Here is a 135410-nt window from a genome sequence, read left to right on the forward strand (position 1 = left end):
AATCACGTTCACTTGCATTGAAATAGCCCTTCCCAAAACTTGACTAAAAGAGAATAATATGAGAATTTCAGTTGAATAGGGTGATATAATTATTATAAAGCAATTTGGTGTTATATTCTTCCTTAATTTTTGCTTCTAAACCATGTCCCAGATAACACTGGGCCCCTGACCTACTCTTGCTGCATCTAGGAAAAGACAATTATAATACGAACAACTTAAATCTATTTATCCAGCTTTGTTCAGGCATGGGATAATCATTTTTTTACTTATTTGCCCATGAACCACAATTTACAGTTCATTGCCCAGTAAATAGATGGTCAAAAATATTAAGTCCTTTATCATGTGTCAGGAACTGTTCTAGTCTTTAGGGATACAGTGGTCCAAAAGGAACATGAATTCTCTACCATCAGAGAACTGATATTGTAATAAAGGAAAAAGACAAAGGACAAAATAGATATAAAATAATCCCAGACTACTAAAGCAGTGTGAACAAAGCATATAATAGTGTAAGGTGATGGAGAATGACAGCATGGTGGTGATGGAGGTGACTAGTTAGAGCAGTTCAAAAAGGTATCTCAGAAAAGGCATTTCAAGGGAGACCAAAATAGTGCAAAGGAGGCATCCATGAGACAAAGTGGAGACAGTGACCCTTAAGAAAGAATGGCAAGTGCCAAACTCCTGAGACATGATGGAGCTTGGGTTATTTAAAGAACAGGAGACCATTACGCCTGGAGTGTTGTCAGTGTGAGAAACATGGAGGGAGAAGAAGTTAGAGAGGAAGACAGCAGCCAGATCACATGCGGCCTTTGTAGTCTATGGCAAGGAGTTTGAATTCTATCCTAATTATAATGGGAAGGCAGTTGAGGGAGGGAGGAAAGGAAGGAAAATAAGAGAGAGGGTGGGAAAGAAAGAAGGAGAGAAGGAAGAAAAGAAAAAAAGAGAAGAAAAAGAAAAGAAGAGAGGGAATGATAGGGGTGGGGGGAAGGGAAGAAAGAGAGGGAAAGGAAGGAAAGAAAGAAGGGAGGGAGGGAGAGAAGGACTGGTAATGTGACTCAGGCATCACCAAAGACTGCTATAGGTGCTAAGGTCATAATGAACAAGAGTTGTGAAACACGGAACTTTGCTACAGCATCTGTTTTCTTCTATTAATAAAGTGTCTTTGCATTACCACTCTCCAACTGGGGTAAGGGTGGATAAGAGTCATCGAAGGTCCTGCTAAAGGGGCAGATCTTTTTAAAGAACACAGAAGACTATAATTTTAGAAGAGGGACTAAAATTAGAATGTGACCCAGAGATTTTTTTAAAGAGAAGAAAACAGCAGAAGTATCTGTTTGTAATGTGTAAACCCTAAGAAGAAGTGTAAGCCCGGAATAATGCATTCAGAATGACAGCCCTCAGAAGTTAGCACTTTCTAGGGGAAGTCCATGAAGGCTTGTCCTTTCTTCCTGAAATGAATCATTACAAACACAGAGTAACTGTTGCCATGTCTGCTTGAAGTTGGGTGGGTCATTTCCTGTCTGAAATGATTGCCCAGTACATCTATAGCAAGTGCAAGCTGGTGTTCCGATGGGAGAAACAAGTGAAAATGACTGACACACAGCCTTTCGGACAGAACGGATTCTTAGACAAGAGGGATAAATATTTCTAAAGGAAACAAGGAGGTGAATATTTCCAAGGGAAATGACTATTACCAAGAGGCAAGCATGTTAAAGAGTACACTGAGAAGAAACTGAGAAGAGTAAGAAGTACACGTATAAGGATCTTTCCAAGGAGGAGATTTCAAAAAGTGTTCAGGTTTTCAGGTGGCAGGCACTACCCAGCATAGCCAAGTGCTCCTCCCTAGATTAAAGTCCCAGGTGCTCGGGGTGGATTCTCTCTGGTTGGCCTGGAGTGATCACGGATTGTGGTCAGCAAGACATTTCATTCTCATCCTTTCCTTTCAGTATGAGGTGTGGGTGCATAGTGGTGATACCAGAGGGAATGACCACAGTGAGGACCTAGCCAGAGGAGAATGACTGGGAAGAAGATTGGGTAGGCAAATTTTATCGATTTTTTATCAATGATTCAGACAAAAGAGACTATAAAAATATTCCATAATGGAAAACTGAATAGTCATATAGTGTATGTTTCTGAATAATCATATATTGTAACCTCCTAAAAATGTGCCACTAAAAACACTGGCTTTCAACATTTGTTGATATGTAAAAACATACTTAAAAAATATATATTCAAAGAACCAGTTGGTGCTGAATTCCGGCAGTTATAATCGCTCTTGCCATTGTATCGTCTAGGTCCAATTAGGAGGTAGAAACCACACAGAGGGCTAAACAGGAGAAGTCTGATGTAAAAAAATTACGATACTGATAAACGAGTGATCATGAGATAAAAGGAAACTCTATATGGTACCCTTAGGGGAGAGGGAGGGTATCCAAGGAAGCAGCAATCAGGAAGGGGCCCTCCCCAAGGCTGGAGTTCTGACCTTGCTGGGGAAGATGTCGTTCAGCCCACTGGACCGCAGAGAAGATCACAGGGCTGCCCAGGTCACAGATGGCCTGTAGCTCCTGCGCAAGCAGAAAGCCACCCTCTGTAGTGCAGGTAGCGTGCGGGTGATCAGCAAGCAGGGGTGTGGGCCTGCAGAGCAGGTGGGGGCCTGGACAGCCGAGCTGCCCAGGGACCTGCAGAGGGCATCAGTGCCCATGCAAGCAGGAGGCCTTCACCAGCAGGAAGCCACAGGGTGTCATTTTCTGTGTACCAAGGCCAGAGAATGTTATCTCTGGGCAAGGACCAGCGTACAAGGACCTCATAAGGTCACCGAGAAATTGCCTAGTTCTAGGATCAGGTCAGAAAGAGCTCCACCTGAAGTCTCTATACCCACAACGCCCACCCACACTGCAGCCAATGAAATGGGATAGTGCCTTCCTCCTGTAGTGTCCCTCCAATGCCCTCTACTGACAAGGCCGGACAACGTGCTCACTGTGAGGAGAAATGCTTAGAATTCTGTCTGTTGTTGCAGAGAATATATTGAAGGGTGAACTTGAAGCTGAGAGGCAATACGTTGATAACTGTCACAGTGATCAACCCAGTCCTTTTTACTGGGCCATCTCCTTAGGAAACAAACAAGACCATGCTCTAATAATAGTTATAAGAGTTTGCATATTTTTTAAAAAGTAAACAGAAATTATAAATAGAAATTGTATGTATTTATCTATATAATATATATAATTTGGAATACCCTGGGGTTCACTCCTACCACCTGCTTTGTTCTATTTATGCTCTCATTCTGGGTGATATCCACTCTCTGGTTTACATACCACCTGTATTCAATGCCTTCTAAACATTTGTCTCAGGCGGCGTGGGAAGACAGGGAGATCGCATCTCCCCAAAAGTAGATCAGTTGCTGAAGGCCAGTGGGGTACCTGAGGCCCAAGAAGACCGGAGGACCCCAGAGCAATTGGGTAGGATCTGGGGGAAGTCAGAGGGGCAGGGAAGGGGAAGCCTGAATGGACCGGCGCCCCTGGGTTGTGGCTGGCTGAGGGTGGAGGTTCCTGCCTGGAGAGACTCTTGGCAGCTGGGGAGATTGGGAAACCACAGCTGAGTTTCTCCTGCCCAGAAGGCCAGAAGGCCTCCTGAGCTCCTGGGTCTGGGAGGCTGCTAGGCTCCCCAGTGGGGTCCTCCACCCTCCAAGTTCCCCTCCAGGCTGCCTGGGTCCTGGGAATGTGGGAGGGAGGGAGGAGGGCGAGGAGGTGGAGAGGTGGACTGGTGGGGGCAGGAGCTTTGAGATCAGGGGACAGGGAGGCAAGAGGGTGTTTAGCCTGCCCTCTTGGCCAGGGAGGCTGACTGGGCTCCCGGGCCTGGTCCTTCACTCTCAGGGCCCCCTCCAGAATGTGGGTCCTAGGGGTGTGGTGGGGAAGGGGACGTGGGAGGGAGAGAGGCAGACACTGGGGATGGGAAGGGATTTTTCCAGGTCAGAAGAGTAAGGGAGCCACCACCAGGTATATCTTCCATGCAGGTCCTCCACCTTCCAAGGCCCCTCTAGGCCGTTGGTCCTAGAAGTACAGAAAGGAAGCGCTGGGGGGAGAAGAAAAGAGGTGGAAGGGGGGAAGGACCCTCTGGGATCAGAGGGTCGGGGGAGGAGCAGAAGACTTTACACTGCCCACTGATCCAGGAAGCCTGCTGGGCTCCGGGGCCTGGTCTCCAACTCTCCAGGGTCCCCTCCCAGATGCATTGGTCCCCAGGGTGTTGGTCCCGGGGGCATGGGAACATGGCAGGGGAAAGGGAAGAGATGCAGACATGTGGTGGGAAGTTCCAGGATGTGAGGAACAGGGGAGGTTCAGAGGACCTTTCCCCAACCCACTTGGGTCCAGCGGGCCTGTTGGGCTCCTGAGTCTTGTCCCTTGGTCTCTGGGGCCCTCTCCAGCTGAGCGGGTCATACAGGTGTGGGAGAGAGGGAAGAGATGGGAAGAGGAAGAGAGGCAGACAGTGGTGGGGGGCAGGACATTGCAGGACCAGAGAATCAGGGGAGACGCTGCAGGAAATCTCCCTACCCACTTGGCAGTGGGAGGCCTGTGGTGCCTCCAGGCCGGGTCTTTGGTCCTCCAGGGGCCCCTGTAGGTCTCACTGGTCCTAGAGGTGTAGAAAGAAAGCAGGGGAGAAGAGAAAAGGCAGGCAGAGGAGGGGGCCTTCTGGGATTGGAGGATCAAGGGAGACAGGGAAGATATTTCCCCTGCCCACTAACCCTGGGAAGCCTGCTAGGCTCACGGACCTGGTCTTTCACAATCCAGGGACCCCTCCAGCTGCTTGGGACCTAGGAGAGTGGGGGGCGAGGAAGAGGAAGAGTGGTGGACAGGGAACCTATGAGACTGGGAGATCTGGGAAAGTACCACAGGTGTTACCTAGCCCAGATGGCCCTAGGAAGCCTGTTGGGTGTCAAAGTCTGGTCTCCTGCCTTCCACTGCCCCCTCCAGCTGTGAGGGCCCTAGGGGAATAGGAGGGAGAGAGTGAGGAAGAAGAGAACCCAAGGGGGAGGCACCCTCCGAGACTGGAGGACTAGCAGAGGTGCCTAGCATTTCTCCCACCCACTCGGGCTCAGGGAGCCTGCTGGGTACCTGGACCTGGTCCTTTGCCCCCAGGACCAAAGGCATTCCTGGGCCCCTCTGCCTCATTGGGCCTAAGCCCCATTCCCTGCCACCCCCAAGGCCTTTTCTAAGCATAGACCCTGCCCATTGCCTAACCCGTCATCCCACTGCTGGCCCTTGTCTAAGCCCCGCCCCCACAGCCAACGCCTTTTCTGGCTTTCTTTTTTCATTTTCTTTTTTTTTCTTTTCATCTCCTCACTTCTGCTATTGCAGTTGTTTTCCTTCCAGTTGTTGCTCCAACTGGTTTTTTTTTTTAATGTTTTCTAACGCATATGATAGTTTCCTATACTTATCGTATTTTTTATCTTGCTATTGTTCTGCTTTCTCCTACGTTTTTTTTTAATTTTTTATTTTCCTGCTCCACACAGCTTGTGGGATCTTGATTCACAAGCCATGGGTCAGGCCTTAGCTCCTGAGGTGGGAGCTTTGAGTCCAAAACATTGGACTAACAGGGAAACCCAGTTCCCAGGGAATATTCATCAGTGCGAGGTCTCCCAGAGGCTCTCACCTCAACACCAAGACCTAGCTATACAAAACAGCCTACAAACTCCAGTGCTTGGAACCTCAGGCCAAGCACCCAGTGGGACAGGAACATGATCCCGCCCATCAAAAAGTGGGGGGGGAAAAATAGTATGTCACAGATGAAGGAACAAGGGAAAAATACACAAGACCAAATAAATGAAGAGGAAATAGGAAAATTGCCTGAAAAAGAATTGAGTGATGATAGTAAAGATGACCCAAAATCTCGATAACAAAATACAGAAAATACAAGAAACAGTTAATAAGGAATCAGAAGAACTAAAAAGCAAACAAACAGTAATGGACAACAAAATAACCGAAATTAAAAATACTCTAGATGGTATAAACAGTAGAATAACTGAGGCAGAAGAATGAATAAGTGAGTTGGAAGATAGAGTGGGGGAAATATCTGCCACAGAGCAGGAAAAAGAAAAAAGAATGGAAGACAGTCTCAGAGACTATGCACACAAATATTCGAATCATAGGCATCCCAGAAGAAGAAGAAAAAAAGAAAGGGTCTGAGAAAATATTGGAAGAGGTTATAGTGGAAAACTTTTCCAACATGGGAAAGGAAATAATTAACCAAGTCCAAGAAGCACAGAGAGTCCCATACAGAATAAACCCAAGGAGAAATACACCAAGGCACATATTAATCAAACTAATGAAAATTAAACACAAAGAAAAAATATTAAAAGCAGCAAAAGAAAAGAAACAAATAACATATAAGGGAAAACCCATAAGGATAATAGCTCACCTTTCTACAGAAACTCTGCACAGCAGAAGGAGGGTAAGGATATACTGAAAGTCCTGAGAGAGAGAAACCTACAGCCAAGAATACTCTACCCAGAAAGAATCTCATTCAGATTTGATGGAGAAATCAAAGTCTTTACAAACAAGCAAAAGTGAAGAGAATTCAGCACCACCAAACCAGCCTTCCAACAATTACTAAAGGAAGTTTTCTAAGCAGGAAACACAAAAGAAGGAAAGGACCTACCAAAAAAAAAATCCAAAACAATAAAGAAAATGGTAATAGGAGTATACATGTCAATAACCACCTTAAACGCAAATGGATTAAATGCTCCAACCAAAAGACACAGACTGGCTGAATGGATACAAAAACAAGGGCCTTACATATGCTGTATACCAGAAACCCACTTCAGACCTAGGGATACATATAGACTGAAAGTAAGGAGATGGAAAAAGATACTCCATGCAAATGGAAGTCAAAAGAAAGTTGGAGTAGCAATACTCATATCAGACACATTAGATTTTAAAGTAAAGACTATTACAGGAGACAAGGAAGGACACTACATAATGATCAAGGGGTCAATCGAAAACAAGATATAACAATTGTAAATATCTATGAACCAAACATAGGAGCATCTCAATGCATAAGGCAAATGCTAACAGCCATAAAAGGGGAAATCAACAGTAACACAATAATAGTAGGAGACTTTAACATCCCACTTACATCAATGGGCAGATCATCCAAACAGAAAGTAAGAAAGGAAACACAAGCATTAAATGACACATTAGACCATCTCAATTTAATTGATATTTATAGGACATTCCATCCAAAAACTACAGAATACATTTTCTTCTCAAGTGCACATGGAACCATCTCCAGGATAGATCACATCTTGGGTCACAAATCAAGCCTTGGTGTATTCAAGAAAGTTGAAATCATATCAAGCATCTTCTCTGACCACAACGCCATGAGACTAGATATCAATTACCTGAAAAAAAACTGTAAAAAATACAAATACATGGAGGCTAAACAATACGCTATTAAATATCCAGGAAATCATTAAAGAAATCAAAAAGGAAATCAATAAATATCTAGAAAAAAATGAGAATGAAAACACAACAGCCCAATACCTATGGGATGCAGCAAAAGCAGTTCTAAGAGGGAAGTTTATAGCAATACAGCCCTACCTCAAGAAACAAGAAAAATATCAAATAAACAACCTAACCTTACACCTAAAACAATTAGAGAAGAAGAACAAAGAAATCCAAAAGTGAGCAGATGGAAAGAAATCATAAAGATCAGATCAGGAATAAATGAAAAAGAAATGAAGGAAACCACAGCAAAGATCAATAAAACTAAAATCTGAAGATAAATACAATTGATAAACCAGTAGGCAGACTAATAAGGGAAAAAAGGGAGAAGATGCAAATCAACAGTGTTAGAAATGAAAAAGGAGAAGTAACAACCAATACCACAGAAATACAAAAGATCATGAGAGACTACTACAAGCAACTATATGCCAATAAATTGGATAACCTGGAAGAAATGGATAAATTCTTGAAAAGTTCAATCTTCCAAGACCAAACCAGGAAGAAATAGAAATTTGAACAGACCAATCATAAGTATGGAAATTGAGACTGTGATTAAAAATCTCCCAACAGACAAAAGCCCAGGGCCAAATAGATTCACAGTCGAACTCGATCAAACTTTTCGAGAAGAGCTAACACCTATCCTTCTCAAACTCTTCCAAAATATAGCAGAAGGAGGAACACTTCCAAACTCATTCTACAAGGCCAGCATCACCCTGATACCAAAACCAGGCAAAGATGTCACAAAAAAAGAAAATTACAGGCCAATATTACTGATGCATATAGATGTAAAAATCCTTAACAAAATACTAGCCGAAAGAACTCAACAGCATAATGAAAAGATCATACACCATGATCAAGTGGGGTTTATCCCTGGAAGTTAAGGATTCTTCAATATACACAAATCAATCAATGTGATACACCATATTAACAAATTGAAAGATAAAACCATATGATCATCTCAATAGATACAGAAAAATCTTTTGACAAAATTCAATACCTGTTTATGATAAAAACTCTCGAGAAGGTGGGCATAAATGGAACCTATGTCAGCATAATAAAGACCATATATGACAAACCCACAACCAACATCATTGTCAATGGTGAAAAACTGAAAGCATCCCCTTTAAGATCAGGAACAAGACAAGGATGTCCACTGTCTCCATACTATTTGACATCATTTTGGAAGTCCTTGAGACAGCAATCAGAGAAGAAGAAAAAATAAAAGAAATCCAAAATGGAAAAGAAGAAGTAAAACTGTCAATGTTCGCAGATGACATGATACTACACATAGAAAACCCTAAAGATGCCACCAGAAAACTACTTAAGCTAATCAATGAATTTGGTAAAGCTGCAAGATACAAAATTAACACACAGAAATCTCTTGCATTTCTATACGTTAACAATGAAAGATCAAAAAGAGATATTAAGGAAAGAATCCCATTGACCACTGAAACAAAAAGAATAAAATACCTAGGAATAAACCTAACCAAGCAGATGAAAGACCTTTACTCAGAAAACTATAAGACACAAATGAAAGAAATCAAAGACGACACAAACAGAGGGAGGGACATATCATGTTCTTGGATTGGAAGAATCAACATTGTAAAGATGCCCATACTACCCAAGGCAATTAACATATTCAATGCTATTCCTATCAAATTACTAGTGGCACAGATGGAGGGACATACCATGTTCCTGGATTGGAAGAATCAACATAGTGAAAATGACTGTACTACCCAAAACAATTTACAGATTCAATGCAATCCTGATCAAATTACCAATGGCATTTTTCACAGAACTAGAGCAAGAAATCTTATGATTTGTATGGAAACGCAAAAGACCCCGAATAGCCAAAGCAATCTTGAGAACCAAAAATGGAGTTGGTGGAATCAGGCTTCCTGACTTCAAACTATACTACAAGGCCACAGTGATCAAGACAGTATGGTACTGGCACAAAAATAGAAAGGAAGATCAATGGAATAGAATAGAGAACTCAGAAGGAAGCTCAAACACATATGGGCACCTTATCTTTGACAAAGGAGGCACGAATATACAATGGAAAAAAGACAGCCTCTTCAATAAGTGATGCTGGGAAAATTGGACAGCAACATGTAAAAGAATGAAATTAGAACAGTTCCTAACACCACACACAAAAATAAACTCCAAATGGCTTAAAGACCTACATGTAAGGCCAGACACTGTAAAACTCTTAGAGGAAAACATAGGCAGAACACTCTTTGACATACATCAAAGCAAGATTCTTTTTGAACCATCTCCTAGAATCATGGAAATAAAATCAAGAATAAACAAATGGGACCTCATGAAACTTAAAAGCTTTTGCACAGCGAAAGAAACCATAAACAAGACTAAAAGGCAACCCTCAGAATGGGAAAAAATAATTGCCTATGAAACAATGGACAAAGGATTAACCTCCAAAATATACAAGCAGCTCATGAAGCTTAATACCAAAAAACCACATAAACCAATCCACAAATGGGCAGAAGACCTAAATAGACATTTCTCCAAAGACATCCAGATGGCCAACAAACACATGAAAAGATGCTCAACATCACTCATCATCAGAGAAATGCAAGTCAAAGCCACAATGAGGTATCACTGCACACCGATCAAAATGGCCATCATCACAAAATCTGGAAACCGCAAATGTTGGAGAGGGTGTGGAGAAAAGGGAACTCTCCTGCACTGTTGGTGGGAATGTAAGTTGGTACAGCCACTATGGAAAACCATTTGGAGGTTCCTTAAAAAACTACAAATAGAACTACCATATGATCCAGTAATCCCACTCCTGGGCATATATCCATAGAAAACCATAATCCCAAAAGAAACATGTACCATAATGTCTATTGCAGCACTATTTACAATAGCCAGGACATGGAAGCAACCTAAATGCCCATCAACAAATGAATGGATAAAGAAGATGTGGCATATATATACAATGGAATATTACTCAGCTATAAAAAGGGATGAGATGGAGCTATATGTAATGAGGTGGATAGAATGACAGTCTGTCATACAGAGTGAAGTAAGTCAGAAAGAGAAGGACAAATATTGTATGCTAACTCACATATACAGAATCTAATGGTACTGATGAACTCAGTGACAAGAACAAGGACGCAGATACAGAGAATGGACTGGAGAACTCAAGGTTTTGGGGGGCGGAGGGTGAAGGGGAAGCTGAGATGAAGCGAGAGAGTAGCACAGACATATATATACTACCAACTGTAAAATAGATAGTCAGTGGGAAGTTGTTGTATAACAAAGGGAGTTCAACTCGAGGATGGAAGATGCCTTAGAGGACTGGGGCAGGGAGGGTGGGGGGGATTCGAGGAGGCGGGGAGTCAAAGAAGGGAGGGAATACGTGGATATGTGTATAAAAACAGATGATTGAACTTGGTGTACCCCCAAAAAATAATTAATAAATAAATAAAATTTTAAAAAAAGAATAAACAAATGGGACCTCATGAAACTTAAAAGCTTTTGCACAGCGAAAGAAACCATAAACAAGACCAAAAGGCAACCCTCAGAATGGGAAAAATAGTTGCCTATGAAACAACAGACAAAGGATTAACCTCCAAAATATACAAGCAGCTCATGAAGCTTAATACCAAAAAAGCAAATAACCCAATCCACTAATGGGTGGAAGACCTAAATAGACATTTCTCCAAAGAAGACATACAGATGGCCAACAAACACATGAAAAGATGCTCAACATCACTCATCATCAGAGAAATGCAAGTGAAAGCCACAATGAGGTATCACCTCACACCAATCAGAATGGCCATCATCACAAAACCTGGAAACAACAAATGTTGGAGAGGGTGTGGAGAAAAGGGAACTCTCCTGAACTGTTGGTGGGAATGTAAGTTGGTACAGCCACTATGGAAAACCATTTGGAGGTTCCTTAAAAAGCTACAAATAGAACTACCATATGATCCAGTAATCCCACTCCTGGGCATATACCCATAGAAAACCATAATCCCAAAAGAAACATGTACCATAATGTTTATTGCAGCACTATTTACAATAGCCAGGACATGGAAGCAACCTAAATGCCCATCAACAAATGAATGGATAAAGAAGATGTGGCATATATATACAATGGAATATTACTCAGCTATAAAAAGGGATGAGATGGAGCTATATGTCATGAGGTGGATAGACCTAGAGTCTGTCATACAGAGTGAAGTAAGTCAGAAAGAGAAAGACAAATATTGTATGCTAACTCACATACACGGAATCTAAAAATGGTACTGATGAACTCAGTGACAAGAACAAGGATGCAGATGCAGAGAATGGACCTGAGAACTTGAGGTTTGGGAGGCGGCAGGGGGTGAAGGGGAAGCTGAGACGAAGTGAGAGAGTAGCACAGACATATATATACTACCAACTGTAAAACAGATAGCCAGTGGGAAGTTATTGTATAACAAAGGGAGTTCAACTCGAGGATGGAAGATGCCTTAGAGGACTGGGACGGGGAGTGTGGAGGGGACTCAAGGGAGGGTGGGGGGGGACTCGAGGGAGGGAGGGAGTATGGGGATATGTGTATAAAAACAGATGATTGAACTTGGTGTACCCCCCTAAAATAATTAATAAATAAATAAAATTTTAAAAAAAATTACCAATGGTATTTTTCACAGAACTAGAACAAGAAATTTTACCATCTGTGTGGAAACGCAAAAGACCCCGAATAGCCAAAGCAATCTTGAGAAGGAAAGATGGAGCTGGTGGAATCAGGCTTCCTGACTTCAGGCTATACCACAAGGCTACAGTGATCAAGACAGTATGGTACTGGCACAAAAACAGAAATATAGATCAATGGAACAGGATAGAAAGACCAGAGATAAACTATGGTCACCTAATCTATAACAAAGGAAGCAAGGATATACAATGGAGAAAAGGCAGCCTTTTCAATAACTGGTGCTGGGAAAACTGGAAAGCTACATGTAAAAGAATGAAATTAGAATACTTCCTAACACCATACACAAAAATAAACTCAAAATAGATTAAAGACCTAAATGTAAGGCCAGACACTATAAAACTCTTAGAGGAAAACATAGGCAGAACATTCTATGACATACATCAAAGCAAGATCCTTTTTGACCCACCTCCTAGAATAAGGGGAATAAAATCAAGAATAAACAAATGGGAACTAATGAAACTTAAAAGCTTTTGCACAGTGAAAGAAACCATAAACAAGACAAGAAGACAACCCTCACAATGGGAGAAAATACTTGCCAATGAAGCAGCAGACAAAGGATTAATCTCCAAAATATATAAGCAGCTCATTAAGCTTAATACCAAAAAACCACATAAACCAATCCACAAATGGGCAGAAGACCTAAATAGACATTTCTCCAAAGAAGACATGCAGATGGCCAACAAATACAAGAAAAGATGCTCAACATCACTAATCATTAGAGAAATTTACGTCAAAGCCACAAGGAGTTATCACCTCACGCCAGTCAGAATGGCCATCATCAAAAAATCTAGAAACAATAAATGTTGGAGAGGGTGTGGAGAAAAGGGAACTCTCCTGCACTGTTGGTGGGAATGTAAGCTGGTACAGCCACTATGGAAAACAGCTTGGAGGTTCCTTAAAAAACTAAAAATACAAATACCATATGGCCCAGCAATCCCACTACTCTGCATATACCCAGTGAAAACCATAATCCCAAAAGAAACATGTACCATAATGTTCATTGCAGCACTATTTACAATAGACAGGACATGGAAGTAACCTAAATGCCCATCAACAGATGAATGGATAAAGAAGATGTGGCACATATATACAATGGAATATTACTCAGACATAAAATGGAATGAGATGGAGCTATGTGTAATGAGGTGGATAGACCTAGAGACTGTCATACAGAGATAAGTAAGCCAGAAAGAGAAAAGCAAATATCGTATGCTAACTCATATATATGGAATCTAAAAAAATGGTACTGATGACCCCAGTGACAGGGCAAGAATAAAGAGGCAGTTGTAGAGAATGGACTTGAGGACATGGGGTTGGGGGGGGCGGGGCGGCGTAGGGGCCAGGAGGAAGCTGGGACGAAATGAGAGAGTAACATAGACATAGATACACTACCAAATGTAAAATAGATAGCTAGTGGGAAATTGCTATATAACAAAGGGAGATCAACTAGATGATGAGTCAGAGGGCCAGGACAGGGAGGATGGGAGGGAGTTGCAGGAGGGAGAGGATGTGGGGATATATGTATAAATACAGCTGATACACTTTTGAGTACCTCAAAAACTGGTACAAGTGTGTAAAGCAACTATATTCCAATAAGGAGCTTAAAAAATAAAATATCTGTCTCCAGCTGTGATATGTATATATAGAGAGAGATTATATGTATATAAGTAAAATATAAATTATAAGTAGAAACTATATTTAGAAATTATATATATATATATATCTCCTGATATTGCTTTTTTTCAGATATTGACACATAACTTCTCCCCTTCACACAAAGCCTTCTTGAAAATGTCACTACCTCCTCTTGTCTGTTACAACACATCCCAGTTGGGCTGGTGTTCTACACTGCTCCTATTAAGGTCAGCTCCATACTGCCCATCCCAGTGGCCACTATTCTATTGTCATCTAGCTCAGCCTCTCAGTACTTAACTAAGCTGAACACACCTTCTTTATTTTAACCCTCACTTTCCTGTGTTTGTGGGACAGGTCACTTTATGGGTTTTCCTGCTGTCTCCCGAGAGGCTCCCTCCAAATCTCCTTTGCCAGTTACACCCATTGGCTTCTAAATTTGGAATACCCTGGGGTTCACTCCTACCATCTGCTTTGTTCTATCTAAGGTCTCATTCTGGGTGATATCCACATACCACTTGTATTCAACGGCTTCTAAATATTTGTCTCCAGCTCTGATCTCTCCACTGAGTTTAGGATTTGCATGTCCCATTGCCTACTTAAGTCTCCACTTACCTATCTAGGAGGCATCTCAACCAAGCATGATCAAGATGGAATTCCTAATTTATATTCCAGAAAACATATGTCCCCAGTCTTCTCCAATTCAAAAAATGTTAGTAAGATCCATACACTAATTAGAAACTATCCTCGATTCATCCATTTTTCTCACTCATTCCAAAGTCCTGCCCTATTTTCTTAAAATATATGTAGAAAACATTTCTCTTCTTCTCTACTTCCATTGCTACCATCCTAGCCTAAGCTAAACCACCTCTTTCCTCGATTTAGGCAATGACTGGTTTTTCTACTTATAATCTTGAAACTTCTAGAAGTCATTCTCTACACAGAAGCCAGATTGGTCTTTTAAAATGTAAATCAGATTATTTCACATTCTTAGGTAAAATCTTTCAATGGCTTCTAAATTCCCTTCCAATGACCCACAAGTCTGTCTTTCTTGTCAGTCCAATCTCAGGTCAACTATCTCCTAAGAGATCATTCTTCCTGACCACACAGTCTAGAAATAGATCTCACCATCTCTCCATTAGTTAATTACTTGGCCATGTTCTCTTTTCATGTGGCTATGTAGCACTATCCAAAATGCTCTCAATAAGTGAGGCTGTATATATGATTTTTACCTGTTCTACTCAATGCTAGATTCTAAGCTTCCTAACTATAAGGGCCTCATGTCGTTCACTAGATGCTTTGCCCACAGCGTCTAGAACAATGCCCAGAATATATCAATAGCTCAGTCTGTATGTGCTGGATAAAATAAGGATTCCTTTTACACTTGCCAGGGAGGAAACTAGATGCAATAGTAGCTAATAACCACCTGTTTAGAATTAGGAAAATGTGTATGTATAAAACGACGTGGCATAAAATAAAGATGTGTTCCCTTTTAGGACAATAAATCCATGATATGACAGAGAGCCTCCAAGATTCATCAGATATGCCAAAGTCTATGAGATGTGTATCACAAAATACTTTGATGCTCTGACACAGAAATGAAGAATTTAGGGATAGAGATTGTATTTTTCATCTTTATCTATTGATGACTGCAGCTTTAAAAGGGAAAAGAGAAATACACTACCATGTGTAAAATAGATAGCTAGAGGGAATCTGCTATATAGCACAGGGAGCTTAGCTAGGTGCTCTGTGATGATCTAGATGGATGGGATGGGGGTGGGTGGAGGTCTAAGAGGGAGGGGATATATATACACATATAGCTGATTCACTTCACTGTACAGCAGAAACTAACACAACATTATAAAGCAATTATATACTCCAATTTAAAAAAAGGGAAAAGAGAATATGGACATATGAGTTGTACTCTTTGTGTTGCCAGAAAAGAGTTGTTCCTTTGGAATATAAACAATGATATTGATACAAGTGGTTCCCATAACAGGCTTGACACACTTAGAAAAACAAGAAAGAGTAAGATTAGATCTCTGCCCTAAAAGTTCTCATAATCCAACTGAAGACACGAACTTGTATAGAAATAACTTACAAATGAAACCAGGGTCTGCCAGCATAGCCTAACTTTCCATATTTCACTCTAAATCAGGCTCTAAAATCAGGCCCTTTTTCATGGATTTCCCACTTCCAGAACTAAGTAAGGATCATATTGACTACATATTCCTGCCTTCAATACACTGGACAAACTATTCCTTTTAGTGGAAAGAACAGCCTTCGTAGCTTTCTCACATTAAAGAGATCTCAGTCGTCCTTCAGGTCCCAGATCCATAGAGATACCCTCAACCACTCCCTCTTCTGTACACTCATAGCACTACTATCACATGGCTATAATGTTAGATTCTGTTAGAAAGAATTCTATAGGTGTCTGATAACAGACAACACTGAAAATAAATCATCTATTTCATGAGGGCAGGAAATAATATCTTTCTCGCCTACAAACAATCCCAGACCTTCAAAGCTGACAGACTATACATAGATTCCCAGTTATTTCCAAGTTTGCAAATGCAGGCATGCAATTAATGATTGGGGCTAAATAAACAAATGAGTGAATAAATAAGCACCCAATTTGACTCACATGGAGAGAAAGCAAATATTCAGGCAAAGCTTCCTTTGAGATAAAGAGGCAATGGATAAAAAATAAAAAAATTGAAAAATTAAAAAAAATAAAATAAAATAAAATAAAATAAAAAGAGGCAATGGATAAATAACAGAAAATATGACTCCCTCTCTTATCACCTTCATCTGTATTGTCTCTTGTATTGAACATCTGTTCTTTCTGTCCTGAACAATACTCCCCATAGCAGAGCCCCACCTCTCCAGGACAACTGCACCTTCCCCACTTCATATCCTGTTGATGGAACTGTCAACTGTGTGATTCAGCCACTCTTTGGATCCTACCCATCCATCAAAGGACTCTACTCTCTGGTAAAGGTCCTAGCAGAGTCTATTGGAAGTGTTGTTTTTGGTCTTTCTGTGACTTAATATAAATTCTGAAGAGATATGGATCTCTCTCATTGTGAGATCTTGAACACTGAAGACTGTGTGTGGCTTAAGCTTCTTGGAAACACAGTTTGAAAAGGATCAGACTGAGAACAGATCCAAGAAAAGGGAACAGTAGAGCCTAGAGGCTTAGAGAGCTTGACTACCCTTATTTGAACCCTTAGATGAGTCATTAAATGTTTTTCTTCCCTGAGTTGACATGGAAACAACCAGCATGAATTGGAAACTACAACAGGAAGAGTCATGATTAATGCATTTCTGTGAAGTCAATTGCCTTTGGAGACTAATAAATGTGAAAGATCACAAATATAGATGTGAAAGGCAATACAACATAGGAAATTAGCAGAATTAAATAGTCCCAGGATTTATGCTTGATACCACAAGAAAATTTTCTACAAACCCTGATGGGAAGTGATTGAAATGAAGGTATTTATCTTTTGCTATGAATCTTACTGAGATGAGTAAAGGTGGACACACAGAATTTGTAAGGAGACTGAGTGATTTTATTTCACAGATTTCTTCCAAAACAAAGAGTGAAAGAAACAGATTAAAAGAACTACTAAGCACCTGCATATATGTTTTTACACATAATCCTCCCAAGTCCTAAGAAGTCTGTATTGTTAAAACATCACACCTAACAGATGAGTAAGTTCTGCTTTAGAAAGTTAAGAACTTGTCTAAGATTCTGAAGCCAGTATGTTGAAAATCTTTTGTTTATCAGCTATTGGGTAATAGTATCAAACAAGCTCTAGTGATAAAAGATAAATAAGCAATTAAAGTACAAAGAGATAGAAAGAGATTAACAGTAGAAAGTAGAAAGCTGGAAAAAACTGGAATTTATTCAAAATTGTGATATTGGCATGTGCTGCAGCCTTACATCTCAAATAAGTCCACAGAAATGTCTGGAAGGAGACTGATAAAACTTCATTACAACGCTAACAGAAAAGAACTTCCTTCAACAGAACAGGGAATGTGAGAAACCTAAAACACTGAAATCAGAAGACATTAAGGTATGCAACTACAGCCCAAGATGAATTCAGGACTGGACTGCCATAGCAATTTCACACACCAGCATCAGGAGGGAGCCCTGGGATGATTGACAGAGAAGCCAGGAGGTCTGACCCACTCCACACCTCATATGAAAGCACTGAAGGTATGTGCTTGAGTCAGAAAGACAAAGCAGCAGATCATGCATATCACATAAGAAGAGAAGCCTGAACTCTTGAAAGACTAGCTGTTGGCACGCAGCACCAGGCAATATCTCTAACAACTCTCCCAGAAACAAACTGCGGTAAACAGATGGACATTTACAGGGAGGCTAGTAGGTAATCTCCAATTCAAAGATGAACACCTAACCAAAAATAATCATTTGAAATTAGCTAGTACTTGAAAGAAAGGCATCAAGCACAACAAGCAGAAGAAACTTGCACATCAAGGAAACAGAGCAAGTTGTATAGGAATTTAAAATAAATATAATTAATTTCCAGAGTGACATGATAAGATGTTGCAGCCATACTTGGAATTAACTAGATGTTTGCTAAATTTGACATGGGATGGGTGAAATAAAGAAAAATTTGAGGATCACACTGAAAATCAAAATGAAAACAATAAGCTAGTAAGATTAAATAATAACTCAAGAATTCCTCCTGAATATAGAAGGAAATGAAAATGAGATCAAAGTTATGAAAGGAAAGTTCGCAGATATTAGATCTCAGATTTAAAGGGTCATGAGTCCTTAAAAGTGCCAGGCAAGATGAAGATAAAAAGATCAACACACATTTCATAAGACCAAGAATGCAGAGAAAATCCTAAAAAGTTCCAGAATGATATTAACTTTGATTTCATAAGCCACATTAGATGCAAGAAGAAACTGGAATAAGGACCTCAAAACTATGAGAAAAATATTTTTCACATTAGAATTCTACACCACATAAACTTAACTATTTATGGGGGCAAAGCAAAAACATACTCTATATTGTCCCTTTCTGAAATAACTACTAAAGAATTCACAAGATGAGAAATTAATCTGGTAGGTAGGAGTGTATTTTAGAAGCAACATTGGTTGAAGAAACAAGGAAAACAAACAATATTGTGACAGCTGTGAGTGAAGGAATATGTAAAACTTACTCAATCATAAATATTAGTAATATGAGCGGTGAATGTAGTAGCTGGTGATAATTGCTGAGCTTAAACTAAGCTCATGGCACTGTTCTAAATGTTGTACATATACTCATTTAATCCTTGTAACATCCCCATGAGCTGTATACCTGGAAACTGATGATACAAAAGCATTGAGAAGTTGAACAATTTGCATTTATCACAGAGCTAGTAGGTGGGAGAGCCAGGATGTGAACCTATAAATAGCACTGAAATTCCACATGATATTAACACGCAGTACGGACTAAATTATGTCTCCCCTCAAATTCATATGTTGAAGTACCCAACCCCCAGTACTTTAGAATATAGGATTTGGAAACAAGGTCTCTGAAGAGGTGACTAAGTTGAAACGAGGCCCTTTGGGTGGGGCCCTAACCCAATAGAACTGCTGTCCTTATAAGAAAAGGAAGAGACACCAGGAATGTGCACACAAGGAGGAAGGGCCATGTGAGGACACAGCAAGGAGGTGGCCACCTACGAGCCAAAAAGAGAGGCCTCCAAAGAAGCCAAAGCTGCTGACATTTTGATCTTCGACTTCTAGCCTCCAGAACTGTGAGAAAATAAATTTCTGTTGTTTATACCACTTAGTCTGTAGCATTTTGTTATGGAAGCTCTAGCAAACTAATACAGATTTGAGTGATAACAGTGCAGCAAAAGGAAAATTGTACATGCTATCAAGTTCTAGGTGTACCTTTTACATTATAAATGTAAGCTTACTGTTTGAAAAAAAATAAGAGCAGCCCATAAGGAAATATTTAATTTTAAACCAGAAAAGAGAAAAATGTAACAAAGGAAACAATCATTTTTTTTAATGGGAAATGGGAAAAAAATAAAGAAACAAGAAAGACATGGTAATCAGACTTACAAAATAAGATGGTAGAAGTAAGTCTGTACATATCAGTGATCATACTATATATCAAAAAATTAAGATTCTTCCTCTAAAGAGAGATCAGGTTAAAATACAAAACTAAGTATGCACTTACCAAGCAACCCAGGAACCACCCTCCTGAGCTTGTATCCCAGAGGAGGCAATTTTATGTTCACACAAAACCTATATATGATTGTTCGTAGCAGGTTTCTTTGCAACACCCAAATTCTGGAAACAACCAAAATGTTTCTCAATATGCGAGTGGTTATACAAACTGTGGTACATCCATTCAGCGGGATGCTACTCAGCAGTGCAAAGGAGCGAACTATTGATATACACAACAGCATAGCTGGATCTCAAGGACAATGTGCTGAGGGAAAAAGCCAGTCTCCTATTATCACATACAGTGTGATTCCATTTACATGACAAGCTTGAAATGGCAAAATTATAGAGATGGAAAACAGAGTCGTGATTACCAGAGGTGAAGGATGGTGGGAGGAACAGAAGAGGGGGATGGGTGGGATGATTAAAGGGGTAGCATGAGGGAGATCTTTGTGGTGATGACACAAAGATCTTGGTTGTGGGGTGGTTACACAAATCTATACACGTGAGAAAATGCCTTAGAACTATACACACACAGTGTACCAACATCAGATTAATGGTTTTGATGTTGTACTATAGTTGCGTAGATTCTGTTAGGGAAAACTGGATGAAGGGCACAGAGGACCTCACTGTATTATTTTTGCAACTTCCTGTGAATTGCAGCTTAAATTAAGTGCCAAGCACTGTTCTAAATATTGTATGTGTATTAATTCATTTAACAATGAGCTATATACCTGGAAACTGATGACACTAGGGCACAAGGAAGCTGTTTTTACAAATACATGAACAATGCCTCACACTTGGTAAGCCTGTAGAAAACATTTGTTTAATGAATAAATGATATTAGAAAATTATAATAATAGTGCATAATTAGGAGAATTTAAAGCAAAGTTGGGACTTCCCTGATGGTACAGTGGTTGAGAATCTGCCTGCCAATGCAGGGGACATGGGTTTGATCCCTGGGCCAGGAAGATCCCACATGCCGCAGAGCAACTAACCCCATGCACCACAACTACTTAGCCTCCACTCTAGAGCCCACAAGCCACAATTACTGAGGTCACGTGCAGCAACTACTGAAGCCTGTGTGCCTAGAGCCTGTGCTTCACAACAAGAGAAGCCACCCCAATAAGAAGCCCACGCACTGCAACGTAGAGTAGCCCTGCCACTCGCCCAACTAGATAAAGCCCATGTGCAGCAATGAAGACCCAATGCAGCCAATTAATTAATTAATTAATTCAAAAAAAAACAAAGTTAAGTAAACACTAGATAAAACAATAAAATGTAACACACAAAAAAGGGAGCTAAGTGGCTTTGGATGGAAGAAGAGCAGCAAAAGATACAGATTGATTTTAAGTTTTGTTAAATATGTAAATTACATTTCAAAAACCCATTAACTATATGTGTAAAATAAATATATATAATATTCCGTTAACTCTATATATATAAAAAATAATAACATATATAAAACTTCCAAAACTCTGAAGGGGATAAAAAGAAGAATAAAAAAGGAATCATCAAGAGAATGAGAAGATAAGCCACAGACTGGGAGAAAATATGTGCAAAAGACATATCTGATAAAGGACTGTTATCCAAAATACACAAACAATTCTTAAAATTTAACAATAAGGAAAGAAATTCCAATTTTTAAAAATGGACAAAAAACCTGAACATACACCTCAGTAAAGAAGATATCATAAATGGCAAATAAACACACGAAAAGATGCTCAACATCATATGTCATTAGGAAACCGAAAATTACAGCAATGAGATACCAAAGTGCACGTATTAGAATGGCCAAAATGCAAAACATTGACAACACCAAACGCTAGGGAAGATGTGGAATAACAGGAACCCTCATTCATTGCTGGTGGGAATGCAACGTGGTATAGCCACTTTGGAAAACAGTTTAGTAGTTTCTTAAAAAACTACACGTACTCTTACCATATGATCCAGCAATTATGCTTCTTGCTATTTATCCAAATTATTTGACAACATATGTCCACACAAAAACCTGCACATGGATGTTTTTACCAGTTTTACTCATAATTGCTGAAATCTGAAAGCAACCAAGATGTTCAGCAGTAGGTAAATGGATAAATAAACTGTGGTACATCCAGACAACAGAATATTGTTCAGAGCTGAAAAGAAATGAGCTATGACAAGACACGGAGGAAACTTAAATGCAAATTGCTAAGTAAAAGAAGCCAATCTGAAAAGACTACATACTGTGTGACTCCAACTATATGACATCCTGAAAAAGGCTTATCTATGGAGACGGTAAAAAAGATTAGTGGTTACCAAGAGTTAGGGAGGAGGGGGTCGTGAATAATTGGAGCACAAAGGATTTTCAGGGCAGTGAAACTACTTTGTGTGATATTCTAATGATGGGTATATGTCATTATATATTTGTCAAAACCCAGAGAATGCACAACACCCGGAGTGAAACCAGTGTAAAGTGTGGACCCTGGGGGGTGATGATGTGCCAGTGCAGGCTCCTTGTGTGTGACACTGCACCATTCTGGTGCGTGATGCTGATTGCAGGGGAGGCTGTGCACGTGCCGGCATGTGAGGCATGCGGGAAACCTCTCAACTCTCTGCTCAGATTTATGAATATAAAACTGCTCTAAAAAATAAAGTCTACTTTTTAAACCATTCCAGTAGGAAGCCAGAACAGAAGAGGAAAGAAGAGTATGGTAAATATAAAGAAAAAAAAAAAAAGATGGTGGAAATAAATTCAAACATATCGATAGCCATAATAACATTTTTTAAATTTTTTTTTATATGGACCATCTTTAAAGTCTTTATTGAATTTGTTACAGTAGTGCTTCAGTTTTATGTTTTGGTTTTTTGGCTGCGAGGCATGTAATAGGATCTCAGCTCCCAGACCAGGGATGGAACCCACACACCCTGCATTGGCAGGCAGATTCTTAACCACTGGGCCACCAGGGAAGTCCCTAATTGTACTATTTTTTATTGCCTCCTCAAATCTACACCCTAAGAAAATTAAAAAACCAAGTGACAGTGAATACACATAGATGAAAATAAATGTCTTCACAAATAAGAAAAAAATGAGTTCTTCACAGCCTCAAGAGTCCGTTAGGAACTCACAGGTACTTTTCTAACTATCCAAGTGGAGAAGCCATTACAACAGGTGTATACAGATTCTACCACTATCTACCTCTCATCTTGCCTGTGGTCATTGACGAAGCGGGGAAGCAAAGCAACAGGAATTACAAAGACTATGTCTCTGCTGACATCTCTCAAGTAAGAGAAAGGGAAGAAAAGGGGGAAAGTTCAGAAGAAAAGTGTTGGAAACAGAAAACAATAGTGAGAGCCTTTCTTCCTGATGAGGACAGGCTGGTTTTGACTGACAGATCATGAAGATAACTTATTTGTCTAATAACCAACCAGCCAAAATACCTAGTGCACCACAGGGAGAAAGCATACATACAGTCACTCAGCCTAACATCTAGCTGGAGAAAGAAAGAAGTTTGTCAAAAAATACCAGCTTAGGGACTTTCCTGGTGGTGCAGTGCTTAAGAATCCACCTGCCAATGCAGGGGACATGGGTTCAATCCCTGGACCGAGAAGAACCCACATGCCACGAAACAACTAATCCTGTGTGCCACAACTACTGAGCCCACGCGCCTAGAGCTGTGCTTTACAACAAGAGAAGCCACCACACTGAGAAGCCTATGCACTGCAACAAAGAGTAGCCCCCACTCGCTGCAACTAGAGGAAGCCCACACACAGCAATGAAGACCCACCACAGCCAAAACATAAATAAATAAATACATTTTTAAAAAATTAATTGAAATTAAAAAAATTTTTTAATACCAGCTATCAGCCGATAATATTTCTTTGCCTTGTTTCATGTGTGATGTTGTCTGGGTGGAAAATGTATAAATATGCCACAGGAATTGAGAATATGGGAGAGACCAATGTGGTCCACAGTTATTCTGGGAAGGTTTTGGCGGAGACAGCTCCTAAGTTGGACTTTGTGACTATAGTGTTTGGACTGGTGCAGGCACAAACCAACCCACGTGGGCACCTGGATGCCTCATAAACGAAGCCAGAAAAGCAGGAAGATTTTATTTATTTGTGTCTTTGAATATGTATGTATCCTTATGTTGCATTTTGTGTGTATGTTTGTCATTTATATAAATGTTTTTAATAAAGATTTGTAATATTTATTATTTTCTTTACTTGGCACTGTTTCAATATCTTCTTTAGGATTTTATTTTTATTTATTTATTTATTCTTGGCCGCATACTGTGGCTTGCAGGCTCTTAGTTCCCCAACCAGGAATTGAACCTGGAACCCCAGCAGGGAAAGCCCAGAATCCTAACCACTGGAATTCCCTCAGCATTAAGAGCCCTCCATGTTGTATAGAAATCCAGTAAGTTGCTCCTAACTGCTCTACAGAACTCCACATTACACACCTTTTTCTTCAACATGTCATAGTAAGGCACATTAAAGTCTATCTAACTTCCTATAACTATACTCACAGATATACAAGCAATGGAAAAAAATTTTTATATGTGATTCTTTATAAACCTAAGCAGTCCTCTGTGATGTGCCCAAACTGGATTGATTGACGTTAGGACACATGTATACACAATTTCAAACAAACAAACAAACAAATTGCTGTCACATTGCTTTCAAAAATGATTCTATGTGTTTGTAGTCTCATCAGCAGTACAACAGTTATATATAAAAATGCAATATATATTATGACCCAGGTGGGCGTATGCCAGCAAGGTAGTGTGGTTTAGCTTTAGAAAACATTGAAAGATAAAGGAGAAAAATGATATAACCATCTCAATAAATCAGAAAAAGCCTTTGACAATTATTGAACTTCCATTAATGATAAAAATACTTAGCAAACTGATTTTTAGAAGAGAGCTTCCTTAACCTACTAGGAGGCATTAAAAAAAAACCCAGCAAACATCAAACATCGTACATTTAATCAAACATGCTGAATTACTGAAATTAACACTGGGAACAAGTCAAAGCTGTGCAATGTGGTCACTTCTAATCATCTTTGTTCTGGATATGTGCTGATCCAAAAGCACTGTAATATAATAAAGCACAGTAGGTGGCAGGGAGGGGGACAGAACTGACTGGGAAATGACACAAGGGAACTTTTAGGGGATAGTGGTAATATTCTATATATTGATTCTACATAGGTGTGTACATTTGTTAATGCTCATAAAACTACACACTTAAAATGCATGTACTCTCATTATAGGCAAATCATACATCAATAAACTTCAAGGAGAAACCTGTTACAAATTCTTAAGCAAGACCTCAGTAATAACTGTACCAGGCAGCAATGGTGATGATGGGAAAAAGACTATAAATTGAAGACATACCTAAAAGTAGATGTAGGCAGGCTAAGCTGCTGAGAAAAAGAAAAAAAGAAACTAATAAACAAAAACCCTCCAAAATGCAATGACTCAAAACAAGATAGCAGTTAATTTCTCTCTCAAGTAACTGACCAGGTGGGCACTACTCCTTAAAATCATGCAGGAGGCCAGGCATCCATCATAGAAGCTCTGTCATCCTCTGCCAGTGTTCTTAACATGGGGTCAATGGACCCCCAAATGGGTCTATGGACAGAATTCAGGAAGTTTGTGAACTTGAACAGGAAAAAAGTTACATCTTTGTGTTCACTAGCTTCTATATGAGATTTAGTCATCTCTTCAATTATGTGACAACAAATCTCAGTAGCATTAATAGTACCTATGGCTCTATCATCAACTGCAATCAGATATTTTCATATTACAATACAGTGATTAAAAACTCTGGAAATATCACTCACACTTAACATCATCTAAAATTTTTATAAAATATTAGATCTGGCTGCTGAATCTTTTTATTTAGTGTGTTAATAAAGAATTGCTGGACTTCCTAGGTGACACAGTGGTTAAGATCCTCCTGCCAATGCAGAGGACATGGCTTTGAGCCCTGCCCCAGGAAGATACCACATGCCACGGAGCAACTAAGCCCATGCACCACAACTATTGAGCCTATGCTCTAGAGCCTGTGAGCCACAACTATTGAGCCCATGTGCCACAGCTACTGAAGCCCGCATGCCTAGAGCCCATGCTCCACAACAAGAAAAGCCGCTACAATGAGGAGCCCACACACCACAATGACGAGTACCCCCTGCTCACCACAACAAGACAAAGCCTGTGTGCAGCAATGAAGACCCAACACAGCCAATAAAATACATACATACATACATACATAAATTATTTTTTAAAAAGAATTGCTAAAAAAAACTATATAATAAATTAGATTATTTCAAATATTGCTAACTGTAGTTTAACAATTATTTTTTGTTATAAATCTACATATTTTATTTTATGTATTTAAAATCATTTGGGAAAGAGGTCCAAGTGTTTCATTGGACTGCCAAAGGGGTCCATGTTACAAAGAAGTTTTAAGAAACCTCTATGGTTAAAGACAGGCTGCTGCCCTATCTAGTTTATATCAAGTAGAGAGAGAAAAGAGAGAATGGAGGAGATATATCATGACCTTAAGGGAAAGGCCAGTGTATGACATCACCTCTGTCTACATTGCACTGCAGAGAACTCAGTCCCATGGCCAAATCCAAACACAATGGACTCTGGGAAACACAAATATTGATTTTTGTCAGGTGTTGGGGAGGAAAAAGTTTTTCTTGACCCTCTCTGGGTCCCTCATTGTGTCTGAAAATTAAATGGAGAAAAGCACATAAATTTTATTGCATTTTTATATGTATGTGGGAGTCCTCACAAGAGAACGAAGACTCAAAGAACTGACCAGAGAGGGAAACTTTACTACCTTTAAAATAAAGAAACAATAATTTATAAAGAATTGAAAACACAAAGGGATTTGGGCTAGGGCTAGTCCAACTAGGGCTAGGTAGTCTTTATATTCTCTAACTAGATAAAGGTTAGTTTAACAAAGTTTGTTTGCACATTCCTCTGGTGCCATCTCTGGGCTGGTAAAAGTCTATCTCCAATAAAAGCAGCTTTTTCTGCATTTACTGTTTCTTAATTGCCTTCAGCCCAAAATAATTTTTATAGCAAAGAGGCATATTTTGGAGTGAAATATTCTGGTGTCCTTCCCAGGCACTGTGCTAGTCACTGGGCATACAACCCTAAGATAAACATTATTCCATGGGCCCAGATACAGTTCTATTACTAAGTGATGAAACAGACAACTAGTAGTTTCTGAACAATGACTCCACTGTGTCTGAGGATGACCCGATAGAAGCACAAGGGAGACAAATGAGTCAGAAACTCATACCATGAGTTGGTCATATCATTCACAAAGAGAGGGATAGGAAGAAGCAAAAAAATAGAAAACATCCCACTTGAGCAAGCTGACTTTGAGATTTCTGTGAGCAGTAGTGTACTGAGAAACCTTCTCCTCCAGGGGAGAAAGAAAAACCTGTTTGCAGCATTTGCTGATTTTCATGATATACATCTACCCATCATGGCCACGTTCAAGCTGCCAAGATGATGACACCGCACAATGATCTGGGAAGACATGAAAGTAGGCTCTCATAAGCGAGTATGGGCTGGCACACTTGTGCTCGTGAAGGAAAGGATTTCCAAGTAGAGACATCCTGAAAACATCTGCATATGCAGAGCTCAAGTTTAGGAGTAGAATCTGAATGAGACATGGATTTGGGATTCAATGGGATGATTTGGCCATAGGTATTCTTTTTAAAAAAAGAAAAAAAAAGACAAGAGGCCCAAAATGGCCCCTTGTCACCAACCCAAAATTTAATTACACTTTCAGCTTTCCCAGAAATGGAATCTTAAACCAGTCAATCAGGAATCTCCTGATTAGAACTAGTTAGGTAATCTGCTTGGTAGACCCCTGCCATCCTTAAAGGAAAGTAACCTTGCAATAACCAAACTGCTTTCTTGCTTAGGATAACTTCCTTTGTTCCTGCTCCCTTCTGTCTATGAAAATCTTTAATTCTATACAGCTCCTCACAATTCCTTTCTATCTGCTAGATAGGATGCTGTTCATCTCACATCAATTTTTGCTCAAATAAACACAAACTTTTTAATATGCCTCTGCTTATTTTTAATAGTGCTAGTGTCAGAAGTGGGAAACAGAGGAGACCCCTGATGGCCTCTAGGAGCAATCAGCAACCAGGCAACAGTACCCATTGAGCCCCTGGAGCTCGTTGCTTTCTTGCTGCCACAGGAAGTGGTGGGTATGTCCCTTTAGCATCCTAGCTCCCACACTTTTGTGTGATGAGCCTTTAGACTTTATTTGAGCATTTCCTTTTCCAGACTGAGCAGAGTTAGACTAGGTGTAATTTAAAAACTGAACTGGGTCTGGAGTCAGACTAGGTTCAGCTTGAATTACATTGAACCCAATGTGAGGCCTCAGGTGAATAATACATTGTTTTAAGGCTGATCAAGCAGGTTAACCTTACCTATGATAATCTTGAATTACAGTGGCCACAGTGGAAAATTTTTAACTGACACAGCTTATCTATTTACGAGGTGCCCTAGAGAAAAGGGGTCTCAGACAAGAACTCAACATAAAAGGTAGAGGTAAAATTATTTTTCCTCCTCTAAGGTTTCTGGTGACCAGGATGAGACCTGCTGGGACACCCCACTCACTCCAGAGCCTGCAGACAGGATCTTAGGAAAACTGGCAGAAGCCAGCAAAGAATGAGAATCTTTACAAAGTCAGCTCTCCCAGATCTCTATCTGTGGTGCCTGCTCAAGAGAAACATAAATTTTCACATTGTTCCTTTCTTTCCAAATTCAAATTGGCAGCAAAATACAACTGTAAGAATTAGATTTTGGGGCTGTGGCTCATGAATTTGCTTTGGGTTACCCATTGGCTATCTATCCTTTCTATCCCAATACAGCTACAGCCTTCTTGCTTGCCTCGTTTTGTGTCCTCAGATCCTGACTTGGCAATCATCAGCTTGCAGCCCCCAAAATATGGCTGGATATGGGACCTAATCAAACTGACAAGCTTTTTGCACAGCAAAGGAAACCATAAACAAAACAAAAAGACAGCCCAAAGAATGGGAGAAAACATTTGCAAATGATGCAACAAACAAGGGCTTAATTTCCAAAATCTACCAATAGCTCATACAACTCAACACCAAAAAAACAAACAACTCAATCCAAAAATGGGCAGACGATCTAAATAGACATTTCTCCAAAGAAGAAATATTAATGGCCAATAGGCACATGAAAAGACGCTCAACAATGTTAATTATTAGATAAATGCAAATCAAAACTACAATGAGGTACAACCTCACACCAGTCAGAAAGGCCATGATTAAAAAGTCGACACATAAAAAATGCTAGAGAGGATGTGGAGAAAAAGAAACCCTTCTACACTGTTAGTGTGAATGTAAGTTTTTGACACCACTGTGGAAAACAGTATGGAGGTTCCTCAGAAAATTAAAACTAGAATTACCATATGATCCAGCAATCCCACTCCTGGCCGTATATCCAGACAAAACTATAATTCAAAAAGGTACATGCAGCCCTATGTTCATGGCAGCACCATTCATAATAGCCAAGACATGGAAACAACCTAAATGTCCATCAACAGATGAATGGATAAAGAAGTGGTACATATATATCACCAGAATGGAATACAACTCAGCCATAAAAAAGAATGAAATAATGCCATTTGCAGCAACATGGATGCAACTAGAGATCATCACACTCAGTGAAATAAGTCAGAAAGAGAAAGACAAATACCACATGATATCACTTATATGGGGAATATAAAATATGACACAAATGAACCTACCTAGGAAACAGAAACAAAATCACAGATATAAAGAACAGACTGGTGGTTGCCAAGGGAAAGAGGTTTGGGCAGGGATGGAGTGGGAAGTTGGGGTTAGCAGATATAAGCTTTTATATATAGAATGGATAAACAACAAGGTTCTACTGTACAGCACAGAGAACTATATTCAATATCCTATGATAAACCATAATGGAAAAGAAAATTAAAAAAGAATATATATATGTATAACTGAATCACTCTGCTGAACAGCTGTAATTAACACAACACTGTAAATCAACTATACTTAAATAAAATTTAAAAAGAAATGGCCAGACAGAATAGTGACTCACACCCCACTGACTCGATATGGCTGGACAGAAATGAGGGTCTGCACTCCATTTACAGCTAGGGTCCAACCAACTGCTGCCAGCTCTCAGGGAAACTGTCTAAGTCTTTCCCTCTCTTGGTTACCTTTGGATCTTGGGAAAGTAGTATCTCTTGCACCCTCTTTGGGGACACATCTTACATCCGTGGAGTTGTTCAGTGCTGCCAGGAGTACATACTATTTGTCCTGGCTAAAACATGACATGGCAGAAATAGAAACGCAGATGTAGAGAACAAACATATGGAAACCAAGTGGGGAAAGTGGGGAGGGTTGGGGGGGGAATGAACTGGGAGATTGAGATTGCCATATGTACATTACTAATAAGAAAAAAATACCAAAATGTACACTCTAAATGTATGCAGTTTATTGTATGTTAAATGTATCTCAATAAAATTTCTTTAAAAAAAAAGACAAAGAATGGAATTATACAATGATAAAGGGATCAATACAAGAAGAAGATATAACATTCATTAACATGCATGCACCTAACATAGAACCACCTAAATGTATAAAGCAAATATTAACAGACATAATGGAGAAATTGACAATAATACAGTAACAATAGGGGACTTTAACAGCTCACTTACATCAATGGATAGACCATCCACACAAGAAATCAATAAGGAAACAGCAGTCTTAAATGACACATTAGACCACTGGACTCAACACACATCTACAAGACATTACACCCAAAAATAGCAGAATACAAATTCTTTTCAGGTGCACATGGAACATTCTCCTGGATAGATCACATGACAGACCGCAAAACAACTCTCAACAAACTTTGAAGGACAGAAATTACATGAAGCATTTTTTTTACAACCACAGTAGTATGAAATGAGAAATTAATACAGGAAGAACAATGGAGAAAACACAACATGGGGTAACTAAACAACATGCTACTAAAATAACAATGGGTTAATAAAGAAATCAAAATGGGAATCAGAAAATCTCAAGACAAATGAAAATAAAAACACAAATTTCCAAAATCTATGGGATGCAACAAAAGTAGTGCTAGAGGGAATTTTATAGCAATACAGGTCTACATCAAGAAACAAGAAAAATCTCAAATAAACAACCAAACAAAATATAAAGGAATTAGAAAAGAAAAAACAAAGTCCAAAGCCAACAAAAGGAATAAAAAAATGAAGAAAAGAGAGGAAATAAACAAAAAAGAGACCAAAATAATAAAAGAGACAATCAAAGAAACCAATAGTTTATTTTTTAAAAACATAAGAAAAATTTATAAACTTTTACCCAGGCTCAAGAAAAAAAAGAGAGACAGAGAGAGGACTCAAATAAACACAACAAGAAATAAAAGAAGAAATAATAACTGATATCACAGAGATACAAGCAATCATAAGAGAATACTACAAACAGTTGTGTGCCAACAAATTGGAAAATCTAGAAAAATGGACAAGTTTCTAGAAACATATACAACTTTCAACATGAACCAGGAAAAAATAGACAATATAAACACACTCATCACCTCTAGTGAAACTGAATTTATAATTTGAAAAAAAAAAAAATCCCAGAACAAAAAGTCCAGTGCAGGACCAGACAGCTTCACAGGGAAACTGTACCAAGCATATAAAGAAGAGCTAATACCTATCCAAACTGTTCCAAAACACTGAAGCAAAAGAAACATTCCTAATCCATTCAATGAGGTCACCATTACTCTGATACCAAAACTAGAGAAAGAGACTACAAAGAAAAGAAAATTTTAGGCCAATTCTCTAATGAATAAAGATGCAAAAATCCTCATTAAAATATTAGCAAACCAAGTTCAATAATATATTAAAAGGATCACACACAATGATCAACTGGGATTTATTCCAGGGATGCAAGGATGGTTCAATATCCTCAAATCATTGTAATACACTATGTTAACAAAGGAAAGAATAAAAATCACATGATCATCTCAACAGACACAGAAAAAGGGTTAGACAAAATTCAACATCCATTCATAATAAAAAAAAAATACTCTTATCAAAGTAGGTATAGAGGGAATATATCTCACCATAATAAAGGCCACTTATGACAAACCCACAATTAACATTATATTCAATGGTGAAAAGTTTCAGCTTTTCCTCTAAAATTAGGAATAAGATGAGGATGCTCATTCTTGTCACCTGTACTTAACATAGTACTGGAAGTCCTAGCCACAGCAATCAGACAAGTAAAAGAAATAAAAAGCATTAAAGTGGGAAGGGAAGAAGTAAAATTGTGATTTGCAAATGACATGATATTATATTTAGAAAACACTAAAGTCTCCAGCAAAAAAAAAAAAAAAAAAACTATTAGAACTGATAAATAAATTCAGTAAAGTTGTAGGATACAAGATTAATACACAGAAATCTGTTGCTTTTCTATACACTAATAATGAACTATTAGAAAGAAAAAATTTTTTAAATTCCCATTTACAATTGCATCAAAAATACTAAAATACCTAGGAATAAACTTAACCAAGGAGGTGTAAGACCTATAGTCTGAAAACTATAAGACATTGATGAAGGGAACTGAAGAAATAATTTACAAATAAATGGCAAGATTTCCCATGTTCATGGATTAGAAGAATTAATACTGTTAAAATCATCAGACTACCCAAAATAATCTACAGATTTAATGCAATCCCTATCATAATACCTATGATATTTTTCAGAGAACTACAACAAATAGTCCTAAAATGTATATGGACCACAAAGACCCAGAATTGCCAAAGCAATCTTGAGGAAAAAAGAACAAAGCTGGAGGTATCATGCTGACATCAAACAATACTACATAGCTATGGACATCAAAACAGTATGATAATAGCACAAAACAGACATATAGATCAATGGAACACAATACAGAGCCCATAAATAAACCCACACAGCAATGGCCAGTTAATTTAAAACAAAAGAGGAAAGAATATACAATGGAGAAAAGACAATCTCTTCAATAAGTTGTGCTGGAAAAACCACACAGCCGCATAAAATTAGAACATTTTTCACAGCATATACAGAAATAAACTCAAAATGGATTAAAGACCTAAATGCAAGACCAAAACCCAAAAAATTCCTAGAAGAAAACATGGGCAGAACACTCTTTGACATAAGAACAATAGTTTTTGGATCTGTCCCCTAAGGCAAAGGAAACATAAACAAATGGGAACCAATTAAACTTTGCTTTTGTACAGTAAAGGAAACCATCGACAAAACAAAAAGATAAGCTACTGAATGGGAGAAAATATTTGCAAATCTTATGACATAAGGAATTAATATCCAAAATATATAAACAGCTCATATAAGTAAATATCAAAAATAAAAAAACCAGACCAATTAAAAAATAGACAAAACACCTGAATAGACATCTTTCCAAAGAAGACATATAGATGGCCAACAGGCACATGAAAAGATGCTCAACATTGCTAATTGTCAGAGAAATGGAGATCAAAACCACGATGAGGGACTTCCCTGGTGGCACAGTGGTTAAGAATCCTCCTGGCAATGCAGGGGACACAGGTTTGATCCCTGAGGTTCAGGAAGATCCCACATGCTGCAGAATAACTAAGTCCGTGCACCACAACTACAGAGCCTGCACTCTAGAGCCCATGAGCCACAACTACTGAGCCTGCATGCCACAACTACTGAAGCCTGTGCACCTAGAGCCCATGCTCCACAAGAAGAGAAGCCACCAAAAGGAGAAGCCTTCACACCTCAATGAAGAGTAGTCCCCACTCTCAAGAACTAGAAAAAGCCCACATACAGCAATAAAGACCCAACCGAGCCAAAAAAAATTAAATAAATTTATTTTTAAAAAATGATGAAACATCACCTCACACCTATCAGAATGGCTATCATCAAAAAATCTATAAATAACAAATGCTGAAGAGGGTGTATACAAAAATGGACCCTCCTACACTGTTGATGGGAATGTAAATTGGTGCAGCCCCTATGGAAAAGAGTATGGAGGTTCCTCAAAAAGCTAAAAATAGAACCACCATATGACCCCACCCCTGGGTATAAAGAAGAAGAAAACAAAAACATTAATTTGAAAAGATATATACACCTCAATGTTCATAGCAGTATTTTTTACAAGAGCCAAGATATGGAGCAACCTAAGTATCCATCAACAGATGAATGGATAATGAAGTGCCATATATATATCAGCAATGTTGAACATCTTTCACATGCCTGTGTGCCATCTCTATGTCTTCTTTGGAAAAACATCTTTTCAGGTGTTTTGCCCATTTTTAAATTGGGTTTTTTTTTTTTAAATATTTAATTGCATGAGCTGTTTATATATTTTGGAGACTATATATATATCTCTCTCTCACTTATATAGGCAATGGAGTCTACCCAGCAGTAAAAATGAATAAAATTTTGCCATTTGCAACAGTGTGGATGGACCAAGACAGCATTCTGCTTAGTGAAATAAATCAGTTGAGAAAGACAAATACTGTATGTTATCACTTATATGTGGAATCTAAACAATAAAACAAATAAATTAATATAACAAAGCAGAAACAGACAGATATAGAGAATAAACTAGTGGTAACCACTGGGGAGAGGAAGAAGGTAAGGTTAAGATGGGGTTAAGAGGTACAAACTATTAGTATAAAATAAATAAGCTATAAGGATGTATTGTACAGCACAGGGAAATACAGTCATTAATTTATAATAATTTTAAATGAAGTATAATCTATAAAAATATTGAATCACTGGCTTATATTTGAAACTAATATTGTAAATCAATTATATTTCAACTTAAAAAAAGAATTATAATCAATATATGTAACTAAAACTACTTAGAAATAATAGAGGTGAAAGGAAAAATCTGTGTTTCAAAAGTAGGAAAGGAAAATAAATCAACTGATTTTTTCATAATGAGAAAAAAGGGAAAAAATAGGACAAATATGAATGGCCTATAATTTTCTTCTCTCTTGTGTAATTATCTGCTTTTGGGATCAGGGGAATTCTAGCCTCTCAGGATGAATTTAAACGTGTTCCTTCCTCTTCCATTTTTTCAATACTTTGAGAAGGACTGGTGTTAACACTTCTTGGAATGTTTGGTAGAATTCAGCTGTGAAGCCATCTGGTCCTAGGCTTTTGTTTATTGAGAGTTTTTGGATTACTATATAATAAGCAGAGTAATTCAGCCCTGAAAGAGTAAATTTCATACTTGGTGCTCAGGAAAAGAAAAGCTACCAGCCCCACCTGCCTCCCCAGGTAACATGACCAACTTCCTTTAAGAGCATTTTACAGATATGTTTTGTTATACTCATATGCCACCAGCTATCCCAAGTCTTCCTCCAAAAGACAGGCTGATGAATTAATTTTTCTGCTTCTCACTGTAATTGTAATAAGTGCTATAACTGAGAAAATAGAGTACAATGAGAGAACATGTGAGGGGCATCCCTCCACTTCAGGGTCATGGAAGGAGGAAACAGTAATCCTTAATAAAACATGGATGAGCGGCCAAGAGGTGGACAAATGGGCTGGCGGGTATGAGTTGTTGGTTTTGAGAGAGAAAGAAAAAAAGTGGTTCACAAGGAGGAAGAGAGTCTCAGAGGCAAATTACAGGTTAAATTAGAATAATGAGTCAGTACTGATGGATTCACTTCTTACATGATTCCCTCTTGTGTCATCTCTTATTAGCCCTCAAATATGATGTTTCAAATAATGCTGCTAGGACTAACCTGGTAGCAAAGTGATTAATAATCTGCCTGCCAATGCAAGGGACGCAGGTTCGACCCCTGGTCGGAGATGATCCCATATACTGCAGAGCAACTAAGCCCGTGCACCACAACTACTGAGCCTACACTCTAGAGCCCACAAGCCACTACTGAAGCACACGTGCTGCAACTACTGAAGCCCTCATGTCTAGAGCTTGTGCTCCACAAAAAGAGAAGCCACTGCACTGAGAAGCCCTTTCACTGCAACAAAGAGTAGCCCCCACTTGCCACAACTAGAGAAATCCCATGCACAGCAAGGAAGAACTAACACAGCCAAAACAAAAACAAAAACAAACAAAAATGCTGCTGATGTTGATGTGTTTTTTAGTAGTTGCCTATGTGATTTTTATACTTTCTTATAACTTTACAAAGGTAGGAAGAGTTTTCTCCACTTTGATTTGAAGGTCCCAGCTGTATGACACATCTGAAGCCAGTCCCAGACAGCCAATCCTTTCCCTCCTTGCCCACTCCAACTCTGCTCTTTCTTTTCCCCTTCCCAACCTAATTTCTGAGGGATTGTGGACACTCATCATTTCCATTTCCTCACTTCCCATTTATCTTCAATGCATTCTATTCAGGATCTCACCTCTCATATGCCCCCCAAATGGCCCTTGTTAAGGCCACAAATGACTTCCTTGTCATTACACCCAGGTGCATTACTGGACTATGTAAATCAGTTTTAAATTTTGTCTTTCATTCTTTTTTTTTTTTTTTTGCCTTTGCTATCTTTTTCACACAAAAGTTGTTTTTAAAATAATAGTTTCCCTTATTGTGTCTGGATGTTACATCATAGTTAGAAAAGTTTTTCCCACTCTAAGGTTATACAGGAATTATACCTACATGTTCTAATTTTTTTTACTTGCATACTTCCACTTTTTATACTTAAATACCCCACCCACTAGCAATTTATCCTGTTGAATGGTATGAGGTATCTTAATTTGTTTTATCTTAACTTCCTTTTTCCAGTTATCCCAATCCCCTTGCTAAAAATTCCATCTTATACCCCCACTGATTTTGAGTGCTACCTCTACAACATGCTACATTTGTATATATAATGAGGTCTAGTTTTGATTTTTAATTCTGTTCCATTGTCTATTTATTCATGCACCAATACTACCCCACCTTAATAATAAAGATTTTATGAATGTTTTAATATCTAGTAGGACTAAATCTAACCCATACCTATAACCCCTGCTTTCTTTTTTAATGGTATCTAATAAATTTTTATGTCAAATTTTTAAACTAAACATACAAAATTTTTAAATGGCAACTAATAAATTTTCATGCCAAGCCTTTTAACAAAATCCACAAATTGATTATAAAAATTGAACAAACATAAATGTCTTGTGTATAAACTTTGAAGAGAAAGTTTAAATTTCTACATTATTCTGTTTAATCAAATACTTGAGGAATTTTAGTTACTGCTGAGGAGCAGTTGATACACTTCTAAATTAATTGAATTACGCAAATAGTATCACAATTAAGGTTCCAGCAATCTTCAGTCATCCACAAACGTTAACCATCCAGGCCCTTCATTCTTCATCCATCTCCTGTATCTCTTCCATCTAGGGTCATTTGCCAGTCTTTTCTTTAGTTCTTCTTCTTCTTCTTGTTTGTAGACCTCATAATTCTCCTTTATCCAAAGCTCCCGTTTAAGAAAAGTTTCTTTCTGATGATCTTCTAGACTATCAGTCTGACACTTCGACATCTTCATAGGCTTACGTATGATATATGCTTTCTTCTTCCCCATACTCTTTGCCTTTGATGTTATAATGATAGATCCACCAGCAAAACCAGACTATATATGAGCACAGGTGAAAAGGAGCTAAGAGAATTTGAAACAGGAAAAGGTCGCGGATCTGGGGTTTCTGAGAGCCTCCCTTTATATCTATTTTACTTTTTATAATGTTCTTTATGATGTTCTCCTCCTCAACACGAATCTCCTCTTTGGACTTTTTGTTTCTGCCCTTCTCTTTGGCTTTTCTCAGCAATCCCTGCTGCCTGGCAATCACCATGGCTTGGATACAGTACTTGGGCACTGTGGCCAGGTAGCTGATTGCCTTGTCATAGCTGTTCCACCAGCTGAAAAACTGAAACACTGAAATGGTGCACACACTGACCAAAATCACAACTCTCACATCCACTTTAGGGGCGAAGCGCCTGCTGTAGCAGTGGGAGTAATGGCTGTAGTACTCTTCTGGGTGATCCAGCATGTAATCAATCTTTTCGAGTTTCTTCATCCTTTCAATAAGGTAGTACTTTTTCTTTCAACAATTTTGTGGATCTTAAGGTCCCAGGGTCAGGAGATTCCAACTTCTTTCCAAAACCAAAACCTTTACACTTGTTTCCTCCTGCTCTCGGGTCCTGAGCCTTGACAAGCAGGGCAATAATCGCCTCCTTTCTAATCTCTACAGGAAAAAATGGTGCTTCTGCTGGTGTCCACGCCATTCTCAATCCTCTTGGGCATATGTAGGAGGACTACGAGTCTCGTAGGCGGTGCCACCACCAGGAAGGCGTCTTTGGAGCTCTGCAGCATCCGTCCGGGGCCCTCGTCGCCGGGCTCGAGGCTGTAGCGGTCGGGGAGGTAGCGCGGAGCCAGGTGGCCTTAGGCCCGCGCGTCTCCGCCTCGCCCGCCATGCGGCTCACACCCAGCACCTCACAGCAGTCGCTCCTGCCGCAGTAGAGCCATTTCACCAGGGCCGCCGCAGGCCGCGCCAGCCGCAGGGGCGACAGCAGCACCAACCATTGCCGGCCAGCAGCCCCGGCTCCCCGGCGTGGAGCGATGGGCTCCGCTAGCCCAGCAGCACCCGAGCACTTTCCGAGGAGCTCCCTGCTTGGCGGCAGGCCCCAGGTTCACGTCAGCACGCGGCGCCTCCGCGCAGGCGCAGGCGCAGGCGCACCCGCACCCGACAGGGCAGCCTCAACCACTTCCTTCACGACCCTTGCTAGGGAAGCAGGACGCTTCAGCCCCCAAGCCGCTTGCAGTTTGTCTGTGAACATGTTCCTAGTTCCAGCGGCTAGAGGATTTGTCCTCAGTCGGACGGACCTAAAGGATATCTCTGTCTGAGGTTCACTTAACCAGTGTATGCAGAGCGCTTTACTGTCCACAGTACCCTTCTCACGCAATCTTTTATGTATCATGACTTCATCTGCTGCCATTGGTAGTCTGGCTCTCTTGGTTATCAACTTCAAGATGCGTGCCCAGGGTTTTAAAGCTGGGTTTCAGCCCGGGGCTCCGTCTCACCAACTCCATTCTGCTTTTCCAATAGGAAGCTCAACTTAGAGACTCTAGGCGCTCTCTGCCTTACAGTTCATGGCCATCTAGTTTCGGGTTTCTTACCCTCTGCGCTATTGACATTTGGACTGGATGATTCTTTGCCTTGTAGGTACTGTCTTATACATTGTATGATGTTTAGCAGTATCTCTGGCCTCCATACACTAGATGCCACTAGTACCGCCACCACAATCCTAACAATCAAAAATGTATCCACAGATTCTCGAAAGTGTTCTGAGGGTATGGCTGCCAGAAGAGATGTAGGTCGCTCAGTTATATTTGAACTTCAGATAAACACTTTTTTTTAGTATATTATTTCCCAAGTATTTCATGGGACTCTATAGCAACATGAAGAACTTTATGTCAAAAAAGGTTGTTTCTATCATTTGCTCAGTAAATATTTCTTGAGTCTTTACTATGAACTAGACAGTGTTGTAGGCTCTGGGGACATAGTGGTGAGCAAGGTAGATGAGGTACTTTTTTTTCTTTTTTTTTTTTTGAGATGTATCTTTTTATTTATTTTAACTTTTTATTGGAGTACAGTTGATTTACAATGTTGTGTTAGTTTCTGCTGTACAGCAAAGTGAATCACTTATGCATATACATATATCCACTCTTTTGTAGATTCTATTCCCTTATAGGTCATTACAAAGCATTGAGTAGAGTTCCCTGTGCTATACAGTAGGTTCTTATTAGCTATCTATTTTACATATGGTAGAGTGTATATATCAATCCTAATCTCCCAGTTTGTCCCTCCCCCCCTTTCCCCTTGGTAACCATAATTTTGTTTTTTGCATCTGTCACTCTATTTCTATTTTGTAAATAGATTCATTTGTACCATTTTTTCAGATTCCACATATAAGTGATATCATATATTTGTGTTTGTCTGACTTACTTCAGTCAGTATGACAATTCTAGGTCCCACCATGTTGCTGCTAATGACATTATTTCATTGTTTTTTAAGGCTGAGTAATATTCCATTGTATATATATATGCCACATTTTCTTTATCCATTCCTCTGTTGATGGACATTTAGGTTGCTTCCATGTCTTGGCTATTGTAGATAGTGCTGCAGTGAACATTGGGGTGCATGTATCTTTTTGAAGTATGGTTTTTTTCTGATACATGCCCAGGAGTGAGATTGCTAAATCATATGGTAGTTCTATTTTTAGTTTTTAAAGGAACCTCCATACTGTTTTCCATTGTGGCTATACCAATTTACATTCCCACCAACAGTGTAGGAGTGTTCCCTTTTCTCCACACCCTCTCCAGCATTTATTGTTTGTAGATTTTTTGGTGATGTCCATTCTAACTTGTGTGAGGTGAAACCTCATTGTAGTCTTGATTTGCATTTCTGTAATAATTAGTGCCGTTTAGCATCTTTCATGTGCTTTTTGGCCATCTGTATGTCTTCTTGGAGAAATGTCTATTTAGACCTTTCACCCATTTTTTGATTGGGTTGTCTGTTTTTTTGATATTGAGCTACATGAGCTATTTGTGTGTGTATATATATATATATTTTAAAGCTCTTTATTGGAATATAATTGCTTTACATTGTTGTGTCAATTTTTGAGGTACATCAAAGTGAATCAGATGTATTTATACATATATACCCATATCCCCTTCTTCCCACAATTCCTTCCCACACTCCCTATCCTGGCCCTCTAAGTCATCACCCATCATCGAGTTTATCGCCCTATGTTATGCAGGAACTTCCCACGAGCTATCTGTTTTACATTTGGTAGTGTATATATGTCAACGCTACTCTCTCTCTTCGTCCCAGCTTACTCTTTGCACCCACCCCCCACCCTGTGTCCTCAAGTCCTTTCTCTACATCTGCATCTTTATTCTTGCCCTGTCACTGGGTTCATCAGTACCAATTTTTGTTTTTTTAGATTCCATATTTATGAGTTAGCATATGGTATTTGTTTTTCTCTTTCTGGCTTACTACACTCTGTATGACAGACTCTAGGTTTATCCACCTCATTACATATAGTTCAATTTCATTCCTCTTTAGGGCTGAGTAAAATTCCATTGTGCCACATCTTCTTTATCCATTCACCTGTTGATGGGCATTTAGGTTGCTTCCATGTCCTGCTATTGTAAACAGTGCTGCAATGAAAACTATGGTACATGTTTCTTTTTGGATTATGGTTTTCTCAGGGTATATGCCCAGTAGTGGGATTACTGGGTCATATGGTAGTTCTATTTTTAGTTTTTTAAGGAACCTCCAAACTGTTTTCCATAGTGGCTGTACCAAACTACATTCCCACCAACAGTGCAGAAGGGTTCCCTTTTCTCCACACCTCTCCAATATTTATTGTTTCTGGATTTTTTGTTGATGGCCATTCTGACCGGTGTGAGGTGATACCTCCTTGTGGCTTTGACTTGCATTTCTCTAATGATTAGTGATGTTGGGTATTTTTTCATGTGTTTATTAGCCATCTGCATGTCCTCTTTGGAGAAATGTCTATTTAGGTCTTCTGCCCATTTGTGGATTGGGTTATTTGCTTTTTTGGTATTAAACTGCATGAGCTGTTTGTATATTTTGGAGATTTTTCCTTTGTCCATTGCTTCACTGGCAAATGTTTTCACCCATTGTGAGGGTTGTCTTCTTGTCTTGTTTATGGTTTCTTTCACTGTGCAAAAGCTTTTGTTTCATTAGGTCCCATTTGTTTATTCTTGATTTTATTTCCATTTTTCTAGGTGAAGGGTCAAAAAGGATTTTGCTTTGGTGTATGTTACAGACTGTTCTGCCTATGTTTTCCTCTAAGAGCTTTACACTCTCTGTCCTTACATTTAGGTCTTTAATCCATTTTGAGTTTATTTTTGTGTATGGTGTTAGTAAGTGTTCTAATTTCATTCTTTTACATGTAGCTGTCCAGTTTTCCCAGCACCACTTATCAAAGAGGCTGTCTTTTTGCCATTGTATATTCTTGCCTTCTTTGTCAAAGATAAGGTGCCCATATGTGCGTGGATTTATCTCTGGGCTCTCTATGGTGTTCCATTGATCTATATTTCTGTTTTTGTGCCAGTACCATAGTGTCTTGATCACGGCCGCCTTGTAGTATAGCGTGAAGTCAAGGAGCCTGATTCCTCCAGCTCCGTCTTTCCTTCTCAAGATTGCTTTGGCTATTTGGGGTCTTTTGCATTTCCATACAAATCATAAATTTCTTGTTCTAGTTCTGTGAAAAGTGCCATTGGTAATTTGATAAGGATTGCACTGAATCTGTGAATTGTTTTGAGTAGGATAGTCATTTTCACAATGTTGATTCTTCCAATCCAAGAACATGGTATGTCCCTCCATCTGTTTATATCGTCTGATTTCTTTCATCAGTGTCTTATAGTTTTCTGCATACAGGTCTTTTGCCTCCTCGGGCAAGTTTATTCCAAGGTATTTTATTCTTTTTCTTGCAATGGTGAATGGGAGTGTTTCCTTAATTTCTCTTTCTGCTCTTTCGTTGTTAGTGTATAGGAATGCAAGAGATTTCTGTGCACTAATCTTGTATCCTGCTACTTTATTAAATTCATTGATTAGTGCTAGCAGTTTTCTGGTAGGATCTTTAGGGTTTTCTATGTATACTATCATGTGATCTGCAAAGTGACAATTTTACTTCTTCTTTTCCAACTTGGATTCCTTTTATTTCATTTTCTTCTCTGATTGCTGTGGCTAAAACTTCCAAAATTATGTTGAATAATAGTGTTGAGAGTAGGCCCTTGTCTTGTTCCTGTCCTTAGGGGGAATGGTTTCAGTTTTTCACCATTTAGAATGATGTTGGCTGTTGGCTTGTCATATACAGCTTTTATCATGTTGAGGTAACTTCATTCTATGGCAACTTTCTGGAGAGTTTTAATCATAAATGGATGTTGAACTTTTTCAAAAGCTTTTTCTGCATCTATTGAGATTATCATACAGTTTTATCCTACAATTTATTAATATAATGTACCACATTGATTGATTTGCATATAGTGAAGAATCCTTACATTCCAGGGATAAACCCCACTTGATCATGGTGTATGATCTTTTCAATGTGCTGTTGGATTCTGTTTGCTACTATTTTGTTGCGGATTTTTGCATCAATATTCATCAGTGATGTTGGCCTGTAATTTTCTTTTTTGTGTGTGACATCTTTGCCTGATTTTGGTATCAGGGTGATGGTGGCCTCGTAGAATGAGTTTGGGAGTGTTCCTCATTCTGCTATATTTTGGAATAGTTTGAGAAGGACAATTGTTAGCTCCTCTCTAAATGTTTGATAAAATTTGCGTGTGAGGCCATGTGGCCCTGGGCTTTTGTCTGTTGTGAGATTTTTAATCATGGTCTCAATTTCCATACTTGTGATTGGTCTGTTCATATTTTCTATTTCTTCCTGGTTCAGTCTTGGAAGACTGTACTTTTCTAAGAATTTATCCATTTCTTCCAGGTTATCCAATTTATTGGCATAGAGTTGCTTGTAGTAGCCTCTCATGATCTTTTGTATTTCTGCAGTGTCGGTTGTAACTTCTCCTTTTTCATTTCTAATTCTGTTGATTTGCATCTTCTCCCTTGTTTTCCTGATGAGTGTGGCTAATGGTTTATCAATTTTATTTATCTTCTCAAAGAACCAGGTTTAGTTTTATTTATCTTTACTATTGTTTCCTTCATTTCTTTTCATTTATTTCTGATCTGATCTTTCCTTCTGCTCACTTTGGGGTTTTTTGTTGTTCTTCTTCTTCTTTCCCTAATTGTTTTAGGTGTAAACATGGGTTGTTTATTCCAAATTTTTCTTGTTTCTTGAGGTAGGATTGTATTTCTATAAATGTGGGAAGACATTCAGAAGTCTTTCTGAAACCTTGTAAGTGTTACTAAAAGTAATTAAAGTATGTGGGCCGAGTGACTGGATGCAGAATGTCCTGCTTGAGCAGTGGAGGAACTAAGGGTGCTGGGCATGGAGACCATGGGGGCATAGGCTACCGTGGAAACAGAATATTGACCCTCTCTGGGGGCGCAGCCCCTTTCTCACTTGCACACCTCATATCACCCTGTTTGGCCCTGGAGGATGGCTGGTTAGCCAGAGACGGGTAAGATTCCTCAGGGGAGGAACAACCTAAGACAGGCACAGTCACAGAGGGGCCAACAGGGGTGGGGCATAGACCCTTAATCCTTCTGAGAGAGGTCTCCTGCCCCCAGGGCTGCTTTGCTCTCCACACTCAGCTCAAATCCACGCCCAGCTCAAATCGGACCCAGGAGGCAAACAAAGATCATTGCCCCAGTCATGTGAGGCCTTTGTTTATTTCAAAGATAACCTTGTTTGTGTGACTAAACTGGGAGTGTTAGACCCTTAGGCTATGCCAAGAACTCAATAAAAGCAATGTGGGATCAATCAGCAAGGCTCTTGATCCTAGAGGTCTTGAGTCCCCCGGTCGCCTCTTTCTCTTAAATCTGTGTCTGTGTTTTCTTGAAGCTTGCGGCACCCGACACTCGCCTCGAGTCGCTGAGCTGGTCTCGGCATATAAACTTCCCTCTTAGGAGTGCTTTTGCTCTGTCCCATAGGTTTTTGCATTCTTGTGTTTTCATTGTCATTTGTTTCTAGATATTTTTTTGATTTCCTCTTTGATTTCTGCAGTGACTTCTTGGTTGTTTAATAGCATATTGTTTAGCCTCCATGTGTTTGTATTTTTTACAGTTTTTTTTCTGTAATTGATATCTAGTTTCATGGCGTTGTGGTCAGAGACGATGCTTGATACAATTTCAATTTTCTTGAATACACCAAGATTTGATTTGTGACACAAGATGTGATCTATCCTGAAAAATGTTCCATGTGCACTTGAAAAGAAAGTGTATTCTGTCGTTTTTGGATGGAATGTCCCATAAATATCAATTAAGTTGAGATGGTTTAATGTGTCATTTAAAGCTTGTGTTTCCTTATTTATTTTCTGTTTGGATGATCTCTCCATTGATGTAAGTGGGGTGTTAAAGTCTCCTACTATTATTGTGTTTCTGTGGATGTCCCCTTTTATGGCTGTTAGCATTTGCTTATGTATTGAGGTGCTCCTATGTTGAGTGCATCAATATTTACAACTGTTATATGTTCTTCTTGGATGGATCCCTTGATTATTATGTAGTGTCCTTCCTTGTCTCTTGTAATAGTCTTTACTTTAAAGTCTAATTTGTCTGATATGAGTATTGCTACTCCAACTTTCTTTTGACTTCAATTTGCGTGGAATATCTTTTTCCACCTCCTTACTTTCAGTCTATATGTGTCCCTTGGTCTGAAGTGAGTTTCTTGTAGACAGCATATGTAAGGCTCTTGTTTTTGTATCCATTCAGCCAGTCTGTGTCTTTTGGTTGGAGCATTTAATCCATTTACATTTAAGGTTATTATTGACACGTATGCCCCTATTACCATTTTCTTAACTGTTTTGGGTTTGTTTTTGTAGGTCTTTTCCTTCTCTTGTGTTTCCTGCCTAGAAAAGTCCCTTTAGCAATTGTTGGAAGGCTGGTTTGGTGGTGCTGAATTCTCTTCACTTTTGCTTGTCTGTAAAGCTTTTGATTTCTCTGTCAAATCTGAATGAGATTCTTGCTGGGTAGAGTATTCTTGGCTGTAGGTTTTTTCTCTTTCAGGACTTTCAGTATATCCTCCCATTCCCTTCTGACCTGCAGAGTTTCTACAGAAAGATCAGCTGTTATCCTCATGGGTTTTCCCTTATATGTTATTTGTTGCTTTTCTCTTGCTGATTTTAATATTTTCCCTTTGTGTTTAATTTTCATTAGCTTGATTAATATGTGCCTTGGTGTATTTCTCCTTGGTTTTATTCTGTATGGGACTCTCTGAGCTTGAAGAAACAGCATCTTTATGGTGTTAAGTTTTTCTATTCACAAACATACATCCTTTACATTATCTCAAGTCTAATTTTGTTTCCTTCAGTAATGTTTTGTGAGTTTTCCTCAAATAAGTGTTAGAGATTCATGTTAAGTTTATACCTAAGTATTTTACTGTCATTTTGTTATCATATATAAGGTCATCTTTTTTACTTTACCTTCCCTCTGGTTTTCATCTGTATATATAAATGCTAAGGAGGTTTTTTTGTTTGTTTTGTTTTTAAAGACTTTATATTTTATAGAAGTTTTAGGTTCACAACAAAACTGAAAAGAATGTACAGTGATTTCCCATATGCCCCTGGTCATGCATAGCTTCCCCATTATCAGCATCACTCACCAGAGGGTACATTTGTAACCAAGGATGAACTTATCCTGACACATCATAATCACCCAAAGTCCTTAGGTTTTACCTAATTTACCTTAGGGTTCACTTGTGGTGGTGTACATTCTATAGGCTTGGACAAATGTATAATGACACATATCCATCATTATAATATCATTCAGAATGTATTCACAGCCCTAAAAACCCTTTGGACCTGCTTACTCAACCCTCTCCCTACTCTGGGACCCACTGGTCTTTTTATTTTCTCTATAGTTTTGCCTTTTTCAGAATATCAGGTAATTGAAATCACAGGGTATGTAGCCTGTTCAGATTGGCTTCTTTCAATTAGTAATATGCATTTAAATATTCTCCATGCCTTTTCATGACTCAATAGTTCACTTCTTTTCCATGCTGAATAATATTCCATTGTCTGGATGTAGCACAGTTTATTTAGCCTTTCACTTACTAAGGGGCATCTTGGTTGGTTCCATGTTCTGGCAATTATTAATAAAACTACTATAGACATCCATGTGTGAGTTTTTCTGTGGACATATTTTCATGGGCTATTTTTTTACATTAATTTTATTACCTGCTATTTTACTAAATTCTTTATTGTTTGACCTTTTTCCATTGATACTTTGACATTTTCCAGATAATCATTGCATCTGAAAATAAATATTATTTTAACTCTTCCTTTCCAATTCTAATGTCTCTAATTGTTTTCTCTTGTCTTATTGCATTAACTATGCCCCCAACCCAATGTTAAATAGTAGTGGAATAATGGATATGCTTCTCTTGTTCCTGATTTTGGCAGCAAAGCTGCCAATGTTTCCCCTTAAGTCAGATGCTGGCTTTTGAGCTAAACTATATTTCCTATGTGCAGAGAAGATCCACAATTTTGTGTGTGTGTTTTTAACAGGAATCAGTACTAATTATCTCAAAGTCCTTTTGTGCATCAATGGAGACAACTGCATGATTTTTCTCATTAGTTGTATTAATATGATGCCTTATTTTAAAGGAGTTGCTAAAACAGATCCAAATTTATATTCCTAGAATAAAACTCTCTGGGTAATGATATATTATTTACTTTAATGTTCATTTGGATTCTATGGGCCAATATTTTATTTATGATTTCTGCATATATATATATATGTATGTACATATGTATATACATATACATAGGAGATTTGTCTATTGTCCCCCATATACTTATTTATTCAATCATTTACTTACTTCAGTGTTGACTTAATGGATATTTATTTTAAACCAAGATCTGGGCACTGAGCGTGTTTGTTATGATTGGGGTGTCTTTTATTCTAGACCTCCTTTAGAACACATAGCTCAGAAATATGTATGATACTAACCAGAAATATGCATATATCTGTAATTTGTGTATATACAAATGTATAAAATCTGAATCTATAATAAGCTAAACATGAGTTCATACTGATACTTCTCTCATCCATTACCACATGGTTCACTCCTTCCTTCCTCTCTTGCTTATCTGTAGCCTCCTACTCCAACGGTAAGAAATCTGGCTCCCACCAGCTGTCATCCACTTGCTTATCCATTCAATCCCATTATATATTTACAAAATGGCTTTCTGAATTGTTAACAAAGAGTACAGTGCTTATATGCAATTCCCTTTGCCTTTAGTCCTATAGTCTCCACCACTCATTTCCAAAGTTACTTAGGTCACTAACACTGCCCCATCCCCTTCAGTGAGGTTAGGTCATACATTTGTAACACAGTTGGATTTTGTCACACTCTATGTTCCATCCTTGATTTTTTTTTAAGTTTTGCATATATTATGGTTCACTGTTTGTGCCATAAGTTTGCATGGGGTTTTGCATAGTGTCATGTATCTACCACCACAATATCATACAGAATTATTTTATTGCCCCAGAAAAATCCCCTGTGCTTAGGATTTTTAGGGCAGGAAAAATACTTTGTAAGATACTACAATGATGGATGTATGTCATTACACATTTGTCCTAATCCATAGAGTGTACAATACCAAGAGTGAACCCTAAGGTAAACTATGGACATTGGGTGGTTATGTTGTGTTAATGCAGGTGCATCAATTGTAACAAATGTACCACCCTGGTGGGGGATGTTGATAATGCGGAGGCTGTGCATGCATGGGGTAGGGAGCATATAGGAAATGTCTATACTTTTTGCTCAATTTTGCTGTGAACTTAAAATTGCTCTAGAAAAAATTAAATCTTAAAAATTTTCTCTTTATTCCCCTTAAATAGTGTGCTTCACCTATTCATCCCTCTCCCCTCCCCCAACCCTTTTCAATCACTGACTAGCTTTCCATCTCTATAGTATTTTTCCAGAATTTCATATTAATGCAATCATATAGTGTGTAGCCTTTTAACACTGGCTTTTTTATCTTAGCTATTTGCATTTAATTTTTATCCATGTTCTTTCATGGATTAATAGCTCTTTTTTTTTTTAAATCACTGAATAGCATCACACTGTATGAATGTACTACAATTTGTTTATACATTTATACCTGCTGAAGGACTCTTGGTTGCTTCCAGTTTGGGGCAATTATGAATAAAACTGCTATAAACATTCATGTGCAGGTATTCATGTGGACATAATTTTTCAAATCAGTTGGATAAATATGTAAATTTTGAAGTCTGTGCCTATGTTCATGTTTTGCATATGGACATCTAATTGTTCCAGCACTATTTGTTGAAAGAACTATCATTTTTCCATTAATTGCCTTTGTCAAATATAAGTGAGTTATATTTATATAAGCTTATTTCACAGCTCTCTTTTCTGTTCCTGTGATCAATGTGTCCACTCTTTCACCTATATCACATTGTTTTGATAATGGCAGCTTTATAGTAAGTCTTGAAATAAAATACTGTGAGTCCTCCAACTTTGTTCTTCCTTTACAGAATTGGGCTGGCTACACTAGTTCCTTTGCCTTTCCATACAAATTTTAGGATCAGTTTGTTAATATCTACAAAGCAGTTTGTTGGGATTTTGACTGAAATTGCATTGAGTCCATAGATCAATTTGGAAAGAACTGACATCATAACAATAGTGAGTCTTCTAATCCATGAATATGACTATCTCTCCATTTATTTACATCTTTTATTTCTTCCATCAGTGTTTTGTAGTCTTCCACATATAGATTCTGAACATATTTTGTTAGATTTATACCTAGGTACTTCACCTTTAGTCAGTGCTATTATAAATTTTTTTAAATTTCAAATTCTAATTGTTCATTGCTAGTATACTGAAAAACAATTGAAATTTATATCTTGGCCTTGTATCCTGTGACCATGCAATAATGACTTATTAGTTACATTTTTTTTTTGTAGATTCCTTGAGGTTTTCTACATAGACAATTATGTCATGTGAATAAAGACAGTTTTATTTCTTCAATTACAATTTGTATAACTTTTATTTCCTTTTCTTATCTTATTGCACTGTTAGGACTTCCAATACAATGTGGGATAGGAGTGATAAGAGAGGGCATTCTTACCTGGTCTCAATCTTGAGAGTAAATGTTAAATCTCTCATAAGACTAAGTATCATCCTTTTATTTCTTAATCTTTCTGAATCTATGTTTCAAGCGTGTATCTTATACAGAGCCTAGCGTTGGACTTTGCTTTGTTAAATAATCTGAAAATAGTTTGCAATTGGTGGGATAAGTTTATTTCTAGCTATTGATGTGATAAATATGTTTGGCATTCAGTTATAATATTGTTTTATGTTATCATACATACTCATGTTTTTATAGGGTGTATTTGCTCTTCTATTTTTTAATATTCTTCCTGTCACTTAGTAAAGTTTATATTTTTGTTCTCATAGTTACTTTTATTCTAATCCTTTTATATAACTTTTTTTCTCTTGGTTCATGTTCATTGGTCCCTTACAATGAGTATATTGAAATTAGTTGGTAACTTTATTTTGTCCAAACCCTGTCTCTTCCTCATCTGATTTGAAGTAATATTCTTTTATTCCAGCTAATGACTCTAAGGCAATCAGCAAAATAATTCTTCTTTTAATATCTCTGTTCATTCTCCAACCATTTTCATTGCTGTAATGCACCTACCTTGTCAGAGCACTCAGCCATTGCATACTACACTTTATACCATGTAAGCATTATTTCCATTTATTTCTTTAAGTAAATATATATTTAATTCCTACCACAAATCCTTATATCAAACTCTCCAATCATTTTAGTTATTTGAAGCTCATTCTGTTTAATAGATTCCTTAGAATCGTCCCTGAATTCTAATGTGTTCATAAGAATTTATCTGTGGTTTTTAAATTGAAGGTCAAATTGTCTTATTATAAGATTTCTGGCTTATATTTTCCCTTTTCAAGTTTCTTAAACATTTTACTCCATTGACTTCTGACATAAAGTGTTGACATCAAAGATCAAAGAACACAGAATTTAAATAAAAGACATAAACATAAATGAGATGCTTTATAAGGAACAATCTACAAAAAAAGGTGTAATAATCTACATTTTCCTGTTTCTAGCAAAAAACATCTCAAAATACAAAAGCAAACCATCAAAATTACAAGCTAAAATTGATACAGCCACAGCCATAGTGGGAAATTTTATTATTTCTTTCAGAAATTATAAATCAACAGATCTAAAATTAGTAAATAAATATACATAAGGCATGAACACAATTGGTAAGCATACACTTGAGCCAACAGATAAACACTGAGAAGTAGGGAGGAAATTTAGCATGGCAGTTTAAGGGATACATTTTTATTTCAGATATTGTTTTGTTCTACTATAAAATTTCTGTTTTTTTTTTTTAAACATTTCTCTAACTTTGCTGAGATTTTTTTATCTTTCCATTCAACAATATAATTTTCTTTACTTCACTGAGCATAGTTACAATAGCTGTTCCAACATCTACGTTATCTGAGTTGGGTTCCATTAACTGTCTTTTCCTGTGGGAAAGATTACATTGTTCTGGCTCCTCCAGTGCTAAGTACTTTGGATTGACATTGTGACTGTTATGTTTTGGAGTCTGTGGGTTCTGTTTTACTCCTCAGAGTTGTGTTGATATTTTTGTTGTGGCAGGCAATTAACTTGGTTCAACTCAAACTGCAAAATCTGTCTCACCTGTAGTTGGAAGTAACTCAAGTGCCAGTTGAGTTATGTTGGCTTTAGCTGCAAACTGCTTTGTGTCTACCACATACATGTGCTTCAGGAGTCAGTAGAGATTCGAGCAGAGTTCATACTCAGAACTGAGGGGGTCCCCTTCTCTGACTCTCTCTGTTCTGGGATTTCATCCTCTTTCTGGTGACTGTCATTGCCGCAGAGTCAGCTCTAAGTTGTTCAACCCATTAAAAAAGTGGTGGGTTTCTGTTAGCTGCCCTGTGTTTCTCTGTGGACTGCCCTCAGGCTAAAGCTTCAAAAACAGGAAATTTGCTTCTTGATAGCTCCTTCTTCCAAGCTTCAGCTCCCTTCCAAAATTTGCCTGCTTCTGATCACTCTCCATAGCCTTCAGGTTCTTGTTTTTGGTATTTTATTCAGAGTTGATCATTGTCATCTGAAGGAAAGTCACTCTACCACAGCTACTTGGTCACATATGAGGCAGAACTCTTTTTCACTTTACTTTTATTATGTTCTTCATCCACTCTTCACACATACTCATTCCCTTTTGCCCATAGTCACTCATTTCAAACTATTATTCCTAATGATATTCCAGTTCTTATTCAATACATATACTTAGATATATATGTAACTTTGAAAGGAATACAGTATTGTGTTGGTGTATTTTAATTTACATAAATGGTTTCTTAATTTTTTATTCAAAAATTTTTATATGTAATCATGTTACTGTATATAAATCTAGTTCATGTGTGTATTCTAGAGCTGTGTGTATTCTGCTGCAGGAACATACAAAGTTTAACTTACCATTCTTCTAGGGAAACTGCATCCATCTCTTTCCTAATGTGCCTAATGATGTGATAAACATTTTATACAAGCTTGTAATTTATATTCATTGCCTATTTTTCTATTAGGTTTATTAATATTTTCTTTTTTATTTTCAGTAGTAAGTTTTATATTCTACATAAGAATTCTTTATTAGTTTCAGATGTTGCATATATATATATTTCCCTAGTCTGCTATCTGTTAACCTTCTCTATGGTGTCCTTTATTGAATTAACCTTTAAATTTTGAGTAATTGAATATATCATATAAACACTTTTTCTTATAGTATCTACTTTGGTGATGTTAAGAAATACTTCCTCATCTGAGGTCATAAACAATAAACTTCTTTATATTGCATTATATTTCATATGATATTCATATTTAGGTCTTTAATTCATTTGCACTTTTTGTATGTAGTGTGAGATAGAAATCTGTTTTTTTCAATTTGTCACAAGTGAGACAATGTTCCCAATACAATTCATGAAATATGATTTTCTGATTTGATGTTACCCTTAACATATATTAAACTGCCAAATATAAGTAGGTCTATTTCTAGAGTTTTGATTCTATTTGATTGAGAATTAATTAGAAATACGTAGAATTTTAGCAGAAGGGGGTCAAGATGGCTGAGTAGGAGGACATGGACGATTCCCACATAAAAATACTCCCTCAACATCACAGTAGATAACTGTGACATAGAGTGACAGATTGGATAAACAAAACAAGAACCTACAATATGCTATAAGAAACTGCCTACAGGGACTCACTTCAGAGCAAATGACACACACAGACTGAAAGTGAGGGGATGGAAAAAGATATTTCACGCAAATGGAAATAACAAGAAAGTGGGGGTGGCACTACATCTGACAAAATAGAATTTAAAACAAAGTCCATAAAGAAAGAAAAGAAGGACATTATATAATGATAAAGTGATCAATACAAGAAGAGGATATTACACTCACTAACATATATGCATCCAATATAGGTGCACTCAAATATATAAAACAAATACTAACAGGTATAAAGGGAGAAATTAACAGGAATACAATAATAGTAAGAGACTTAAAACCCCACTGACATCAGTGGACAGATCTTCCAGACAGAAAATCAATAAGGCACAGAGGTCCTAAGTAACACAATACATCAGTGGGACTTAATTGATACCTACAGGACACCACATCAAAAAAAAAAAAAAGAAAAGAATAAACATTCTTTTAAAGCATGCATAGTACGTTCTCTAAAACAGACCACATACTAGATCACAAAACAACCCTCAACAAATTTAAGAGGATAGAAATTGTTTCAAGTATCTTTTCTGACCACAGTGGTGTAAAACTAGAAATCAATCACAGAAAGAAAAATGGAAAAAGAAGGAACACATGAAGACTAAATAATATATTACTAAAAAAAACTAATGGGTTGACAATGCAAAGAAGAAATCAGAAAATACCTTAAGATAAATTAAAATAAAAACATAGCCTTACAAAATCTATGTGAAAAAAAAAAACTATGTGAAGCAGCAAAAGCAATTCTAAGAGGGAGGTTCACAGCAACATAGGCCTTCCTCAGGAAACAAGAAAAACATCAAATAAACAATCTCACCTACCACCAAAAAAATTAGAAGAAGAAGAATAAACAAAACTTGAAGTCAGCAGAAGGAAGGAAATAATAAAAATCAGAGGAGAAATGAATAAAATGGAGAGCAAAATAAACAATAGAAAAGATCAATAAAATCAAGAGCTGGTTCTTCAAAAAGATAATTGAAATTGACAAACTTCTAGCCAGGCTCACCAAAAAGAAAAAAGAAAAAACCCAAATAAAATAAGAACTAAAGAAGGAGAAACAGCAACTAATATCACAGAAATACCAAATACCATAAGAGAATACTAGAAATGGACAAGTTTCCAGAAACATACAGCCTGCCAAAACTGAGTCAAGAATAAATGGATAATTTGAACAGACCAATCACTAGAAGTAAAATAGAATCTGTAATTTAAAAACTTCCTGCAAAGAAAAGTCCAGGAATGAACAGTTTCACTGGGAAATTCTACCAAACATACAAAGAACATATAACTATGCTTCTCAAACTATTCCAAAAGACTGAAGAGGAGGGAACACTTCCAAATTCATTCTATGAAGCCACCATCACCCTGATGTCAAAACCAGAAAAAGACATTATACAAAAAGGAAAGTATAGGCCAACATCTTTGATGGATATAGAAAAAAAATCCCCAACCAAATATTAGCAAACCAAATCCAACAATACATAAAAAGGATCATACACCATAATCAAGTTGGATTCATCCCAGGATCACAAGGATCATTCAACATATGTAAATCAATCAATGTAAAACACCACAATAACAAAAGGAAAGACAATAACCACATGATCAACTCAATAGACGCAGAAAAAGCATTTGACAAAATTCAACATCCATTCACATTAAAAATTTTCACCAAAATGGGTATAGAGGGAACATATCTCAACACAATAAAAGCCATTTACAACAAACCCACAGCCAATATAATACTCAACAGTGAAAACCTGAAAGCTTTCCCCCTCAATTCAAGAACAAGACAAGGATGCCCACTCTCACAACTTCTATTTAATATAGTATTGGAAGTCCTAGTCACAGCAATCAGAAAAGAAAAAGAAATAAAAGGTATCCATATTGGAAGAGCTAAAATTGTCACTATTTACAGATGATGTGACACTCTAGAGTACCCTGAAGTCTCCAAACAGAAACTATTAAAATTAATAAATGCATTCAGCAAGGTAGCAGTATACAAGATTAATATACAGAAATATGTTCCATTTCTTTAAACTAACAATGAAATATCAGAAAGAGAAGGTAAAAAAAAAATCCCATTTAAAATCACTAAAAAATACCTAGGAATAAACTTAACCAAGGAGGTGAAAGATCTATATGCTGAAAACTATAAAATATTGATTAAATGAAAACTGAAGATTATTCAAAGAAATGGAAAGATATCCCAAGCTCTTGGATTGGTAGAATTTATATTGTTAAAATGGCCATACTACCCAAAACAATCTATAGATTTAATGCAATCCCTATGAAAATACCCAGGACATTTTTTACAGAACTAGAACAAATAATCCTAAAATTTAAATAGAACCACAAAAGACCCAGAATTGCCAAAGTAACCCTGAGGAAAAACAAAGCTGGAGGCATAACCCTTCCAGACTTCAAACTATACTGCAAAGCTACAGTAATCTAAACTGGGTGGTATCGGTACAAAGATATCATATAGATCAATGGAACAGAATAGAGAGCCCAGAAATAAACCCACACACCTATGGTCAATTAATCTTTGGCAAAGAGGCAAGAATATACAATGGAGAAAAGAAAGTCTCTTCAACAACTGGTGCTGAGAAAGATAGACAGCCACATGTAAATCAATGAAGTTAGAACACTCCCTCACACCAGATACAAAAATGAAAACTCAAAATGGCTTAAAGACTTAAATATAAGACATGATGCCATAAAACTCCTAGATGAGAACATAGGCAAAACATTCCCTGACATAAATCATAGCAATATTTTCTTAGGTCAGTCTCCCTAGGCAATAGAAATAAAAGCAAAAATAAACAAATGGGACCTAATCAAACTTATAAGGTTTTGCATAGCAAAGAAAACCATCAACAAAATGAAAACACTACCTACAGAATGAGAGAAAATATATCCAAATGATGCAATCAACAAGGGCTTAATTTCCAAAATATACAGAGTCATACAACTCAACAACAAAAAAACAAACAACCCAACCAAAAAACTGGGTAGAAGACCTAAGTAGACATTTCTCCAAAGAAGACATACAGATGGCCAACAGGCACATGAAAAGATGCTCAACATCAGTAATCATTAGAGAACTGCAAATGGAAACCTCACACCTATCAGAATGGCTATCATCAAAAAGTCTACAAATAACAAATGCTGGGAATAGGGTGTGGAGAAAAGGGAACACTCCTGTACTGTTGGTGGGAATGTAAATTGGTACAGCCACTATGGAAAACAGTATAGAGGTTCCTTGAAAAACTAAAAATAGAGCTACCATATGATCCAGCAATTCCACTCCTGGGCTTATATCTGGAGAAAACTCTAATTAGAAAAGATACATCCATCCCAACGTTCATAGTAGCACTATTTACAATAGCTAAGACATGGAAATAACCCAAGTACCCATCAACAGATGACTGGATTAAGAAGAGGTGATATATGTATATACAATGGAATATTATTCAGCCATAAAAAAGAATGAAATATTGCCATTTCCAGCAACATGGATACACCTAGAGAATATACTTAGTGAAGTCAGAAAAAGACAAATTTATATGATCTCACTTATATGTGGTATCTAAAAAATAATACAAATGAATCTATACACAAAACAGAAACAGATTCACAGATACAGAAAACAAATTTATGGTTACCAAAAGGGAAAGAGGAGTGGGGACAGGGAGGGATAAATTAGGAGTATGGGATTAACAGATACAGGCTACTATACATAATAGATAAGCAACAAATATTTACTGTACAGCACAGAGAAAATATTCAATATATTGTAATAACCTATAATGGAAAATATATGCATATGGATATAACCAAATCACTTTGCTTTACACCTGAAACACAATATTGTAAATCAACTATACTTCAATTAAAAAAAGAAATACACAGAATTTTAAAATTATTTGAGGGAAAATTAACAAATTTATAATACTAAGCTCTACCATTTTTAACAATGTTAAAGCTTTTCACTCAAAGTATTTTAAAAATGTTCTTCAAAAGAGTTTTCAAAATGACTTTATCAAGGTCAGAGATTATCTTCTATTGTATTTTCTGATGATTATTACCGGTATAGATAAATGCTATTGATTTTTACCTGTTTCTTTTATATCCAGCACCTTGCTGACTCTCTTAATGCCAACAGTTTGCTAACTCTGGTGGGGGTCTTTTGGTGGACAATAACAACATCTGCAAAAAATAAAATTAAAAAAGAGAAGAAAAGTGAAAAATAAGATAGTTTGCTTCTTCCCTCACAATTCTCATACACTTGATTATTTGTTTGTTTTGTTTTGTTTTGTTTTATTGTTCAGGACTTCCAAAGTGGCTAACATCTTTGTCTTATTCCTGACCTTGAAAGGAACTTGGGTTCTGTTAATCTTTATTTTTAATTATATCTCATTTTCTTGTTTCTTGTCCCTTTTCATTTACTCTGTTGGTTTGTACCAACCACAAGGGTTTTATTGATTGATGCTGGGTTGCAGCAGACTTATCTTTTTGTTTAAGCTTTATATGTGTTCTAAAGTAAAAGAGGGTTGATGACCACCAGTCTATAACCGTTGTTCTCACACTTTTATCTGACTCGATTGAATGTGAGGCTTTTGAAAAACATAAATTCCTGGGCAAGGCATTTAGTGATTATGATTCACATGATCTGGGCTGCAGCTTGAGAATATATATATTTTTTAGAAAGTTTAAAGGTACCTCTGACTATCAGCGAGATTCAGAAATCAGTCATTTTGAAGACCTATAAAAACATTGCCTAGTGCTAAAAGGATAAAAAGGAACTGCTAAGGTTCTAATGATTTCTCAGTAAGAAGTTAACAGATGTTTAGGTGGTTTGAGGGAAAATGTGGAGGTGGCGAGCCACCCCAGAAGAGAAAATTATATTATTAAAGATCAAGAGCTGAAGGAAAGAAAGGTCAGCTCCTGAAAATAAAAAGTTACTCATTAAAATGTAAAATGCAGAAAAGGAGTGGCAGGGATGAGCATTAAAAAAAGAGGCCATAGCATAAAGCCATATTAAGAACCGACTTTACCCCAATTGTAATGAGAGGCCATTGAAGGGGTTTTAAGGAGGGAGGGATGTGAGTAGAGTTGTGCTTGAGAAGGGCCAATTTAGCAACAATGGAGAAAATTAATTGGAGAGAAAGCAGGATGGAAGCCTTGACCCTGGGGATGACTACTACAATCCAGGCGATAGACGATGGTGACTTGAACTATAATACGGCTGGGGAAGAAAAGACTATTAGATTTAGGTAAAAGATACACATAAGCAGAACCAACAGAAGGTAATGATGACCAGCGATAAGATATGTAAAAAAAGGAAGAGTAAATGCACTGGAATCAACTTATTACACATAAGTATTTTCTGAGCTCTATATTTTGAATTTAATATATTTACCTACAACTGTTCAGGCATTCTCAAAAACACTGAGGTTAAAGATAAATGTTTACATTTTATTCAAAATTGTCAAAGTTTAAATAAAATTGATGGTAATGTTAAATAAATATTCAAACACATAATAAGTAAAAATGATTTGAACAGGTTCATTTCATAGCATGTCACTTTCCTTGCTATTCCAGTTTTGGTTCACTCTAACTTACCCATGTGCCCCCATCACTGAAACAGCTCCACAAAGTCCCCATACGCTATAACACCACCGAGCCTGTTAAAGTCACCAACAGAGACTGAGCTGAAAATAAAAGGAACCATGGAGAAACTAGACTGATCCGGCCCAGACCCTTCACCCATGTGGCCTCCACCACCAGCGCCACACACAGCAGAGCCACCCTCCTCAGCCCTCAAGACACATACTGCAGGGGAGCCAGCTAGACCTCCTGCTGGCAGTGAGGGACCACTCGGGACACAGGAAGGAATATGGTGGGGATTTCCTGAGGGCCAGGATGTCCTCCCCAGCCCTGACCAGGTGCTTCGGGAAAGGTGACAGACTTCAACAATGACACCTACCTTGTCAGCTTCACCCTGTTCTGGGAGGGCCGGGTGTCTCTGTCCATCCTGCTCATCCACCCCAGTGAAGGGGTGTCGGCTCTCTGGAGGGCAAGGAACCAAGGCTATGACAAAGTTATATGCAAAGGTAAAGTTAGCAGTACCACCCATATCCTCACTGATTGTGGCCTGACCCTAAGCCCAAGCGCTGAACTGTGAGTACTTGGATAGTTGAGATCAAGAAGCCTTCTACTGTCTGAGACCATAACACATACCTTGTGAGGCCCTGATTGACATGACTACCAGGAATAGAGAAATTTCTTACCTTACTGTCAAGGAAGAAAGCCTTTTTTCACAGGTAAGTATACTTGTAGATACCCAGCGAGGTGGCCACAGGCAGAGCCACATTGCCCACCTCAATTAACATCGAGCACGACCCTCTCGGATACCTCTGCGACTCAAGGTCCAGTCAGATGTGTGGTGTGTTCCCGAGCCTCCCACTCAGGACTCCCACCACCAAGGTTGGCATTCTCACTTAGATGTTCAGTACAAGTGGGCTGCCTGAGGTAGAACTGTGTATTATATATGTCCCTTCCCATCAAGGCGGGGATTCTCAGATTCAGTCATGTCTTCTACTGTAGACCTAGGTTTTACAAAATATGTTCAATGGAAAAGTATTTTGCTATGTGTTACCAGATGTTACACCAGAAAAGGATTCCTTGATAAGTGTATAATAACATCCATGCTTCTCCATCGCCCATATCATATTCTGTAAATTCTACGTCAAGTATCTCTTGCATTTATACATTTCTCTCCATGCCCAGTGCTCTTATCTGAGTTCAGATCATCATCCTCTCATCTAGATTACCTGTCACAGCTTCCCTTCTGCCTATCCTATCCTCTCTAATCCACTGTCCACACTGCAGCCTGAGTCACCTTTCCAGAAATCCAACTCCTTCCTACTGGTCTTCTCCAATTGATCTCAAGATCAGGTATCCTCAGATATTCTCAGATCTCAGGTTGAAGGAGTCTTTCATACTTCTGGGTTGTGATCTAGTGATTCTTGGAAGTCTCCAGTGGAACAAGGCTCCACAAACTGGGGTGTGAATATGTTTCTCATATCAATCATGGCAGTGTCAATGGCAAGACTTTCTCTCCTTGCTCACAAACAGATGCTCACTTTCTTGTCTGCCAGCTCTACACTAAGCTGCAAAACACTTCATGAGCTACTCTGGGAATTTGCAAAGGGTTACTTATATGACACTAGAAATCCCAGAACCTGTGGGCCAATCCCTGAGACAACCTATCAGTTCCAGACACTTTTGCTCCTTTGCTAACCTTCTCTAAGTCTCAGGGGCACAGTCCATTTCCTTTATCCTTTCCACTCTTTTTCTTCCCTGGGGATCCATTTTCCCCTGGGGATTCACTTTCCCTAAGCTTGGCCATAGAGTGGAATACTAGGTTCTCAGCAACCCTTTTCTTAGCAGTTTTCAAAGTCAAGCTTACAGTCTTTTTTCCCTTAAGCTTCCAAAAAATATGCTAGAGGAAATAAAGTATGGATAGCAAACATGGAAAAATAACATGCATTCCAGATCTTATATAGTTATCCAAGTGTTGGTTCCTGATCTATAGTCTCTGAATCCCTTCTGATGCAAGTAAAAGCACAGTTGGGTTTCTCTTCTTGCCCTTTGATCTCTGATGGTTCACCTCACCAAATTTCCTCCTACCCATTCATTGTCCTTATGCCTAAGTCCCAGTAAGGATGAAGATATGCTGATCCCTTCCTTTCTCTGGATTGAACCTGAAGAGACATCCATAGCAGAGAACCAGGTACCACTTATACCTATCGTACTACCTGGCAGCTGGGTCCCCATTTCCCTGTGTCTGCTTGCTGCCTGCTACCACTTACCCACACACATACAGAGGATTGGAACAAAGAGAGAATCAAAGGGAAGGTAAGAGCTTTGAAGCAGGAAGAGTCAGACAGCCTTTCATCAACCGGAATGCAGTATACATTTATTCACGCATCAGACTGAACATGACTTTCTGCCAGTCACTTTAAGAGGTATTAGGGACACAGCAGTGGACCAGGCAAATGCATTACCTTCCTTCAGAAAGCAAGTTTCTAGGAAAAATGGAAGGTCAATATAGCAGAAAATGTATATGAAGAGAGAAGCAGGAACCCTATGGTAAGAGATCTTCATGCCATGCTAAGGAGCCTGAACTCCTTAGGTAAGTGATGGTGGTTTTAAATAAAGGACTTAATAAAGGATTTTAAGCAGTAATGCAGTTGCATTTGCAATTAGTGAGGGTGCTCTGGCAGTTGTGTTGAAGAGTTTAGATGAATAAAATTGAGACAGCCTGGCTAAAGGCCTACAGTAACCTAAGAAAAAGATGATATGAACTTGAATAAGAAATGTGGAAGTAGCAAGAGAGAAATTTCTGATTAGATCAATACTTTGAATCTAAAATTCCAGGACACACTGTTTGTATGTGACAGAAGAGCAGAGCTACCCTGGACTTCAAGGTGCTCCCAGAAAGGTAGATAGTTTTCCTATTGCATATACAATGGGTATACAATAAAAAATCCTAATTTATATAGAATGCCCAACAGATACAAAATTTGCAACAATGATAGTAGTTTTCAGTTGTAGGAAATTTTAAATTATCCTTCACTCACAAGCAAGTAGCTTCTATTACCTGTATTGTGTGAACAGACAGCAGGGTGATTTGTTGTCTTATTTTTTGAAGGTCCAGCGTGGGAGTTGAAATGATGAACATCTTAACCACACTGATGTCTGCTGATGTAACAGTAGGTTTGCTTTGTCCTGTGGTAGATGGCGCTTGGCATGGATCCTCTAAGAGACATTCCGATGCAGAGGAAACTATCGGCATCAATGCTAGCAATCACGATTTTCCAGAAGCACAATTCCTAGCAGGAGTCTGGGGCGTCAATCACCTTGGATTTTAAAGAGAGATCAATTCAAGGAAATTATTTCAAACTCTTTTTATAACAGATTTCATCTCAATTTATCCCAAAGGGGAAAGTATGCATATCCTACATTCACATTTAAACCCACGAGCGTATATCCTAGAGTCAGTGATTCTGTCTGGGGGACATTCTGTGCAAATCTTGTACGGACACGCACAGCTTCAGAGTAGGAATGTTTTGGTTTTGTTAGCTTACTTCTCTGTGGACATACCTTCCTAGCCTTTAAAGGATGCACTTAGAGTTTTATATGGAGTTTTTTCCATTTCATTAAATGTGTTATAGTGGCAAACACAAAGCCATGTTACTTATGAAAGAACAGTGTTTATATTTAGCTTTAAAATTAACTTTCTTTAAAGCCTAAGAGTTTACCAATAACAATCATTTTGAGATTTACTTCAACTAATTTATTGCCTAATATTTATTCATTTATTCAGCAAATGTTTATTGAGATTCTAACAGATATCAGGCATTATGGACAAATGGAGAAAAATAAATGTTCAGCAAGGTTTCAATCTGAAAGACATTTAACCTACCAATTCTTTGAAGGAAGTAAAAAGGCAGAAGGGCTTATGATAAGGTGGTATTTGACTTAGCCCCAAAGGATATCTATAGACAAGGAATAAGGTGAAAGAGGAAACTCATAAAGATCATGAGTAAGGCTGCCAGGTTTAGCAAATAATAATACAACATATCAGTTCAATTTCAGTAATTCCTAATTGCTTATGCATATCACATGAGATAAAGGGAAAATACTGCATGGGAAATACTGACACTAAAAAATTATTGCTTGTTAGAAATAATTCAAATTTAATTTAGTATTCTGCATTTTTTTTATCTAAGAACTCTAGTCAGGAGCAAAATTATCATGAACTTTGTTCAATAGCCCAAAGGAGTGAGAGCACTGGGTGAAATGCAGTGAAGAATGAGGCTAAAAAGAGGAAGAAACTAAATCATGGAGGCTCCCAAGTACAAAGCTGAGGATTTTAGTGTTTATTCAGGGAGACTTTGAAAGCCACACAAAAAAAAGAAAATTAAGGAAGAGAGTGATGCAATCCACTTTGTGCTTTAGAGAACTAATTCACAATTTAACAAAATGTGCATGACCTATAGAAAGATAATTTAAAATGTTACTAAGTGATATAAAATAAAATTTATGTAAATAGAAGAAAAAATACTGTTGTTTCTGGGTCGGATCACTTGATATTGAAAAAAATGTCAATCATCTCTGTATTATTTTCTTATCGTTGCTGTAACAAAGTGGCTTGAACAACAAAAATGTATCGTCTTGCAGTTCTGTGGGTCAGTAGTTCAACACCAGTCTCACTGGGCTAAAATGAAGGTGTAGCAGGGCCACAATGTTTTCTGGATGCTCTAGGGGAGAATCAGTTGCCTTGTCTTTTCAGGCTGCCGGAGGCTGCCCACATCCCTCTCAGCCCCCTTCCTCCTTTTTTGCAAAGCTGCAATGATGGGTCAAGTCCTCACACCATCTTTCTGAACCATTTTTCTGTCTCTGTCTTCCACTTTTGAGAACTAAAGAGGTTTAGACTGATCCCACCCAGATAATCCAGGATAATCTCCATCTCAAAATCCATACCCTTAATCACACATGGAAAGCCCCTTTTGCCATGACAGGTAACATATTCACAGGTCCCAGGGATTATAAAGTAGATATCTTTGGGGGTGGGGCATTAGTCTCCCTGCCACAATCTCTAATCTAATCAATAAATACAATGGAATCTTAATAGTATTACTAATATACTGTTAAAAATACTCAAGCCCGGACTTCCTAGGTGGTGCAGTGGCAAAGAATCTGCCTGCCAATGGAGGGGACACGGGTTCGAGCCCTGCTCTGGGAAGATTCCACATGCCACGGATCAACTAGGCCCGTGCGCCACGGCTGCTGAGCCTGTGCTCTAGAGCCCTTGAGCCACAACTATTGAGCCCATGTACCGCAACTATTGAAGCCCACGTGCCTAGGGCCCTTGCGCCACAACAAGAGAGGCCACTACAATGAGGGGCCTGTGCACCACAATGAAGAGTAGCCCCCGCTCGCGGCAACTGGAGAGAGCCCGTGTGCAGCAATGAAGACCCAACGCAGCCAATAAATAAATAAAATAAATTAATTAATTAAAAAAAATACTCAAGTCCATGCTAAAATGATCAAGAAAAATAAACATATAAGACTGATCATAGGAGAATTTGCTATATATTTGAACTAGCCCCTCAGAGCACATAGTTTGACACCTGGCAAAATGAATACCCTGACACACTAATATTATACAAGATACGGGGAGAGGAATCAAGATGGCAGAGTAGGAGGATGTGCGCTCACTCCCTCTTGCAAAAGCACTGGAATTACAACTAGCTGCTGAACAATCATCGACAGAAAGACACTGGAACTCAACAAAAAAAATACACCGCACATCCAGAGACAAAGGAGAAGCTGCAATGAGATGGTAGGAGGGGCGCAATCGAGTTAACATCAAATCCCATAAATGCTGGGTGAGTGACTCACAAGCTGGAGAACAGTTATACTGCAGAAGTCCACCCACTAAAGTGAGGGTTCTGAGCCCCATGTCAGGCTTCCTAACCTGAGGCTCCAGCAACAGGAAGAGGAATCTGCACAGAATGAGACTTTGAAAGCCAGAGGGATTTGACTGCAGGACCTCCACAGGACTGGGGAAAACAGAGACTCCATGCTTGGAGGGCACACAAAAAAGTGTTCTCACCAGGACCCAGGGGGGAGGAGCAGTGACCCCATAGGAAACTGAACCAGACCTACCTGCTGGTGTTGGAGGCTTGCCTGCAGAGGTGGGGGGCAGCTGTGGCTCACCAAGGAGACAGGGGCACTGGCGGCAGGGGTTCTGGGAAGTGCTCACTGGTGTGAGCCCTCCAAGAGTCCACCATTAGCCCCACCAAAGAGCCTGTGGGCTCCAGCGCTGGGTAGCCTCAGGCCAAACATCAAACAAGGTGGGAACACAGCCCCACCTATTGGCAGACAAGCAGATTAAAGTGTCACTGAGCTCCAACCACCAAATTGGCTTAAAGTTTTACTGAGCTCTGCCCACCCAGCCCAACCCACCATCAGTCCCTCCCATCAGGAGGCACCCAGGAGCCTCCTAAATAGCTTCCTCCACAAGAGGGCAGACAGCAGAATCAAGCAGTATCAGCAGTATTTCATCTTGTGGAACTGAAAACCACAGCCACAGAAAGATAGAGAAAATGAAAAAGCAGAAGACTTTGTACCAGATGAAGGGACAGGATAAAACCCCAGAAAAACAACTAAATGAAAAGGAGATAGGCACCCTTACAGAAAAAGAATTCAGAATAATGATGGGAAGATGATCTAGGACTTTGAAAAAAGACTGGATGCAAAGATTGAAAAGTTGCAAGAAAAGGTTACCAAAGACCTACAAGAATTAAAGAACAAACAAACAGAGAGATGCAACACAATAACTGAAATGAAAAATACACTAGAAGGAACTAATAGCAGATTAACTGAGGCAGAAGGGTGAATAAGTGAGCTGGAAGGCAGAATGGTGATAATCAGTGATGCAGAAAAGAATAAAGAAAAAAGAATGAAAAGAACTGAAGACAGCCTAAGAGACCTCTGGGACAATGTTAAACGTGCCAACATTCGCATTGAAGGGGTCCCAGAAGGAGAAGAGAGAGAGAAAGGACCCGAGAAAATATTGGAAGAGATTCTAGTTGAAAACTTCCCTAACATGGGAAAGGAAATAGCTACCCAAGTCCAGGAAGTGCAGAGAGTCCCAGGCAGGATAAATCCAAGGAGAAACACACCAAGACATACAGTAGTCAAATTGACAAAAACTAAAGACAGAGAAAAGTTATTAAAAGCAACAAGGGAAAAACGACAAATATACAAGGGAACTCCCATAAGGGTAACAGCTGATTTCTCAGCAGAAACTCTGCAAGCCAGAAGGGAGTGGCATGATATATGTAAAGTGATGAAAGGGAAGAACCTACAACCAAGAATACTCTACCCAGCAAGGATCTCATTCAGATTTGATGGAGAAATCAAAAGCTTTACAGACAAGCAACAGCTAAGAGAATTCAGCACCACCAAACCAGCCCTACAACAAATGCTAAAGGAACTTCTCTAAGCGGGAAACATAAGAGAAGAAAAGGACCTACAAAAACAAAAACAAAACAATTAAGAAAACGGTAATAGGAACATACATATTGATAACTCCCTTGAATGTAAATGGACTAAATACACCAAGCAAAAGACACAGACTGGCTGAATGGATACAAAAACAAGACCCACATATATGCTGTCTACTAGAGACTCACTTCAGACCTAGGGACACATACAGACTGAAAGGGAAGGGATGGAAAAAGATATTCCATGCAAATGGAAATCAAAGGAAAGCTGGAGTAGTGATAGTCATATCAGATAAAATAGACTTTAAAATAAAAAATGTTACAAGAGACAAGAAAGGACACTATATAAAGATCAAGGGACCAATTCAAGAAGAAGAGATAACAATTATAAAAGAGGAAATTGATAGTAACACAATAATAGTGGGGGACTTTAACACCCCACTTACACTGATGGACAGATCATCCACACAGAAATGTAATAAGGAAACACAAGCTTTAAGTGACACAATAAATCAGCTTGGTTTAACAGATTTCTATAGGACTTTACATCCAAAAGCAGCAGATTACACATTCTTCTCAAGGGCACATGGAACATTCTCCAGGATAGATCACATTTTGGGTCATAAATCAAGCCTTGGTAAATTCAAGAAAATTGAAATCGTATCAAGCATCTTTTCCGACCACAACACTATGAGATTAGAAATCAATTACAGGAAAAAAAAACTGTAAAAAACACAAACACATGGAGGCTAAACAATATGCTAATAAATAACCAAGAGAGCACTGAAGAAATCAAAGAGGAAATCAGAAAATACCTAGAGACAAATGACAAGGAAAACATAACGATCCAAAACCTATGGGATGCAGCAAAGGCAGTTCTAAGAGGGAAGTTTATAGCAATACAATCCTACCTCAAGAAACAAGAAAAATCCCAAATAAACAATCTAACCTTACACCTTAAGAAACCAGAGAAAGAAGAGCAAACAAAACCCAAAGTTAGTAGACGGAGAGAAATCATAAAGATCAGAGTAGAACTAAATGAAAGAGACAAAGAAAACAATAGCAAAAATCAATAGAACTAAAAGCTGATTCTTTGAGAAGATAAATAACATTGATAAAGCTCTAGCAAGACTCATCAAGAAAAAGAGGGAGAGGACTCAAATCAATAAAATTAGAAAGGAAACAGAAGAAGTTACAATGGACACCGCAGAAATAAAAAGCACCACAAGAGACTACTACAAGCAGCTATATGCCAATAAAATGGACAACCTGGATGAAATGGACACATTCTTAGAAAGGTATAACCTTCCAAGACTGAATCAGGAAGACATAGAAAATATGAACAGACCAATCACAAGTAATGAAATTGAAACTGTGATTAAAAATCTCCCAGCAAACAAAACTCCAGGACCAGATGGATTCACAGGTGAATTTTATCAAACATTTAGAGAAGAGCTAACTCCCATCCTTCTCAAGTGCTTCCAAAAAATTGCAGAGGAAGGAACACTCCCAAACTCATTTTATGAGGCCATCATCAGCCTGATACCAAAACCAGACAAAGATACTACAGAAAAAGAACATTACAGACCAATATCACTGATGAATTTAGATGCAAAAATCCTCAACAAAATACTAGCCAACAGAATGCAACAACACATTAAAAGCATCATGCACCATGATCAAGTGGGGTTTATCCGTGGGATGCAAGGATTCTTCAACATACGCAATCAATGTGATACACCACATTAACAAACTGAAGGATAAAAACTACATGATCATCTCAATAGATGCAGAAAAAGCTTTTGACAAAATTCAACACCCATTTATGATAAAAACTCTCCATAAGGTGGGCATAGAGGGAACCTACCTCAACATAATAAAGGCCATATATGACAAACCCACAGCAAACATCATTCTCAATGGTGAAAAACTGGAAGCATTCCCTCTAAGATCAGGAACAAGACAAGGATGTCCACTCTCGCCACTACTATTCAACATAACTTTGGAAGTCCTTGCCACAGCAATCAGAGAAGAAAAAGAAATCAAAGGAATCCAAATTGGAAAAGAAGAAGTAAAACTGTCACTGTTCACAGATGACATGATACTATACATAGAAAATCCTAAAAATGCCACCAGAAAACTACTTGAGCTCATCAATGAATTTGGTAAAGTTGTAGGATACAAAATTAACACACTGAAATCTCTTGCATTTCTATACGCTAACAATGAAAGATCAAAAAGAGAAATTAAGGAAACAATCCCATTCACCATTGCAACAAAAAGAATAAAATACCTAGGAATAAACCTGCCTAAGGAGATAAAAGACCTGTACTCAGAAAACTATAGGACACGAATGAAAGAAATCAAAGACGGCACAAACAGATGGAGGGACATACCATGTTCTTGGATTGGAATAATCAACATTGTGAAAATGACTATACTACCAAAAGCAATTTACAGATTCAATGCAATCCTCATCAAATTACCAATGGCATTTTTCACAGAACTAGAACAAGAAATTTTACGATTTGTGTGGAAACGCAAAAGACCCCGAATAGCCAAAGCAATCTTGAGGAGGAAAGACGGAGTCAGTGAAATCAGGTTCCTGACTTCAGGCTATACTACAAGGCTACAGGGATCAAGACAGTATGGTACTGGCACAAAAACAGAAATATAGATCAATGGAACAGGATAGAAAGCCCAGAAATAAACTATGGTCAACTAATCTATTTCAAAGGAGGCAAGGATATACAATGGAGAAAAGGCAGCCTCTTCAATAAGTGGTGCTGGGAAAACTGGACAGCTACATGTAAAAGAATGAAATTAGAACACTCCTTAACACCATACACAAAAATAAACTCAAAATGGATTAAAGACCTAAATGTAAGGCCAGACACTATAAAACTCCTAGAGTAAAACATAGGAAGAACACACTTCAATGTAAATAACAGCAAGATCTTTTCTGATCCACCCCCTAGAGTAATGGAAATAAAAACAAAAATAAATAAGTGGGACCTAATGAAACTTCAAAGCTTCTGAACAGAAAAGGAAACTATAAGCAAGATGAGAAGACAACCCTCAGAATGGGAGAAAATATTTGCAAACGAATCAACAGACAGAGAATTAATCTCCAAAATATATAAACAGTTCATCCAGCTCAATATCAGAAAAACAAACAACCCAATCAAAAAATGGGCAGAAGACCTAAATAGGCAGTTCTCCAAAGAAGACATACGGATGGCCAAGAGGCACGTGAAAAGCTGCTCAACATCACTAATTGTTAGAGAAATGCAAATCAAAACTGCAATGAGGTATCACCTCACACCAGTCAGAATAGGCATCATCAGAAAATCTGCAAACAGTAAATGCTGGAGAGGTTGTGGAGAAAAAGGACCACCCTTGCCCTGTTGGTGGGAATGTAAATTGATACAGCCACTAAGGAGAACAGTATGGAGGTTCCTTGCAAAACTAAAAATAGAACTACCATATGACCCAGCAATCCCACTGCTGGGTATATACCCAGAGAACACAATAATTCAAAAAGACACTGTCCAATGTTCATTGCAGCACAATTTACAATAGCTAGGACATGGAAGCAACCTAAATGTCCATCAACAGATGAATGGTTAAAAAAGATGTGGTACATATATACAATGGAATATTACTCAGCTGTAAAAGGCAATGAAACTGGGACATTTGTAGAGACATGGATGGACCTAGAGACTGTCATACAGAGTGAAGTGAGTCAGAAAGAGAAAAGCAAATATCGTATATTAACACATATATGCTGAATATAGAAAAATGGTACTGATGAACCTAGTGGCAGGGCAGGAGTAGAGACAAATCAACTGGTTTGCAAGGCAGAAATAGAGACACAGATGTAGAGAACAAACATATGGACACCCAAGTGGGGAAAGCGGGGAAGGTTAGGGGGGACTGAATTGGGAGATTGGGATACCAAATAGTACACTCTAAATATATGCAGTTTATTGTATGTTAACTGTATCTCAATAAAAGTTCTTTAAAAAAACACAAGATATGGTTTATAATAATAAATTCAAAGGCTGTGTTCTCTCCAAAGTATGCCAGTGCATTATTAGTATGGGTGCAGTGACGTTAAGTTTCCAGGGTTAGGATATTTAACCATCCAGGATGCGATGCCTCAAACATCATAGAAGTCCAAACATGTCACGTGGAAATTCCAACATAATTATAGGATTAAGAAAACTCTCTTTAGCAGGCCAAAATCACCAGGACTTAACAACTCCTCCAGGTCATCATGGAATAGCTATTCCAGGATTTTTTCCAATTCTGCCATCAGCACTGCTTTGCCACTTGTCCAAAGGTTACACACACAGAACAACTATGTTGATGAATATTCTGTGGACATTGACAACCAGAGACCACAAGGCCTATGAGGTGTAAGCATGGAGAGTGAAGCAGAGACTGTGGGGGGCTCTCCCAATATACACTGCCCTCTCCCTCTTAAGTAACTGAACACCATAATTTTAGCTGGGTGCATCATCACCAAACTAAAGGCCACAGCCTTCCTTGCAGCTCGTTATGGCCATGACTAGATTTTTGCCAGGATTGTGGGTAGATGCGATATGGGAAACTTCTAGGTCATACCTTTAAAAGTAAAACAACTTGCCCTCCCCTTCTTACTGGCTAAACTGTACATATAATGGCAAGAGATGAAAGAGCCATGTTAGACCGTGGGATTGAAGTTCTAGGTTAAGAATAGCGCCTTAAGTGTGGTGATGGCCTCGTGGGTTTATACATATGTTCAAAGTCATCAAACTGTACACGTATAATGTAGAGTATATGTGGGTTTTTGTCCACCAATTAAATCACAGTAAAGCTGTAAAAGAAATAATAAAATTAAGGGTATCACACTAGCCCTCCCTAAAAAAAGAACAGCAGAACAAGCAGGTAGAAGGAACTGGACTCCCTGACACCATGCAACATATTAGCCCTGGCTTGCTCACTCTATGACTGTTATGTGAGGGATAAATATATTTGTATTTTTAAGTCATTATTATTTGCTTCCTATCTAATACAAAATGTGACACTAGAACGGAAGTGCTGATGTAACCAAACCAAACTACAATGCATTGGTTTAGTGGTAGCAGAGTGACGTAGCGAGCGAAGAGGAAGCTTGAGAGGGGAGGAATGTAATGAGCGCTATCCTCCGATAGCAAGACTTTTGGTGCACTGCTACCTGAGATACCTTGGAAAGCAGACCATGTGCCAAGAGGGCTTGTAATTCTAATGGAACTCACTGGAAAAATCTCAGAATATGTATTGGTTTGTGTTGGCTGCTGTGTGTCACTTTTAGCAAAATCCTACTTAAAAATATGAATTCAAGTTAGATACTTTAAACTTTTTGAAGTTTTTAAAATGTGGACATGTGAATTTTGAGCTATTTTTTAAAAACTTAAAAATATTCCTATAAAAATATTCATAGAAAAAATGATTGTTTCGTTAATGAAACAAGGATAAGTGGTTTGATACAAGGACAGCAACTGTTGGGCCAGTGATATTCAGGTTAGAGACCAAGGCTTAAGTCAGCACAGCAGCAGCAGGGGTGGCAAAGAAATGACAGAACGTCAAGACCCAGCTAATAACCAGATCTGGGAAAAAATGAACAGGGAAGAGTCAAGATGACTCAGAATCTCTCAAAAGAAAGAGCAGAAGAGAAGTGCATAAAACAAAGCTGATCATCAAAGAAGAGTACTCGGATGGGAGGAACTAGGAGTTAACGAAAGAGAGAAGGCTAGACATTTAACTTATGCCAGTGAATCACCTACCATGAGCATCTCTGTTCCCAGAGAGTGAAAAGGTGAAAGAGAAATGCCAAGTGGGAGTGAAGATTCCTGTCCCTGGTGGTTATACTTGAGAAGGAAGGTAGATTACATCTCACAACCAGATTTGGTTAATGCAGTTAAGACAAATGGCTGTTGAAAGGAAAACTCATTTACCTTCTGGGAGACTCTACATGGTGGCAGTGGATACACTACTCACTTAAAGTTGTAAAAAGTATGTAATTATGTTATATTCTTTTAGAAATTCAGGCTGATTGAAAAATACTTTTAATGAGGTCTCTATTCTCTCACTTGGGCTGTTTTGTTTTCAACTTCACTTACCTTTCTAGATTTGAGCCTTTTCATTTAAAATATATTGTATTCCCTCTTTCAGAAAAAACATTGTTCCTGTTCATAAATTCCAACAAAAACTTCACCTTTTGATTGACATTTCACAAATGTGAACAGATACTCTACCTTAAAGAGTAGGGAAGAGCCAGTCAGAAATAATCTTGATGAGTGAGCATTTTATTTTATTTTATTTTATTTTATTTATTTATTGGCTGCATTGGGTCTTCGTTGCTGCACGTAAGGCTTTCTCTAGTTGCGGGGGCTACTCTTCATTGTGGTGCACAGGCTTATCATTGCAATGGCTTCACTTGTTGCGAAACACGGGCTCTAGGCACTCAGGCTTCAGTAGTTGTGGCTTGTGGACTTAGTTGCTCCTCAGCATGTGGGATCTTCCCAGACCAGGGCTGGAACCTGTGTCCTCTGCATTGGCAGGTGGATTATTAACCACTGCACCACCAGAGAAGTTGAATGGGTAAGCATTTTAAATGATAGGATATTCTTTTTAAAAATGTTAATCATTTCCTTCTAGTTAAAAAGTTTATTTTTTTATCAACACTGAAATTTTTTTTATCTTCATGGAACTAGAAATTTTAAGAAACAATTCCAAGTCCCTCCCATCAGGAAGCACCCACGAGATTCCTAGATAGCTTCCTCCACAAGAGGGTAGACAGCAGTATCAAGCAGTATCAGCAGTATTTCCTCTTGAGGAACTGAAAACTACAGCCACAGAAAGATAGAGAAAATGAAAAAGCAGAAGACTTTGTACCAGATGAAGGGACAGGATAAAACCCCAGAAAAACAATTAAATGAAGAGGACATAGGCAACCTTACAGAAAAAGAATTCAGAATAATGATGGTGAAGATGATCTAGGACTTTGAAAAAAGACTGGATGCAAAGATCAAAAAGTTTACCAAAGACCTAGAAGAATTAAAGAACAAACAAACAGAGATATGCAACACAATAACTGAAATGAAAAATACACTAGAAGGAACTAATAGCAGATTAACTGAGGCAGAAGGGTGAATAAGTGAGCTGGAAGGCAGAATGGTGATAATCAGTGATGCAGAAAAGAATGAAAAGAACTGAAGACAGCCTAAAAGACCTCTGGGACAATGTTAAATGCACCAACATTCGCATTAAAGGGGTCCCAGAAGGAGAAGAGAGAGAGAAAGGACGTGAGAAAATATTGGAAGAGATTCTAGTTGAAAACTTCCCTAACATGGGAAAGGAAATAGCTACCCAAGTCCAGGAAGTGCAGAGAGTCCCAGGCAGGATAAATCCAAGGAGAAACACACCAAGACATACAGTAGTCAAATTGACAAAAACTAAAGACAGAGAAAAGTTATTAAAAGCAACAAGAGAAAAACGACAAATAACATACAAGGGAACTCCCATAAGGGTAACAGCTGATTTCTCAGCAGAAACTCTGCAAGCCAGAAGGGAGTGACATGATATATGTAAAGTGATGAAAGGGAAGAACCTACAACCAAGAATACTCTACCCAGCAAGGATCTCATTCTGATTTGATGGAGAAATCAAAAGCTTTACAGACAAGCAACAGCTAAGAGAATTCAGCACCACCAAACCAGCCCTATAACAAATGCTAAAGGAACTTCTCTAAGTGGGAAACAGAAGAGAAGAAAAGGATAAAACAAAACAAAACAAAGCAATTAAGAAAATGGTAATAGGAACATACATATCAATAATGACCTTGAATGTAAACGGACTAAATGCACCAACCAAAAGTCACAGACTGGCTGAATGGATACAAAAACAAGACCCATATATATGCTGTCTACTAGAGACCCACTTCAGACCTAGGGACACATACAGACTGAAAGTTAGGGGATGGAAAAAGATATTCCATGCAAATGGAAATCAAAAGAAAGCTGGAGTAGTGATAGTCATATCAGATAAAATAGACTTTAAAATAAAAAATGGTACAAGAGACAAGAAAGGACATTACATAAAGATCAAGGGATCCATCCAAGAAGAGGAGATAACAATTATAAATATACATACACCCAATATGGAAGCACCTCAATACATAAGGTAAATGCTAACAACTATGAAAGAGGAAATGCAAGGCAGAAATAGAGACACAGGTGTAGAGAACAAACACATGGACACCAAGTGGGGAAAGCGGGGAGGGTTGGGGGGAGATGAATTGGGAGACTGGGATATCAAATTGTACACTCTAAATATATGCTGTTTATTGTCTGTTAATTGTATCTCAATAAAAATTCTTAAAAAAAAAAAAGAAACAATTCCTTCTGGATTCAGAAAGACACATTCAGAATCAGTGGGAGAAATAGAGCTACCCTTGTACCACTTTCCCACCCTGTGATAGATGAGGGTTATATCCCCCAGGAAACTGACTAGATATCAGCCATCGTCATCATCATCACAGCCATCACCACACTTGGCCAGTGCTTCAGACCCTTCCACACTGACATTTCATTTGCCAGGCCATCAGTGTTGGAAGGAGTTTGGACACTAAAATGATCCTTAGAATAGAAAACATCAGGGAGATACACAGAGACACAGAGAGTTTTGGAGACTTCCATGGTTATGTTCAATATCTTACTAGGAAAGACACTTTCAAAAATCTCAATGTAGGTGTCATTGATACCTGGGATATGACCATCGCATATGGCACCAATAGTATCCACACACTTGATAACGTAATTGGAAATCAGATTAACATGTTCTTAAACTACATTTGCTAAAGCAATATACAAAATCCCTAGGAACCAGTCTGAAAATAATCCTACTAGTATAATCAGAGAAGTTTTACTTATTTTAGGGACTAAGAAAATCAAATTTAAAAGATTCCATCTGGGGGATTTCCCTGGTGGTGCAATGGTTAAGGATCCCGTCTGCAAATGCAGGGGACATGGGAAGATCCCACATGCTGCAGAGCAACGAAGTCCGTGTGCCACAACTACTGAGCCTGCATGCCACAACTACTGAAGCCCCTGCACCTAGAGCCCATGCTCCACAACCAGAGAATCCATTGCAATGAGAAGCCCTCGCTCAGCAACAAAGAGCAGCCCCCGCTCGCCACAACCAGAGAAAGCCTGCACACAGCAATGAAGACCCAACTCAGCGAATAAATAAATTTTTTTAAATGACAAAAGATCCCATCCGAGCAGGGAGAACACTTAAGAACAAAGACAACCAATGTGGGCTGCAAAGCCAAGAGAATTAGACATGAAGAATGATTATGCCATGCTTGTCTACGTGTGAATGTGTTGGGTTTTTTTTTTTTTAATTTATTTTAATTGGCTGTATTGGGTCTCTCTTTTTTGCTGTGCGCGGGCTTTCTTTAGTTGTGGTGAGTGGGGGCTACTCTTCGTTGTGGTGCACGGGCTCCTCATTGCCATGGCTTCTCTTATTGCAGAGCGTGGGCTCTAGGCGCGTGGCCTTCAGTATTTGCAGCACATGGGCTCAATAGTTGTGGCTCACGGGCTCTAAAGCGCAGGCTCAATAGTTGTGGCACACAGGCTTAGTTGCTCCGTGGCATGTGGGATCTTCCTGGAGCAGGGATTGAATCTGTGTTCCCTGCATTGGCAGACGGATTCTTAACCACTGCGCCACCTAGGAAGACCTACATGTGAATGTTTTTATTCTTTAAGTAAATTTGGGTCATAATTTCTATTACTTGTGGCTGAAAGCATCCTATTTGATACTTTACTAGGGTAAAAGAGAATAAATATGATCATCATGGTCATCTAAAACAGGGGTAATCTAACTTTTTCTTTAAAGGGCTAGAAAGTAAAGGGCTATTTTTAGGCTTTGCAGGCCATTTACCTCTGTCACAATTGTTCCCCTCTGCCACTGTAGTGTGAAAGCATGAACACAGCCAAGACAACGTGCAAATGAATGAGTGTGGCTGTGTTCCAATAAAACTTCATTTATGGACACTGAATTTTAAATTTCATATTTTTTTATTCTTCTGATTTTTGCCCAACTTTTTAAAAATGCAAAAATCATTTTTAGATGATAAGCCCTAAAAAAAAAAAAAGTGGTGAACTGTATTTGACCTCTAGGCCACAGTTTGTCAACACCTAGTTTAAAACAAAAATCTTGATAGACCTGAACACAAATTCTATGGATGTTGAGAGGAAAACTAGTAATAAACTAGGAAGAGAAGAAAGTTCCCATAACATGAGAAAGTTGATCTAATGAAACATAACAAACATTTCTTACTAATGTCAGGAAGAAAACATGAATGCCTGTCACTATTTCTATTCAACACTCTACTGGCAGTATGTGTCAGAAAGAAGTAACTGTTCTGGTTTTTTGATCTTTCACTTTAAGAAACATTCTTTAAAAAGAAAAAATTCTCACTGTAAAAACATTCTCTTTTAAAAAAAGAGCTAAATATAAAAATTTAGAAGGTGACCTAACACAAGCTCAACATACAAAAGTTAATAGCTTTCCTCATAATAGCAATAGATGATTAGACAATATAATTAAAACCCCATGGCATAGAGAGTGTGCACATGTTGCATTATATTTAATTTTAGAAATTTGGGACTTTTGACCTATTGTAAATGTGTGTTTTAAAATCTTTACTATGGTAAAACATATCAATATATTTAGAAACGTACACAAAACTTAAAAGTACAACTCAGTGAACTATCAAAAACACTGAGTAACCCAGAGGTTAGGAACAAATACAACAGTGTGCAAGATACACATACACACACACACACCACTCTCCAGCCACAAAATGAAAGACTCAACAGACCTATAGATGCAACATGATTCCAGTCAAAATCTGAACAGGGTGGGTGGGTGTGTGTATGTGTCTATGTGCACACGCATAACTTGACAATGATTCTAAAATGTCTAAGGAAGGTCAAAGGGCCAAAAATGTCAAGATACTTCCAAAAAAAGGTTACAGTGACTTCCCTTGTGGTGCAGTGGTAAAGAATCTGCCTTCCAATGCATGGGATGCGGGTTTGAGTCCTGGTCAAGGAACTAAGATCCCACGTGCCATGGAACAACTAAGCCCACGTGCCACAACTACTGAGCTTGCACACCCCAACTAGAGAGCCAGTGTGCTGCAAATTACAGAGCCCACATGCTCTGGAATCCACATGCCACAACTACAGAGCCCACATGCCCTGGAGCCTGCACGCCACAGCTAGAGAGAGAAAACCCAAATGCCACAACTAGAGAAAAGCCTGCGTGCCGCTACTAGAGGGCCTGCAACAAAGAGCCCGCACGCACTGCAGCAAAAGATTCTGCATGCCTCAATGAAGATTCCATGTGCCGCAACTAAGACCCGACGCAGACAAAAATAAATAAGTAAATAATAAACAGAAATTTTAAAAAGGTTACAGAACTTACTTTTCCACATATCAAAACTTACTTTAAAGCTATTCATAGAATTATAACAGTGTGGTACTGGTGCAGAGAGAAACAAGACCAATGAAACAGAATACAGAGAACAGAACTCTTGGCTCCTGACAAACACGCCACTGCAAAGCTGTGAGGGAAGAACAGCCTTTTCAATACATAGTTCTGGGAAAACAGGATATCCATATGGGAAAAATAAAATTGAACCCATGTAGTCCTTGGGAGATCATAGACTTAAATGTGAAAAGCAAAGCAAAACTTCTCGAAGAATACATCTCACACTATCTGTAGTAAAGAGCCACGTTTTTAAAGATATCAAAAATCTCAGATATCTGACTCACCCCATGAGTTCAACCACACCAGAACTATCAGCAGGATGAGTCCTCTTACACACCAGGTAATGTCACGTTACCATGAAAGTTTCTGAATACATATCTCAATCTCTGTACTTATCTCATCACGGACCAATAGAAAAACAGTTCAGAATTAGCACAGGTCCTCAGACCATGGTTTGATCAGCACAGTAATAAACAGTTCCTGGACTGTTGAAGATAATATAAGAAAATATCTTCATGACTTCCAGGTAGAATGTTTTCTCAGACTGAATTCCAAGGGCATTAATCAGAAGGGGAAAGACTGGTAAGTTTTAGTACGTTAAAGTCACAAACTGCTTATCAAAAGATACCATTAAGAGAGTAAAAAAAAAAAAAAACAACTGTGAAAAGACATTTGTAATACATAGAATAAAGTACTTTCTCTTTTCTGTGTCCAGATGACTTAAAACCCCAGGTTGATAAGTCAGACTATGTAAAAATAAAAATATTTTTACATTTTCCCCCCAAGAACCGTAAGTAAAGTCAAAAGATAAATTACAAATAGAGAAAAAACACTTGCAACTTATATTCTAGACAATAAACTATTATGCCTATTATATAAAAAGCTCTTAAAATTGAGAAGAAAAAGGGCCAGATAGAAAAATTAGCAAATGATATGAGTAGGCAATTTAGTTGAAGAAATGAAAATGGCCCTTAAACACAGAAAAAGAAATATGTATCTAAACTACACTGAGAGACCACTTCTCGTCTATCAAGATGACAAAAATTCCAAAGCTTGAAAACATGTGATACTGATGAGACTGTGGAGAAACAGTCATTCTCAGACATCACTAATGGGAATTCAAAATGGTACAGGCCCTATGGAGAGAAATTTGACAGTATTTAGAAAAAGTACATACATATTTACCTTTTGTCTCAGCATACTCAAAGACACTAGCACAACTATGAAACAACTACACACAAGATTATTAACTGAAGCACTATTTGCGATATCAAAAAATTGGAAAACAAAATGTGCATCAATATGGGACCAGTGAAACAGATTATGATACATCTTCTCAAGAAAATAAATGCCACCATGAAAAGGAATAGGGTGAGCTCTACAAACTAATGCTGTTAGTCTCAGGATACATTGTTAAAGGAGAAAAGTTGCAGTACATAGTGTGCAACCTCTTAGCTAAAAAGGGAAGGATAGACACAGCTGTATTTGCTTATGATTTCAATAACAACAACCAAGCCACTGGATAAATAGAAAATAAAAAGTTATCCATAACGGCATGCAGAATTCAGAGTAGAAAGGACAGGGATAGAAGCAAGACTCTCTGGGTTACGTAGTTTTGGTTTGGGAAACTTATACATGATTTATGTATTAAAAAAAATAAATCAAAAAGAAAAAATTCCTTAAAATGAAAGAAAGAAATAAACCTAGCTGTAAATCAAGTTGGTGACATAAAACTATGTTTTTCTGTGTTTCAGAGACTTAAGAACACAGCATTTTGACTGTACTTCCACATTTGAATATATTCTAAGGCTAAATCGAGCTAGAAAAAAATCTCAAGCTTCACACAATAGTCTTTTTATTAGAACTAGTACTGGCATTATTATTTTGTAACTGTTTTTTACATTTTATTGGATAAGGCAAATGTTTATATTAGTGATATCAGGAAATGAAATTTTTACTGAAAAAGAAAAGATGCAAGTAAAAAAAATTAAAGATGTTAAAAACAAACTTCAAAAATTGAATTGGAAATAGCTGTACAAATTTATGATTCTTTTTACTTTCAAATATACATATTTCCTAGCTCTAGCCAGTGCAAAGGCCTAGAATTACAAATAAATCATCAGCAATAATCACTTCTAGCACCTAGACTGTGGTCTCTAAGAACCCTTCCTCACTAAAAGCAACCAGGGATCCGTGGAGAAAAGGCTGACTGCAAGACTGGACCAGGAAAGGTATATAATCAGTCTAGATATATTAGTATATCAGAAAAAAGTTATCAAAGACAAATAGAGTCATGTAACAGGTCACAGGAGCTAACACAAAAATGTCTCCTCTCTGGCCACAGATGGAATAATATCAGCATCAAAAAGAATAATGACAGCAGTTGAGTGAAATACACAGACCATGTAAAACCCACGGGTTCATAATGATACTTCAAAAAGAGACATGCAAAACAAAAGAAGAAACCCTCAAGAGACATTAGTGGAGGTCACTAGGGTACTAACTCCTTACTCTGGAAATAGGCAATTAAAGGGAAGTATATGAACATTTATTCTCTTCCTTATTAAACTGTATTTCATGGAAACCTAATAACCTTAATAGGGAGGAAAAGTTCTTCTTTGCAGAAGAACTGTAGCTAATGAATGTGGAAGGTATAATGGATTAGAAAATCACGATTTAAAAACTTTTAATTAGATAAATAAGACAGAGACCATCAATGAATGAAAACATAGTAAAAATGCTGATTGCGACTTTTACTGCAGATGTAGTAGGTTGTCACATCTGAATCCACTGATCAAGCTAAGCTTTACTAATGACAAGATAACTTCATGATTTGATGGAATGGAAAGTATATATCACCACTTATGAAGTATTCTTGCAATACTTTTCCCCCCACATAATCTCATCCAGTGACTCCCAAAGAGCCACGTGGAATATCAATGAAGAAAACCCTTATCTTTAATGAAGATGCTGCCAGCTGCCAACTTCAGGTGAAGACTGAAAAACCTTGACAAAAAAGGAATGCTTTTTTACTTACATAAAGGTGACTTGGTTTTGTGAATGTGGTTTTTTTGTCTGTGTTTTTGAAGATCTTGTGGAGTACTCCAAGGACAAAGAACAAGACAGACTCAAAGGGCCAATATCGCCAGAACAAAGAGTTACAGGACTCCTATCACTCTGTACAAGGCAACCATTGCAATGTCCCAAAACTTTCCCGAGCAGCATGCCATGTCCCTTGCCCATCCCATGTAAGGAAAGATATTTGCCCCATTTTCCTCCCACTCAGCACACTAAAAGTATACATTCTCTGCCCAGTCAGCAGATAACTGCAGGTTCCCTGGCTATAAAAACAGGCAAGCAACCCATGCTCAGGGTCGACTTTCCCTGGCTTCCAGGAAGTCGGCCCACTGTTCTTGCAGTGTCCCTTCTCTCTAATAAACTCTATCTCCCTTGCATTCTACCTTGTGTCTGGAAATTCTTTTCCAACCCACGCTCGGACCATGACAGATCTTACAGGTGTATTTTCAAATTTAAAATGTAATTATTGGCTCTTTGGCTATCAAGGTATGTTTCACAGCCTAAAAGTATAAAACATAGAGCCAGGGCCCCACTACTGCGGGGCTGAATGTGCTGAGCTAGTCCCAGGTTTTCTGTACTCTGGGCAGATCATGGAGAGGCAGGGCTGAGGTTGGGGAGCACAGTCATTCTTGCCACTACTCCTGGTCTCAAAGCCTCAATCATGTCGATTGCAGTGCTTGGTAAGTGAAGGGGTATCAATGAGAAGATAAACACCAAACAGCTAAGAGCTATTTAACCCAAAGGTTTATACTCAGAGTGTAGGATCGCATGGCTTCCATCACTGCATACTAGCAGAGCCCATCTGGTCTCACTGGAGGCCCAAGGCTTTCAGGTAACTATAGGCCTTGTGAACCTCATCCCCAATATTCTTAAGGGTCACTCCCTAATCCACAGTCTGTGCCTTCTTCTGGCATTTATGTGGCTACGACAAAGAAGAGGACCAGAAGAGACAAAGCTGCAGTAGAGCTACCAGGGGTGCCGCTGGGACCTCTGCTAGGGCATGGCATTCAAAGGCCCCTAAGTGGCCCTGAATGCTGCTTTGGTGCCAATTCCTTTCCTGCCCAAGACTCCTTCTCCCCCATTTCCCACTCCCCAATGCCTGGTTTATGTGTTCTCCATCCCTCCAGAGCAGAGAAGGCACCCTCCACAGAAATGCCAGCTGTGACCACAGTACCTCCTTAGAACCACTTTATTCATCCCTAGTTTATTAAACAGGGCCAGGCACATAGTAGCAACCAGTCCACATTTGCCAAATGAATGGTGCTGCATCCCTATGCACCCAGAACATGTCCCAGAACAAAGTCTAACTGGTCGTGTACACAGAAAAGGGACACAACACATTTTAAAAACGAATCAACATTTGTAGCAAATGGATGGACCTAGAGAACATTATGCTTAGTGAAATCAGTCAGACAAAGACAAATATTGTATGATATCACTCATATGTGGAATCTAAAAAATTAATACAAATGAATATATATGAAAAACAGAAATCGACTCACAGATATAGAAAACAAACTTGTGGTTACCAAAAGGGAGAAGGAAGAGGTGAGGGACAAATTAAGGGTATGGGACTAACAGATACAAACTACTATATATAAAGTAGATAAGCAACAAGGATATATACTGTATAGCACAGGGACTTATACCCACTATCTTGTAATAACCTATAATGGAATATAATAGGCAAAAATACTGAATCACTATGCTGTACACTTGAAACTAACACAATACTGTAAATCAATTATACTTCAATTAAGAAAAATAAAGCTATGGGCTTCCCTGGTGGTGCAGTGGTGAAGAATCCACCTGCCAATGCAGGGGATAGGGGTTCTAGCCCTGGTCTGAGAAGATCCCACATGCTACGGAGCAACTAAGTCCATGTGCCATAACTAGTGATCCTGTACTCTAGAGCCTGCGAGCCATAGCTACTGAAGCCTATGCACCTAGAGCCCGCGCTCTGCAACAAGAAGCCACCACAATGAGAAGCCCACGCACCACAGCGAAGAGTAGCCCCTACTGTCTGCAACTAAAGAAAGCCCATGCACAGCAATGAAGACCCAATGCAACCAATAAATAAATAAATAAAAATAAAGCTATAGACCAATCCTACATTAAAAAATAAAATTAAAATTAATATAGCAGAAACGAAAACAATGAAAAATTTAAAAATAAAAATAAATAATTAAAAATAAATAATAAAAATTAAAAAATTAAAACTCCTAATCAAGTTAAGAAATCTTCTGTAAGCTCAGAGGAGGAAGAAGCAAGATAAAACAGAGTAAGCACCATGATCATCTATGAAGAAAGGGGTGATGGACCAAAATTCTGTGTCTACAATGAGAATAACTGTTGACACTTCTTTACACCTGTTTTCTGGGTGAGGGAGGAGGGACATGGAACTGACATTATAATGTAGAACGTATATGGAAGAAATAATCTAAGAATGAGGAAGCCTGGGTCTCCAAAACATTACATGCAGCCACTAATCACCTTGTCTTTGATTTCCCTCCTTTTTGTTTATGCTAAAGACACATACGGAGGACCTAAAAGATCCCCACAGAGAAGATATTGAAACAACTGTAGAAAGAATGAGACTCTGCTCTGAGAATCATTCATTAAATGAACACTTGTTTCTTCAACAACTATTTTATGGTGGCCTCCGGGTGGGGAACCAATGTTAAACAAGAGAGAACACCTGTCAGTATCAAACTACTGCAATACTGTATGATACCTGCTACGAAAGGGTGCTGGGGAAAAACAGTCATGCCCTGGCATTGCGTCCAGAGAAAGCTCCCAGAGAACGTGATATCTGAAACAAGACTAGAAGAATAAGTAGGATTCAGGGACGTGAAAGAAGAGGTACAAAGGGAGCAACTGAGAGGCAACGTGTTCTGGAACAGTATGTACAAAAGGCTCATCTTCCATGTGACTTAGTACACAGTCCCTCCCTTGTCTGCTCTCTTATTTTCAAACAAGGTGATTCATCAAACACTGCTAGCACCTATATTAGGGCTAAATGTATGGGTCATTTTTACAACTGCAAGGATTCCACAAAGATTTTTTTTTTAAAAAAAGGTTCAGTTTCTCCACTTATTCAATAAAACCTCTCTCAGAATTCAGTCTATCCCAGGTCAGACCAAGGACATGGCATTAAATTGCCTGGTGATGTACTGAGGGTGGGGAAGTTTTTTTAATTGGGAAAGATTTAATACTCCCTCAGTTTACCCATAAATTTCTAACCTGAGAGACTAAATGAGATGGATAGAGTTAAACTTATTTTGCCTTGTGTCCGCAACAAAATTTTATATTTCTCTTGAATGGAGATCTTAATTTGAATGCCCCTTACTAAGCCTAGTAAAGAGAGATTCTAGGGACTTCCCTGGTGGCCCAGTGGCTAAGGCTCCATCCTCCCAATGCAGGGGACCAGGGTTCAATCCCTAGTCAGGGAATTAGATCCCACATGCCACAACTAAGCGTTCACATGCCACATGCCACAACTCAGACCCAGTGCAACTAAATAAATACATAAATATTAAAAAAAGACAGATTCTAAAATGTTTGTTGAACAAATGAATAAATTGTTCAGTATTTTATATTTTAAAGAAACATCACAGTTTCTGAAATGCTTGAGAGTTTTTTAAAATGTTCAGTCTCCTCCCCTTGTGACCCAGCTCAGTCTTAGGCGATGAGGGAATGGAATAGTCTCCTTCTAAACTATTCATGCAAAATATACCCTGGAGCTCCCTGAGCTGCCCCACGGGACAGGCTCTGGTTGATGTGACCAAAGCTAGGAGAATCATGCTGTCCAGCCTCTGCACCATCCCCTAGGGTTGTAGCCACAGAAATGAATACCACCTGCCCCAGCACCATCACCACCACCACCGCTACACACACACACACACACACACACACACACACACACACGGAGGTGGGGCTGCAGAATGGTCAGATCACAAGCTTAAGAGTCCGATTGCCTGGACTTGAATCCTGACTCTGGCAGTTATTCATTTTACGGCCATAGGCAAATTACATCTTCCTGCCTCATTTCCTAATCTATGAAATAAATACAAGACCCGACCAAGCTCATAGAGTCATTTCCCCATATTCACAAAATAATTAGGTAGCTGGTTAAGTCTTCATCTTCTCCCCCAAAATTCTTCCATTGTCTAGGAAGAATTTAGATCCCACATCCAAATCAATTCAAATCTCAAGCCTACTGGTGATTTTTTTCTAAGTGCCAGGGACCTTCACATGGGATGTATTTTGGCAACACACCTTCCAGGCCATACCTTGAATCTTGTTATGGCCCAACTGATATCTCACACTTCTTAACCACAGACACTTCATCTTCGATATTTCTTACACAGGTGTATCTTCTTTTATTGACCTTTGCTTTACTGCACTTCGCAGATACAGCATTTTTTACAAATTGAAAGTTTGTGGCAACCCTGAGTTGTGCAAGTCTATTGGTGCCATTTTTCCAATAGCATTTGCTCACTTTGTGTCTCTGTGTCACATCTTGGCAATTCTTGCAATATTTAAAACTTTTTCATTATTATCTTATTGGTCATGGCGATTTGTGACCAGTGACCTTTATGTTACTCTTATCATTGTTTGGGGGCACCACAAACGGCATCCGTATAAGACCATGAACATAATGGATAAATGCTGTGTGTGTTCCGACTGCTCTGCCGACCGGCTATTCCCCTCCCTTCCTCTCCTCAGGCCTCTCTATTCTGAGACACAATATTGGAACCGGGCCAGTTAATAACCCCACCCTGATCAGTCAGCAGCCATCAACATCAGCACAAGACCCTCCACCAGCCAAAAGATGGCAACTCGCTGAAGGCTCAGATGATGGTTACCATTTTTTAGCAATAAAGTATTTTTTAATTAAGGTATGGACATTTTTTTAGACATAATGCTATTGCACACTTAATGGATTACTGTATAGTGTAAACATAACTTTTATATGGAGTGGAAAATATGTATATGTGTGTGTGTGTGTTTGTACTTATTAGCTTTAAAAAGTATCTTTAAACACCAGGCTAAAAATGATAAGGAAATCTCTCCACCTGTCCTCCTCCATCTTTTGTTATTTATGTGACTCACTTTAAAGTGATATTCACTTTGTTGCCGTGATCTGGAATTAAACCCATAATATCTCCAAGGTATGCTTGTACTCTTACTCTCATTAAACCACCCAGAAACCTTGAATTCACTCACTAATCCAGTAAACAAAAATGTTTTGAATGCCTTTTATGTCCCAGGCACTGTCTCCTTGATTCTTTCATTTTCTTTCAATTCATAAGACCCCGTCTGGCCCCAATTTCCTTTTCTCTCCAACATAGGTTCTGTAGCTAATTACTTGAACTGCTTTCTCCTCTAAATCCTCAGATTCACTGAACACATGTTTTTCTGTTTGAAGTCTCAGTTTCCCAGAAAGAAAGCATAATTTAATTCTTAATTTGTCCCTTGTACAGTTTCATCTTTCTGAAGGTTAAAGAAGTAATAAGCAAAATTGCTTCTCTAGATATCATGCACTACTGGAGGTTACAAGTTAATTTGTATTCTCACCTTTTACCATATATCAAATGAATCTCAGGTTATTTATAGATTCAAACTTTTTTTTAAAAAATCCAACTATTACAACAAACACAGGGGATATAGTCCTTATGAACACTTCTTTTTAAAATGCAGACCAGCTTCAGTTAAACAAGAGATAAATGAAAAAAACTCTTACAAATAGAATGACAACAGTTACTCAATCCAGTAAACTACAGTACTAGCCAAAACCAAAACAAAATTATAGAGATTATGGTTGGAAAACCATAAATGTTGTGTGTGTTCTGACACACAAATATTATAAACTGTGATAACATAGAAATGTTATAAATAACAAAAGATGGAGGAGGGCAGATGGAGATTTCCTTATCATTTTTAGCCTAGCATTTAAAGATACTTTTTTAAAGCTAATAAGTACACACATATATATAAATATTAAAAATGTGTTTTAATAAACAAGTTATACATAATGCAATTATATATATTATATATTTGTTACATATATTTATATATACTATAGTACATACTATATATGATAATATATAGTATACACTATATTATACTATAATATGAAATACATTACAAATAACACAATATTCTATATAGTATATATGTAGTATTATATATATCATAGTGTATATAGAATATTATGTATATAGTTATATATATAAAACATATAACTGTATTAAAGCACACACTTTTAAGGAAATAGGGTGAATACAAAGATAAATAATTTAAAGAATAAAAATGTAGTAGTGGAGAGGAGAAAACTGGGGCAAGACAGTGTAAATAATTTTGGTCACTGCTCATGGTAGGGAGTCAACAGATACTGCTGAAAAAAAGGTTAAATGTCTTACATAAATCTATTGAACATATTTGTCACATTACATTAAAAAAATCACTAGAACAAAAACACAAACCTGGACTTCCCTGGTGGTCCAGTGGTTAATACTCCGGGCTTCCACTGCAGGGGGCATGGGTTCAATCCCTGGTTAGGGAACTAAGATCCCACATGCTGTGTGGTGTGGCCAAAAAAAAAAAAAAACAAACCACCAACCATTCCATTTTTTAGAATATATACATAAAAAATGCCCTTAAATTTCAACCCACTAATTCCATTTCTAGAATGTACAAGATTATTAATTTCAACACTGTTATCAGAAGAAAACTGGGAAAATCTATATGACCACCAATAGGCGACTGGTTAAAGAATGATACATACATTCAATGAAATACTGTGTCCATCTTAACAGATGACTGAGGCAGCTCAGTATGTGCTGAAATGAAGAGATATTCAGAATATATCCTTACATTAAAAAACAAGGCACAGGACTTCCCTAGTAGCACAGTAATTAAAAATCCGCCTGCCAATGCAGGGGACATGGGTTTGATCCCTGGTCCGGGAAGATCCCACATGCTGCGGGGCAACTAAGCCCGTGTGCCACAACTACTGAGCCTGTGCTCTAGAGCCCACGACCCACAACTACTGAAGCCCTTGCACCTACAGCCCGTGCTCCATAACAAGAGAAGCCACTGCAATGAGAAGGCCATGCACCGCAACGAAGAATAGCTCCCACCCGTCACAAGTAGAGAAAGCCCACGCACAGCAACAAAGACCCAACACAGCCAAATAAATAAACCTATTTTTAAAAAAAAAGCAAGGCACAGAACAATGCATATGATGGTACCATTTACATAAAAAGAAAAGAATATGTGTAGTGTGTGTGTGTTTATGTACATGCACATGTGTATATATACATAGGCTCTGGAAAGATATTTATAAAAGAGATGAGTGATTAATCTTGGGAGGAAAACTGTGTGGCAGGAGACAGGAATGAAGGAGGGAGGCTTCTTTCCATATTGTATCTTTTTAATTTTGTGCCATGTTTATGTGGTACCTATTTAAAAATTAAACTTTTACAAAAAAAACCATTTCACTGTTAAAAGTGTTTATTTTTTATTATGATTTTTCCTTTCATTTTATTAGGACATAGTGAAATATTTCTTAATATTTACTTCTTTCAATGTACAATTGTAACTACTTTTTTAAATTTATTTTTTTATTTATTTATTGGTTGTGTTGGGTCTTCTTTGCTACACAAGCTTTCTCTAGTCATGGCAAGCGGGGGCTACTCTTCATTGCAATGCGAGGGCTTGTCATTGCCGTGGCTTCTCTTGTTGCAGAGCACGGGCTCTGGGCACGTGGGCTTCAGTAGTTGTGACACATGGGCTCAATAGTTGTGGCTCACAGGCTGTAAAGCACAGGCTCAATAGCTGTGGCACACGGGCAAGTTTGCTCCTCGGCATGTGGGATCTTCCCGGACCAGGGATCAAACCCACGTCCCCTGCAATGGCAGGCGGATTCTTAACCACCGCACCACTTAGGAAGCCCGTAACTACTTCTTAAAACAAAATTCTTAGTCATACATTTTTTAGGTTCAATATTTTTTAATGAGCTTTAATATCCTATGGAATAATGGTGGAAGTAAAAAATGGAATAATTGACACGTTTTATCAACAGCTTTCTGCACTTTAATTATAGAATTTCCTGGATTGCACTCTTTGGTGGTAATATATCAGTAAAGATATAAATCCACCCTTAAAGTTAACAGAGACAGGCTCAGCTATGTACATGTAATATGTCACATTCCTTGTCATTTCAAGTTTGGTGTGAATAAGAGTTGCCTACCTTTATGCAACAGAGAAGCACCTTCAAAATGTTATTGAAGCACCACTGGATCTAGCAGTTTCACCAACACAGACTGAGCTGAGAATAAAGGCGATCGTGGAGAAACTACACCAGCTGATCCCACCCAGACCCTTCACCCACGTGGCCTCCACCACCAGCACCACACACAGCAGAGCCACCCTCCTCAGCCCTCAAGACACATACTGCATGGGGGACCAGCTACACGTCCTGCTAAAGGTGAGGGACCACTCGGGACGCAGGAAGGAATATGATGGGGATTTCCTGAGGGCCAGGATGTCCTCCCCAGCCCTAAAGGCAGGTGCTTCGGGAAAGGTGACAGACTTCAACAATGGCACCTACCTTGTCAGCTTCACCCTGTTTTGGGAAGGCCGGGTGTTTCTGTCTGTCCTGCTCATCCACCCCAGTGAAGGGGTGTCAGCTCTCTGGAGGGCAAGGAACCAAGGCTATGACAGGGTGATCTTCACAGGCCAGTTTGCCAATGGCACCTCCCGTGTCAATACTGATTGTGCCCTGGTCTTAAATTCAAGTGCTGAACTGTGTGAGTACCTGGATACTCGAGACCAAGAAGCCTTCTACTGCTCCACGCATGCTCTGTGAGACCCTGATCATGTGACCACCAGTGACCCTAAAAAAGAGCAGACTTTTACATAAGGCAAGCAAGCCTTCAAACTAATGTGCTCTGAGATGTTTTCCTATTCCAACCACTCTCACCATTTTAATTCACAGTGAACACTGCACTCTCAACATCCAAATATCTACTGGTTACAGCTTTGTTCTCCCCAAGGCCACACTCCATTCGTGACTTTCTCCACATAGGCACTTCAGGCCTGAGGATAGATGGCTCCCCGCCCTTGCAGGCCCCAAAGCACTGCATTATCCCTTGTTGGTTTCCTTAAATCTCGCCCTTTATTAAACTCTTCTGGGTCACCAAGTTTGCACCTGTCATCTGTTTCCTTCCTGGGCTCCTGGCTGAGCCTTTGTGTGCAAATTCACCAAAAGGGTGTTCGCAAAATTGAAAGAAGGTGATGTGGCTGCGGGTTGGCAGACAAGGAGAAAGGTGTGAAAGATGAGGAGGGAAGGTGGTCACGGCTAGCCTATATCACGAATAATCTATTAAAGGAGTTTGGATTTTATTTCAAGTAAAAGAGGAAGATATCAAAGTGTTCCATGCAGGAAGATACTCTTCTGTTTTTTTTTTTAATAAGTTTATTTGTTTTATTTATTATTGACTGCATTGGGTCTTCGTTGCTGTGCAGGCTTTCTCTAGTTGCGGCGAGTGGGGGCTACTCTTCGTTGCGGTGCGCAGGCTTCTTATTGCAGTGGCTTCTCTTGTTGCAGAGCATGGGCTCTAGGCGAATGGGCTTCAGCAGTTGTGGCTCGCAGGCTCTAGAGTGCAGGCTCAGTGGTTGTGGCACACAGGCTTAGTTGCTCTGTGGCATGTGGGATCTTCCCAGACCAGGGATCCGAACCCATGTCCCCTGCCTTGGCAGGCGGATTCTTAACCACTGCGCTACCAGGGAAGTCCTCTTCTTTTTTATTAATCTGTATTTTATTAAATACATATGCGTTGTCCAAAACACCAAATCGAGCTCACTACAGTATCAACTATACCAAAACCCAGCAATTTCTACCACATTCTCCCATCCCACCAGATACAACCCTTTTAAATTATTTTAACTGTTTATACATTATTTACACCATATTTTTAAAATATTATGCTTCGGCAGTTTGGTCAGCTACATAAATCTCAATTTTCTGAACAAATAAGAGATTTATTTCTCTGAGATAAGAAAAGCCCAGAGGCAATGCAGGGCCAGCACAGGACCCAATATGCCATCAAGGACCCATCTGAGACCTTTCCGTTCTGCCTCCTTAGCACGTGACTTTCTTTCTCATCCTTGTTACCTCAGTGTCTCAAGATGGATGCTGTACCTCCAGCAACTTATCTGTATTCCAGGCAAGAAGAGTAAGGGCAAATGGCACATTTAGGCTACATCTGCCACCCAATGACTTCTGGTCATGCCTCACGTGTATTACGAGCCAGAATGATATAAAATGACCACTCTTGCTGACAAGAAAGGCAAGAAAATAAAATTTTTTTGCTAAGCATGTTGCTATTCTATGTTCTGCTAGGAAGGAAAAGAGAAGAAAGGACCCCAGGTAGGTCTCTAGCAGTGTCTGCAACACTGTTATGTCTTGCTTTTTCTGTTCTGCCATTTTATATCTATTCCCTGGGTTGACTGTAAAATATTTCATTCTCTTACATCACACTTGCACCATATTTTCCTTCATTCTCTTCTCTAACTATACAAGGGCTTTTTAAGTTAACTTAGTAGTGTTTTACATTGCTAATTAAATTTTGCTAACTGTTGAGCCAAGTATTAATAGTACACCTTCCTTCTTCCGTCCAAAATAAAACACAAGTTTTTTGGTTTTACTGAAATTTCATTTGCTTAGTTTTCTATGTATTTTTCTTTAATTTGTCCACATCTTTCATTAAAACTCAAAATTCTGCCATTCTTGTTTTCTAAACATTGATGGCATCAAATAAAGTTTCAGGTCTATTTTTATCCCTGCAGAATTCTTGCCTAGAGCCCTTTATCCATCTATTCTGGTCAGGAATGACCGCTTTCAACCTGCTGTACAGGGAAGAAAATGACCTAGGATGCTCCTCCCCACTTCCCCATACAGCATCTCCTGTCTCCTGAGTTTACTGCTCACTTGACTCAAGCATATCTTCCAATGTAAATTTATGTTATGTGGATTATATCACAGTAAAGCAGGTTTGTTGTTTTTGTATAAGTAAATGTGAGGAAACAAATTTTCAGGCTATTCCTATAATCTGGATGATAGGATGATAATATGAGCCAGGGTGACAGTAGCAGAAATAAACAGATGTAGGGAGATTCAGAAATAAAGAGCTATTTAGTAGGCAAGATAAAACGGACTCAGTTAATGGAGATGTCAACTGAAAAAAAATGCACAACCTGAAAGTTGAGAATTATGTTTTATTTGATGGACAAACCTGAGGACTTAAGCCTGGAAGACAGCCTCTCAGAAAGCTCTGAGGGACTGCTCCAAAGAGGTTAGGGAGAAGCCAGGATATACAGGGGGTTTTGCAACAAAAACCAGGTAGTTGGAACATCAAAAGATTACCACTAATTAAAGAAAATCAGACATCTCAAGTTAATGAACTTAGTGAGCTTTTCTGTGTATGGGAAGATGGAAGAGTCTGGGCTATTGAAATCATTCCTTTTATATGCACCTTAACTACCTAGGGCCAGCATCCTGCTTTTCTCCATCCTGAATCTCCTCAGGGCGCATAGTTGGGGGCGGCTGCAGTGGATGAGGGCTTGATGGCTACAACGTTTGCTTACTGATATGGCAGGCAACATTCTTAATCCACAGAGCGCAGGGGTCAAGAATATATTTCTAACCTCACATATATGGTCAGATGATTTTTGACAAGGGTGCCAACACAATTTAATGCGTAAAGGACAGTCTTCAACAAACAGTGTTGAAAAAAATTGGATTTCATATGCAAAAAGAATAAAGTTTGATCCTTACCTCAGACCATGAGAAAAAATTAATTCAAAATGGATCAAAGGCCTAAGTTTAAGACCTAAAACTATAAAACTCTTAGAAGAAAACAAGGAAAGCTTTATGACATGGATTTGGCATTGGTGTCTTGGCTATACCACCCAAAGCACAGGCAACAAAAGCAAAAATAAGTAAATTTGACTACGTCAGAATTTAAAATTTCTGTGCATCAAAAGACACAATCAAAAAAAAAAAGACACAATCAACAGAGTGAAAAGGCAACCTACGGAATGGAAGAAAATAACTGCAAATTAAGTAGCTGATAAGGAGCTAATATCCAGAATGTATTAAAAAATTTCTACAACTCAACAACACAAATCCAAATAACCTGATTTTTAAAATGGGCAAAGGACTTGAAAAGACATTTCTCCAAAAAAGATATGCAAATGGCCAACAAGTATAGAAAAGATGCTCAATATCACTAATCATTAAAGAAATGCAAATCAAAACCCCCATGAGATATCATCTTACACCCATTAGAGTGGCTGCTATAGAAATTTTTTAAAAACAGAAAATAACAAATGTTCACAAGAATATGGAAAAATTGGAACCCTTGTGCACTACTGGTGGGAATGTAAAATGGTATAGCCACTATAGAAAACAGTATGGCAGGTACTCAAAAAATTAAAAATAGAATCATCAAATGACCTAGCAATACCATTTCTGAGTGTATATACCCAAAAGAATTGAAAGCAGAGTGTCAAAGAGAATTTGCACACCCATGGTCATAATAGCATTACTTATACCAGCCTAAAGGTGAAAGGAAACCAAATGTCAAGCAACAGATGAACAGATAAACAAAATGTGATTGGATACACACACACACACACACACACACACACACAGAGGAATATTATTCAGTCTTAAAAAAGGAAGGGAATTTTGACACGTTATAAGATGGATGAATAAACAAAATGTGATTGGATACACACACACACACACACACACACACACACACACAGAGAGGAATATTATTCAGTCTTAAAAAAGGAAGGGAATTTTGACACGTTATAAGATGGATGAACCTTGACGACATCATGCTAACTAAAATAAGTCAGCACAAAAAGACAAAAGCCATATGATTTCATTTACATGAAGTACCCAAAGTAATCAAATTCATATAAACAGAAAGTGGAATGGTAGTTGCCAGGGGCTGGGAGGAACAGAAGAATGGGGAACAGTTATCAATGCACACAGAGCTTCAGTTTTGCAAGACAAAAAAGTTCTGAAGATTGGTTGCACAGCAATGTGACCATACTTCACATTATTAAACTGTACACTTAACAGGTAAGATGATAAATGTTATGTTTATATCTATTTTATTACTTTACTACAACTTTAAATATATATATATATATATACACTTTTACTTCTTCTAACATGGTAGAGACAATGTAATCTAAAAATACATCTGCTACAAAATACCTAGAAATTCTAGGTGATTTATAACGTATTTTTAAATGAAAAATCTTATAAAATCCCATGGAAATTTATATCATATATAACCTGGCAATTATCAAATTTATATATATAATGTGGACATTTCCTCTCATGTCTCCCAGCATCATATATTCAACTGCCAATCAACATCTCCATTTGCATGGCTTAACAGACATGTCAAGCTTATGATCTAAGTGTCCAAAACCAAATTTTTGATTTTCCTCCACCAAACTGTTATATCCAGTCTTCCTCATCTCAGCAAATAGTAATACATTTCTTGCCAGTTATCTAAGCCTAAAAACACTGAAGTCTCTCCCATATATCCTATATTCAGCCTATTATCGAATCCTATTTTCTCCACCTTCCAACTACACCCAGAATTTTACCACTTCTCACAACCTCCCTCATAACCACCCAAGTGTACACCATCATCACCTCTCACCCAGAATATTGCAATAGGCTTCAACTTTGTCTCCCTACTTCTATCCTTGGGCCCCATAGTCTATTTTCTAATTGCAACCAGACAAATCAATTTAAAACATAAATCGGGACTTCCCTGGTGGTGCAGTAGTTAAGAATCCGCCTGCCAATGCAGGGGACATGAGTTCAATCCCTGGTCCCGGAAGATTCCACATTCCGTGTAGCAACAAAGCCCGTGTACCACAACTACTGAGTCTGCGCTCTATAGCCCGTGAGCCACAACTATTGAGCTCACATGCTGCAACTATTGAAGCCCGCGCACCTAGAGCCCATGCTCTGCAACAAGAGAAGCCACTGCAATGAGAAGCCTGCACACCACAACGAAGAGTAGCCCCCACTCGCCGCAACTAGAGAAAACCCGCGTGCAGCAATGAAGACCCAACACAGCCAATAAATAAATAAATAAATAGGTAAACTTCTAAAAAAATATAAACAAATAAAATATAAATCAGATCACATTCCTGAATGTCACATCTTTGCTCAAAACCCACCAATAATTTTTCATCTCATTGGAGAGTATAAGCAAAAGATCTTGTTCTGACTCACAAGGCCGTACATGTCCTTGCCTCTCATTACCTCTCTGGCTTCATATCCTATCATCATTGCCCCTCATTCATTATCCTCCAGCCTCACTGGGTTTCTTATTTTCACTCAAACAGGATGCAAGGGGCCTGAAATCCCTGCATTAGCCTAACCTTCAAAGGGCCACTCTCAGAGAAAGAGGGAACTGGAAAAAAACACACCCACTGATAATGAAAGATGACAAAGAAGTTTCTCATCTTGTCCTAGATGCTGATAAAGAAGGAGAAATCTCCTTTTAAGAGTTAGTAAGCATTGAGCTGCCTTGATGAAGGTCTGAAACTCTAATCCACACTACCTGTTCAATTCAGGAAACCTCAATCCAATAACTAAGTAAACAAATAAGTAAGCTGGGGCTAATTCCCTAGGAGAACTTGACAGAAACAAATGTAAACTCTTTCTGAATTCACACACTCAAACCAAACCACACAGAATTACCATGGTAAATCCCACTAATCATAATAAAATTCACAATCCAGAATTACAACATCACAAGAAAACCATCCAACAATAGGTAGATATCATGGGATTAGACCTCTAAGAACTTCAGATGAGAGTTATCTTAAAGGCTATAAGCAGTTATAACTATTAAAAGTGCACAAAGTAGAATCAAATATATGAAAAAGGAAGACACTAACAAAAATATCACATAGATTTGTAAAAGAGCTACACAATACTTCTAGACATGAAAAATATAAATACAGTCATTAAAATTTAAAAAGTCCATGGATAGGTTAAATAGGAAGCTAGACAAAGAAGACAGCAACAGTGGACTGGGATATAGATCTGAAGATATTACCCAGGACATAGTAGAGAGATGGATGGAAATATGAGACAGAAAGTTAGAGACATGAAATATATAATGAGAAAATGTAGTATGAGGAGGTTTTTTTGGGGGGGGGAGTGAAGAATTTGAAAAGATAAGGACTAAGAATTTTCTAGAACAAATGAAAGCTATGACTCCTCAGATTAAGATGCCTAGTGAATCCCACGCAGCATAAATAAAATTAAATCCATGCCTCCACCTACGACAGAACACCAAAGAGACATAAAGTGTGAGATCTAGATTTCTGGAATTTCTGGTTTGCACAATAGAATGAATACTGGCAGCATTTCCTGAGACAGGAAACACTGCAAGTCAAAAATCTGGCGGGAAAGGGAGTGAATTTGATTTTGGACATGTTGGTTTGAGAAATCTTTGGACTATCAAAAGTAGCTGCCAAGTAGTCATTTGTAGGAAAATCTTCTCTCTCATTGTCTAAGACACGGTTCCTCAATCACAGCACTACTGACATTTTGGGCTAGATAATTCTCTGTTGTGGAGAGCCGTCCTGAGCACTGTAAAGTGTTTTCAAGCATCCCTGGCCTCTACTTACTAGATGCACCCCTCCCAATTGTGGCAACCAAAAAATGTCTCTAGAATTGCTGGAGGTCTTCTAGAATGAAAAATCATGCCTACTTGAGAAGCACCTATCTAAAAGAAGACTGTCATTTCTAAAATAGAGCATCTACTGAGAAACTACATTTTTTCTTAATATTCTCACCAATATATTGAGATCATATTTCTCTCCAAAAGCCTTGCCTCTGGTCCTGAACTGTAGTGCACTTCATTTGACAGCTCTCTTGGCTTTCCTGGAGCTTTCCTGATCCATTAGCCCTGGAATAAATAACAGACTTGCCTTCATGCCCCAAGGATTTCTCCCTAAAACTTTAAGTCAGGACTTCCCTGGTGGTGCGGTAGTTAAGAGTCTGCCTGCCAATGCTGAGGACACGGGTTCTACCTACTGAGCCCACATACTGCAACTACTGAAGCCCGCACGCCTAGAGCCTGTGCTTGGCAAAAAGAGACGCTACCACACTGAGAAGCCCTCGCACCACAATGAAGAGTAGCCCCCGTTCACCATAACTAGAGAACATCCTCATGCAGCAACAAAGAACCAATGCAGCCAAAAATAAAATTTTAAATAAATTTTTCAAAAATTTTAAAAAATAAAAATAAATTTAAAAAAAACTTTGTCACCATACTTGAACAGGAAAAGAGTCATCCAGAATTTAGAAGTTTTTAACATAAAAAAAATCTTAAGTACACCAAAACAATAACACATAATATATCCTCCCAAATTGAAAAGAAGGTCATTCAAAGATGACCTGAGGTGCATGTTCACTTCAATGCCTGAAGAAGTAACAGGCTAATTTTCTGTTTCCCTTTTTTGAAGGTCTGGTCTAATACACTGAAGTAATGAACACACTGAACCCACTGAGATGTCAGTGTGTAGCTATGAATCTGCTCTTTGCTGTAAGAGGTGACGCTTACAGCAATGGTTCTCAGATTGACTGGATGTCTTAGAATCACCTGGAGAGCTTTTTAAAAACAGAAATTCCCCAGTTTTCACACTGACAATTAGGTCTGGGATAGGGTCCCAAAATCGATTCTTGTTTTGTTAACTCCCTGTGTAATGCTGATAAATTTGAGGACCGCTGCTTCAGAGGATGGACATTCTTACTCAGCATTATAACCATTCAGCCTCCGTCCAGATCTGGCCCCAACATAATGGTCTTCGGGGTCATAAGTTAGAGTTGTTGTTAAGGATGGCAGCCTACCCCTAAGCAATTCCTGGGTTAAAGAGAGTATCAAAACTGCAACTACACAAACAGACCAGAAAGTCTAGAAACAGACTTACAAAGTACATTCAACTGATTTGCAACAGAGGCACCAAGATAATTCAATAGGAAGTGGATAGTTTTTTTCTATAAATGGTGTTGGAACAATCGGATAGCTACTGGGTAAAAAATAATGAATGCTGACCTCTACACTTCATCCCAAAATTTAATTGGGGATGAATGATAGGATCAAAAAAAGTTAAAGCTGTAAAGCTTCTAGATGAAAATATACAATATATTTGCAATTTTCAGGTAGGAAAAGATTTCTTAAATGAAACACAAAAAGCAATAACCATAAAAGAAAAAAAATCACAAAAATGGACTTCATTAAAATTAAAACCTCCTATTCTTCAGAAGACACTGCAAAAAAGAAAAAAGATAAACCACAGACAAGAAGAAAATATTTACAATACATAAATCTGACAAAGAACTTATATCCAGAATATATAAAGAATTCCTATAATTCAAATAATAAAAAGACAACACAATTTAAAAATAGGTAATTGGAAATAAAATCAAGAATAAACAAATGGGACCTAATGAAACTCAAAAGCTTTTGTACAGCAAAAGAAACCATAAACAAGACAAGAAGACAACCCTCAGAATGGGAGAAAATACTTGCCAACAAAGCAACTGACAAAGGATTAATTTTAAAAATATATAAGCAGCTCATGCAGCTTAATACCAAAAAAGCAAATAACCCAATCCACAAATGGGTGGAAGACCTAAATAGACATTTCTCCAAAGAAGACATGCAGATGGCCAACACATGAAAAGATGCTCAACATCACGAATCATTAGAGAAATGCAAGTCAAAGCCACAATGAGGTATCACCTCACACCGGTCAGAATAGCCATCATCAAAAAATCTAGAAACAATAAATGTTGGAGACGGTGTGGAGAAAAGGGAACCCTCCTGCACTGTTGGTGGGAATGTAAACTGGTACAGCCACTATGGAAAACAGTTTGGAGGTACCCTAAAAAACTAAAAATGGAACTACCATATGACCCAGTAACCAAACTACTGGGCATATACCCAGAGAAAACCATAATCCAAAAAGAAACATGTACCATAATGTTCATTGCAGCACTATTTACAATAGCCAGGACATGGAAGCAACCTAAATGCACATCAACGAATGGAATAAAGAAGACGTGGCACATATATACAATGGAATATTACTCAGCCATAAAAAGGAATGAAATTGAGCTTTATGTAATAAGATGGATAGACCCAGAGTCTGTCATACAGAGCAAAGTAAGCCAGAAAGAGAAAAACAAATACTGTATGCTAACTCATATATATGGAATTTGAAGAAATGGTACTGATGAACCCAGTGACAGGGCAAGACTGGAGATGCAGAAGTAGAGAATGGACTTGAGGACACGAGGCTGGGGTGGGGGGTGGGGCTGAAGGGGAAGCTGGGATGAAGTGAGAGAGTAGCATAGACATAGATACACTACCAACTGTACAATAGATAGCTCGTGGGAAGTTGTTGTATAACAAAGGGAGATCAACTCGATGATGGGTGATGCTTTAGAGGGCCAGGACAGGGAGGGTGGCAGGGAGTCACGGGAGGGAGGCAATATAGGGATATATGTATAAATACAGCTGATTCACTTTGGTGTACCTCAAAAACTGGTACAAGAGTATAAAGCAATTATATTCCAATAAAGAGCTTAAATAAATAAATAAATAAATAGAAATTTAAAAATAAGTAAAAGATTTGAACAGACTCAACAAAAAAAGTTATACAAAGCATACAAAAAAGTTATACAAAACACACAAAAAATGCATAATATCATTAGCTATCAGAGAAATACAAATTAAAACCACAGTGAGATTCTATACCATATCCCCTCAAAACGACTAAAATTAAAGACTGACAATATCAATTGTTAGTAAGGATGTGAACAATTGGAGTCTTGTGCATTTCCAGATGAAGTCTGTGATGGTACAACCACTAGAACAATAGTTTGGCACATTCTTTAAAATTAAGCCTACATCTACCCCTTGACCCAGCAATTCCATTAAGTATTTACCCAAAAGCAATAAAAACATACCCACAAAAAGACTTTCACAGGCATGTCCAGGCAGCTTTATTCATAATAGCCCAACACTGGAAACACCCCAAAAGTCCAGCCACAGGAGATAGGATAAACAAATTGTGGCACAGTCATACGATACAATTTTTTAAAATTCAGCAATTTTAAAACTCAGCAGTTTAAAAAAAATATGCCACTGATACAAGCAATAATATGGATTAATCTAAAAATCATTATGCTGAGGGGATGAAGTCAGACCCAGAGAGCGCTACTGTATGATTTCATTCATACGAAGTTCAAGAATCAACAAAATGACCCTAGTGATAGAAAGCCTAACAGTGGTTGCCTGGTGGGGACTGACTGGAAGGCGGCAGAAAGAACACTCAGGGGAGTGGAAAAGTTCTGCCTCTTGCTTGGTGTTGGTTTCACAGACTTGTCAAAACGCATCAAACTGTACAATTACGCATTTCACTATACAAATATTTTATTTCAATAAAAAAATATCAAATTGTACTCTTTAAATATGTGCATTTTAATGTTTGTAAATTATACTAAATTTTTACAAAAGCTAAAAAAATGCAGCTATAGAACATTAAACCTATAAAAACAACAAAATCTACAAATCAAAATTGATATGTGAGGACAGCGACATTCAGAAGAAATCTCATAGCCTTAAATATATTTATCTTTAAAAACAGAAAATGAAAATAAATTTGAAAAAAAAGTCAAAAAAAAAGAGAAAACCTAAGAGATAAGGAGAAATGAATTAATAATAATATAAAGGTAGAAATTATTAGAAAACAAAAACAGACATAATAAATAAATCCTAGAAACAATTTCTTTGAAAATATAAATAAAATAGGCAAAGCTCTTACAAATTTAGACAATAGAAAATACATTCAAATCACTAAAAGTGAGAATCAGGCTTTATTTACAGAATCACAAGTACTTTGTAATTGTATAATAAATTTAAATGCACCACTCTAAAAATTCTGAAAATAAGGATGAAACACACAATTTTCTAAAAAACACATAAACTTCCAGAAATGATTTGAGAAAGTAGTCCATATGGATACTAATAACCATGGAAGAAATGAAAATTTTTGCCTAGGGAATAACTTCAAATGCTGTACCATGTCTAGACAGTTTTACTAGTGAGTTGCAGCAGAGCTTCAAGGAAAGATAATTCACATATAATTTAAACTGTTCCAAAGCACAGAAAAGATGGCACAATTCCCAATCCATTTTCCTAAACCAGCAATACTCTAATCCCCAAGTCCAACAAGTAGCGCACAAAAAAGGAAATCACAAACTAATCTCCCTATTAATATAAATAACATGATAATCCAGTAGCATGTTAAATATACCAATCAGTCACTTCAATACCTCAGAAGATTAAAAAATAATTCTTGTAATAAATGCAAAGATTAAAAAATTAAAATAAATGAAATATTAAAATAAATACAAAAGCTTCCTGGTAATAGAAGAAAACCTCCTTCATCTATTAGAGAATAGTTAGTGTATAGAGATAGCCAATATTACAGCTAATGATGAAATACTAGAGCCCATTCTCATTGAATTTAGCAACAAGAGCAGTGTGCTAGTTATTATTTAGCACCTTTAAGGAAGTTCTAGCCAAGGCAATAAAGGACAGAAGAATTTTTTTAATTCGTAAATTTTAGAAACGTGAGGACAAATTAATCTCTATTTTCAAATCACACTTCTCTAAATGGAAAACCTAAGTAAATCAAATGAAAACTCACCAGAAGTCAGTACAGTAGTTTTAAAATATACAAAGGTCAACAATAAATATTTTTTTCTATATATCTCCAGTAATCGGTTAAGAAATTTAACAGGAAAAAAGTCCCATTTTAAACAACCAGAAACATAAAAGGCCAAGAAAACTTCTTAAGAAATGTGAAACACCTTATGTGATGAAAACTACCAAACCTTACTGAGGACCATAAAAGAAAACCTGTTTATTTGAATGTTTAATATCATAAACATTAAGGTAATCTTAATGAAAATACCAATAAAGTGTTTAAGAAGTTAATATAATAATTCCAATGTTCATTTAAAAGAATACACAAGTTATAATTAGCAGAAATTATTTTAAAAGATGTGTAACAAGATAATAATAAAAGATGTATAATGTTTGCTTTACCAAGTATTAAAATGTACTATAAAGATACATAAATTAGAATAATAGAGTATTACAACAGGAATAGATAGAAAGAATGAGAACCAATTATTTACAATCATTTTCCTCTATGATAAAAATGCCACCTTGAGTCAAAACAACTCTCCATGGGAGGAAGAGGAGTTATTCCCATTTAGCAGAGGAGGAAACTGAGGACCAGATAGTAAAGTAACTTCCTCTAAGTCACCCAGTTAGCATCCAGCTAGAAATTATTTCCCGGAGATGGGATTACAAATTTTTTTTCTACTTTGTTATCCCTTTCTATAACAAACAGAAATAATAAGGATGATATTTTGAAATATAAACTGATGTAAATTTCATTTCCCATATGTTATGTTATCCTACCTAATCAACAGCATTCATCATTTTGGGGAGAAAAAGAAGTATTGCTCAGATTTGGAACCAGAATTCCAGCACTAAAAACAAGAAAAGACCTGAAAGCTAGGTCTGGTTGTTTTTTTGAGGGGACAATACCTCAAAAGAGTATATAAAATCTTTCACATATCAAGAGAGTCAATCTGGCCAACTTGATCAGAGTCTTAGAAAATCCATAGGTTAGGCAAGAAAGAAGATATGGCATTTCCATCACCTAGAGAGGAAAAGTAGAAAGCCATTTGGCCACTGGGAAAAGAAGTTGGGAGAGAGGAGAGAAAGAAGTTATCAAGGAGAGTCCTCAATTCTGTCCCCACCATTACTTCCAGAGTTAAACCCTGGGTAAGGTTTGCAATAAAAACACTCCAGACAGTTTGAGGTCATGCCAAAAGCAAAGGAGGGGACTTGAACTTCTCTTTCCATTTGGAACTTTGATAAAAGAATGGCTTGCAGGTATATTGTGCCAACATAGAGTAGAGTGAAAATGATGACATAGGTAAATACCACCAAGGGATGGGGGAGGGGAGAGGGGAGCAATGTTGCTGGATCACCGAAGGACATCAGCATCAGCAGGTGTCAGGTGGGAGCTCAGGCATCAGTGGGTCATGATGGAGAACTTTCCCAAGAGCAATCACCTTGCATTTCCCTTGACTAAAGAACACAAGCTACGTCAGCCACAAAAGCCTCAGCAGCAGCTGCAGAAAAGACAGAAGCAGACACTCAGAGATGAAGTGGCACAAATGACACATCAACCAGAGTTCAGTGGGAACCAGCACAGGAAGCTCTTTCTTAGGATAGAAATCTTTCCTGCTACCAGGAGATCATGAAAGCATCTCTGTGCCCAGATGGAAACCAGAGGCAAAGAAGGAGGAAGACAGGGCGATCGAGGGGGACACAGCAGGGAGAGGAATCCCCCACGACTGTCCATTTACCAACAAAATGGGGGAATAATCTGAAAGATACCATTTTAAACTGGAAGAGACAATGACCTATGATGGGAAACAACTTTTGTCCCCTCAACAGCAGGAACAATATTAAGCCAGTCATAGAAAAGCTAGAAAGCTACACTGGTTTACATATCTCAGTTTTAGTTTATCAGCTTTGGCCCTGCTGTGTGTTTTTCCTAAGAATATCTACCATGTTTTTCCGCACTTCAGGTGAGCCGGGCACTGTACTAAATGCTTTCCATGCATATCAACTCCATACAATAATGCCAGAGGCAGGTGCTGTCATCATCCTTGGACTGCAGAAGAGCAAACTGTGATTTAGAAAGGTTAAGTAAATTTGACCAAGATCAGACAGCAAATAAATGACAGTGATGGTTTGAACCCAATGCTAGAACCCTCTCGGTACAACCTGTGTACCACTATTCATCCCACGCATCCTCCAGATGTTTAAAGAAACCGATTAAATGACTAACCCAACCAGCAAGAGGCAGAGCTGGGGTTCGAACCAAGGCAGTCTGGCTCAAGATACGCCAGCTTCTATTTCTTGAGTAATGGAAATGACAGACTGGACAACAGGACAGTACTTGGTGTGCACTATGGGGCGAAGGTGGTTGTGCAAGACCTTTTTAGTTGCAGGCATAATAGCTAAGGCACCTTGCACCTGCTTTCATAACAGCAATGAGTACCGAAAGGAATGTAATATGCTCCTATGCAGAGAGGAGGGCAAGGAGAAAGATTTGTAAATGTTCAAAATACAGTTAAAACTAACGGAAAGTGCTCCAAAACCCAAATAATCCGCATGTGTGGATTCCTTTGTTTGTAAGGAGATGTCCTGGGAGTTACTGTATGAAACCCTTTCATGAGAACCTAGGTAATATCCACACTTCAGAGACAACTCTAGTTAACTCAGTTTGTCAAATCACATGTTGTCAAAGCGAGTGTCTTGACTAGCCCCAGTCAGTTACCTGCCTTGTTTCAGAGCTAAAAGCTGCTTTCCTACCCTCAGTCAATGGTGAAGCTTCTGTACAGTGCTGTCTTTCATATGTGGAGTCACACCGGGCTGTGGGCTACTTAAGAGCAGGAGATGCATTTTTCATCTCTGTATCCCCTGAGCTTTGCAGAGCTGTGGTGCAGGCACTTGAGAAATGGATGAGGAAGGGGCAGGCATGCAACCACCACTTGCCAATGAGCACAAATGGAGAGGTTCTTTACTGTGTCTTTCAGCTGAAACCTGTGCATGGATGTTTTTTGTTTTTCGTTTTTTGGGTTTTTTTGGCTGTGTTTGAGTCTTCATTGCTGCACTCGGGCTTTTCTCTAGTTATGGCAAGTAGGGGCTACTCTTTGTTGCGGTGCACGGGCTTCTCATTGCGGTGGCTTCTCTTGTTGCAGAGCATGGGCTCTAGGCCCATGGGCTTCCGTAGTTGCAGCATGTGGCCTCAGTAGTTGTGGCACACAGGCCCTAAAGCACACATGCTTCAGTAGTTGCAGTGCATGGGCTCAGTAGTTGTGGTGCGCAGGCTTCAGTAGTTGTGGCACAGGGGCTTAGTTGCTCCGCAGCATGTGGGATCTTCTCGGCCCAGAGATCTAACCCATGTCCCTGCATTGGCAGGTGGATTCTTAACCACTGCACCACCAAGGAAGTCCCCTGTATGTATGTTCTTAACGCAGTACCTGTGCTACGTTCCTCCACGTCCCGAGGTAATAGAAACATATATAGCTGATGCTTCTGATACTTGCAAGTGTACGGGAAGGTCTGTAACAAAAACAGCAGAGCTGAATATCGCTCATGAGGGGTATTTGTTTTACCAGAGAGTGAAAAGATGGGGGAAAAAGAGACAGATAACTTCTCAGCTCCCAGTGTTGCCCTTTGGAAGGAGGACAGATTTCAGAAATTTACAAACAGACTGAATTAAATGCCATCAACAACCCTCTGAAAGGAAAACATTTATACCTCAAGGGACATTCTACATCAGTGGATTAACTACTTCCACTTTTTTTTGAAAGTACATTTCTTCTACCTTAATTTTAAAATTCAAGCGTCATTTTTTGAAATTCTTTAAATGTGATCTTTCTATCATACTTGGGCTCATCCACCTTTTCAACTTGTGAGTTATTTTTATCACTTCTCCTGTCACAAGAAATATTAAATATATTCTTTCTTCCTCTTCACATGTTCTAATAAACACTTCTGTCATTGCAGTTTTAGTTCATCGGAGCTAGGCTTCTACCCTTTTTAGGCAACACGCTCAAAATGCGATTATCATATCATGTGTTTTAAAACCTTAACAAAATATGGGATGGGTTCCTTTTCTGTGCTGGGCTTACTTTGAACTTTGTTAAGCAATGAGATGGAAATTTCAAGACACCAATCAAAGGTCTCTGCTCATTCACTTCCAAGGCAGGACTAAGCAATATTAAATACTGCCTCACAGTTTTCAGCCACCTGCCACAGTGTGTTCCTTCATCCCACCCCCACGGTAAGCTGGGAACTCACTTGGTACCAAGGGTCAGACACCCAAGTTCTGTGCACACAATAGGGAGAAGGTTCTGATTCTTTTCACTCATCCCCTGGGATAGAAATAAATGGTCCTTGGTGAATCCAATCATAACTCCAGATTCTCGTTTGAGGCAAGTTCAGTGGGCACAGTCCCTCTCTGATCGCTACTTAAACATTAAAACAGCAAGCAAGCATCATTCTTAGAGAGAGATTTCTCAAAAGAATTAGCAAATACTGTATATTCTCTTCTCATTGTAATAAACATAATTTATTTTTCTGAAAGGGAGCATACTGTTCTTAAGTGACTTAAAATTAACAGGTCACAATTTGATGACCCCTTTTTTGCTGTTGCTATGGTAAGTACAGGAAAATAGGGTAGTGGGCTTCAGGCCCAGGAAGGAAGTTTAATAAATATCTCTGAAAACATTAGAGTGAACACTTTAACCACCAGCGCACAGGATTAATTAGGATTCCTGCAGCTGTTGACAGCAGTCCACCTCCAGTCAGTTTAAGTAAGAAAGGGTATTATCGTGTTAAGTGGGACACAGGGATTCAAAGTGAGAGCTGGAGCCACCACCCACACAGTGTCACCAGAGCTCTGGTGGGCCGGCTTCCTTCTTCAGAGAAGCCCCTCACCATACAGCAAGGAGGCTGCCCACAGACCCAGGGGCACAACCTTCTAGCTCGGCCACCAAAACAGGAACAAAAGATTTTCCTCCTCTAACATCCAGATTCCGGGAAGGAATCTGTATGGGCCACGTGCCCATCCCTAAACCAACCACCTCACCCAGGTGACCCCAACCCACGTGTCCACAACCCATGTGGTGGGGAGGCAGGGCACCGGGCCTGGCCTGGCGGGTGGAACGAGGGGGTACTGGTTCCTCGAGAAAGTCAGACTTGGCAGATATATGGCTACTACAGTCAAACATTTTAAAGTGACAAATCCTATTCTTTTCTTTAAAAAAACAAAAAGCAAAAAACTATGATTTATTTACCATCAGCAACATGTGTGTGTGTTTCTTACTGTCATGGAAGAAACATGTACTTCTGATAAGGGGCTAATATCCAAAATATATAAAGAACTCATACAGCTAAAAAAAACAAACAAACAAAAATGGAAAAAAAAAGAAAAAGAGGGACTTCCCTGATGGTGCAGCGGTTAAGAATCTGCCTACCAATGCAGGGGACATGGGTTCAAACCCTGGTCCAGGAAGATCCCACACGCCATGGAGCAACTAAGCCCATGCACCACAACTACTGAGCCCATGTGCCACAACTACTGAAGCCTGCGTGCCTAGAGTCCATGCTCTGCAACAAGAGAAGCCACTGCAATGAGAAGCCCTCGCACCGCAATGAAGAGTAGTCCCTGCTCGCCACAACTAGAGAAAGCCTGCTTGCAGCAAGGAAAGACCCAACACAGCCAATAAATAAATACATAAATAAATTTATTTTAAAAAAAAGAAGAAAGAAAGAAAGAAAAGAAAAGAAAAGAGGAAAGGAAAGAGAAAAAAAGAAGAAACAGCCTGGTTAAAAAAATGGGCAGAGAATTTGAATAGACATTTTCCCAAAGATGACTTACAGATGGCCAACAGGTGCTGAACAGCACTAATCATCAGGAAAATGCAAATCAAAACCACAATAAGGTATCACCTCACAGCTGTTAGAATGGCTGTTATCAAGAAGACAAGAAATAACAAGCATTGGCGAGGATGTGGAGAAAAGGGAACTCCTGTGCACCATTGGTGGGAATGTAAATTGGAGGTTCCTCCAAAAATTAAAAATGGGAATCCCTTGGCTGTACAATGGTTAGGACTCTGCTATTTCACTGTCGAGGGTGCGAGGGTGCAGGTTTGGTCCCTGGTTGGAGAACTAAGATCCCACAAGCTGCGTGACGTGACCAAAAAAAAGAAAAAAAAAAAGTTAAAAATAGAACCACAGGGACGTTCCTGGTGGTCCAGTGGTTAAGACTCAGAGCTACCACTGCAGGGTGCCTGGGTTCGATCCCTGGTTGGGGAATTAAGATCCCGCATGCCACACGGTGCGGCCAAAAAAAAAAAAAAATAGAACTACCATATCATCCAGCAATTCCACTTCTAGGTATGTATCCAAAGAAAACAAAAACACTAATTTGAAGAAATATATGCACCCCTAGGTTCACTGCAGCATTATTTACAATAGCCAAGACATGGAAGCAACCTAAGCATCCACTAACAGATGAATGGATAAAGAAGATGTGGTGTATATACGATGGAATATTTTTCAGCCATAAAAGAGAATGAAATCTTGCCACTTGTGACAACATAGATGGACCGTGAGGGCATTAGACTAAGTGAAATAAGTGAGACAGAGAAAGACAAATACTGTATGATCTCACTTATGTGTATAATCCAAAAACAAAACAAGCAAAAAAAAAAAAAAAAAGCAAAAAACCTGAGCTGATTTATAGATACAGGGAGCTGAATGGTAGTTGTCAGGAGTTGGGGGAGGGAGAGGAGGTTGGGAAAAATGGGTGAAGGGGGTCAAAAGGTACAAAATTCCAGCTACAAAATAAATAAGTCATGGGGATGTAATGTATACCAGCGGTCCCCAACCTTTTTGGCACCAGGGACCAGTTTCGTGGAAGACAATTTTTCCATGGACTGGCGGGGTGGGGAGTGGGTGGTGGGTGGAGGGGGAATGGCTCAGGCGATAATGCGAGTGATGGTGGGAGACAAATGAGGCTTCACCCACTCGCCCGCCTCTCACCTCCGGCTGTGCAGTCAGTTCCTAAAAGGCCAAGGACCTATCCTGGTCCGTGGCCCAGAGGCCGAGGACCCCTGATGTACACCACAGTGACTATAGCTAACAGTAATACTATATTGCATATTGTAAAAGTTGCTAAGAGAGTAGATCTTAAAAGTTCTCATCGTAAGAAAAAAATTTTCTGTAACTATGTATGGGTACAGATGTTAGCTAGACTTATTGTAGTGATCATTTTGCCATACATACAAATATCAAATCATTATGTTGCACACCTGAAACTAATATAATGTTATATGTCAAATATACCTCAATTAAAAATTTAATTAAAAAAAGAGAGAAATGCCACGTCTCTGGTCCCACTCCAGACACTGGGGATGGGGCCCAGCAATCTGCAATGGAACAAGCCTTCCAGGTGATTCTATGCTAAAGTTTGAGAACCACTGGCCTAGTTGCCTCTCCCATTTGAGTGAAAAGACTTTTTTTTCAGTCTTAGGTAGTTAAGATCAGGGATTGCAAAATGTTTCTATAACAGGCTAAATAGTTAACATTTTAGGTTTTGTGGGCCAAGAGGCAAAATCAAGGTTATGTAGGTATTTATGCAATCCCTTAAAACACAACCATTTAAAAATGTAAAAACCACTCCCACCTGTACCTGAGTTTTGGTACAGGTGGGCTGTACCACTGTACCTGGACCTGTTCGAAAGTTTTGGCAGACTTATTAAAAGACATTTTTAAAGAAAAAGAAAAGAAACATGTACTTCTAGCAGCAGGAAAAACACATTCACATTCAGTGGAAAAGATAAGGACTTCATCACCCTGAAGCATTTCTCAGTGAAAGATAAACACATCACCCAGAAATCTGACCCAAGAGCAGCAAACAACGCAGTCGTCATCCCCCTTGGCCAGCACTTCAGAGTCTTTCCTATCAATGTTTTCATTCACAGGGTCAAAAAGCCATTGAATGTCTGCTCCTGAGAAGTCCAGACACCAAAGTCAGATGGAAAACATGAACGATGTGCATGTGTGTATGGAAGGAGAGAGACCTGTGACTTTTTTGGCTGTATTAACTCTCTTCTCCTGAAGGACATGTTTTAAGATCTCAGTGTGAATGTGACTGATGCCTGGGATAAAATCATTGCATGTGGCACTAAGAATATCCACTCTCCGGATCATGCAGTTGGAAATGAGACTGAAATGTTTTTGACTTGCTTTTGCCAAATTCCAATTATAGAAAAATCACCAAGGGCCACTCTCCATAGATAGCCACATGGATACCACACTCTCCCAGTTTCCTTTCCATCACTTTAGCCACCCTTTCCAACATCAACTGCTGGATCCTCTTCCTACCAAAATACATCCTAATATTGCTCACACTTTGTTCCAGACCTTCTTCCCTTCTTATCTACAGCCTTTCTTTGGGTGATTTCATCCATTCCATTCAGTTACCATCTATCAGCTGACGCCTTTCAAATCCCCATCTGTAGTATAGAACAGCCCAGAGCTCCTGAGCTTCAGCCTGCTCAGCCAGCTGCCTCCGAAAGATCTCCCTGTGGCTGTCTCTGTGTCTAAAAAATGAACTTCTCATCCCTACCCCTCAACCCCAATATGCTCTTCCTCCAGTGTTCATTATCTCAGGAAATGATACTCCAATCCTGCCCATTACTTGAATACGAAACCTGGAAGTCATCCTCGATACTTCCCTCTCCTTCAGCATCTCCTCTTACACTTAAACAATCATAAAATCCTATTCTCCCTCCTCAATGTCTCAGAACTGTCCACTTCTCTAAATGGCCACTAACCCAAGCCACCATCATTCTTTCCTTAACTACTGCAGTAGCCACCTAACTACGCTATAACCGTTCTTGTCCCCTCCCTCCACCAACCCATTCAAATCCAATTATATCAATCTCTGCCTTTTAAAATTTTCAAAGGTGATGAAGTCCAGAGAGTCTCAAAGGGGTATGTTGGGACTAACTGCCCCAGAGTCCTATAGAAGAGCTTGTTAAAACCATTGGCTCCTGAGTAGCACCAAACCCAAGGAATCAAAATCTCTAGGGATAGGCCCAAGACACTGAATTCCTAATGCCAAATCCTCACTAAAGTTTACAGGCCCTCCGCAACCCGACCTCTTAAGGTCCCAGGCTGAGGCAGGCACTTTATTCACTACCCTTGCTGTCTGCCCCTGGAGTTGTACTCAGGACACTGATTCCTACATGGTAAACTGATTCCCTGCCAAAGGGTAAGTTCCAGGAGAGAGAGCACCATGGCTGCCATGTTTACCATTTATCTCAAGTGCCCAGGACAGTGGGGCACAACATCTGCTGTTTAATATTCATTGCCACTCAGAATCAAAGAGAATTTAATGTAAAGGACCTTCTCCTTAGCATGGTTAGTTAAACATGCCTGAAAACATCTTCATTTGTTGATACAGAGCCCAGACCAAGAAAAGAAAGGGCTCAGATAACAATAACTGGAGTAATTAATTAGTGGCCTAAAGGAGAAAGTTTAATCTTCAAAATCAAAGTAATTATTTGGAGGCTGATAACAAGCTCTTCTCCTGTCTCCAATGAGATCAAATGAACAGAAATAAGCTTTGGACTATGTTCAAAGACTTTCTGATCCTAAGTACTGTAACGGCACATAGGGAAAGACACCTCCCCGCCTCCACCCCCATTTCCCTTTAGAAAACTTGTAATTATAAATTCTTTCTCTGTCCTTTTCAGAGGTATGTAAATCTTTTTAAAAGCTAAATAAGCTTCTTGCCAGTTTTACAACTCCGGAAGGTCTTTCTCAAGGACCTAGGAGCCCCCTCTTTAAAATGCAAACATCAAGGGAAGAGCTCCCCAGTTTCCCAGTCTCCGTGAGAGTTTAACTTAGTCCTCTGGATCCAAATTCTAACTACCTACCTGTCATAGAGAGAAGAGAAGCTTCATTATTCTTCCAGATGAAGACAATTAACAAACACAGATGGTCGCCCCAATCATCAAGTGAATCCAGGATGAACTATTTGTGACAAATAGTGCTGTCACATCCTCTTACCTGAGGACTGGTTACCATTTATCTTGAGAACATGGATGCAGAGGTATGTCGTATCTGCCTGGCTATATGAGGGTAAGAGTTCCTTCTGCCTTTACATTCTCTTTAGCTGACTGCCTGTGATGTGCATCCCGTTCTCCTTAAACCCTCATTCAGTAATAAAACTGTTTTGTCTTCAACCTTTATGGAGCAGTTTCCTGGGGTGGCAAGAGATGTTGTTTTCAATTCTGTTTCCCCAACAGCACCAATCACTGGCAAGACTCACCAAATGAAATGTGGGGAATTTGTATCCAAAAAGTTGTTTACCAGCAGAGAAAGCAAGTAAAGCTGCTTGAACATTTCATCAGATCCTGTGCACCCAGAGGGCGCGGCACAGCTGAGTTTGGGTGAGATCTCCTGCCCTTAAAAACCAGTCTTTTCCACTTGTAGGTTACTTGGCCGCTGTACTCCTGTCTCCACTGACTTCTCCCTCTGGGGGATGGGGTGTGTGGGTGTGTGGGGGTGTGTGTATGGGTGGGTGGGTGGGTGTGTGTATGTGTGTGGACATACCAGCAACAGAAAGTTCAGGCAGAGCACACTCAGACTGAGACCCACAGAGGGGCAGATATGCAGCCTGGGACTTCATGAAGAGAGATTTATAAACATAAATGAGGCAGTGGTTATGATGAAGAGGATGAGAGGGAGTGATATCCACAAAAACTTCACATTAAATGAACTCTTGGAACTATTTCACACCATTGAAAGAGGAAAGGCTAAAATGTTGGAAGCTGATTCACAGATGTAGATGAGAAGGCAAGCACTGTTCAAACTAATCTTGGTATGTTACAATGAAACAAACACTTTCATCTTTAATGTTTTTACTATTTTAAACTATAGTGTACTATAAATATTAGTTTTACTAATTTTTTTCACTTCCCAACACATTTATAACCAACGGCTAGAGCTAGTTAAAATGCTGAATGTTTTGACAAAAACTTTAAAGGTCACATCTTAATCCTTCCCATTGATTTTCAAGATTGTTTTGCACAGTTTTAGTGCACATGGTCTTACACTATCATGCAAACCAAGGACCTGCTGTATTTCTTATCCCTACTTAAACAAGTTAATGCAAGTGCCTAAAACAGCATCTGTCACACAGTAAGTACTCAATAAATGTCACCTATTATTTCAAAGACATTACATACTGTTTATCACTTTTAATGCAAAACTTTATTTTTTAATGTCTGTACTTCTTGCTCCTATTTCTCTCCTTCCATTCTCTCTTGAAACCATTCCAATCAAGCTTTTGTCTATACCCCTCCACCAAAATTGCTCTCCTCAAAGTCACCAATCACTGCTGAATGGCTAAATGCAACAGTAGCTGTAAATCTTACTTAGTAAATCTTACTAGACAGCAGCATTTAATTCAATAAATCACGAACTACTTTGGTTTCTAAAAACCACACTTTCCTGGTTTCCTTCTACCATGCAGGCTGGCCCTTTTCAATTTCCTTTGCTAGTGTTCTCTCTCTTCCTTTCTCTCACATACACACACTCCTTATCAAAGCCATCAGCATATTCTGTCAACCTGCTATCTTCCACTCATTAGAATTATCCCTGTTTTACAGATAAAGAAACTGAGTCACTGAAAAGTTGTATACTTGTCCAAAGTCATGCATGCAATCAATTAGTTGCAGAAATTGGATTTGTACCCAGGTAGGCTAGCTTTAAGAGTTTTAAAATGGGAAATTTCCTCAATTCTAGACATCAAGGTTTCCCAAAAAATTGAGGTCTAATTTCAAGAGTGCTTTTGATGAAGAAAAAATAATCATTTTCTAACCGTTTCTTTCAACTAGACAATTCAGAAAGTACATGCACACTAAACATAGCTTTGTAAACCAAAACATAGCTCTAACAGTCTGTAATGGAATTTCCCTTTCAGTCTTATAACCTTTGTGCTTGTATATATAATCTCTAAAATTTAGAATATTTTTTATTTCTTAATTTTTTTTAATTCAAATGTATCATAATGTTTTACCCATTATACTAGAGTGCCCTCAATAAATTAAACTTCAATTTTTTAGGGACCCTAAGGACTAGGAGTAAGAAAATTTGCCATTTTAAAACTGTAAGGAAAATGGAGTTGGTGGAATCAGGCTTCCTGACTTCAAACTATACTACAAGGCCATAGTGATCAAGACAGTATGGTACTGGCACAAAAATAGAAAGGAAGATCAATGGAACAGAATAGAGAACTCAGAAGTAAGACCAAACACATATGGGCACCTTATCTTTGACAAAGGAGGCACGAGTATACAATGGAAAAAAGACAGCCTCTTCAATAAGTGGTGCTGGGAAAATTGGACAGCAACATGTAAAAGAATGAAATTAGAACACTTCCTAACACCATACACAAAAATCAACTCCAAATGGATTAAAGACCTACATATAAGGCCAGACACTATCAAACTCCTAGAGGAAAACATAGGCAGAACACTCTTTGACATACATCAAAGCAACATCCTTTTTGACCCACCTCCTAGAATCATGGAAATAAAATCAAGAATAAACGAATGGGACCTCATGAAACTTAAAAGCTTTTGCACAGCAAAAGAAACCATAAACAAGACTAAAAGGCAACCCTCAGAATGGGAAAAAATAATTGCCTATAAAACAACGGACAAAGGATTAACCTCCAAAATATACAAGCAGATCATGCAGCTTCATAACAAAAAAGCAAATAACCCAATCCACAAATGGGCAGAAGACCTAAATAGACATTTCTCCAAAGAAGACATACAGATGGCCAACAAACACATGAAAAGATGCTCAACATCACTCATCATCAGAGAAATGCAAGTCAAAGCCACAATGAGGTATCACCTCACACCAATCAGAATGGCCATCATCACAAAGTCTGGAAACAACAAATGTTGGAGAGGGTGTGGAGAAAAGGGAACTCTCCTGCACTGTTGGTGGGACTGTAAGTTGGTACAGCCACTATGGAAAACAATTTGGAGGTTCCTTAAAAAACTACAAATAGAACTACCATATGATCCAGTAATCCCACTCCTGGGCATATACCCAAAGAAAACCATAATCCCAAAAGAAACTTGTACCATCATGTTTATTGCAGCACTATTTACAATAGCCAGGACATGGAAGCAACCTAAATGCCCATCAACAAATGAATGGATACAGAAGATGTGGCATATATATACAATGGAATATTACTCAGCTATAAAAAGGGATGAGATGGAGCTATATGTAATGAGGTGGATAGAACTACAATCTGTCATACAGAGTGAAGTAAGTCAGAAAGAGAAAGACAAATATTGTATGCTAACTCACATATACGGAATCTAAAAATGGTACTGATGAACTCAGTGACAAGAACAGGGAAGCAGATACAGGGAATGGACTGGAGAACTCGAGGTATGGGAGGGGGTGGGGGGTGAAGGGGAAACTGAGAAGAAGCGGGAGAGTAGTACAGACATATATATACTACCAACTGTAAAATAGTCAGTGGGAAGTTGTTGTATAACAAAGGGAGTCCAACTCGAGGATGGAAGATGCCTTAGAGGACTGGGGCAGGGAGGGTGGGGGGGAATCGAGGGGGGGGCGTCAAGGAAGGGAGGGAATATGGGGATATGTGTATAAAAACAGTTGATTGAACCTGGTGTACCCCCAAAAAAAATAAAATAAAATAATAATAAAAAAAAAAAAAAAACTGTAAGGAAGGGAGGGAATATGGGGATATGTGTATAAAAACAGATGATTGAACCTGGTGTACCCCCAAAAAAATAAAAAATAAAAAAAAAATAAAAAACTGTAAGAACTTTTTCCATTTCTCCGGAAATAGAGGATTACTTCACTTTTAACACACTGAGTGTTTTGACAAAAACACTCTTTAGTTTTGCAGAGATGGGGCAAAGATCCTATTCTGGGAAAAGAAATACTGAGAAAATAAAAAGATAAAAATTTCTCAGTAAGGTGGCACGAAAATTGGATACACTTGATCTAATCTAATCTGATTTCATCACTGTCCCATTATTTTTGGGTGTCCCTGGATGAGATTAGCATTTGAATTGGTAGCCTGAGTAAAGCAATTTGCCCTCTCCAATGTGGGTAGACATCATCCAATTCATTGAGGACCTGAATAAAATGAAAAGTCAAAGGAAGATACAATTGGCTCTCTGCTTGACTACTGAGCTGGGACATTGGTCTTCTCTGCACTCAGAACTTACTGGGACTTATATCATCACTTCCCCTGGTTCTTGGGTCTACAGATTTCGACAGGGACTAATGTCATTGGCTCCCTGGTTCTCAAGACTTTGGGCCTGGACTGGAACTACACCACTGGCTTTCAGATTACAGGATTTCTCAGTCTCCACATTGCTTGAGCTAGTTCCTTATAATATACAATCTTAATCTCTTTCATATAATATACACATATATGAACATAAATAAAAGATATGAATAGGCATTACATGAAAGAAGATATATAGATGATAAATAAGCACAGGAAAAGATATCCCACATCATTAGTTACTTACATTAGAGAATAAGAGATACTACTACTGTTATAGCCTGAATGTTTCTGTGTCCTCAATATTCACATGTTGAAATCCTAATCACCAGGTGACAGTATCCGAAGGTAGGGCCTTTGGGAGGTGCTTGGGTCATGACGGTAGAGTCCTCATGAATGGGAACAGGGCCCTGAGACCCCAGAGAACTCCCTCGTCCTTTCCACCATGTGAAGTTATAGCGAAAAGACAATCATCTACGAACCAGGAAGCAAGGCCTCACTGGAACCCAACCTTGCTGGAGACTTGATCTTGGACTTTCCAGCCTCCAGAACTATGAGAAGTAAGTTTCTTTTGTTTATAAGCTACTCAGTCTATAGTATTTGTATAGCAGCCCAAACACGTTAAGATAATTACACACCTATTAGAATGTCTAAAATTATAAAGACTCACCATAACAAATATTGGAGAGAATGTGGAGTAACTGGAACTCTGTTATACAGCTGGTGGAAATGTAAAATGGAACAATAACTTTGAAAAACAGTTTGGCAGTTTCTTGAAATAGTAAACATATCCTTATCGTATGATCCAGCCATTTCATTCCTAGATATTTACCGAAGAGAAACAAAAGCATCTATCCATAAAAGACTTGTTCATGAATGTTTATAGCATCTTTATTTGTAATTGCCAAAAACTGGAAACAACCAAAAGTCCATCAAAAGGTGAATGAGATAAACAAATTGCGATATATCCATAAAATGGAATATCATTTATCAATAAAAAGGAATGCACTGTTGATACGTGCAACAACATGGATGAGTCACGAAATAAACATCCTGGGTGAAAGAAAACATACGCCTCTCCCCCCCAAAAAGTGCATACTGTATGAGTTCCTTTACATAAAACTCCAGAATATGCAAAATAATCTACAGTGACAGAACGCAGCTCAAAGGTTGACTAGGATGGGAGGAAGGAACAGCAAGTGAGTGGAAGGAAGGATTACACATTATAAAGGAAGGACAAAACTTGGAGTGATAGACATGTACATTAACTTGATTGTGATAAAGATTTCACAGGTATAGACATATCAAAATTTATGAAATTATATGCTTTAAATTTGTGCAGTTTATTGTATGTCAATTATACTTCAATAAGGCTGTTTACAAAAAAAAAAACCCTACTACTATATTTTAATTACTTCCTACATGTCCAACTGTTTTTGCTTTATATATTTCAGGGTCATATTATTTAGTGTTCAAAGTTTCCTGACTAAAGTATTTTCATTGGGAATTATACGTTTCCTAAAGAAAAAAAAAAAAAAACCTATCCTCTCTATAAATCATCTTACCCTAAATTTTATTTAGGCTGGTATTAATGTAATAGCTCCTCTCTCTAATGCTTGCATTTATCTCCCTTTGGCCTGGCCTCTCCATTAGATGATGACATTGGGCAAGTTACTTATCTGCCTCAATAGTTGCCATGAGGCTTAAATGAGTTAATATTTGTTAAGCTATTTAAAACAGGGTTTCTCAATCTTGGCACTATCAACATTTGGGGCCTGAAAACTCTCTGCTGCGAGGGCCATCCTGTGCATATTAGCGTGTTTGGCAGAATCCTTGGTCTCTACCACTAGATGCTAGTAGCAGCCTCTTCCCAGTTGTGATAACCAAAAATATCTTAGGAGATTTCCAAATGTGCCCTGTGGGGCAAAATCACCCCCAGCTGAGAACCACTAATTTAAAACAATGCCTGGAATAGAATAAAGGCTGTGTAAGTATTTGTTAAATAATTATTCTGTGGCTTCAGCTGTGGCCTTCCTCCTTTCTAAGGTCATGGGCCTCTACACAAAGGAAAAGCCCAGCTGTATTAATAAGCAGCCCATTGCCCACATACTACTACTTGATGTGGCCATGTTTATCCTAGGGCCCCCTTGGCTGAACTGCTTTAGATGCTCTTGATTCATATCACAGTGTTTACTGTTTCTCCCACAGCCCTCACCTCTAGCTCTCACCCCTCTAAATAAGGGCTATCAGTGGGGTTCTCCCATAATCTCCCTTCTTCATGTGATACTGATGATTTTTTTAAAAGCAATATTGCAGGTCAGTTCTAATGTTCTCTTTCAACATAGTTTCTCCTATACTACAGGAGATGATCTCTAGTGGTATGTGGATGTCTTTCTTCCCTATTTCCAGGGCTCTCTCAGATTTGTCCTATTCTGGAGTCATCTTAAGTCAGTTTTGGAAGTGGGGAAGCCTGTGCCAAGGCTTAAATATTTCCTAGACCTCTATCCTACATAGATGTCCTTAAAAGAAAAGAAAGAGACCTCTTTTTATTTTCCAAAGAAAAAAGATTTATCTTTTCTCAGTCAAAAATGTGGAACAGATTGGATTTTAGAAGAAAAGCAATGTGCTTAGAAACTCTTGATAGCAATTAAACTTTTAAAAAAAAAATCCTGCAATTTTCTTTTACCAACACAAAATAAAAATACTAGCAGTTCACAGATTTATTAATAAGTTAAATTTCTGAAGCTCTGACCTTTGTCAAATGTCAATGTTATTCTCTCACTATAGATAGAAGAGATGTTTTCTCTGGGATTGCTTGATAAAGTGTGCACAGTGTATTTATGAAGTCACTTGAGATAAACTTTTGTCAAGGAGTCAGAAGGTCATATTTTCCTGACATGCTTAAATCTGAGGTCACTATTGTATCATAAGGAAGATTATATTTCAGTCATCTATTACCTGGAAGCTGTCTGAATAGATGTGGTATTCACTGACTTACGGAATTGGAGAGGATCAGCACTCACATTCTTTAACTTTCAACTCAATTTCGCAATCCAGACTACATTATCTCTGCCAAATGATCATCTTCTCCCTGAAATAAAAGAAGACTAAACTGCTCTATATGAAGTAAGATGAAAAATGTGGGGATATTTTTTTCCTGAAGAAGAGAAAGAAAAGAAGAAAGGTAAAAAGAATAAGTTGAAATTAAAAAGCAAATACCAAATGGGGTGGGGGGGATTGCAACAAGGGATGATATCATCCTAAATATATAAATAAGTTTTAAAAATTAATTTAAAAAAACATTTCTTCTACAATACAAAATTACATCAACAATTCACATAGAATGACAACTGGACAATGTATAGATAAAAAAGTTAAACCTTAATTATATAAAAAAGCGAAAGATATATAAAGAATAAAACATAAGTGAAAGATACATATATTTCAAATTGCCAAAAATTACTTTTGAAAGATATTATCCAACACTACTCGTGAAGGAACAAGGCAATGGGCACTCCCATACATTGCTGGGGGTAGTCTAAATTGACAACAATACATTAAAACAAAAAATCATAGTCTATTCTGTTATATCATTATGGTTACAGTATTAAGAAACCTCAGCTTAACAAAAATGGACATATAAAAATCAAGGCTATGATGGGGATGGGGGGAATGGAGTGGAGTTTCAGAATTGCAACACCAAAACTACTGTCACTGCATGAAATTACAAAAGGTATTTTTATTCACCTAAGCACAATCTGTTACTTCAAGCTACAAATAACTTATTCAATAAATGTTAAAAGAAAAAAAAAGAAAACCTACCTTCACATACTGTTTTCTATAATGCAGCACTATATAAGTGAAAGAGAGAGAGAGACTGAACAATCCTATGTGCCCGGAAACTACAGTCTACTAAATAATATTTGTTCTAAAGAGAATATTATGAGGGAATTTTAAAAAAGACTTTAAGCTAGATAAAAGCAATACATGAAAAATTTGTGAGATACAGCTACAGCTATATCTAGAAGGAAATATTTTGACATTAATAATTAATAAAGCAATAATAAATAATAAAATATAGAGTACTTTTTATAAGCCATGTATTTGTTAAAGTTTTCCTATTAAACTTTCTAATTGTATTTTTATTGTAAAATATATACTGGTGAAAATAAAACATACATACTTTTCAAATATTCACTTTTAGAAAGCAAACACCTAGGCAAAAGACACATCTTATAGGAAGAAAATATTGGCAAAATCTTAGACACTTCCAGTGTGCCCCTCTTCCAATCACACCTCTCCCTCCCCTGTGAAAGTAGCCCACTGTCTTGATTCTGACTCCACGGTTGTTCCACATATGTATACGTGACACTGCTTAGTTCTGGCTGTTCCTTTAACTTTACCTAAATGGAACCATTGCACGTATTCTTTCGTGGCCTGATTAGCTTGCTCATCATTGCCTTTCAGTCCACCCATGTCTCTGCATGTAGCTACAGAGCTTGTTTTCACTGCAGTAACATCTAAACACACCACAATTAATTATACATTCTACTGATGATAAATACTGGATCATTTTCACTTTAGGGCTGCTATGAACACACTTATACTTGTCTTCTGCTGCATACATACGAGATTTTCTCTAGGTTAAATATCTAGAAGTAGAACCACTGGATTTCAGGATTTACACATATTTAAATTTACTAAGTGATGCCAAATTAGTCTCCAAAGTAGCTGAACCAATTTACATTCTCTCCCAGTAGTGCTTGAGAGTCCCTATTGCACTGTTTTCTTTTTTTTCCTGGTTTTATTCATTTAAACACTCCCAAACTCATTCTACGAGGCTACCATCACCCTGATACCAAAACCAGGCAAAGATGTCACAAAAAAAGAAAACTACAGACCAATATCACTGATGAATATAGATGCAAAAATCCTCAACAAAATACTAGCTAACAGACTCCAACAGCACATTAAAAAAATCATACACCATGATCAAGTGGGGTTTATCCCTGGGATGCAAGGATTCTTCAATATATGCAAATCAATCAATGTGATACATCATATCAACAAATTGAAGGATAAAAACCATATGATCATTTCAATAGATGCAGAAAAAGCTTTTGACAAAGTTCAACATTCATTTATGATAAAAGCTCTCCAGAAAATGGGCATAGAAGGAAATTACCTCAACATAATAAAAGCCATATATGAAAAACCAAAAGCCAACATCGTTCTCAATGGGGAAAAACTGGAAGAATTCCCTCTAAGAACAGGAACAAGACAAGGGTGTCCACTCTCACCATTATTATTCAACATAGTTTTGGAAGTTTTAGGCACAGCAATCAGAGAAGAAAAAGAAATAAAAGGAATACAAATTGGAAAAGAAGAAGTCAAATTGTCACTCTTTGCAGATAACATGATATTTTACATAGAAAACCCTAAAGACTCTACCAGAAAACTGCTAGCACTAATTGATGAGTTTAGTAAAGTAGCAGGATACAAAATTAATGCACAGAAATCTCTTGCATTCCTATACAATAACAATGGAAGAGCAGAAAGAGAAATTAAGGAAACTCTCCCATTCACCATTGCAACAAAAAGAATAAAATACCTAGGAATAAATCTGCCTAAGGAGGCAAAAGATCTGTATGCAGAAAACTTTACGACATTGCTGAAAGAAATCAAAGACGACACAAACAGATGGAGGGACATACCATGTTCCTGGATTGCAAGAATCTACACAGTGAAAATGACTGTACTACCCAAAATTTACAGATTCAATGCAATCCCGATCAAATTACCAATGGCATTTTTCACAGAACTAGATCAAGAAATCTCACGATTTGTATGGAAACGCAAAAGACCCCGAATAGCCAAAGCAATTTTGAGAAGCAAAAATGGAGTTGGTGGAATCAGGCTTCCTGACTTCAAACTATACTACAAGGCCATAGTGATCAAGACAGTATGGTACTGGCACAAAAATAGAAAGGAAGATCAATGGAATAGAATAGAGAACTCAGAAGTAAGCTCAAACACATATGGGCACCTTATCTTTGACAAAGGAGGCACGAATATACAATGGAAAAAAGACAGCCTCTTCAATAAGTGGTGCTGGGAAAATTGGACAGCAACATGTAAAAGAATGAAATTCGAACACTTCCTACCTAACACCATACACAAAAATAAACTCCAAATGGATTAAAGACCTACATGTAAGGCCAGATACTATAAAACTCCTAGAGGAAAACATAGGCAGAACACTCTATGACATACATCAAAGCAAGATCCTTTTGGCCCCACCTCCTAGAATCATGGAAATAAAATCAAGAATAAACAAATGGGACCTCATGAAACTTAAAAGCTTTTGCACAGCAAAAGAAACCATAAACAAGACTAAAAGGCAACCCTCAGAATGGGAAAAAAATAATTGCCTGTGAAACAACGGACAAAGGATTAACCTCCAAAATATACAAGCAGCTCATGCAGCTTAATACCAAAAAAGCAAATAACCCAATCCACAAATGGGCAGAAGACCTAAATAGACATTTCTCCAAAGAAGACATACAGATGGCCAACAAACACATGAAAAGATGCTCAACATCACTCATCATCAGAGAAATGCAAGTCAAAGCCACAATGAGGTATCACCTCACACCAGTCAGAATGGCCATCATCACAAAATCTGGAAACAATAAATGCTGGAGAGGGTGTGGAGGAAAGGGAACTCTGCTGCACTGTTGGCGGGAATGTAAGTTGGTACAGCCACTATGGAAAACAATTTGGAGGTTCCCTTAAAAAACTACAAATAGAACTACCATATGATCCAGTAATCCCACTCCTGGGCATATACCCAAAGAAAACCATAATCCCCAAAGAAACTTGTACCATAATGTTTATTGCAGCACTATTTACAATAGCCAGGACATGGAAGCAACCGAAATGCCCATCAACAAATGAATGGATACAGAAGATGTGGCATATATATACAATGGAATATTACTCAGCTATAAAAAGGGATGAGATGGAGCTATATATAATGAGGTGGAAAGAACTACAGTCTGTCATACAGAGTGAAGTAAGTCAGAAAGACAAATATTGTATGCTAACTCACATATACGGAATCTAAAAATGGTACTGATGAACTCAGTGACAAGAACAAGGACGAAGATACAGAGAATGGACTGGAGAACTCGAGGTTTGGGAGGGGGCGGGGGGTGAAGGGGAAGCTGAGACGAAGCGAGAGAGTAGCACAGACATATACATACTACCAACTGGAAAACAGATAGTCAGTGGGAAGTTGTTGTATAACAAAGGGAGTTCAACTCGAGGATGGAAGATGCCTTAGAGGACTGGGGCGGAGAGGGTGGGGGGGACTCGAGGCAGGGGGTCAAGGAAGGGAGGGAATACAGGGATATGTGTATAAAAACAGACGATTGAACTTGGTGTACCCCCAAAAAAATAATAAATTTTAAAAAAAAATGCATTTTGGGGGACTTCCCTGGTGGTCCAGTGGTTAAGACTCCACATTTCCACTGCCAAGGGGCATGGGTTCAATCCCTGGTCCGGGAAGTTCCACATGCTGTGCAGTCCAGCCAAAAAATAAAATGAAAAATTTTTTAATAATAAAATTCATTTTTATTGGGGTAACATCAGTTTATAACATTATGTTTCATGTGTACATTGTACTGTTACTTCTGTATACCCTACAGCTGCACTACATTCTTAATCCCAGGTATTATCAGACTTTATAATACTGCCAGTCTCATAGGAATGTTCTTTATTGTACTTTAAATTTGAATTTCCTAATTAATAATGAAGTTGAACATATTATCATATTTACTGATATTCAGATTTCCTCTTTTGTGAAGTACCTTTTCTCATGTTTTTTTCATTTTTCTATTAGATTCTTTCATTTTTGGTTATTTTGTAGGGATTCTCTATATATACCAGATATCAGTTTTTGTCAATTATGTGATTTGTAATTGTCTTCACCTAGTTTGTGACTTGTGTCTTTTCTGTCTTTATGGTAGCTTTCAAGAAAAGAAATGTACTTTAACAATCTTTTCTTTTACACTGTGTGCGTTTCTTTACACAAAATCACATGACTGCACTTTATTTCACTCTATTTTTGGCATGTATGCATGAGGCTAGTCTTATTTAGGAAATTATTCCCTATGTGGAAAACATGAAGATTTTTTTCTGGAATTTATTTGTGTATGGTGTAAAGTAGGGGTCCTATTCCATTTATTAAAATATGGATACCCAACTGTCCCATTAATATTTATTGAAGGAAAAAATTATCCTTTCTCCATGGATTTGAAAACTGTCCTGTTATATAACAAAGGTCTTTTAAAGTGTGGTTCTGCTTCTGGATTCTCTATTCTGCTCTGTTGGTCTCTCTATCCCTGCAACAATAACATACTCATCTAAATTCAATAGCTTTATCAGTCATTATACCTAAAAGGGCTATCTCCCCACCTTATCATTCTTCTTCAAGGGTGGGCCAATACTAGGCCTTTGAACCTCAATATAAATTTGAGAATCATTTTGTCAAAGGTCTACAAAATAATCAGGTTGGGATTTTGTTTGTTTGTTTTTGTTTGTTTTCTTTTCTTTAAGGTTGGGATTTTTATTAAGATTATACTGACTCCATAAAGTTGGGGAAAACTGACATTCACATTATACTTAGTCTCTCTTGTATATCTCTCTCCACTTAAGTATCCCTTAATTTCTTTCAATATACTTTTATCATTTTCTCTATTATGGTCTTGCAAAGCTTTTGTCAAAAGTATTCCTATGTGTTTCATATTCTTCCATGCTGTTGTAAATGGCATGTTCTTAAATTTTCATTTTCTAACTGATGTTTGATGATATATAAAAATGCAACTTCAGTTTTGTATATTGGTTTTATATCCAGTCAACTTGCTAAATTCTTATTATTTCTAAAAATGGTCTGTACATTCTTTTGAGTCATCCATACAGACATTCAAGTCATCTATGGATAATAAGTTTTATTACTTGCCTCCCAACCCTATCTTGTTTTTATTTTTTGCTGACTTACAATGTTGGCTAGCTCAAGTATGATGATCAATAGAATTGGTGGTGGGCATCCTTGACAAGATCGCATTCTCAATGGGAATTTTCTGAACTTTCAGCTAATATTAAGAATGATATTTTGGAAGCAACCAAGATGTCTTTTAGTATATGAATGGATAAATAAAAATTTGCAAAACTGTGAAAGATGTCCAGTTCATTTTCCAAGGGAGTACTACCTTAAAAAAAAAAACTGATGAGGACAATATAAAAAAGAAAATTACAGGCCAATTTCATGAACAAACATCGAAGCAAACTCCCTAAATATCAGTGAATAGAATCCAACTGAGAGCTTGAAAAAATAACCTTAACAATATTTTTATTAAGTATTTTATTAAGAGTTTATTCTAGAAATGCAGATTATTTAATATCAGAAGATCTACAAATTTCGCCATAGCAATGGAGTAGAGAAGAAATCACATCTCAAAACACATGGGAAAGACATTTGATAAAGTTCAACATTCAACTATAAATTTTTTCTAAAAAAAAAAAAAAGGATAAAACAGAACTTGCTTAACTTTTTGAAGGCTATGTATTAATGCCCTGTAACAAACATCATAATTAATGGAAAAATTTTTGATGTTTTTCTTTTCAGGTCAGTAATAAGATAAAAATTACCACCACCACAGATACTGTTCAACACAGTATAGGATATGCTAGCCAATGTAATTAGACAAGAAAAAGAAATAATAGGCAAAAACAGTTTAAAAGATAATTATTACATGAATTTGACTTTATAATTCACATAGAAAACCCAGGAAAATCACAATCCACTTAAAAGACTTTACAAGAAATTAAGACACTGTACAGAACCACTGTTTATTTAAAAATAAAAACAAAAACAAACAAACAAAAAAGCCAATGGCCTAGGATCAGACAAAGACCAATGGGATGAAATTAAAAGCCCAGAAACAAACTCATCTGTATATGAAACCTTGGTGTATGATAGAAGTAGTATCATACATAAGTCAGTGGAAAAGGATGGATTATTTAGCAAATAGTGATGGAAAATTAGTACACTATTGAAAAAATAAAGTTGGATCCTTACCTCACATAGTCTCCAGATGTGGAATCCAGATGTATTAAAAACCAAAACATAAAAAAGCGAAACTAAAATATAAAGCTAATAAAAGGTTATACAGAAGAAAGTCTTCATGATCTTGACGTAGGGAACGATTTCTTACACAATATCTCAAAGAACAAACCTTAAGGAGGAAAAGTGACAGATGTTACAATAATAAAATCAAAGGTCCCTATTTAAAGAAAGTCACCACACACAAAGTCAGCAGATGGATAACAGACTGGGATTAAATAATTGAAGAGAAAATCATGAAGACAAAAAAATCCCACAGAAAAATGGACAAAGGATATGAATAAGCATTCACAAAAGAAGAAACCTAACAGCAAAACATGTGAAGACATGCGCAAACCCAGTCATATTCAAAGAAATGCAAATTAAATAAGGAAAAACTTTTATACACATAAAAATGGCAAAATTATAAATTCATATAATTCAAATTACTGACAAAGATCTAGGGAAATGATCATATTGTATTTCTGGTCACAATTTAAACTGTTGCAGCCATTATGGAGAAAATATTGCCAGTACTTAGAGAAATTAAGTACAGGGATATCCAATGACCCAGAAATCCTACTGCTGGTTCTATACTGCAGAGAAACTGTTGCCCAGGTACATATACCAAGATATTCATGGCAGTACCGGTTGTGGTACCAATAACTAAAATAAGGAATGTGGATATAAAGAAATACTTTTAAAAATGAGATTTAGTAAGCTAAATGTCCACTTAGTGATATGTATAGCCTCATAAAAGAGTATGGCATAAAAAAGATATAAAACGAGAGCTATATCATAATGCCATTTATATTAAGTAAAACACATACATACACTATCCTGTACATTAAGAACAAAAAAGGTAGAATGGAGGAACATATAGCCAATAAAACAGGGATGAAGAGACAGAAATGGAAGTAGAAATGGGGAAACTAATATAAAAACCAAGAGGGCTGTGTGAATTAACTGAGAGGTTGAATTTGGTAACTGGAATGGGTGGAATTTAATTCAAGTCAGTGAACGTGGGAACCAAAAATGAAAGTAAAAATTTTTTGATAAAATCTGATTAAAAAAACAAACCTCATAAGCCTTTAAATGTATATATTCATGAGCTTTTGAAAATTCTATTACTATTGGCCTTGAACTAGCAATTTTGGTAGCAATTCACTGCCACTAAGAATAAACAAAAGAACAATAAAAAATTAAATTTAATTTAAAAAACCTAAGCGGCCAGCCATTCAAATAAAGACTAATGTGTTCCTATGAGTTACTCAACAGCAATTTTCCTATTAGGCTCTATGTTATATCCAAAACACTGGCCTTTTGTAACAAATAGAGGTCCATGTAATAAGACTTTCACACTGTAATCCCTAATCAATTCATCATGTTATATCATTTCACTTTATGAAAACATGTACATATCATGAGTAATCCCAGAACTCTAGCCTTCTGGGGTTGTATTTTCCTTAAGATCTAACAAAAGGAAATCAAGCCTCTTCTTTTATGGTAGGAAACTCGGGTCCCTCCTGAATGTTTAAGGATTCCCATGAGGAGCTTCTGTGTCTCGGTGGTTGTCACTTGTCACCTATCACTGGTGACTGTTCTATAGCTGCTCTGAGAACCACTGACCAGCTTATTGCTACAGCTTTACCTGCTCACTTCTCTCAGTTTTGTTTTGCTAACTAATGCTGATTCTAGACAGTAAGAATTTAGCAAATTTCACTGAAAGTATAAATTATAACACAAAAAGAAAACCTAAAATTATAGACTCATCATCACCTTTGGCTATTTTTTTTCTCTTACATTCTCCCGGAATATCTATTCAGCTCTGAATCCTTTATTCCGTCTTCTACTCTTTACCAGACCCAAGGAGACTACCAGGGGAAAAAAAAAAGATTATTTAACTTCAAAATAACTCTCTGAATTCCACCCCCTTTCTCCAGAAGGTAGAACTTCATTCTCTTCCTCCTGGAACGTGGGCTGCACTTAGCAACTAGCTTCAAAGAATTTTGACTACGGAAAGAGAAACGGTAAAAAATCAAATCTAAGTCTCATCCACCCACTAGATACAACTGCAAATTAAATGGGGAATACAGATGGGGAAGCATACACTTGCTATATGATATTAAGAAATCACTGTTAAAATTTTTAGGTATAGTAATCATATCATGGTTATTGTTTTGATTTTTTTAGGAGTCCTTACAGAGCTACACACTGAAATAGTTACAGAAGAAATGACATGCTGTTTGGGGACTACTACAGAATAATCAATGAGGCAAGAGACCAGATGGGGATACAGATGACATAAGAGTAGAGCGAACTGTTCAAGCCAGATGAAAGTCATCATACTAGTCTTTTAACTTGTATATATGTCTTATATTTTTTATAAAAAATCTAAACAAATTTCTGCTGAGATGTACCCTCCCTCAATGAGAACCATTTACATTATTAAACAGATTACTTTCTATCTCCATTTGACTGATTTGCATGCTGACTGCTTTACCCACATTATTAAAAAATACAAGAATATTATAATCGTATTGACAAAGAGGCATTTTGAGGATCTTATTAAAGCAGAAGTCTGTTCAAAGATGATTTGCTGTCACCTTTGACACAATCTGCCACCAACTTTAAATATTTATGGCAGGAGAAGTACAATTTAAAGTCTGCCCACTGAGCAGGCTCCTACATATATAAATACAAAGGAAAAAGGACAGGCATCAATGTACCACCAGGGCAGGTGGTCTTCTCTCTATAGTGTGGTTATTTTCTACAATATTCATTTGTTATTTTATAATCAGAAAAAAAAACTGACATACAAAACAAACAAAAAATACATACAAAACAAAAAAGACTGCGCAAAGGAAGATAATGAGAAAGGAAGCCTAGAGGAAGCAAACCAGTCACCCAAAAATTACACAGAAATCCAGTCCTATTCTTAAAAGATCTAAAAAGTGTTCTTCGTTGTGAAGCAAACAGATCTCATTATCAAGCCTCAGCTGAACCCATAGAGAATATTCCTCAAGATTTTCTTGAGCCTAGTCTAAATTTACTGAGTAGGCTTCTGATTACAAACTCATGTTTCCAGTGCCCTGATGCTGGAAAAAGGGCTGCCCCATGCAACACACACTAATATGGTATTTTACTCATTAATTAACAAGAAAACCCCCATGTAAACTGCTCAGCATTCAGAATTACACATCAGCCCCTGGTGGGTTTGCTGGGAATAAGTTCCTCCTGAAGGGACTGGTATACTGCTGATGTACTGATGAAACCCAATTTCTGGGTCCGGAAGATGGAACCTAAAATGTGGGCACCCAACTGAGATCCAGCTCCAGTCTCTGAGTTAATCAGTTGACCATCACCTGCAGTGATATCCACCTCTCATTCATGATCACCTTCTCCTAGTCTACAATAAGGATCTGCTGTAAAAATCTTACACTCATTCATTCATTCAGCACTTACTAGGGCCCTACTGAGAAGAGCCTAGAATGTCCCTATCTCCCTTAGCTCACTAAGCTCCATCAAAGTTGATTTTCAAAGACAGTTCCAAGAATACACCAAGTTCTTTGCTACCTCAAGCCCATAGTCTTGTGTGCCTCCTATAGCCTCCTTCCTGTCTTTCCGGACTAGACTAAAATGCTGCCTGATGAAGGCAACCTGCACTAGCCATTCTAATTAAAGTAGCCCCTCCTCCTCCCCAGCCTCCACCACCATTTGTCTTTACCACAGCACCTTTTTATTTAATAGCACAATTTTCTTTTTTTACTTATACATTGTCTGTCTTGCTCACCAGAACATAAACTCTATGAGGGCAGGGACATGTCCAAGTCCTGGCTGGACCCTCAATTTTTAAAACAATACACAGCACAAATCAGAATCTCCAATAAATATGTATTGAAATGACAAGTGAAAAAATGAATTCTTACTCATAAAATTATTTTCTCACTATCAACTAAGTAGTACCTAATTTCTCCAGATATTTGGACATGTGCCATCACAAATGGTTTTCAGAGAAGAAATTCCCAAAGCAATGACCATCCCCCCCATATAATTTTAGAACTCTTTTTATCAAGTGGCTGTAACACTCCATTCCCAAGGGTCTTTTACTATTTAAATTCAGTGTTTAAACACCTTAGAGGACTGGGATGGGGAGGGTGGGGGGACTCGAGGGAGGGTGCGGGGGGAGTTGAGGGAGGGAGGGAATATGGGGATATGTGTATAAAAACAGATGATTGAACTTGGTGTACCCCCCCAAAAAAAATAAAAAATAAATTAAAAAAAAAAGTATTTGTCATGTTCTTCTCAAAACTCAGTGTTAACCACAGGAACCACTTATCTATATTCTTCAAATCTAAATGAGATTTAGGATTTAATTCAAATGAAAGTACTTGAAAATTTTTCAGGCTGTATCTGAAACTCTAAAATAATTTTAAAACTCATACCTGTCCCCCTCCCAATCCCTGCCCATCCTCAGGAAGCCAATGTTTGAACATCAAAGACTTTTAGCTAAGGTCACACAAAAACAATTTCAAAATGTCAAAACTAGAAAAACAAAGTTTCAAATAACCAAGGAATTTGCAGCATTCCTAGAATCACGGGGAAAGGCTGTACAAGGCCAAGGGTAGTGTAAAACACACGAACGAAGCATTTTCCTCTGATGCTCAAATCACACAATTTCATCTCAACTAGACCGCCATGGGCTTTTTGGATCTCTTCCTCAAGTCTTTTCATTTAATAACCTGCAAAAAGAGTAATTTGGATAGTATAGAATGTAACTTCTCTCTCTTCTACTCTTCCAGGAGAGTGTTTTGGCCAAAAGCCCCACACAGACATACACCAGTGATTCTTAAACTCCAACCTGAGGGCTGATATAGGCCTTGGATGAATGTTTTTTTTTTCCTGATGTTTTTTAATCAATCTAAAGCACAATAAATAATAATAAGGACATGATTGGATTTTTCACAAAGCTAAATGTATTCAATTTAAAGTACCTGTCCTTTATTCTGAAATTGTCTTTTTAGAGGTTTGAAAATGTCTTTTATGAAATGATGATGCTGAGATGGTATTTTTAACATCCTTAATTAGCAAAATAAAAGTTGGCAATCTCTACAGAGTATCCACATAATATAAAATTTTTACTATTTATAAAACTCAAAGGTGTATAAAACAAATACTGATCATCTGTGGAGGGAACAAGGTTTTCTAGTCAGAGTTGGCCCTGCAGCATGTAAAGTCAACCCCCACATTTCTGGAAGCTTTTATTTATCATAACTCATTCCAACAAAAGCAATGTTTGCTCCTATTCCACTCCAGGAAGGGCTAGGAATTTTCCTCACAGTGTCCCTAACATCTGTCCTAGTTTTTATTTCTTCTAAAATTGCTTTCTAAAGAATAATAATAATAATAAATAAAATAAAATAGCTTTCTGTTAGTTGTTAAATACGAACAAAAAATGACTGGGCTATCATGTCATCCTATTTCACAGACGACTATAAAAGAATAAGAAGGTAGAAGGATATAACAAGGAACTTCAGGACCCCTAGAATGATGAAGATGAGAGTGTGTATAAGAAAAATAAATGAATAATTTGGACAGAGAGAACACAACCAAGATGAGTTAAAATATAAAACTATACACAGTCTCTAGCAATGAATTCCATTGCTCAACATGAATTGTGAGCTGGTGAGATGGAATGCAAACTGGAAAAAGTTTTTCCACAAAAACAAAATAGTACTGGGCTCCAGGACAGCCTAGATTGGCCATTAACCTAGATTAACCAAGAAGCACACAACTCAGAATTCAAAAACATCTCTCCCCCAACTCATATGGCTAAATTTGGAGAGAAGAAGGAGGCGGCTAGACGCTCTTCAGGGATATTAATTTGTTCCCTTTTGTCTGTAAACAAACCCAGCCATTCTTCATACCACTCTGATGCCAACATAACAGAACGCACCGCCCTAAACTGCCTGCTTCCTGCTATTCCAAATCAGGGAAACAAAGGGAAGTTACTCCTCCCAAGGGCACAAGCAAGGTCCCAGATTCAGCTCCTCCAAGCTGGCTCCCATTACACCTTTGCCCTAAGACAGGATCACTCTGAAAATGAGTCATGGTCAATTATGCATCTTTTTTTGCAGTAAAATACACATTACATAAAAGTACCATTTTTGCCATTTTTAAGTGTACAGTTCCATGGCATAAAGTACATTCACATCGTTGTGCAACCCAAATTCTGCAACTTATCTGCAGTCCCCAAGGATTCTGCAGGCTGTGTTTTCATTTGCACAAGAACATATTTTTGCTCCACACCTACCAATGTTCCCATTTTCTAGGGCTCATTCCTAATGAGAGACTTTGTTTTCCATACCACAGAATACCAGTTAATATTATTATAACCAAAGTGCAAAACTAAACTGATTAAATTATCTTGAGGACGAAGTTAAGTCTCTGGTCCAAGGCATTCAACTTGGCAAGTCAATTATGAAAGCAACTACTTCATCTGCCTGCATTCTAGTGGAATGAAGACTTACAATCCCTTCCTTTCTGCAGATTTTTTTAACATACATATTAACAACTTTATTGAGATATCACTGACATATAGAAATGATATATTTAAGGTGTACAACCTAATGATTTTATATATATATAAAAAAACCACCATCAAACCAAGTAACTTACCTATCACCTCTACATAGTTACCCTTGTGTGTATGCATATTGATTTAAGATCTATTCTCTTAGACAATTTCAAGTATTCCTCTACTCAACAGAAAAACACTCAACTAGGGAGGAGCTCTTCCTTTATATCACCACCATCATCATGGTTTTATCAGGAGCCACATTGTGGGGGTTGGGGGAGGGTCAAAAGGTAAAAAAAAAAAAAAAGAAAAAAAGGAGCCACATAAAATTAAAGGCTTTGCTCAAATAACTAAAACTCAATTAAGCTTCACAGTAGATATACAGCACCTATCAATAAATACATAGCACAACAGCTTTTGTTTCATCAATAGAGACAGAACATAACAGCTTTTGCATCAGTCTGCTATGTACGCCTTATTCTCACAACAACCTATTTGCCGCTATCCTTGCCACTTAATAATTTTCCAAGACAGGCATTCACGTGTACCTAGGACTTTCATACACTATCACAAGGCGATCAATACATCAAATGTTATTTCATGACAAAATTGCACTTGACCACTGTAACTAGCTACTCATTTTTTCTTTAAGGCTTACACATGTAAGACCACCAGCTGTGCCAAAGGAAATGATCAATTTCCCCATGAACTTTTCAGCTGGTTTATTCATAAAGGGATGTACTGTTTTGTAAATGAGAAAACACAGGTATCTCAAGTTCCATTCTTCTCTCCTATGGCTAAGCTGCCTGAAAAAGAGGGTCTCTCTTGCCCACACACTCAGTACAATGGCTAGATTACCACCAGTGCCTGGAGACTAGCCCAGCACTGGTTCATTCGCCTCCTGAGTTTAATGCAGGGGAAGTACACTTGCAGGATCCTAAGGATGCAGCTTGCAGGGTGGTTACAGCACAGACAGAAGAACCACCACATGAAGAGCCCCCACAGCACTGGAGTGGCAAGCTCTGCTAAACAAACATACTCATCACTTTTAAGGCTGTAGTTATATTTAAACCCATTTTGCACGGCAGTTAATTTAACAGAAATTACTTCCTAGCTTCAGGAATCCCTTGTGAAATCAGTTACTGGCACTACAAATTTAAATTTCTTATTTTTAAGCAGACTAACAAATAATGAACTATCATGTCTTCATACAGGCCTGCAGCAAACCAGACTTGCTTATCTCACAGGCTGCCAATTATTTTACTAAAAATTAACACATGCTCCATTAGGGGATAACAGAGAAGCCTGCTACATAATGAAGATACAGAACAGAGGATTAAGTCAGTAAGCTGGCCATTCATGTGACAGAAGATTTAAAATAAACACCAGGAGTTAAGATTCTCAAGAAAACTAAATGTTAGGGCTCAAACAGTTAACCTGATGAATAAACAGGCCAGCTGGGTGAGAGGAATCCTATGACATTAACAGTAGTATCTGCTTCCTCTGAACCGCTTTCTCAAGCCTAGAGTTTTCATGTCTATTCTTGCATTAGAATTCATAACATTCCTCAGCAAGTAAGGACACAGACCATCTTGTCAAATTTTAGCTAGACTAAAATGAAAATTAAAAAAAAAAAAATTTTTAGCTAGACGCACTAAGCCAGGTCAAGGTCACCGTGTGAGTGAGGTTTGTAACTGTCCTTAGCATCACAGTCATGGGCATGAAGTGAACACTGACTCAAGATAAAGGCCCAGGCACCACAGCTATGGATCAGTGCAGCCCTTCCCAGGGATCCTGGCCTGAGTCCGTCCATCACCATCACGCATCAGCCATCAGGGCGAGGTCCCCACCGTGTACCAAGCACTGAGCTCAGAACTATGTGTAGAATGTAATTTAATCCTGACAACTCTTTGAGTGAGGTACTGCCATTCTCACCTTATAGAGATGAGGAAACTGAGGGTTAGAAAAGTGGACTTGCCAAAGTCGCTCAGTATGTTGCGGAGCTCAGATATGGACCTAGAGTTTGAGCCCTGTTCTTAACGATTATACAATCCTGTCTTCCAACCCGCTGAAGTTGATACATGAGCTAAAACCCATGCCATTCTGAGAAGTGGAAAAAGCACTGGTCAGAAAAGTCAACGGACTTAACCTTTTCATCTGCTCACACTTCCCACACTTGTGAATTTGAGCCTTCATTTACTCATTTAGAAAAGTTCCACTGAAGCCTCTCTCCACTCCTAGGCTGTTGTATAAGGTAAAACAACTTAGTCAATGAGATTCCGAGGTAATTCTAACATATGATTTCCGTCTGTGACTCTCACATTAGGATCACAGCACTGTTTACATAACAGCCATATAATCAAGTGAGAATGGAATCTGAGAACACCGCAGAAGGCTCTTCATCTAGTGGTGCTCTAGGAGAGGTGGGACACCCACAGGCCCTTCCCAATTCTGACTCCCTGTTTTAGGGGGCATCTCTGAAGGAGATTTGTTGTTAAGACAGATGATCCTAATGCACTCTCTGGCTGACGACTAAACTGTCTACCGTGCTCTAAAGCGCATAAAGTTAGGAGTTAAGATATTCAAACTGAAATCCTTTCTCAAATACTTACTGACCACTAGACCTCGGGCAGCCAGGTATTTACATTCTACAAACCTAGCA

General features: G+C 38.2%; 1 protein-coding gene and 2 pseudogenes across 1 annotated transcript; 2 read left to right on the forward strand and 1 right to left on the reverse strand.

The window, feature by feature from the left end:
• Nucleotides 1-37417: 37417 nt before the first annotated feature.
• LOC130860969 (dnaJ homolog subfamily C member 25-like) lies at nucleotides 37418-39078 on the reverse strand (annotated as a pseudogene).
• Nucleotides 39079-58721: 19643 nt separating this feature from the next.
• Nucleotides 58722-75064, forward strand: LOC130860970 (NXPE family member 1-like; annotated as a pseudogene).
• A 6437-nt stretch (nucleotides 75065-81501) lies between these two features.
• Nucleotides 81502-89715, forward strand: LOC130860971 (NXPE family member 4-like). The gene is made up of 2 exons (XM_057749488.1): nucleotides 81502-81520; nucleotides 89111-89715. The coding sequence occupies exons 1-2, from the start codon at nucleotides 81502-81504 to the stop codon at nucleotides 89713-89715; spliced, it is 624 nt and encodes a 207-aa protein (XP_057605471.1).
• The last annotated feature ends 45695 nt before the right edge of the window (nucleotides 89716-135410 follow it).

This window comes from Hippopotamus amphibius, chromosome 9 (assembly GCF_030028045.1).
Source record: "Hippopotamus amphibius kiboko isolate mHipAmp2 chromosome 9, mHipAmp2.hap2, whole genome shotgun sequence".
NCBI classification, from domain to species: domain Eukaryota; kingdom Metazoa; phylum Chordata; class Mammalia; order Artiodactyla; family Hippopotamidae; genus Hippopotamus; species Hippopotamus amphibius.